The 144,179-nt window shown below is 41.0% G+C and overlaps 3 protein-coding genes and 2 long non-coding RNA genes across 10 annotated transcripts in view; all 5 read right to left on the bottom strand.

Moving 5' to 3' along the window:
- LOC145421998 (uncharacterized) overlaps nucleotides 1-17 on the bottom strand; it is a 6,175-nt gene extending 6,158 nt beyond the window's left edge. The window contains exon 1 of the long non-coding RNA XR_013903364.1: nucleotides 1-17. This exon is cut by the window's left edge and continues 121 nt beyond it. This is a non-coding gene — a long non-coding RNA (uncharacterized LOC145421998).
- Nucleotides 18-23,086: 23,069 nt separating this feature from the next.
- LOC145421985 (uncharacterized) lies at nucleotides 23,087-26,065 on the bottom strand. Its single transcript, XR_013903346.1, has 4 exons — nucleotides 26,020-26,065; nucleotides 25,072-25,143; nucleotides 24,391-24,492; nucleotides 23,087-24,217 (listed from the first exon to the last, which is right to left on the bottom strand). It is a non-coding gene; the product is annotated as an uncharacterized LOC145421985 (long non-coding RNA).
- Nucleotides 26,066-55,932: 29,867 nt separating this feature from the next.
- tnk2b (tyrosine kinase, non-receptor, 2b) lies at nucleotides 55,933-111,236 on the bottom strand. 6 transcript variants are annotated; one of them, XM_026148707.2, is made up of 19 exons: nucleotides 111,023-111,236; nucleotides 99,575-99,815; nucleotides 73,740-73,917; nucleotides 72,417-72,487; nucleotides 69,859-70,128; nucleotides 69,434-69,586; nucleotides 69,055-69,218; nucleotides 68,007-68,126; nucleotides 67,688-67,814; nucleotides 67,431-67,577; nucleotides 67,134-67,228; nucleotides 65,196-65,390; nucleotides 64,841-64,932; nucleotides 64,435-64,479; nucleotides 63,660-64,093; nucleotides 62,311-63,546; nucleotides 60,693-60,788; nucleotides 57,717-57,847; nucleotides 55,933-56,620 (listed from the first exon to the last, which is right to left on the bottom strand). In XM_026148707.2, the coding sequence occupies exons 3-19, from the start codon at nucleotides 73,900-73,902 to the stop codon at nucleotides 56,614-56,616; spliced, it is 3,546 nt and encodes a 1,181-aa protein (XP_026004492.1). In that variant the 5' UTR covers nucleotides 73,903-73,917; nucleotides 99,575-99,815; nucleotides 111,023-111,236; the 3' UTR covers nucleotides 55,933-56,613. The 6 variants fall into 6 exon arrangements, with proteins under 6 accessions (XP_026004492.1, XP_026004487.1, XP_026004488.1 ...); XM_026148702.2 differs by lacking the exons at nucleotides 99,575-99,815; nucleotides 111,023-111,236 and adding an exon at nucleotides 86,663-87,509; XM_026148703.2 differs by lacking the exons at nucleotides 99,575-99,815; nucleotides 111,023-111,236 and adding an exon at nucleotides 86,663-87,509 and having other exon boundaries at nucleotides 69,862-70,128.
- Nucleotides 111,237-114,764: 3,528 nt separating this feature from the next.
- Nucleotides 114,765-134,190, bottom strand: LOC113011424 (transferrin receptor protein 1-like). The gene is made up of 19 exons (XM_026151000.2): nucleotides 134,101-134,190; nucleotides 125,127-125,174; nucleotides 123,427-123,476; nucleotides 122,529-122,766; nucleotides 121,997-122,168; nucleotides 121,645-121,870; nucleotides 121,443-121,565; nucleotides 120,763-120,858; nucleotides 120,322-120,461; nucleotides 120,072-120,223; nucleotides 119,864-119,983; nucleotides 118,728-118,813; nucleotides 118,365-118,428; nucleotides 118,164-118,231; nucleotides 117,998-118,062; nucleotides 117,791-117,884; nucleotides 117,463-117,684; nucleotides 115,533-115,691; nucleotides 114,765-115,129 (listed from the first exon to the last, which is right to left on the bottom strand). Exons 3-19 carry the CDS (start codon nucleotides 123,457-123,459, stop codon nucleotides 114,887-114,889), a joined length of 2,301 nt encoding a protein of 766 aa, XP_026006785.2. The 5' UTR covers nucleotides 123,460-123,476; nucleotides 125,127-125,174; nucleotides 134,101-134,190; the 3' UTR covers nucleotides 114,765-114,886.
- Nucleotides 134,191-134,808: 618 nt separating this feature from the next.
- On the bottom strand, nucleotides 134,809-141,103 carry LOC113010825 (transferrin receptor protein 1-like). Its single transcript, XM_080293078.1, has 17 exons — nucleotides 141,045-141,103; nucleotides 140,322-140,549; nucleotides 140,029-140,215; nucleotides 139,705-139,930; nucleotides 139,503-139,625; nucleotides 138,977-139,072; nucleotides 138,510-138,649; nucleotides 138,260-138,411; nucleotides 138,052-138,171; nucleotides 137,825-137,910; nucleotides 137,426-137,489; nucleotides 136,906-136,973; nucleotides 136,740-136,804; nucleotides 136,533-136,626; nucleotides 136,198-136,419; nucleotides 135,781-135,939; nucleotides 134,809-135,498 (listed from the first exon to the last, which is right to left on the bottom strand). Exons 2-17 carry the CDS (start codon nucleotides 140,521-140,523, stop codon nucleotides 135,256-135,258), a joined length of 2,247 nt encoding a protein of 748 aa, XP_080149204.1. The 5' UTR covers nucleotides 140,524-140,549; nucleotides 141,045-141,103; the 3' UTR covers nucleotides 134,809-135,255.
- Between the last annotated feature and the right edge of the window lie 3,076 nt (nucleotides 141,104-144,179).

Below are 144,179 nucleotides of genomic sequence, written 5' to 3'. Positions count from 1 at the left end.
TACAAATGATTCTGTAAGGAGATCTGAGAGAAACCGTCGTCCGCCACGACGGCTTGACTATACGGAGCTAGGCAATCCTCTGATCACTGCAGCAAAATCATTCTTGCAAGGACTGTCTTCAGCTTGGGCCGATGTCATCAGTGATGGTGAAGAGCCTGCTTCGCCCTCTTCCTTGACCCGTCAAATAATCATCATTTAACTGTCTACCATGCACAGGGACGTGCATGAGTTCAGGAGGGGAGGGTGTAGCCCAGATGAAAAATATCATACTTATTCTCTTTATATTAACTGTCCACATCAACAAGCGTCGTATTTCCTATGACCATTGAATGCACCTCTCAGTTCACCCCACGTGAGGGCACCTAGCTCAGCAACCAATCAGAGCCTACCCAGGCCGCATTGACCCTGTCAGCCAGGAAGTGAGGTGAAGGTGCATGATGCTCCCGGGTTTTTTCTCATCTCAGCAAGAGGAGTGGAGGCATCTACTACTCAAACCGAGAAATCCACGGACAAAAGAGAGGAAAACTCAGGATTGAGAGGAAGGAAAGCCAGCGTACTTACCTGCTGGAAGTCCGGAGTCGAGTGGCTGGATAAAGGAGAGAGGCAACGTCGGTAAGACGAGTGTTATTCTGATGGAAAAAACTTGTAGAGACTTACCGTCGCGATCATGCTAATGCTAGCTCGGTGTCTCACAGGCTAACCACTCACCTTTCATCCGGAGAGCTGCTGCAATTCCAACGCCAGTGTGTGTTGGGCTTTTGTGAAACGGAGCAACGGTGAGCAACATGTTCTTAGCTGCTCTAAAGCTAATTTTTGTCAGTTCACTGTGAGTTTAAAGTAATCTAGAGGGTAATTTTTAGTGCATTTCTCTCTCACGAATAGGCCTATAGTGTGGAGAAATTAAGCACACTGCTTTAATGCCTCTGAACTGAACTCACATGTATATTTTGTTGCTTATTTGCACATAGTTCTGAATTTGTTATGGTGTATTGTATTTTGAGTGTCAATGGTTACTTACCATAAGTATTGTTTAATTAATGTTTACATGAATAGAGAAATATTTGAGCAACTTAGATGTTTAGTTCTCATATTTGATATGCTTGAAAATTGAATGTTGTACAACAGAACTGTGAGATTTGATAAGATTTAAGATGTTGATGCAATGAATATGAGGTGATGCAATATTTTGATTTTGTATTTTAACCTTAAACAATGCATCTGAAACAGACTGATTAGAATGTACATTTTATGACCTGGATTATAGGTCAGGTTTTTTGGAGAGGACGGAAAAGTCCAAGGACCAGGACGATATTCTGGTTGTGATAGATGGCGAGCCAACCACTTTGAGGACGATCTACCCCAAAGAAGATACACACCACACACTCATACATTCCAGTTACATTCACAAGGACCTTTGAAGTTGGCTATCGCCAGCTTAACTCTAAATTCTTAAAGGGCCCCAACGAGTACTTTTATTTTGTTGAGTGTGCACACTATTTATTTTATTTTATACTTTATCTGTACAAATTGGACAAATACCTGTTATACTTTGTAACAATACAAGAGTGGCTACTCAAAAGTTAACATTGTGTCCAGGTCATTATTGCTGCTCAACACTTTGGCTCCATACGAATTTGGTGTCTTCTGATTCTGGCCAGGGTCTTATTACGAGCCCAAGTAATTATTGCGCTGTAATTCACCTTTATACCTTAAAGTTGGTTACAAAAGTGGCGAGCCAGCCAGGAGCCAATTGATTTGAGCATCAATATTGAGGCAATGACCCGCATGGATTTCATACAAAAGTCTGGTGTCAAAATACCTAATGCGGTTGTTGTCGCTGGGATAACAGGTATCTGAGAAAGATGAACAGGTCATTGACTTTCTGAAACAGTATGGTAAAATCACAAGAGTCCTTTTTGTTGATGATTCACTGTCCAACTTCTACCAAAACCTGATCGTAGAATACTCTAGCAGTTCAGCCTTAGAAGGTTTAGAACCTCGTTTACCATACACATACACAGCACAAGCTGATCCCAGCGTTGTCTATGAAATTAAAACACTCAGTAGCATGTACACTACCACGGTTGGGAGTAATGTTACAAAAACCTACTTGGCGGAACTCAAGGAACTAGCCAAGCTGAGTGGCAAAGACTACGGTGAGGTGCTGAAGGAGATGATGTGTCAGATTGGGGAGGATGTTGAAGCCATGCGACCCACCACTGAAGAACCTTCTCCCACATATGTCGAGACCACTGTTGTATCTCCGCCCGCTTCTAAAGAGCGACAGTGTCACACCTCACATTCAGATGTTACACCAAGTGACACTGGTGCCACTGATGATGTTCCCCTCACTAATGGAAGGAGAGCAGCGTCCCTCTCAGTAAGTGACTTGAACCCACCTGACATTCAGAAGGTTGTGGTAGAGCATATCGTACGAAGGCAAGATGTTGTCCCACACATCCAGTCCCAGGTGAGACTCCGTACAGTTATCCAGCCGGACATGTTGGGGGCGGTTGGTCAGGAAGTCCAGTAACCATTTGCAGATGAGGGAACTGATGCCCAGGTCTGTCAGTTTCCTGATGAGTTGTGAGGGGTGGATTGTATTGAATGCTGAACTGAAGTCTATAAACAGCATTCTGGCGTAGGTGTTGTTGTTGTCCAGGTGTGAGAGGACAGAGTGCATTGCGATGGAGACTGCATCCTCTGTGCTCCTGTTCTGGCGGTATGCGAATTGGTGGGGGTCCAGGGTGGGGGGGAGACAGGATTTGAAGTGTGCTAGGACCAGCTGCTCTAAGCACTTAGTGATGATGGGGGTGAGTGCTACTGGGCGGTAGTCATTGAGGCAAGATGGGTTGGAGTTTTTGGGTATTGGGACGATGGAGGTGGATTTGAAGCAGGCCGGTACCACAGCGTGGGCCAAGGACAGATTGAATATGTCTGTGAGCACTCCTGCAAGCTCCCCAGAACACGCTCTGAGAACACGCCCGGGGATGCCATCGGGACCTGCAGCCTTGTGGACATTGATCCTGCTCAGCACCGCTCCTACATCGGTGGGGGAGAGAGTCAGAGGTTGGTGGTCTGGCGTCACGTCTGCTTTTGTTGTGATTGTGGGGTTCCCTCGCTCAAAACGAGCATAAAAGTTGTTGAGCTCGTTGAGGAAGGAGAGATTTCTCAGCTGTCCCTCGTTTATCGCGGGTGTTATGTTCTAAAAATAACCAGCGATAGGTGAAATCAAGTAGCCAATTTTATTTTTTGACGGTGCAAAACGTTTCGTGGACATCGTGGACATACAGTACTGCACTTCAGAGTCACATTGCTAGAGATCGATGCAGCGATTCTGTACTGTACAGGAGAGACGTCACGGAGGAGATCGTCTGCAGCGATCAGGACGCAGGACACAATGTGACGTAAAAAAAAAGCATGCAAACTTGCACTAAAAAATCCGCAAAACAGCGAGGTGAAAGGTGAACCGCGTTATAGCGAGGGACCGCTGTAATTTTGAAGGTAAGTCACAACATACCCTTCGTAAATACTAATGTATAGAAACCATTACCAGCAATCATTAATTTTTTGTGTGGCTTTTTTCACGGTTTGTTAACATGCTGTGTAGGTGTGTACTTGACTAGCTGATATCGACATAACGGGGGAAACATCTGGTTTGACTATTCTTCACCTGTAGTTTGAATGCTGAACATTTGCCTGTTTAAATCATAAGACCAGTCATTATACAGAGATACTTCTGAATGTGGACGATGTGTCTTCTGCATGCAGTAATGCAGTTCTGCTTGTGTTGAGTGATGTAAACAACTGATCGATCTAAACACTTTAAACGTCAAAATTGATCATTAGATTTTTTATGACACAACAATGGTGAGAGTTCCCACCTTCTGCTCTTTGTAACTTAACGCAATCTTTCCGTTTTCGAGTTTTGGACATGATTTTGGAGTGTATCTTCGCAGTAGCGATTGACCGCAAAGTAAAGCTACCGGAAATGCACAACCCCACATCTGGTCTCAAACCAGGAAGTTAGCATTTTCTCGTGCACATAGTCAATAGCACTGATCACAGTATAGCCGGACAGGAGAGAAAAAATCAGATGCTGCCTTAAGCTTGTCTGTCATGATCTGGGTGAGTCTGAGTAACTTTCCACAGCATTGGCTCTCCTCTCCTGGGTGGAGCCCTCCTCACTCCTCCTTGCTCCTCACCTGTTGGCAATTACTCCAGCAGTATTTATGACCAGCGCTCACAATGAACCTTCACCAGATTGCCTGCTTACCATAGGCAGTCCTCGGCCTCACATTCTTTCTTGTCCTCCTCAGCGTGTTTTGCTTAACCCTCTTCACCTGTTCCCTAGTCGGCACCTGGATATATCTTCCAACTCTCGCCACAGTCAAGCCTCGGGATTCTGGTCTGTTGCTGCTGGTAAAACTCAATCTTGCAAAGTGCCATCCTCACCTGCCTTCCTCCCTGCGCACCCACATCACACTCTGTATTCACTCGGATGTAGTTCACCTCCTCCTCAAGCTAATCTCTACCTGCAGCCACGTAAGACATCTTAGTTGTTAAACTTGGATTTATTCACAACGCTGCGGACCATTCTGATTATTATCTCCTTTGTTCCAGTGTCCCTGGTTTGCTATAGTTTCCATCTGCCCATTCCTCCCCCTGCTGTTCCTGTGACCTGACTCAGCTTATATTCTGGCCTTAGCTCTGCACTTCTCATAATACCTAGCTATTGCTCGCTGTTGAATTTAGTTGCTATTATAATAATATTAGTTGCTGTTATTCTCTGCCAAGAAATAAATAGTAAAATAAATTTATGTTCAAAGTCACAAAGCCTCCGGTTTTTGGTTCTGTGCTTGAATCCATTCCTTTTCACGGGTCATTGAGCCCTGACTCTGTCCATCTGATGAACAACCTGTTACCTGACTCAAACGGGCTCTCCTCTACAAAGTCCTCTTTTATAAAGTGCTTTACAAACCCAAACACTACTGCTAACAGACGGATTTTCCAATTTGAGTGCAGCTAGCCAAATGACGAACAGCCAGCTAAAGAGACAAACAGTGAAAATGGACAGTATATCCGTGGTTTAACATCAAACTCATTGTTGCAGCACAAAGTGACCCCCTTAAACTGATTTGTAGTTTTAGTGTACTTATGAGTTATCAGTTCTGGCACTAGTTAGCTAACAAGTCTATTAGCCACAATCAACCAACCAACCACATGACATCACGTCCCGTGCTGACAGAGGATGGCGCTAAACATGTTTTTACAACTTTAAGCACTGATTTCTTAAATCCAGCTGCACAGACAGACTTACAGAAGGCTCCATGATGTGAATAAGTCATTTCATGTCCTGTTTAATTTTAAATAGATATAGAAATTAACGTTTGCTAAGTCCTTCTTTACCTACTATTGGAATCTTTTTATAACATTTTTCAATGAAAATAGGCACTGACTTACAAAACAGATGGTTGCTGTTAAATAGTAAATACTTAATTTTCAACTGACAGCTCACTGTTATGACATTATAATCAACATGCATGAAGAAACAACTGAAAGTTGCTGGAAGACATACTCGGATATACGGGTGATTGTTGTTGCATCTAACCGTAATTAGTCATAAAAGTAATATAAACCAACCTTAATACACTAAATGGGATAGAAGAGATAGAAATGAAAATCAAAGGCATGTGAAGCTCATTACTCACTGTCACAGCGCGAGTGACAGCTACATCCGCCCTAAAAATGTACACTGTGAGCCATTTATAAATAACAGTGATAGGAACTCAAAATTGATGTCCCACGTGATGTCAAATCCCTCCCACCATCCCTGCCATGTTTCTTTTCTCTCAACAGCTGGTGCAGATGCAGCAGAAGATCCCATGTGCAAATACGTCAACATAATAACCTTTTTTTTAAGCTGTCTTCTCCCAGAAAACACACATACCTGTGATGAGCTCCCTTGTCCACCTGTCACCAACTGGCGCGTAATCCTTCCTGGGAGCATCTTCCATTCAAGGTTATTTTAATTGGTTGCTGGTCTCCCCGGAGAAGGAGCTGTGTCTAACAGAAGACTCTGTAATGGTTTGCCATGGGAGCTGTGCATTAAACATACAGTCCAAGTCACCAAGGAATACTTGAGCACATGCAGTACCATCCCATATGGATGCCGGCTCTTTGGGTATCATCAAGTAAATGTGCCACATTACCTGAGGCCACAATAATTAATCTGTTGATGTTTTGCTATTTTTACATCTTTAGGCTTCGGTCACAAATATTCAGAGAATTGATGGAGTGACCTTGAATTGGATTTTGGGTATCAAAGTACATTGACAGAGGTGGGACCAAGTCATTGTTTTGCAAGTCTCAAGTAAGTCTCAAGTCTTTATCCTCAAGTCTCAAGTCAAGTCTCAAGTAATGTCAGGCAAGTCAGAGTCGAGTCTCAAGTCACTGGTGTAAAAGTCCGAGTCAAGTCACAAGTCTGAAATTTTGAATTTCAAGTCCTTTCGAGTCTTTAAAAAAAACGAAAAAAAGCATGTTGCAGTTATGCTAAATGTAAATATTAGACCATGTAATTTTTAAATCTGTGTTTTTCTCAACACATGACAAAATAGTGAACTTAGAAAATATACACAAATTGTGAAATTGCACCTCTTTAAAATGCAGCTCAATTAAACCTAGCTCCAAGAATAATTTTCACCGACAGTTCTGAGATAAGCTGCATGTTATTCTTGGATGCGGTTGTAGGACCGGCTTTAAAATCGCATGACAAAAATATCATACATATTAAAAAAAACTGCATCACCAACGTAGCCTGGAAAACATTTGCTAGTTAGATGAAGTCAGCTATCTCATTGTAGCATATTTATATGCATATTTAAAATCATACGGTTCTTGGAGTGAGTGCATACACTCATGAAGTTTAGTAACTTCAGGTCACTGCAACAAGCCCAGGTACAGTTTACCGACGGATGGGTACAGGACCTTGAAATGCACCGTGTAGAACGAAAGACCATCGTACGTATCATAAGTTTACCAGTCTCACAAATCGTCTTCATAAATACACATTCGTTAACCGTTTATTAATAGGACCTTTGAGCTCAACGGTAATTAATTAGTAGTGGAAATAATTTCTGGTAGCATCACAGAAATGTAGCAGTGACAATAATATTGTATGCTGTAATCGTACTGGGCAATTAGTGATACAAAAACCTGTTTTACCCTGTGAATAAAAGTATATGTTTTTGTCAATGTACCATAATAACAGAAGCGAAACGCAATATTGTGTCAGGACAATTCACTATTTATGCACAATAAATAAAGGAGCATAGCGCGACAATTTCTGTTCAGCGCCAGACTTGCTTGTAACCTATATCACCAATTATGTTATGAAAATGACGCATTAACTTCAACAGCAGACTGACCTTTGTGGAAATGCTTGAGCAGACTAACCTGTGAGCTGGAGTGTTCTGGGACGTTATATTTTGTCTTTGAATGGCTGCAATCCAGGCCACCTCTTTGTTACTTTGGAAACATGGCTCGAACAATTTCTCTTCAACGACGTAATCCGATAACAACCGATCTCTTTACCCGTCGGCTTCCCGTGGCTATCATGCGACCGGCTATTGCAGTTAATACAACAGCTTCTTGACATTTTTGTGTTTCTTTTTATCGCTGTGTGACTGATTTCAATTGAAAGCCTGCGTGCGCTAGTACCTCTTGCCACGAGTTCCCAGAATCCTTTGCGGTTCTACCCGTGAATGACGTCACATTTTCAATCTCTATATAATATGCATGTTAAATTTTATATTTGGGGTAAAATATCAAGTCTTTTCAAGTAAACCGGTTCAAGTCCAATTCAAGTCCCAAGTCATTGGTGTAAAAGTCCAAGTCAAGTCACAAGTCTTAGAACATTTTTTCAAGTCAAGTCTAAAGTCATAAAATTAATGACTCGAGTCACATGACTTGGACTCGAGTCTGACTCGAGTCCAAGTCATGTGACTCGAGTCCACACCTCTGTACATTGATTGTTGTTCTTGTTTTTTAAGCACTTACTGGCTGGAGAATGAGATTACACTCATTCAGTTATCTGTTTTTATATCAGTGTGAAGTTATCCAGACTTTAGCCTAGCCTAGACACATCCCTATGTTGTAATTTCTATATATTTCACTATAATTCTGCCTTACATACTTTGCATTTCCTTATTTCATGCAAAAGGTCTGGTGGATATATCTGGAATGCTAAGTATAGAAACTTGCTGTAGGGGTAACTGATTTGAAGGCAAAAAAACAGTGGAGTCGCATGCATATCTGAGACTCATACAAAAATGAGCAAAACCTATTCATGTGGTACAGAAACCTTGAGAGAGACTGACCTGACTATTGTAGCTGACGGGTAACTCATTGTTACCAAAGACCACCTTTTGTATATTCATGGTCCTGACCCATTCTTGTGCATCAGACACCACACAGCTATCTATTTTTAACGGATTAATTCTACGTTTATGAGAATACATCAGTTCTCACAATGGAGTTGAATGGAATACAGTAATCTTTTTTGGTTTTCAAATAATCCCAAAAAATGACTGACTGCACCTTTAACAATATTCCTTAATCATACATATAATAAATATATCACACTTCCACAACAATCAAGGATCAAATGATAATATTACATCTGCTAATGTAACTTTAACAACAAATAAAGCGGCCAGTGCCCTGAGCTTTTCTGCTGTCTGGTGCAAAACTTGCACCAGTTTTTTCAGACTGTTCTCTGTAAACCATAGAGATGGTTTTGTGGGAAATTCCCAGGAGGTCAGCAGTTTCTAAAATACAATCAAAAGCCACGTCCTATTCAAAGTCACTTGAATCATCTTTCTTCCTCATTCTGAACTTCAGCAGGTCATCTTGACCATGTCTATATGACTATAAGTCTTCATTTACATAAAGTTGAACAACAAAGGTCTTCTCATTTATTATAAGAAGATCTGCAATGACAGTTGCATATGCTTGCACACGCCGTTCACTTTGATGGAAGACTGACTTTAACAATAAAACGGAACATAACAGCCATCAGTGCTGCAATTGTTGTTTTTCTTCTTTTTCAACTCAGATTTGTTTGCCAAGAGTTGGTCTGTTTATGATTCATCCTTGCTGTAGATGTCCCCACAGTGACTGCTTCTTAAATAAGCCTTTGACAGCTATCTAAAAAGAATAGAAGCTTACAACACAAAGCTGGTAGTTTCTTTGCCGCAGTCAGGCCTGGTAGCCAAATTTGTTTGAAATTCAGTTTTAAGTCAAGGCCGTTGTCATTGTTTGGTAGGGCTACAGTGAATTACATCGTTTCATATTACTTGCAGGCAAGAAATAATCTGTGTCCAAAAGTCCTTATCAATAAATCAGGTGTTTTTGTAAACAACTTGAAGTACAGATATCTTTCACACACACACACACAATATCATATATGAAAGTGCATGACTTGCCCTCATTCTGTTGTTTCATTAACTGCAAGCGTGTCCCTGAATATGCCCTGGCTGGTTAAATCCACCCCAAGCCTCAGAGACAAACAAGTAAATAAATAATAACAGAGCTGCTCTTCAAAACTCGGTTTAATTATCCACAAGGAGCTTAACGGGTGGAGGGTGGGGGGGCGTTCCGAAGGGTGACAACCTTTGTGCCTTGAACCCTCCCACATACACACAATCACATGCACACATAGACATCCACATCTAGCGAATTCAAAGCCATTCATCATGATGTCAGTGAGAGGCCTGTGGGTAGGACTCGGGGGGAGGTAAAAACCTCTCGAATTAGAATTCTACTTCACGAGTTTACTCGCCTCTCGCTTGTCTGTGAGGTCTGGTGCTGTTAGGTTGTGTGTGTGTGTGTGTGTGTGTGTGTGTGTGTGTGTGTGTGTGTGTGTGTGTGTGTGTGTGTGTGTGTGTGTGTGTGTGAGAGAGAGAGAGAGAGAGAGAGAGAGAGACAGACAGACAGAAAGACGGGGAGATGAAGAGGCCATTCATGGACAAACTCCCTGCTTCCATAACAAACTGCAGCTTCGTTGTTTTCAGAAAACAATAATAATTTTGTCAGACTCAAACATGCATTGTTAAGCACATAAAACATCACGATCGATGCTTTTGTCCAGTGTGATCTTGGGCCCCCAAGACTGACTCTTTCAGACAAGACTGACTGAATCTAAGGATGCAGACAAAGTTATGCTTGATCAGTGTGTGAACATGTTCCATGATAGAGATCACAGTCAGCAAACCAAATTGAGACAGGAGCTCAGTGATGCTCAGACACGGTAGGGATCACAAAGTGATCAGTACCTGAATTCTATGTCATGTGATTTGATTGTATTGAATTATGCACCAGCTATTGAACCATAGGTTAAAATCATGGGTTCCAGGTACCAGCGAGTTCTTCTTCTTTCTGTTAACAAACAACACTTGTGATATTGTGAGAAGAGGTGAGCACTAAACGTGATTCAGAATTATCCTTACAATCAGAGTGAGTCGCAGCAAAATCCTTTCCTCGCTCAATGATTCAGAGTTATTGTTGAAAATACAACTTTTCTACAGAGCAAGGTTTGTTTTTTACAAGAGCGGATTTACTACAGTCAGTGTATCATTTTTATTGCTGCACTTCCTGTTTACAGCCCAAAAGCAAATAGTCTTACAAGGGAATTTGCCTTATATATTGTCATCAAAAGTTTTGTTTGTGGAATAAAAGATAAGATAATATGCCACTCTGTGTACTATCCCTCATTATTAAAGTTCTTAGTTCAAAACAAATGGGAATTTTAAATATAAAAACTTACCCATGCATCAATTTTCTTATGCTTATTCGGGGCCATGTTGTGGGTGCAGCAGCTGAAGCACAGAGCCCCAGATCTCCCTCTCCCTAGCCACCTCCTCTAGCTTGTTCACGGAAACACCAAGGCGTTTTCAAGCCAGCTGAGAGATATAGTCTCTCCAACTTGTCCTGGGTCTGCCCCGAGGGTCTCCTCCCAGTGGGACACCTCACCCAGGAGGCATCCTTGTCAGATCTAGTCCATGTTTCATTTGTACCTGCATGAAAACTTGCATAATTTACATATTGCCAAGCAGTGAGATCTGCTAGCAAGCCTGTTTGTCTTGTTGTCAGAATAACCAATAACCATTATAGGCTGGGATGTCTGCACAGGGATGTCTCCCATCAATAGAGGGAGGTGTAACACATTAATGCTCGGTACTCTGATGGTTATTGAGACTGCATAAAAAGTGCAGGGAGATCAAAATAGATAAAACGGAGTGGTTAAAAGGTCAAACACCACCAACACATTTGCATAAGGAAACTGAGCTTAACTTGAATTCAGGCACACACACAAAAAATCCACATTTGCACAACCCTAGAAAACTGGATTCACTTACATTCTCCCTCATTCTCTTTGTATTTTCTGTATTTCCCCACACAGACCATACGCTCTGGGTGTAAGGCCAGCATCTTTAGACCCTCTGTCACAGCAAGGACAAATGTGCTGCAGCAGAAGATACCTCATTTAGAGATTCACTTCAGTGCTGCACCACAGACAGCCATTTATAATCTCTTCCACAGATCTTCACACATTCACACACAAGCATACATATGCATGCATTGCACATAAGGCAGTGCCACCGCTGCCTGTGTAGAATATTTTCTACCTAATATTCCTGATGTTATTAATTCTGCACCGTGACACAGTTGTGTTTGCTAAAGGTAGCAGCTGAAGAGTGATCTAGCCTGGACCCTGTAGTGGTATTATCAAATTGTCCCTGACACCTGAGTTCATTCTCAGACTTATGTGTGAACTCATTACTGTCCAGATTTTTGTCAAAGGTGACTGTGTGCTTTGACCCCTCCCCTTCCCCTTTGAAGGGAAAGGTGAGCTGCCTGCACTCGAGGTTGAACTATGTAAATGAAAAGCACGCTATCTCGTTCAAATTGTTGATCTTTCATGGGTGAAATAGAAGTCTTTCATGTTGGCAGGACGCAAAAGGCCAACGAGAAGGAAAAAAACTGACAGACAAAAATTTCAGCCATGCTCATCAGATGATTTTTTTTTTATTTTGTATTTTTTTCTTGTTTGAAAGTCAGCTAGTGGAAAAATGACATTTGCTTCTGAAGCGATATGAGAAAAAAAGGTTAACATTCAAAGGTGGAAAAGTTGGATCTGTGATTACACATCAAATAGGTAATAATGGTGTTACTGAACAGTCTTACATCACCAGTGAGGTAATGTTTAGTACAGTACATGTTCAGCTGCTGGTTATGCTCTGGAATTTTGTTATAAAGCAAATGATGATTGTCTTGAAAGGCGTTTTAAAAATAACATTTTACTTACTTCACCTATCTGTATTGGAATTTCTTTCATTTGTTTATAATGCATTGGTTCCACTGGGTTTTTAGCATGTCTGGTAAATGTCTCAGTGTTTCACGCCTCATTCACGCCGTTAAACAGCTGGATGAGTTTATCTCAGGAAGTTGGGGAGGAACATTCACTCAGGAAGCCTGGCACCAGTGTTGGAAGACTCCACAGGTAAATGGTAAATGGCCTGTATTTGTGTAGCGCTTTACTTAGTCCCTATGGCCCCCAAAGCGCTTTACACTACATTCAGTCATCCACCCATTCACACACACATTCACACACTGGTGATGGCAAGCTACGTTGTAGCCACAGCTGCCCTGGGGGCCACTGACAGAGGTGAGGTAGTGGAGTCTGTTGTTTCTCTTTGAGGATGGGGGAGAGACAAGGGAATCAACCACTGCAAGAGGTAACAAGGAAGGAGGAACTCTTTCTCTGGGGGAGACCAAAGGTGTAAAACAGCTGTGTTTTGCCTTTTGTTCTGGTGGCTGCGTGCTCCGAGATGGCTGCTCTCTCACCAAGCTTGGTTATTTTCTTTTTTATATATTTTATATTTAGGATATTAGCTGCCGCTCACCGTTTGTCTGCAGGTTTTATTACATGAAAACTTCCATAACACATCCTATAAAAACATAACCAAAAGCCCACCGACATTTTGAGTGTGAGGTTTACTTTGGCAAACTTCGATGGTCACATGTGCAATGAAGTCCAATAACAAAGAATGGTCAACATTTATTAAGCAGTTAATCAAATCAAGGTTATAATAGTTAATTAGTATTAAACCCACAACTAACACTGGATGTAAAGACAAAAATGAGATTTAGCAATTGAAATCAAAAAAAGAAAATGGTTTTGTGTCTTTGGTCATTTTTTAAAATCACTCTCAGACCAGACCAGTGGGGAACTTTTTTTTAATAATAATAATAAGACAATATCCATCTCCTCTGCCTTGTTCTTTGTCCTCCATGGGTCATCCCTAAGTGTTTTCATGTTGAGTGTTAAAAAAAGCAACAAGATATTGATGACCAAATATCAGGTTCCATGGGCGAGTGGGTAACTCCACAGTTGTAGACTAAGTACCGTAACTTTAAAACTAACATTTGGATATTTGCCTTTACTTCAGATTAAAACGTATGCTGCTTGCAAGCAGGCACAGACTTAAATGTCAACAATGTAGACATATCGGCCTTGTTTCAAAGCCCACTTCAAATTCCACATCTAATAACGTGACTCGCTCATGGGAGTGAAAGACAACAAGACCTTTCTATCAATTCAGTCTGTGCTAACAGTGGTTCCTCTTAGAAGGTCCACAGAGTGACCTGATTAATCTGTAGATTGTCTAAAACCTTTTTAATGAACAAGTCAATCCCTTAAGTCCTCTTGAGCTTGTGCTGCAAAGCTAGCTCAGTCAGGATCTTCTCCTTAATCTCAGCTTTTTCATGTTAGTCATGGGATACAAGACTTTATTGACGAGGGCCTTCAAAAGATCTCAGCGTCAACTGCATGTAAGGCTGTAGCAGTGCATGTTGCAACTGAGCCTGAAGGTGTGTCATTGATATTGGACCCTTTACTACAGGGATAAAAATAGATAAAAATGAGATTAGGCAGTAAAAACTAGATTAACTGGGACTGCAGAAAGAAGAGAGAGGGCAGGGGAGAAGATGAGATGAGAGGTATTCCCTTGAGAGCTGGAAGCATGCTGAGCCGAGCCCCATTAGTTCACAGCTGCCCCCATTAATCTACTCTCATCTGCAGGTGTACAAAGCCTATATGTAGACAACATGCTCATGTAGAAATACACATCCATATCTTCTAAGGAGAAAGTAGATGTATTAACAGTAACATTCAGCTGTTATACATTTTTCTGAATTCTGGGTACGTTTGTAAGTTTATTTTTGTTTTTAGTTATTACATTATTTTCGTACTTGGTTTTATTTATTTATTTGCTTTAGTCAACTACAATAACCTTCACGAGAGAGCCCGCATTGCTTGCATATATACAAAACTACAATATTTGCAAGTGATGCAGTCCTCAGCTTAAAACACCGCTAAGCCAGTTGTTTGCCCGACACAAACATGGTTTATTAATAGGAAATGTCTTAAGTAATATACAAAATTATGTGATGGAGTATTAACGAAACTGTGGGATTCAGAAGAGAAAACATACTTTAAAAGAAAAATGGTGACGAGATAGAAACATTAAGCTGAAGCAGCAGCACAGACACAAGACACCTGCTAGAATTAGGCAATGACTAGAGGTATTTTAATAAGACAGGTACACTGTGACCGATTCTGGTTTTATCTGTGCTGAAACATTGGTGAGGCAGTTCCGATGTTACCAGTTGTGCTGTTATATCGCTCTAACACCAGAGTTTGTCAAATGTAGAACAGACTTCACCTTGATTTATAGTTGCCGTGAATTTATGTCGAGCCTACGTAAGTGGCTGACGTCGTTGCCAGTATTGCAAAAGAGTTTGTGTTTAGGACGTGCAGATGGTATAGATTAGGGCTGGGTATTGTCACTGATTTCTAGAATCGATTCGATTCCGATTCACAAGGTCCTGAATCGATTCGATCCACGATTCGATTCGATTTGAATCTGGGAAATTTTGCCTCAGACAGTCAGATATTATAATTCAGATCAGTACATTTACATATTTTTGTATCTATAAAAAGGAAGCTGACACTTTCCAGACTTTATCAAAGGTGTGAGCATCACAGCAGATGCCTTTGTGTCAAAGTAGCTGAAGATAAAACACAGAAAAACATGAAGGTGATTTTCCTGGCCTGGGATTTTATAAAAATATTCTGCAGTACATCAAAAATGAAAGAAAACCATTAATCAACATATGAACATTACCTCTGAAGTTACAGCAGTTTTATTAGAGACACGGCTAAGCGGTTTGCATTTTGTATAATTTTAAAAAGTTTAAATTTGTTCAGAAGCCTATTGAAGGCAGAAATTAGGTTTTCTTTTCAGAAGTAAGTAAAAGGAAAAAAAAAACATCGGCCGACAGCGCTGTAAACAACGGTAGTCTTGCGCGTAACAAGCAAGCGAATAATGCAGAAAACAGATTTCAGGGATAGACGGGAAACTGTTCTTGAAGTACAGAGAGAAAGAGAGAGACAGCTGTGCATGAAGTGGGATTTTATTGTGGTGGAAGCAAAACAGCAAAAGTCAGAGGGAATCCATGACGATGTTTATGTGAAGCTTAGTTTGGATCTTCTTTTGCTGCTGGTTCGGTCAATATTGTTTGGAGAAAGATAAAACTAACGGCTTTAGAATCAGTGCAGAAAGGGCGTAAACCAGGGGTGATACTAGGATCAGAGCTTTGGGGGTGCTGAGCACCCAGAGAGCTGCCCAGCCAGGCAAAATAAACTTTACACGTAACGATGAGACTTCTTCCCTGTCTCTGTCAGTCCCTGCATCCTTAAATGTCTCCAGTGGTCCCAAGTTCTCTATAACTGTCTCCTTGGTGCATTTAAACCCCTGTTCCTCCCTGTCCTCGTCGTCTGTTGTCTTCATTTCCGTTATCAGTCATCATAATTTTACCATCTCTGTGCAAGTCTGCAAATTTCTTTATTAAATCATAAGATTCTTAAATTCATCAAGTCTCTCTGTGCCTGGATCCTTGACACAAAACATGACATCACTGTTTTTGTCACTGTACATTTTAACACAATTTAATCCCCAAATTTTGAAAAGTCTGTAACAAAACCATCAAATCTGATAAGGTTTATTTAAATGCTGCAAAAGAAGAATGGATTGGAATAAAAAAAATACATATCCTAACCTTAATTACTGGAGGAGAATAATGAGTGATGCTCATAGTGAGTAAAAAGTAAACTGAGTGCATTTTTTGGACAGAGATTCACTTTTAATGAGTATGTATAATATAATACAGATACATAAAAAACAGTCCCAAAACAGAATAAATTATTACAAATAGATTATTACAAAATATTAATAAAATTATAAAAATGGAGGCAACTTTGCCTGTGTTAGAATGTATACAATGTATGAAAAAATCTTTACTGCAGACACTAATTTGACTAATTTAATAATACTAATTTTGTGTTGTAAGATTTATGAGTTTCATGCTTGGTACTTGGGAGAGCTTGACATTTTTCTCAGGTGGTACACAATGTAAAAAGTTTGAGAAACACTGATAAGTGTATGTGTGCTTTTGGAAAACATTTACCAGTAAAGCTGCAGTACAGAATCTTTGAAACAAGCTTAAAACATTTTTAGAATATAAACAGAGCATCTGCTTCTCTTTACAGCTCCTCACTCCACCAGGGCTGTTTGGCACTTTCTGATAGTGTGCAAATGTGGTGCACGTATTGCCGCAGTCGTACAGACAACTGGACGGTCCAAAAGTTGGCCTACCTATTACTGGCTGAGATTTTAGTTAAGTTGTGGCTGCACCACATAAAAATATATCATTAATTTTAATCTCCCCAATCAATTATAATGTTATGTTGGAATGTTGTTAAAGAGGGTCAAAAATGTTTCAACCCAGTTTGTTTTGCAGATTCTGTATAGCAGCTTTAATATAGGGAGAACACAACTTCCAGATTGTGTGAGTAAAATCAGGTTTTTTCTCTTTGTCAGTTTAACAGTTTCTGTTGTGCCTGTCACTGTTCCCTGTCTGTTTTCTTACCTGGTTCTTCCTGACCTTGTACTTTCTCCTCATGTTCCCCTCTTTCCTCTCTCCCTCTTTGGACTGACAATCATACACAAATAGATTGTATTCAATTAGATGAAAAAATTACATTAATATGAAAAAAAAATACTATTAAGATCACTAATGAAAAGTCCGCTCTCAGTGTACTTTCTTTTTTTTTTTTTTCTTTTTTTTTTTTAAATGACATCAGAAACAGCAGAACGTGATGGCAGAGCTTCAGTTCATCCTTTGTCATTTTTTTTTTTTTTTTTTTTTATATAAATAGGACAGGGGGAATGAATGAGAGAAAGAGGAGGAGAGAAAGAAAGAAAACCAAAGGGGAGAAGAGACGGTGAGAGGGGGGGGGGGGAAGAGAGAGAAAAAAAAAAAAGAACTCCTGGGTCACCTGTATGGAGAAAAAAAACAAACAAACAGAGGAGACAGCAAACAACAAAGAGCAACATAATAATAGAGAAAACAAAGCACCATCACAATAAACTAGCTAGTCATAGATATCAATATTTACAAAATAATATACGATATTGTGCAGCACGCAAGATAGACAGCGCACAGTGTGCTTTGAGGCAGCAGCCAAGAAAGCTTTAGTCCGCGTCTGTGAATACCCATGTGTGCATACCTGTGTGGATCAGCATGCTTGCATTCCAAAGGGTTCTCCATGTAATGATCTGCTAGGGAGTGTGGGGGGGCCACAGCCCCGTCCTCCAGGGTGTGAAGCGGGTATGGAGGAGATCAAAACTCCAGACATCCAGAGGCCCCCAGAACACAAGAGACCATGGAAGACCAACAGAGGGGCAGCCGCGCCACTGTTCCAGTAAGAGCTGAGGAGAGTCCCAGATGAGGGCTCGCCCAGCAGCCGCGGAGCAGAAGTCAGGGGGAGTTGCAGTGACGCGCCCGTGAGCTCCGCCGGCCCCCAGCTGTGCCTGAGTGACCGAGCCCCAGGCCGAGAGGCCGGGGGCACCCCACCTCCAAAGGGGCCCGAGCGAGCCCCAGGCCCCAGGCCCCGACAAGCGGCCGCCAAGGAGTGAGCCGGTGTGTACCCGGACGCCCACCCCCAGACACAAAGAACCACCAACACACCGACACCTGAGGGAGTCCGCCACCGGCAGGGGAAGTGGTGGTGGGTGGAGATAGGCCTCCAAACCTTGGAGGGCCTGAGGTGTCCCCAGAGAGGTGGCGTCTGATACCCAACCTGACATATAGACACCGACATACAGGCACCCACAGACACAAACATCCATTCCCACCCTCATGCTCTCAGTGTACTTTCAACCAAAAGGCAAATAACCAAACCACATGAACATCTGATAAAAGATATTGTAACATTCACAAGAACCAGACGGTTGGGTCTCAGTTTGTCCGTTTATTCGGCACATAAGCAAGCGGGTTGCTAACTCCGGGGAGAGCGCCCTCATACAACTCTTCTCTCCAGCCTGGCACACACACACCCAAAACAACCAGGTCCCCCCTCCCCTTCCTGTACCACAACCAAACATGAATCTTAAAGGAACAACAACAGTGTGCAGAGATCACCAACATGTCACTGTACAATAACACTTAACCATCGTTACACTGCCCCCCCAGCAATAAGTTCCTCGTCCCCGAGGGAACGACACAGTCTCTGAGGCGGGGTGGTAGCCTACGTTCCCTCCTTGACCTCCTGAGCCCCTGAGGTGGACGCGGAGCTTCGGGGCTTTGGGGTGGAGAGTCCGAGGGAGGGGAACGCAGCCCCGGTCGGGGGTCCCTCTGAGCAGGGTCATGGACACTCTGTACACGTCCCTCTGGAAAGGAGGGGAGGGACTGCCCTCTGTAGGGGGCCAACCGGTCTCTGTGCAGCGCTACTATCCTCCCCCTAGGAGGCAACTGCACCCTGTAAACAACCTCCCCTACTCACTCTAGGACGCTGCAAGGCCCCACCCAGCTGCTATCCAGTTTAGGACACTGTCCCTTCTTCCTCTTTGGGCTGTAGACCCACATCAGCTCCCCAGCATGGAAGTGCCTCCCCTTAGTGGTGATGTCGTAATTCCTCTTTTGGCGCAGGCCTGCCTTCGCCAGCTGCTCTCGGGCGTAGGAATGTGCAGAATCCAGCCGGTCCTGCAGCTTCCTTGCGTAGTCCCGGCCCGGTGGTGCCTCTGGCGCGTCCGGGGGCTTCCCAAAAGCCAACTCTGCAGGAGTTCTCAGCTCTCTCCCTAACATGAGCAGGGCAGGCGTACATTGGGTGGAGTCCTGTACTGCCGACCTGTAGGCCATGAGGGTAAGGGGAAGATGGTAATCCCAGTCCCGTTGGTGTTCTGAGGTAAGGATGGCTAGCTGCTGGGCCAGCGTCCTGTTAAACCTTTCCACCAGCCCATCGCTTTGGGGGTGAAGTGGGGTGGTGCGGGTCTTCTTAATCCCAAGGCGTCCACACATGGCAGCAAATACCTTGGACTCAAAGTTACGCCCATGACGTCCACAGCTACTCACTCCATTGGGGCTCCTGCTGGTTGCTGTTGAAGCTGAGCCCGGGACTGGTCCTGTGGCCCTTTGTGTGAGGAACATGCATCACAGCTGCGGCAAAAGTCCTCCACGTCCCTCCGCTGTTGACCCCAGTAATAGCCCTGGCGGAGGCGGCGGAGAGTCTTGGAGACCCCAAAGTGGCCGGAGCATGGCAGGCTTCCAGCACAGCTGACCTCAGCGACCTTGGCACCACAACCTGCCACCTCTCCTCCCCCGTGGCAGGATCCTTCCAGGCACGCTCCAACACCCCCTCCTTCAGCCTGAGAGCTGCAAACTTGGCCCATAGCCCCCTGGTACAGATGGAAAACCCAGTGACCTCATCCCAAAGGGGTTGCTCCCCCTTCTCCAGCCACTGCAGGACTGGCAGCAGGTCCGTGTCTTGTTCCTGCCGTGCCCTCCACTCCGCTGCATCCACCACCAGAAGAGCCCTGCAGGCGAGCTGTGCTGCTCCGTCTATTGTCGTGAGTTCCCGCTCTATTTCCTCTCGCTTCTCACAGTAACGGCAGCCAGCTGCAGCACATGGGCGGCGAGAGAGGGCGTCTGCGTTAGAATGGTGCGTCCCTGCTCTGTGCTCCACAGTGAAATTGAAGGCTTGGAGCTCCTCCAGCCAGCGAGCCACCTGTCCCTCTGGCTCCCTGAAAGACATCAGCCACTGAAGGGCAGCATGATCAGTTCTGATAACAAATGCTGTGCCGCACAGGTAGTACTTAAAGTGTCTGTAGTCCACACAGAAACGCATCCTAGGACTTTTTTTCTTAGGCACCATCACCACCGCGGAGGCCCACGGGCTATCAGATGGCTCTATGATGCCCGCCTTCATCATTTCACACAACTCTCTGTCCGCAGCCTCCTGATGAGCCAGGGGCAGGCGGCGTGGGCGCACTTTAATAGGCTGGGCATCCCCGGTCTCAATGACGTGCTCTACCAAGTGTGTCAAGCCAACATCACTTTCTTTCAGGGCAAAAATGTCACTAAACTCTTTTAGTACCTGCCATAGACTCTCTTGCTGCTGTGGATTCAGCCCCTCACAGTTCTTTGACCAGATACTCCTCACTGCTAAGAGCCTCTCCTTCTCCTCCGCTTGCTGTTCTGCTGGCGGGTCTGCAGGGGTCTCTGCGGTGGAGGTGGACGCCGCGGCAGATGCTGTGCAGACCGGGGGAGAAATAAGCGGCACCTTCTTCCCATCAGGGATTACGAGGAAGCCTTTGCCTAAGTCCAGTACACCGCCAATGGCTCGTAAAAAATCCAGCCCAAGGATGCAGGCGTCCTGCACGTCAGCCACCCAGGCAGCATAAGACACACCGAGGTCCCCCACCTTGAACTGGAACACTCCCCTCCCTCTCATTGGGGCCAGATCACCGGTCACAGTCTTAAGTTGCACATTAGTCGGTTGCACAGCAGCTCCGGTTGGGACAATATCGGGTCGGACCAGCGTTGCATTGGACCCCGTGTCCAGCAGGGCCGTACAGGACACCCCCGCGATCGTCACTGGAACATGGCAAAAGCCGCCAACCTGGGTCCATCCCACAGCGATGGCCGCACCGGGTGGAGGTGGTGGTGGCGTGGGGATGTCGTTCTTCCAGGCCCGTGTACTCCCGCCTACACGGGCCCGTGGGCGTTTCCCTGAACCGCTGCAAGCTTGGGGCACTGCCTGATGAGGTGTCCGGGTTGTCCACATCCCCAGCAGCTCTGTGGTCGGCGGTGTGGGCCAGCCCGAGGGGAAGGCGACTGCAGCGAAGCCGCCTGCACCAAGCTGCACAAGCCCGCTGGCGTCTCCATCTGTTCCACAGGTGCTGACACAGCCCTCACCACGTGTGCGTCATCAGCGCCCCCAGAGGATCCTGCAAGCATCTCCCTCTCCAACGCTAGCTCCAGGGCTGCACTGAGTGTGGCCGGCCGAGCAAGTTGAGTTTGCATACGGAGCTCTTTAGGGCTCAGGGCCTGCAGGAACTGGTCCCGAGCTAACTCCGCTTGCACTGATGGTGGCATGCTGTCATACGCTCTCTGGCAAAGGCACTCGATTTCATGGGCCAAAATGCGGAGGGGCTCGCCTGGCAATCTGCGTCTGTTGTGGAACTCCGACCTCAGCAGCACTGGTTGGTTATACTGCCCGAAGCGCCTCTGAAGTGCTCCGACCAGAGCATTATAATCTCCCCTCTGCTCCTCGGTCAGCAGCAGCAAGCATGCAGCTGCATCCTCACACAGGCACAAAGCCAATTGGAGAGCTTTATGTTCCTCAGACCAGCCAGCTGCAACAGCTAACAGCTCGAACTGTGCGATAAACACTTCCCATGGCGTCTTGCCGCTGAACTTAGGCGTTTTTATATTCGCTGCAGCTTGTTGGGCGCCGCCATGTTTGTTTACATCACGTGACGGCGCGCCAAGCGAGGTCGACTCCTTCCCGCCGGAATCGCGGCCGCTGTGCGAACAGTTCCCGAGCCTAGTCAAACCTGGAGAAAATCCAGCCTCGGCAGACAGCCGCAGCGCCGTTTCCCTCACTCCATGGGCGGGCGAGCGCGGACGAACGTCCCTCTCCTCCGTCTCCTTCTTAATCTTGCCCGGCAACATCCTCGTCTCGTAACGGCAAGCGTCGCCAGCAACAGGGTGTCGGGCGTTCTGGGGTTCTTTTTTCTTTCTTCACTTCTGACACCAATGTAACATTCACAAGAACCAGACGGTTGGGTCTCAGTTTGTCCGTTTATTCGGCACATAAGCAAGCGGGTTGCTAACTCCGGGGAGAGCGCCCTCATACAGCTCTTCTCTCCAGCCTGGCACACACACACCCAAAACAACCAGGTCCCCCCTCCCCTTCCTGTACCACAACCAAACATGAATCTTAACCTTCCTGCCTTCTTGGGACCTTTTTGTGCCACTGCTATGTGTTAAATGGCTGCCATTTCCACTGTGTTCAGTGGAATATAACCAAACTTGCCACAGGATAGTTTTTACCTGTCAATGTTAATATTCCAGTGTGAATTCCTTAAATCAGCCTAAAATGGCTGAGCAGCAGAAATCCCCACACCCATCACCCTGCACTGTAAAAACTGTGACTAGAGGTTACTTAAAAAAGTTATGGCAACAAAGTGACACTTGAAATAATTAAGTAGATTTTAATTTCAAAAGATTTATGTAAAATGTAGAGAAAATGTTAATTAAATTCAAATAGAAAACAAAAGTAGATATTAATAGAATTAAACTGTAAATATGTGTTGGATTTAGGGTCAAAATCTCAAACTGAAGGTTGAAATTGCCCAACTTTACCAAAAAAAATAATTGATATGAAATAAGTCTCTGAGAAAAATTACTTTGAATTTACTAACTATCTGGCAAAGGTTTAGTAAAAACTTCCTAAAATATCCATTACAAAGAAATGAAATCTTCTTGTTTTTTCAGTAAAACTCAAATTGGATTCAATAATTTTCCAAATAAACCTTAAAAATAATGACTGAATAATAAGAGAAAATGAAATGAATTTTACTTATTTTCTGAGTAAAATGAATCAATTTCACAAAGAAAACATCAAAACAGTAATTTGTTTTATTGTGGAAAATAAAACACAGTAATTTATAATATAACATTTTTCTGCTCGTATACACTGAATTCTCATCAACAATCTCCTGATCTCCTAAATACATTCCTCTGCTGTAAATTTGTTTTAGTGTCATAAACAGTTTATCACACAGCTTTGTGTACAGAGCAACAGCAACATAAACTGCATGAATGTAAACCAGTTTTGTAAAAAAGAAATTAATCTTTAGACTGTAATATCAACATGAACATGAAATTTGAATATCCTTTACCGTTTCCTTTATCTCTGTTACTTATTTATGATTGACAAACAAAAACTTTAGTTTGTCAATCTTTTGTTAAATTGAATCACTCAATATAACTGTAGAACAAAGGTTTTTCACTCATGTACATGGAATATCAATAATGTAAATCAACCTTTTATCCCAATTTGGATGTTTAACCTGAGAAAATCTAAGACACATGTAAGAGGAAGTAACATTTCTACAGCTACAGGACTGCACTTCTGTTAAATTTTAAAGTTGTTTTAAACCAATGTTTTATAGTAACATACACTATAAACAAAGAAAAGCTTCACTAGTGATTCCTCCAATTTGCTGCCTTTCAAACAGAATATTCCTAAGAAACTTGTAGGTAATAAAAAACAAAATTAAAATGAAGAGCACAAATACAGCCTGACACATTGCAGGTCATTTGGGTAAGATATGAATAAGATGAAATTAACTTAAAAACTGAAAAGATAGCTGCATCTAACAAAGACAAACCAAAGGTTTTCAGTGAGCTTACTTCCCTTTCATTCTTTCAGAGTCCTCGTTTAAGCCAATAACTTGTTCTTGAGGCTGTTCACTTTTGGTGAGAACTTAGCACAATCCAGTTCAAGGAAAAGTTTCTGGAATACTTCCAAGGTGTATTTTAGCTCTTTGGGATAGGCAAGATCGACTGCATATGTCAATCCAACCAGCATTGCGCATGCTCTTGGAAAATTGCCCAGAGCAGGCATAACTCTCACACCCTCCAGCACAATGCCAATGTCATCCTCCTCAGATCCAACAGCCTTGATTTTGTAGATTTTCATCCTCTGTTCAGAAAGATCTTGTGACACACCATCCTCATCAGCATCCTGAAACAACAAACACATGGGTTTTCTGACTGTAGTTGCACACATGAAATATTTCCTGGACACATCCTGTAGCTGAATGACAAATAAAACATGATAATGCCTGAAATTATTTGAAACTTGACAAACACATATGAATAACAAAAACAGAATAATGTTTCTACTTCAACACTTACACTGTACTCTTTGATCAGTTGATCAATGGACTCCCCAAGGTACACCATCAAGCACTGAATAACCAGATTTCTGGTTATGTTATTGCTAGGATTGCTTGGTGACTGAAAATGAGCAAGAATTCCAAAAATTACCATCAGATAAGTGACCATTTATTAAGACAAAACTGTGAGAATTGGCAGTATTAAAAAAAACTGTTAAATATCAAATTATCATCACATGGAGCATTATGTGCGATAATTAGCTGATGTTAATGCACATGCCTGGGTGCTGACAGTCAACACAAAGGTATTGTCAACATGCTTGACAGGTTCAATCTTTAAATGTGTCGTTTTAGTAAATTACATTAATTTAGTCATTTAGTTTTTTTATCTAATTTAGTTTATGTTCGTCAGAAAGGGTTTTTCCTTCTTGGGACAAAACAAAAACCCAGCAATACCTGTACTTGTGTTTTTTTGTTTGTTTTTTGTTTGTTTTTTTTACTAAGAATAGACATGTATTTAAAATACAATTAAAACATGAAACCCATAATTGTGTTGTTAATTATATCAGTGACGTCCTGGCGTCCTCTTGCACTGACAAAAACATGCAAACAAATTAGTGGAGCTGTGCACCATGCAAATGAAATTTGACAAAAAAATTCTTTAAATAAAATTCCAAGCTGAAATGTCTGTGGAAAATACCTTGGCTATGATAGCCTGCAACTTCAATCCCATGCTGATCAGGTGAATTTAAGTTGAGGGATCTTCCATTACCTGAAAGGAAAGCAACATTATCATTTTTGACGTTTAGTCAGCTGTGTAAAAACCAAGGAGGAACCCACCCGGGGGATTAATAAAGTTTTATTTTATCTAATCTAATCTAATAACTTTAATCTCAGCCAAACCGATTTACTCACGAACAAATAAAACACTGAAAAAAACCAAACAATAACATTTTTAGGTTGTCTAAGTGACTTATACATTACGTTTAAACTGAGTAGCGAAACCCCGCGGTGATCTGAAAATGATGTGCCGGGAGTTGTGCCGTTCTCAGCGGCTTCAGTGACCCTCGAGCTCCCGGCTTGCTATCGAGCTGGTGGGTAGCAGATGCTCCGAAAACGTCGAAGCACTTTTGCAAACATGCGATATCTTGATAAACCGAGCAGATATTTGATGTTTACACAGCTACTTTCGCGCCTGAAAATATGTTAAAAGTTTATTTTGTGACCCAGAAAGATTACTAAGAGTAATTTTAAAACTTAGTAGCGGCCGCCATTATTGGAAACTGGAGTTCGAAAAACTGACTGTGGCTGACAAAATCACTCACAACTGACCGCAAAACCTTTTCATGAACTTTTAAACGTGGATGAAAGACGTTAAAACTCATCGGAATATACCGTTGATATTTTTTAATACGGTAAAACATGTGGTTAGTTAAAGCTGTTCAGTAACACAGTCGTGAAGGCTTGGAAAGTGACCTTGTGCTAGCAGTCCACTAACTGCCATTTGTGTAAAAATACGATACTATCATTACAGTGATGATTATTAAAAAAATTTCGACGTATCATACTGTTTAAAACCTTTACTCAAAACCGATATACGTTATTGTTTAAACCGTGTCTTATATTTGAACAAATTAAGAAGTCTTACCTCTGACAAAATGGAGACGTCCACTCATGAAGCGCGTGTGTCCTGCATGTGGCACAAAGGATTATGGGCGGAAGTGTTCAATGATTAAAATGAAAATGCTTTCATCAGTTAAATCTATTAGATTTCTTAAATTTTTTTAGTACTCAAACATTTTTTTTTAAATCTACTCAACAAACCATTGCTGAATTTACCCCAAACAAAACTGTGTAAATTTAAATAACTGAACATCTCAAAATTGTTGAATTTTGCTTAGATTTGATTAAAACTACTCATACACGTTTTTACTGAGTAATAATTACTATTACTCTCCTATTAGATTCTAATTAACCCCAATCACAGTTTTTACAGTGTGGGGACCATTTTCTGCCCATTGACTTCCATTATAAACGCTATTTTTCAACCCCAAATTATCATCATATGATTTTATTTTTTCTTCTTTTCTTGGATGTCAATGAAGACTCAGGGCCTTGAAGTTTTAATTTTTAAATTGCAAAAAAAATGCAAAAAAAATAATGGCAGGTCAAAATGTATGTTGGTGCCAATCTTTGGTCCATCTAAAGGCCTACTTATAATGACAATCACATATTACTTCAACTGGTTTTTTGTGGAAATATTTAGTTTCGTTTTTTGGTTTTTGGGGCTTATAACACAGGGCGCTCATGTAATAACACTGGGATTTGAAGGGTTAAAACAACGAAAATATAATTAAAACTTTACATGAATATTTCAGGGAAAAGTAGTTTTACAAGGTTGGCTAATTTAAAGTGGAATAAAATATGGATATATGGTCTTTTTATGGCGTGGCTGAGAATGGTCCCTAGGGTGATGGGTGTGAGTTTTTTAAAGGATGGCAGGAGGGTTAAAGGAACAACAACAGTGTGCAGAGATCACCAACATGTCACTGTACAATAACACTTAACCATCGTTACAATATAAATATTGAAACACTGATCCGACATTATCCTTTATTGAGGGATCGTTTGATCTTACACTTTTACCTGAATGTGGCTCCTTTTTTTGAAAAAAAAAAAACTTCCTTATATCCATTATGAACCTGGCTGTCTCTCTGTACACAAACACACACACACACACAACAGGAGTTATAAGGTTAATGGGCATTCAGTCAGCATTCAGTTAGCTAGTTAGTATCCATTTCAAACAGGACAGTGGTAACAACAACAGGCTGCGGACTCCTTTAAGTTTTAGATTTTAGATAGGCTGTATACATTTCAAAGGGAGCAACAGGACGGTCAAATGTCGCTGATTTTACTACAGAGCAGGATGGATTGTAGAGTAGCAAACATCGTTGGAAAACAAGTTTTCAACACTGAAGGTTACTTGGGTGTAATGTTTTTCGGCTAAAAAGAAACATGGTCTGACTCCTACCTAACAATATAAAGAGTAACTGCAGGTTAAATGCAGCTAACATGTCCTGTTTTCAGCCAGGCACTTATACCTCCGCTCTGCTGCGTCTCACAGAAGGGGAGAAGCGAGCTGGAACAAACCATTTTAGGGGGGGGATCTATACTTTTGTTGTTAAAATGTTACGTCTCAACCAAGTACTGTATGCTTTTTATATTTTTAGTAGTGTGTCACAAAAACAGCAAAAATTGTCAAAAAAGTAAGAAATCTTTGGGGGTGCTTTGATTCATTTTTGGGGGTGCTGAAGGGTAGAGAAGCACCCCCAAAAATGGGCTAAAATAGCCCCTGGCGTAAACACAAAGCGCTGACCCGCCGAAACATCAGAGTCAGCGAGCTGTCGGCTTTCACCCCCGACCGTGTCCGTGCCGTCCGGTGAGAAAGGCGACATCTCACTGATTCTGATCCGGGGGTCCGCGCTTTGTGTTTACGTCTTTGTGCCGAAGCCGTGTACCTGCTCTCATTTACTGTTTTAAATGTTTGGTGGTTGTCAAAACTTTGTGACGTTTCACCTGTGATTCTGTAATTTTGGGCAAAATACATTTATATAAAAAAATCGATTCAGGATTTTAATGAATCGATATCACGTTATCCAAGCCAGATTTTAATCGATGAATCGATTATTAAAACCCAGCCCTAGATATGAGGACACATTCAGTGGCACAAGGAACTATGTGAAGCTTTATGACATGCTGGGCATGTTTTGGACCACTAGTTACATTACATTACATTAAGTTAAAAAATAATAATAACAATTGATAACAAGGTCGGCCTGCATGAAGAAGTAAAGCCGAGGGTAAAGGAGTCTTCGTGTATTGAATACAAAATGCAGTGGAGGAATATTAAACGTCCTTTAGTTGTATGCTTCAAACTTCTATCAAAGGAGTAAAAGTATAACTGTCTCCCTGCACAGCACTATGGAGCTGCAGCTGTCATCTGACTATTAGAGAAACAATTAACATGCTGTATGTGTCATGTACGTTACGTATTTAAAATACAAAATATGAGTAACTATATTCCGTTACAGGTACCATTTAAAAAGGTGGTATTTAGAATACAGTTACTTTGTCGAAATAAATGGATTACACGGCAGTACTTTCCTGTTTTATATTGTGGCGGGTCAGGACTGTTTCGGTTTTGTTAGACAGCTACGTTCTGTAGTTCCAGGCGGCAGCGTTGCGGTTGCCATGGTTATAGGGTGATGCTCTCGCTCTGCGTGTTTCCTGGGTGAGAGAGGCCTTTTTGTTGTTGTTGTTGTGCTAAGCTAATAGGCAGAATGCAGAATGTAGCATCATGGGCAGTGTAGTCCGTCCTGGAGGGAGAATGGACTGCCATACTCGTTATGTGCCTGTGAGCGCGAGGTGGGAGAAAAAGGAGAGTCAAAAAGTACGAGTTGTCATTGAGCAAAAACGGGAGCTGGAATCATGTAAATATAATAATAACCACTGCAGCCAAGAAGAGTGCCTGACGAGCCTAGTTGTAAGTAAGCTATTAAGACTCGACTGTACGCTTTGTTCGTGTTTTCCTCCGACACAATAAGTTCTGTTGGAGCAGTCTTTCAACGCCTCTCTCTGTCTCTCGCAAGCAGAGTTGACCCACACAACAAAGTAAAGCTATTTTTCGGCTACGAGCCCGACACGGAACCGTATTAGTCAGAGGTCCCTTTACTACGGTTCGGAGCCGCAGAGCTTCAGTAATAGTAATAAATCACACAGCAATAGTACATTCATGTAGTTGTAAAATGCATGATAATATGTTAAGTAATCCAAAGTATTCAGAATACGTTACTCTCATTGAGTAACGTAACGGAATACGTTACAGAATACATTTTAGGGCATGTAATCTGTATTCTGTAATGGAATACATTTTAAAAGTAACCTTCCCAACACTGGTCATTGCAGTTATCTTGTTTTACTTGAAACAAGGAAGTTCTGAAGAAGTTTGTAAGTTGTAAAGTTGACTTACTGGTTTGCAAAGGGAAGAGAAGCGTGTTACAGATGTGTCCAAATTTAAAAAATTTAGCCGTTCAAGTTTTTTGTCAGTTTTCGGCATTTAAATCATTAAGCTGACCTTGAAGTCCTTGGTGCATGTAAACTGGATTTTAATAGATTATTAGCATGACTCCAGTCTAATCCCCTACCACTTTTTTAATCAATTCATTCAACACTGTAGAGACAAAAACATAACCATACTGGTGGCACTTCTTGCCGTTTCAGATCAATGTTTTCTGTCTCATTTGTATTAAAGACGTCATTTAAAATACATATCGGTGCCAAATGCTATAAATATGTTGCCTTACATTATAACGATCAAAAAACCAAAAGGTTATTTCTTGATGCGTCTTGTTTTTGCCTTTAAAAAGGGGTGGCTGTAGCTCAGGTGGCAGAGCAGGTCAGCCACTAATCAGAAGGTCGGTGGTTCGATCCCAGGCTGCATCCTGGCTGCATGCCAAATATCCTTGGGCAAGATACTAACCCCGTGTTTGCCTACTGGTGGTGGTCAGAGGGCCCGGTGGCGCCTGTGTCCGGCAGTCTCGCCTCTGTCAGTGCGCCCCAGGGCAGCTGTGGCTACAATGTAGCTTGCCATCACCAGTGTGTGAATGTGTGTGTGAATGGGTGAATGACTGAATGTAGTGTAAAGCGCTTTGGGGTCCTATGGACTAGAAAAGCGCTATACAAATGCAGGCCATTTACCATTTAAAAACGTCTGTGTTATGTTTTTAAAACTTAAAAAGGAAAGGTTGTAAAACTGTGATTTTCAGCCTGATATTAAGTTACTTGAGACTCTGTAGTATCTTTGCACAGCTACTGTAACACTTAAGGTTAATGTTTTGAGTCATTTAATGTTTTTGAGTGCTTTGAGTTGCTTATACCACACTCCTGCTGCATTATACTTTAGGAGAAATGGGCTGCAGAGTTCCTTTTTTTAGTAGTTATGATGATGTGAAGGGAGAAGATGTCAGAAACAATACTGGTTTTTAGACGAAAGCACAAATAGCGTTTCAGATGGAGTGAGCGAAAAGAGATAAAGAAGCAGAATAAGGATAAAGAAAAAGTCAAACACACACTGACAAAATTCTCTGACTCTGATCTAATTCCCAATATAAATTCAAAGATGCCAAAGACAGTTGTGTAAGATATAAGAAAGAAGAAAAAATAAAGAGGTCTAGGGTGAAAAAGCTGCAGAGAAAGTACATTCAGACCCCCAACATTTCCCAAAGAACTCCAACTTCTTATCTCCACCTATAAATTCAGTACATACTGTACCGCGTGTTCATCCTGATGTGTTTCTCTACCAATGTCCTCATGGCAAGCATGGGCTTCCATCATGATTTTCTCTCTTCTCTATGCTCTCCTCACTCTACTACATTTTTTTCTTGCCCTCTCCTCACTATCTCCTGTCAGCGCTGCTCACTGTTTTACCCAAGAGCCCTGGGCGTCCCTGGCAGCTGTTCACAGCACTAATGGGGCACTGAGAGAGAGAGGCACATGTAGAGGAAGAGAAAGAGGCCCCATGGGCAAAGCAGCACGCTGGTCATACAGCAGGTAATACTATACTTGACCCAGCCATTCAGACCAGCCCATCAGCAGTGAATTCAAACAGTAACTCATTGTAGCATTGTAATGGAGTTTTCTCTCCTAGTGTGTACGACTGAAAAAATCTGCCTGTGACACTGATCCATACTCCGTGCATGCTTTACAGCACCCGCGGGTAGTTATAGAAAGTGAACAATATAAAAAGCCATAAATACAGAAAAGAATCAGACTTGGATTCCACCCATGTGTAGTAAAACGGCGATATCAAATTAAAAGTGGTGACATTGCTGCAGCCACTCAATATTTGTAGCCGGCTGTATGTACGCTGCAGGCAACCAAAAGTGAAATACCGATGCAACAATGTGATGTAAACTGTGATAAATTGTGCCGTACATAAACAAAAGTAACACTGCCGCATCAGTCCCTGAGGTGCTTTCTACACTCTAAACCGCTGTAGAAGTTTCCCAAAGTGTAATTGTTTGAGCAGGTTAAATGAAGATGAGAAAGTGCAGATATGGGCCTTGCAGTGAGTCACGTTGTATCTGTTCTGCTTTGTTTAACTGGGTTGGATAGGGAGTTGGTGAATTGGTGCATGGGATTTCATTTGTTGTTACTAAAAATCTAGTGTGCAATCTGCAGTATCTGACAAAGCAGTGTTCTTAACCACCACCATCTGCCTTACTTTGTAGACTCTCCAATATTCAGAAGAAAATATGTTCAACTTAACAAACACCAGATTTCACATGATAAGTTTTACCAAACAAATCCTGCCTGAAGCTGGTTTCAGCCAGGTATTGGAATTTTTGTTGCTTGGAATTGGAGTTGTTGTATTTCACTGTCATCAAAGTGCCAAGGCTGTGTTATCATTGAACAAGAATGCCTTTCCCTGTCCAGATAAGAGACAGGTAAAGAATTTAACTGGAATATTCATAGAGCACCAACATTGGGATCACCACAGCAAGCCAGAGCATGTGAGCCAGTGCTGAAGAGGGCAGGTCAGCTTCACACTGGGTTGTTACTAACTTCATGAGGCCCACTTAGCAGAACTTTAGGCAAACTAGCCTCACATCCACATCACCTGATAACTCTTTCCTGATGATATTGAGAGATTCACAGGCCAGGCGGGATATGTAATTCCCTTTCTCGAGTCTCTCTCCTATCCTCTGCATTGGACCTATAGGAATCAAGTTGTGATCATCACTGACATGATTTAAAACTGAATCCACAATTTTCTACTGAACACCATCACCCCACACTTAGAGTCAGATCACGAGAGTCGTCACACAGTGGCTGTATGTTAATATTCATTTTTAAAAAGTTACAAGGTGAATACGTCTCAAGGCACAATCTGGCTTGTGCCATATGGCGACAAAAAAAGTTCTTAACTTCCTGCCACAAATATTTATTCAATATTTATTCAGAGCAGTTCATAGAAGGACAAGTGTTACCTGCCCTATCGTCCAGCATTATCTTCCACAACATAGCCCAGGGCTTGTCCAAGTCCACAAAGCATATGTAGAGTGGATGAGTTAAGTCTCAGAGTCCCCCCAAGCTACCTTTAATGATGCTGCTCCTCCTAAGCCTTTAAGGTCAGTAGTTGGTCAAGGAGTCCTTTGCAGTGGTCATGCATAAGCTTTTCTAATAACGCTTAGCAGCGTGGCACCCCTTGTGGGACCTTTGGATGCCACAACCTGTCAAAGCATTTGGAGGTGACAACACGGTTGTTTGGAGATGATGCCACAATTTGCTTCAGCTATTTGTGATTATTTTGTGACCTCCTGAGCTGAGGTGTGGTGCTATAAAATACTGGAGCTCAAAATAACTTGCACCTACACATGCACATGCTTGGTGGAGCTGTGGCAACAGTGGAAGGACATACAACGTGGCAGGTTTATGTACATTAGTCATTTATGACTGAGCACGAAATTATATTTAAGACTAATTTTACCACACTGGCTCCTTCTCTCAGCCTCAGCTTCATCTCTACATCTCTAACAGTCAGTGTCAGACGCAAGTCTCAATCATTTTTCACCACTGAATGGTTATTCTCTCGTTCTTTCTCTCAGAAACACAAAATGATTCTGGATTGGTGGTAGAATAGTGTAAATTCTAACTAATTTACATTGGGGGAGAAATTATAATGTGCTTAATGTTTTATGCAATGCTTGTCATGATCCTGGGCCATGTTGGCCCGCCAGTCTTAGTATTCATGTCTTTTTGTGTATTGTTCCTTATTTGATTTCCCCTTGTGACTTTTATCCCCTGTGTGCCCCTCTATGTATCTGTGAGCCCTCGTCTCCCCTCCTTGTGTTTCATTCCATGTTTCCCCAGCCCACTATGCCCGTGCTCTCTCTCTCTCTTCCTGTCTGCACCTCTGTGTACTTCCTGTTTTACTTTGACAGTCTCCCGTCAGTGTTGTTTACTCCTGCCATGTCTTGTTATGTTTATCTGTGTCAGCTGTGCTCCCATGTGTGGCCACTTCCCCTGATCATCCCTCTTGTGTATTTAGTCTCTGTGTTTCATGTAGTCTGTGTCGCGTCGTCTGTGTTCCCACCCTCCATGTTTCCATGCCCAGTCTTTTGTATCACCAGCCATAGCATAGTTTGTTCCCAGTTTAGGTTTGTTTAGTTACTGCTCTTGTGCTGCCCTCATTCTTGTTTGTTTCTTTCCTGATCACCAGCCACAATAAACGGCTCGCTTTTGTTTAAGTGCACCCCTGTATCCTCACTTGTGTTCGCACCTGGGTCCTCAACACACTCTCCACACGGTCTGCCACTGCGACCGTGACAAAGCTTGATGTAATTTGCCAAAATCTATTTAAGAAATGAAGAACCTTTAATATGAAATGCAAACAGGAAATGTTCAGTCTGTATACCACAAATAAGGTGCAAGTACCATGTATTTATGTACAATTTGCAGGTAGCAAGTCAGCTTTTTGCAGGAAATAATGACACAATTAAGTACTCTCTGGGGTTATTATAACTTAATCTCGACTGTGACTTACAGGTATTTTTACAGGGAAGGAGACAAAAATTGTACTGTAAGTAATTTTAAGTATTGAATTATTCATTTTAAGTACAGCATAAGTAATTACTAAATAAGTGCTGGTTAAGCAATTTTGTGCATAATGGATGTTTTACTATTCAATTATCTTAATATATTAAATAACAAAATGATACAGTGATAAGTACTTTGTCCAAGCATACACTCATCTGAGCCTGTATTGGAGACAAGGTGAGTCATTTCCATTAAACTTTAAAAGTCATCCCAACTAGTAGAATAGCACACCAAGGCTTTCTCCTTCTCCAGTGATGCCTACCTGTATAGACAAAAATTGAGGTTTTCAATTCAATTCAATTTCATTTTATTTATATAGCGCCAAATCACAACAAAAGTCGCCTCAAGGCGCTTCATAGATACAGAGAAAAACCCAACAATCATATGACCCCCTATGAGCAGCACTTTGGCGACAGTGGGAAGAAAAAAACTCCCTTTTAACAGGAAGAAACCTCCGGCAGAACCAGGCTCAGGGAGGGGCGGGGCCATCTGGTATGATTGGTTGGGGTGAGAGGTGAGTCAATGCAGAGAGGTCTATTAACACATAGTGAGTGAGAAAGGTGACTGGAAAGGAAAAACTCAATGCATCATGGGAATCCCCGGCAGCCTACGTCTATTGCAGCATAACTAAGGGAGGATTCAGGGTCACCTGGTCCAGCCCTAACTATATGCTTTAGCAAAAAGGAAAGTTTTAAGCCTAATCTTAAAAGTAGAGATGGTGTCTGTCTCCCGAATCCAAACTGGAAGCTGGTTCCACAGAAGAGGGGCCTGAAAACTGAAGGCTCTGCCTCCCATTCTACTTTTAAATACTCTGGGAACAACAAGTAGGGCTGCAGTGTGAGAGCAAAGTGCTCTAATAGGGTGATATGGTACTACAAGGTCATTAACCCTTTACAGCAGATCGGAGCGGGCACGCTCCATTTTGCGTAACTATTTTTAAATCCCGGTAGCACTGCAACCACGTAAGCTAGCGCAATAATTTTTTTTGCATATGAAACCGGAGGAGTTGTACTTACATCTTATGCCATCAGCTTGTCCTAGGTCACAGTTTCCTTCCACATATAGCTTTGCAAAAACTGCATAAAAATCACTTGCAGCAACAAAAACATGGGTCGTGTCCAAATTCATGGGCTGCATCCTCCTCAGGACCCGGCCTTCGCGGTCTACGTGGGCTGGGTCCTCAGAAGGTCGGGTAGGCCGGAAGTAAACGGCCGTGAAATTGGACGGTCTAGCCTTCTGATTAGCGTCACCGCTGTCTCGGTGGAGTTTAATAAACTCAGCCGTCTGCTCCTTGCTATCTAAAATATAACGGGACACTGGCGTAAATTCTCGACTGTCTCATACTTCTGTTTAATCAGTTTTCTGTTTGACGTTTAGTCAGCTGTGTAAAAACCAAGGAGGAACCCACCCGGGGGATTAATAAAGTTTTATTTTATCTAATCTAATCTACTAACTTTAATGTCAGCCAAACCGATTTACTCACGAACAAACAAAACACTGAAAAAAGCCCAACAATAACATTTTTAGGTTGTCTAAGTGACTTATATATTACGTTTAACCCGAGCAGCGAAAGTCCGCGGTGATCTGAAAATGATGTGCCGGGAGTTGTGCCGTTCTCGGCCGCATCAGTAACCCTCGAGCTCCCGGCTAGCTATCGAGCTGGTGGGTAGCAGACGCCTCCGAAAACGTCGAAGCACTTTTGCAAATATGCGATATCTTGATAAACTGAGCAGATATTTGATGTTTACATAACTACTTTATCGCCTGAAAATATGTTAAAAGTTTATTTTGTGACCCAGAAAGATTAGTATGAGTAATTTTAAAACTTAGTAGCGGCCGCCATTGTTGGAAACTGGAGTTTGGCTGGGCCGCGCTATGAATTCTGGGATATGGTAGGCCACGAAGGACACACTCGACCCATCCTTCAAATTCGGGGAAAAGGAGGACGCATTTGTCGGCTGCATTCGGAGGAGTCTACGAATTTGGACAGCCTTCGGCGCGTCGCTGTGACGTAATCGGTCTACAAATGCGGCCTCAGGACGATGCAGCCCATGAATTTGGACACGACAATGATATTCCAGAAACACGCTTCGCCGATCTGATCAGCTGTTTGTAACACTTCCTACGTCCATCAGCGCGAACTATCACATGACCGCATGACCTGCCCGAAACCGGAAGTGACGTCATTTTGCGGAAATGTAGTTTTTTTACGATCGGGGCCTTATGAGCCTATACTTGTGTTTTAAAAAGTTATGTTTGAGTTTATGACTTTGTGTCGTTTCTGGGATGCTTAGGACTCATATTGCACTGCTGGAAATAGTTTATTTTGATGCATATGCTGTTATTTTGCAAATTTGCACTCTAATATTTATTTTCGTTTTTCCTGCAGTATATAAAAATTGGTGTATTTCAAAAATAAAACTATGAAGACACTCAAAATAAATTTCCTGTGGTGGGAAACTAGTTTGCAACTTTTTTGTATTTACAGTTTTGAGGGATGAGCCTCTTAAATTTCTCTAACTAGAAATATATGTTAAAAAAACAAAAACGATTTTCAATTTTTTTGTAGTTTATTGCACTTTTTTGCAATTTATGTAATTACTATGCACCTAATGCAGACATATTATTAAAGTTTGGGCTATAATGGTTGTATTGATGTATAGCAACTTGAAATGCTCCCAAAAATGGCTACACAGCATGTAAAAATATAATATAAGCTCTGGCGGACTTGGTTCTATGGTAGGTCTTAAAGGGTTAAGATAAGATGGGGCCTGATTATTTAACACCTTGTATGTGAGGAGCAGGATTTTGAATTCAATTCTGGATTTAACAGGAAGCCAATGAAGGGAAGCCAAAACAGGAGAAATATGCTCTCTCTTTCTAGTCCCTGTCAGGACTCTTGCTGCAGCATTTTGGATTAGCTGAAGGCTTTTCAGTGAGTTTTTAGGACATCCTGATAATAATGAATTACAGTCGTCCAGCCTGGAAGTAATAAATGCATGAACTAGTTTTTCAGCGTCACTCTGAGACAAGATATTTCTAACTTTAGAGATGAGATGGTACAATAACCTCAGTTTTATCTGAATTAAGAAGCAGAAAGTTAGCGGCCATCCAGGTCTTTATGTCTTTAAGACATTCCTGCAGTTTAACTAATTGGTGTTTGTTATCTGGCTTCATAGATAGAGCTGGGTGTCATCTGCATAGCAGTGAAAATTTATGCTATGTCTTCTAATGATGCTGCCTAAGGGAAGTATGTATAATGTAAACAGAATTGGTCCTAGCACTGAACCCTGTGGAACTCCATAATTAACCTCAGTGTGTGAAGAGGACTCTCCATTTACATGTACAAATTGGAGTCTATTAGATAGATATGCAGCACAGTACCTGTGTGTACCTGTCAGCACTCTTTAATACATTTTTCCACTTTAGCATTAAAATCAAAATAAATTATTTGTCATATGACAGTTGGCATAAGATCCACTCTCCCACAACCATGAATTGGACAAGCAGTTATAAATGCGAAATGAATGTTTTTCATTATCATTTGGAGACCCAAGAAGTACAATGTACAATGTTGAAATCATGTATTGTATTTTTGGCATTTTTTACAACCAGACCATTACTACTACACGTACTGGCCACTTCATTAGGTTCATCATGCAAGTAACTGGCTGGACCCCTTTTTCCTTTAGAACTGCCTTACTTATTTGTAGTACAGATTCAACAAGGAAACATTCTTCTGAGATTTCTCCACCATATTGACATGACATCCACATCCATGATGCAAATATCATATTTCACTGCATCAAAAAGATGCCGTATTGGATCAAGACTTGATGGGTGTCATTTAAGTACAGTGAACTAACTGACTGTCATGTTCAAAGAACCGGTTTGAGATTATTTAAGATTTTAGATTTGGCAAGGCCTGCTCCTGCTAGAAACATCCACACCAACAAGGTATTTTGACACAGAGAAATGATGCTCACTGGATAGCTTCTCTTTTTTTGGACCATTCTCTGTAAACCTTAGAGGTGGTTGTGATTTCAAAACTCCAGAATTTCAGAGCAACCATGCAATGAGCAGAGTCAATTCAATTACTTTTCTAACAAGGGGCAAATGTGCAGCAATTTTAGAAGCTGTATTACAAAATTAATGTAAAACACCAGACCTAAATATAACACTGTCAGCCTTGTATTGCTTTGTTTCCTTAATGCCATAGCTTTAATCATCTGTGTTTACTTTGTCCCCATTAAAAACGAAAAAGTGTAGACATGTCAATGTTTGCATAATATTTTACAACACAGCAAGATAGTACCATAACTTTGCACATACTATAGCTAAACAGTTGTCTGTGACAGGGTTGTCTTGTTCACACTATCATACTTGGGTGTCTCTGCAGCAGACTCAGGGCTTTCTAGCTTGTACCTGTGGACCACATGGACCACAGGGATAGCCACTAAAAGAAGAAACTAAAAGAAAGAAAGATTCAGCCTATTTACTCATGTTGTTTATTTGAGCACAAATTTGATGCTGAATATACTGAACATAAATAATCATTTTGTCCATCTACAATGGTTCTGTAGATTGCCAATATCTTGATCGAAAAGGCTAGTTTTAGTGCAGCGCATAATATGAACCTAGTAAGCAGTTGTGAACTGGGACTACTTTGTGATGGTACAGCATAGTGCATTGCCCGTTACAGGGTCCTAGCACCTTAGTCGCTCCTTAACACAGCCTGTGCCCTGAAAAGTACAGGGTACTTACAGCGTAATTGTTTCATTGTTTCCTGCAAAAACCTGACTTGTTACCTGCAAAATTGCACATGATTACAGGGTATTTGCGCCTTATTCCAGGATCATATTATAAAGTGTTACTGTTTTATTGTGCTCTTTCATGTTATGGGGCACATTAGTTGATGCTGTAAAGCAGTCAACACACCTTAAATATGATAATAACACCTGACCATGTAATTTTTCTTTATATTATATCATATCAAATTTATTTGTATAGCACATTTAAAGACCAAGGTACACCACAGTGCTTTCCAGTAGAACCATGATACAGATAAAATCACAATATAAAATATAAAACAATTACGTAATATAAATGCAGAGCCAGATAAAAAACACACTAATTAGCCTTAAAAGCCAGGTTAAATAAGTACTTTTTTTAGACATGATTTAAAAGATTGAATAGAATCTGATGCGTGAATGTCAATAATTTATATCCCATATTAAAAAGATTATCGAAGTTTTAAAAAATGATTGAATCTCATTCAACTTGTCTGGCTAAATATAAATAACTGGGTGTCCAACAGGGGTGACCAACTCCAGGCCTTAAGGGCCGGTGTCCTGCAGATTTTAGATGTGTCCTTGATCCAACACAGATGATTTAAATTGATAAATTTCCTCTTTACAAAAAAAAAAATTAAATCCTCTTTCTCCACTGAGCCACTCTTTCAGCTTCAGGTGACAACAATCTTTGAAAAAATAAAATGTCTTCACATGCTGAGTTAATCTTTGTTTCCTTCTGTCACTTTCTGGGAAGAGACCAGCTTAATAAAAACAGTTATTTGCTTCCTTGTCTACAGCTTCTTCTTTTGGTTTGTAATCATGTTAGTCCACTTCACAGTCAGTGTACTTGTTTGCTGGCTATGCTGCCCTATTGATGTACTTATTCCCAGTAGAGAGTCAATAAAATTGCTTTTTCTTTTGTTTTTGTCATGGGTCACAGGGGCAGACCAGCTTAAATGCACATTTACATGAAATACTTCTTTACAATGAACAGTGAAACTGGATACTATCATAATAGCTTTGAATCTCGTAATTCAAAGCTATTACGACAAATCAGCAAAGGCAACATATGCAGGCAATACAGCATATGTTGCTAGGAAACGGACATAATCACATGTCCATCATGAACACAAGGTAAACCCAGCGTAGGTAAGTCCAGGGTTGTTAAGTAAGAACCACTTTCAAGACTAAACTAAAAGTGGAATTTTGTCTTTGTCCTTAAAGACCTCATGGTGAAAACGCTTTATAGATATTGATCTGTGGGCAGTTTCTTGTAAACTTAATGGCATTTCTAACAGAAGTTTAATCATATATGAACAGACTGCAAGTGAGTGTTTGTTCATTTGCATCATTGTTAAACCACAATACTTCAAAGAAGAGATACAATTTAAATTAAAAATGAGGAGAGAATTATGGATAAATTAAGATTAAATCTGGGCTTTTTTGCATGTTAATACAGAAGTTAATCCAGCCTCTCTAATGTGTAACTGATGCATATGCTCTATAAGCACACCAGTGCATGTAGGATGAATTACTTGTGACCAGTAATGTTAAAGTAATATTTTTAAGACATTTACAGGAAGAGTGTATAAGTAGTTTTAAAGTTGCCCTGATAAACAGTTCATTTGTTTGCTGAATCAATTTATCATTCTGTTTACATTCACACTAACCCTGATAAGTTCAGGTACCCAGACACAAATGTTTTCTTTTTCACTTATGTATTTACAGACTGTCTCCCACCTGTGCAGACAACTTCCCAATCTTTTGTCTTCCTTTCCTGCTGTGAGAGCTAAAAACTGCTTTGTCTGATACCTCTGGAGAAACATTGAGGATCTTAGTGCTTGTACATCAGAAACTAGGCCCAGGTCAGCCTGGGTCTGGCTGCTCTGCTCTGCTTTGTTCTGTACTCCTCTGTTCAAGACAGATATAAATGGACAGATGGCAGAGAAGAAGCAGGCCACAGTGGTGAGGCTAGATGTTTTATTAGCTTTGTTCTTTTTGATGGGGTTTATTCCCTGATAGAAAAGCCTCATTTTGTGTTATGAAGAATTTACATATCACATTAATAAAGCATATTAGGTCTAAAAATTCAACAGTTAAGGTCAGATGCAGAACAAATGAGTCATCTATATAATATTTATCCAAAAATGACACTGTTAAATTGCAATTATGCTAACTGACACTGTGTGAGAGGGGAGTGTGTCTTCTAAAAAGGCTTTCGGTTTGACTTGCTATATTCGAAAAATATTCAAGCCATGCTAAAATCATTAAAACACTTTTTTCTCCACATTTGTAATAAGGATTCTTTTTGCTTAATAAAAAATGACAAACTTCTTTTGCATCTGAAACTTATTTTACATTTAAGCAGTTCAGCCTTACCTTCAGATAACAGCATCAATGATTTGCAAACCACACATGGCCATATTTTATTCACTACAAAACATACGAAACATAACAAATATTTAAACTGAGACATTTTACTATTTCATGAAAAAAAAAAACTCATTTTGAATTTAATGCCAGCAACATGGCTCAAATAAGTTGGAACAGGGGCAAGCAAAGGCTGGAAAAGTAAGTGGTTGTGGCGTGGGTGTGGTCTCTGGCCGGCTGCAGAGGAGGGGTGACGCAGTGAGCTCCCGGGGTGGCGCAGGGGCGGGGTGAACAGGTGTACTGGGATCTGAATGTGATTGTGACTCTTTACATAAATAAATAAAAGTATTGCTGTCATCACACTCGTGTCCAGTGTATGTACAACGGGTCAAACATTACAGTGGTTCTAAAAAAGAAACAGCTGGAGGAACATTTTGCAACTAATTAGAATAATTGGCAACAGATCAGTAACATGACCGGGTATAAAATGCACATCTTAGGCAGAGTTTCTCGGAAGTAAAGAGAGGTAGAGGTTCAAAAATGCAATGCAAAATTAAATGTTCTAGAACATATAACACTGTGAGTACTCTGAGTAATGGTAATGCCCGACCTGGTGTCTTTGGATGCTCAGATTAATTATTCAGTCAGAGATGACGCCCACCTTTCTAAACAGTCAGCTTTACCTTTAAGGCCCAGGTGTTGACTGAAACAATCACAGTCCACATATTTGGCCACATCCCTACTACATCTGTATCAAGGGTAGGCAACTCCAGGCCTCAAGGGCCGGCATCCTCAGGTTGTAGATGTGTCCTTGAACCAACAGAGCTGATTCAAATTGCTACGTTACCTCCTCAACATGTCTTCAAGTTCTCCAGAGGCCTGGTAACGAACTAATCATTTAATTCAGGTGTGTTGACCCAGGGTGAGATTTAAAACCTGCAGGACACCAGCACTCAAGGCCTGGAGTTGCCCACCCCTGATCTATATAGTGGTGGCTTATGACACCAGCTATCAACCACCTACAATCCAGTCTTGAGATCTCTTCCCATATGCTTCAACCCCACTCACACCTTTCCTCAGGGGACCCCTACTGATGGAGCGAGGCAAGAATCCTCTGGGCGAGAGCTGAAACATCTTCACGAACTCAAAGAAGTCCGGTCAATTGCCTTTTTTAAAGCTCTTGAGAATGCATCCTGGCCACTGTGCTCACCCAAGTCACGAGATACATTTGATGGTTAACCCAATGTGTGTCCTTGTGCAACAGACCTCTCCTGTATGTGTCTTTGATGTATGTTGTAGACAGTGCAGGCGAGTCTAAGAGTCTGACCATTAAGGAGCATATCTTGTATCACCTCTGTTTACGCTTTACCACTCGAGAAAACCACCATCAAAAAAGTTGCAGTACTCCTGACATGAAGTCAACAACAGACTAAGGACAATCATTTGTTGAAGATGCCAGTATGTGGGTGTTATACAGTATATGGAGGTCCTACTGCCTCCTTTCCATTCAAGAACAGCATTTTTTCTGCTGGCAGATTATGGTGGTGTCACCAGTCTAGTCTACAAGGACAATGCAGACCCACAAGAGGAAGAAGGAATGTCTTGGTACTCCAGGACAGTGTGATGTCTCTTCTGACAGCTTTATTTACTGTGATTTTTGCAGCTCAGGCAAAAACTAGAACTGTGTGTCAGCTTTCAGAAAGGAGAACTTACAAGGACTTTATTTTAACTGACTTTTAACTGAATTCAGCTCAACTTTTGGTCCACTTAGGTTAAACTAAGCAAAAGTTTGTGGACGAGGTGCAGAGATCCTGACTCTTGTTATGTTAGGGGCTTTCAGGAGCCATGACATTGAGCTGCTGACAGAGTTTGTGTATTGTTTCTTTTTCCCAGTGATAATAAGAATGAAAAGATGACAACTGCCAATGGAAAACTATTGCGTAAGGTGCTCGGTGCACATTAAGAAGAGTTTTACCTAGAGAGTGTCTGTGCAGGAGTGTGAACTACTTTGCAGTCTATGAGCTCTTCAGTTTGCTCTGGGGTCCACAGTAGTTTGGCGTGATTGAAATTCTGATGGTACAATCTGAATAACTGCCTGGTCAGAAGTGCTTCAGGCAAGATGTACCCTTAATATAGGAAAATACTGAAAAAAGTTAATATTTTGTCCTTACGGGTTGGAAAGGTAACCAGTTCCAGCTCAAATCAGCGAGAATGGAGATTGCAGACTTGGGATGTCTGGAGTCCAGTTGTGCAATGTGTTCCTCTGATAAGCATCCCATTTCATCATTTCTTGCCTGTGGGTGAGATGTAGATGCCAGCTGAAATTAAGAAGTGAAATTGTCTGACAGAGGAGACCGGTTCCCAGGATTAATGACAAGTAGTCGGGGGAGGGGGGGGGGGGAATCATAAGTCAGCATCAATTTGAGGCTCACAACAAACACACTGACTAAACCAGAAAAGCAGGAAACGTAAAACTATTTAAACCTGTTCAGTGATTTTTAGAACTACCAAAATTATTTTGTTGAGGATTCATTTTAATTACCAAACTTAAAAGAATCTACTATAAAACTCTTAAGCCCAAAGATGTCTGACTGACAGGTAAGAAAATAATATGAGCTTCAATCAGCAATGGTTTGACATTTTAGGACATACTTTATTGCCTAGAGCTAGATAAGATTGCTAATTCTCTCAGACATAGTATGAAGCTATAGCCAGAATGCAGCTCAGCATAATGATTGGAGGAAAACTCAGCAAGCCTTACTCTGGTGAGTCACAGAGAAGAGACAGCATAAAACAACCTAGACACAGGACTGACGGCTTAAGGAGTTAAAGGTCCCAGCGACCCTGGACTCTGTTTAAAGTGTCTGTCAGTCAAACGGCCACAAACACGCTGAGAACAGTCAGAGAAACAAAATTAACAGGAAGTAACTGAAAATCAATCGCAAACACACTCAAGAAAAACACAAACAGACACAAAACAGCCCTTAAAAAGATCACGAATGGGCTAAATTAACAATAAAATGAATACAAATTACAAAGTTGTAAATACTGCAAAGATGTATAAGAGATTTGAGGCTTTCATAAGTCTCTCCCTTTAAGGGCCCATCGTCTCATAATGGATTGACGATTAAAGATAATGATTAGTGAGCTTTGGAGGTGCTGCTGCTCAGTCTGACAGCCTTTAGACCAGGGGTGGCTAATTTATTCCCCCACAGGGCCTTGTGAGAAACTGGGACTGTTGTGGAGGGCCTCAGCAATAAGCTGAACACATTCTGTTCAACATTGATTTAATCTCTTAGTAAACCACTACCAGTAAGAGAAGATGTTATAATTAGGCCCTAATTGTGGCCCCTTTGGGAAAATTAATTGCACATCCATACTTTGAAAGCAGGAACGAGATGATGATGATTTCTGTTTCTACATTACTGTGAACCAACCACTGGCTGTAGGTTCATGAGACTAGTACAAATAACGCTTCTAAACACATTTCCAACAACCTTTCCACAGTGTACTGACACTGTGTGTTACTGCATAAATATTAAACTGTGTTTATGACAGTCTAATACAACCACTGTGGGGAGTGAGGCAGACAAACTGATAATATAATGATCATGAAGATGGATTGTTTGCATGTGTATGTGTGTAAAATGGGAAAACTGACTGCAGCCAGCAAACACTGGAATACAAATAATGCTTAAACGCTTTAACGTCAGTGATTCGGCTTAATCGATGGCACAGGTGTCTGAACATTATTCTTTTGCTTTTAGGCTTGAGCTCATTAATAAAGTGGCAGGTGCACGGTGGCGTCAAAGTTCTACAAAAACATACACGATACATGAGCAGATGGGTCATTATAAAAGAGAAAACGTTGCAGTTTGATTGGTCCTTTAGTCAAGAACGACAAATATTTAAAGAACCTGTTTGCAGGGGATTTATATTAAAAAGTTTGTCACTGTCAGCTTTCATTAGAGCTGAGTAATTATTGTTGGTTTGATCGTGATAATCATAAACACGATCACTACCGAGAACTTCACATACTACATTAGAAGAAAACGCCCAGCCTCATGATCAGACCCGGGGAGTATCAGCTAACACTTGCTAGCTACTTAGCTTAGCAAGTTGCTAACAGTAGAAAGCTTTAATAAACAGTAAAGCAGTATATATTTTCCGGAAATAAACAATAGCAATCTTCTTTTTGCGTTCAAATAATCTTTTTTTATTTAAAAAAAAAAAGAAAGTTATGTAAGTTTTCTACTTAAATGTTTTCTTTAACTGGGGTTAAACGTCACATTTAGCTGCTGATTAGCTCTGTGGACCACAGGCTTGTCCCATGATGATGTACCTGGATCATCTCACACTGGGAAAAAAGACGGTGGAGGGAGTAGAAGCTTCACACAGAGAGATTTCTAGCCAGAGGGAGGGATGAGAGACGCATCCCCTTCCTCTGGAGAAGCTCACACACAAGAAGCATTGGGTTTTTCTTCTCAGTCTTCCTCAAACCTGAAAGTTATTTTTGTGTTTGTGTCAATGTCGTGATTCACTTTAGGTCCCAACACCTATATATAGTATTTCAAAATTTCCCTTAATCTTTTAAATGTTTAACATCTTTGTTTGGTGTCCATTTTAATAGTTTGGATTGCTTTTTTCTTATAAACTCATAGGAGCAGATTAATTCTTCCCCAAAAGAAGTTAAAATAAAAAATTAACTTTTTATCAACGTTATGTTTATTTTCCATATATTAGCTTTACAGTCCTTATACTAGCTTTTACAACTTCAGCTTTGTCTGAAGAAACAATACAGGAGGTTATTACTTCCTGCCGTTATCAAACTCTTGAACTCATCTACTTCGGTTTGAACCAGACGATACACAGCTCACTGTTCTCCGTCACGCCACGGTGTGTATTTGCATACCTACCAGCATCTTTTACCTGTTAATGTCTCAGAAGCATTAGTCTTAATACTAGTGTCCATTTACATTTGTATCTCTATTTCTACACTTCTTGCTTTGTTGTCTGTGGTATCTCTGCTGCTATGACAACTCGATTTCTCTTTAGGACTAATAAAGTTTCTCTGACAAGACAAGACTAAAAGTACGCGTCATACTATGATTTACTTATAAAACTAGCTTAATCTTGCATGGATGAATGGAAATCACAGTTGCTTCAGTTATACTTACGGTCTGGCAGAAAGAAAAGAAAAGCAGTAAGATCTCAGCCACCTTGCTAGGATGCACACTGCCTCTCGCTCAGTAACAGTAGAATGAGACTTCTTCTATGTCTTTTTCTTATTGGCGTATCTGACAAAAATCATGGGTGAGAATCTTTTCAAAGTAATGTCACCTTAGAAATGATTTTTCTTTTAAACACACATCAAATGTAACATTTCTGTCCTCTCCCCCACTGCACCTGTGAGGGAGAAATCTCAAATCAAATTTGAGTTTTTGTAGCCCTCTACAAGGTGAACAAGCTATCGACTCTTTTCCATCAAAAAATGTTTTAAGACTCTTCATTTCTGAAAGCAGCAAAACTCTCTCTCTTAATAAAATGTCATTTTCTCCTCTGCACTTGTTACTTCCTGCACCAGCGGTCTATAATGGCTTATTTTTGAAAGGCTTTTCTGTGCTAATGTACTGTAGCTTGGTTTGGACCACATTTCTAAATCACTGAAGGGTCAGTTTCTAAACCAGTGGCCTCGAGGGATCCGTTTCCCTCTTTTACTGAAGCATTTTCCCATTTCGCTCCCCACCATCCGAGTCCTCACATCTCCCCAATCAGCTGCTCCTCCTCATTTCTCCAGTTTTTAAAGGAAAAAAAGCTCCCATTTCTTCCTCTTACCCTTCACCACCTTCTCCTGCAAACAGTATATCCTCCCTCATCACGCTCACTCCTCCTCCATCTCCTCTCCTGTCATTTCTTTTTCTTTACCATGTGATCTTCTGTAAGGCTTTTCCCCCGTGCCTTGACAAAAATTGCAGTGCATTTGATAAAGTTTTCTCTTTTTCTCCACTATTAATACACGTCTTAACTAATTACAGTCAAGAATTTGTCATTAAGGAATTCATTTTTCTCCATTTTGTAAATTAGTATGTAGAAATTGCTGTCAAAATGCTTGGCTGACAGAAAGTGTAATGACATATAAAGGAGCTTTGTGAGAGGTTTTTTTGGCACAGGAATGTCATTAAAGCAACTATGCAGGAAGACAGGATACGCATGAATGTCACTGCCTTCTTATATTATGGCACAATTGCTTTTGAAGAACATGGAGCCGCCCTGTTTAATTTACATGAACAGGCAGCAGTCGCTGCGGCACAAAAAAAAAAAAACTTAGACAGTGTGGTCTTTTTAACCTGCAGCTGTGTGACTGTAATAACATCACACCCCTTCGTCTTCCTTCCTTGAAGCCACCGCTCCTGCACATTTCACACGAGCACCTGCTCCATACAATATGCCTACAGAAATCCAATTACATCCATGACTGGAGGTCGGCAGTGGGAGCGTGCACGTAACGTACAAATGTTAGTCATTCATGCGCCCCATAACGGGTCCCTGAAAATTTCACAGCTGATGTTCCCATGTTTATGTCTCATTATGCCAAATGACAGGACATACCGCTCGACATAATGAACATCATGTGATGTTCAAAGCACTATTGGGATTAATTTCAGTGTGAGTCAGTATTATGATTTAAAAGGTGAAGCTTTAAACAGCACATATTCAACTAAGCTAAAAGTTCATTAGTTGTAAAAGGTTAGATAATCATATAATGACCTACAAGGTCACAGAGACGTTGAACACAAGGCTACCTATGGCCATGATTAATTGCTCTTGTGGGCGTCGAGGTTCATTATTGTGTCCACACTCTCAATGGCAAAACTCAGCCACCCAAGTAGACTTGGGAGTCAGTTTCATATACTCTCCCTAAGCTTTACTGATCGGTCCATCTAAGGACAGGACACAGTTTACTGTACTGTTACTGAAAATTCCAGAAAATAAATCTGTTTTTCTTTAAACACTGTCTTCAAGTGAATCCAAATTTTTATATTACCAAAACTCTAAATCTAGTTCTGCACTGCTCCTCATTGCTATTTGGCATTTTAGCCTCTTTCAGTCCAACTTTTTGTGCTGATTTGCCTGTATTCATGCTGTTATTTGTTTGACCTTACTGTTTTTGTATTTTATAGAGTGCCTAAAAAAATCAAAGTATAGCATCAAGTCAGTTAAACTTCTGGGATATTGATCTGGTCATTTGAGGCTGTTGTTAAACAGTTTCAGCTGCTTTGGTGTTAATGAAATTAATAACCGGTGCTCCAGTGGGGCAACAATGAGACAACTCCTCAAACAGAAATGGTTTTAAAGGTGGAGACATTTTCCCTCCTCATCTTTTCTGGGTGTTTTTCAATAGTTTTGCATTTGACTAGAGTCAGTGTCACTGCTGGTAGTTTGAGGCGTTACCTGGACCCTAAAGAGCTTGCACCAGTTGTTCAACATGTGCCTCCAAGATGTCACATTAATACATACCATTGCCAGAAGGTTTGCTGTGTCTCCCTTCACAGCCTCAAGAACATTGAGGAGACTCCAGGAGACAGGCAGTTACTCTAGGAGAGCTGAACAGGGCCGTAGAAGGTCCTTAACCCATCAGCAGGATTAGTAACTGCTTCTTTGTGCGGGGAGGAACAGGAACAGCACTGCCAGAACCACAAAATGATCTCCAGCAGGACAGTGCTGTTAATGTGTCTGACCAAACCAACAGAAACAGACTTCATGGGGGTGGTTTCAGGGTCCAATGTCCTCTGGTGGGGCCTGTGCTCACTGCTCGGGTCCAAGAAGACTGACTGGTATTTGTCATAGAATACCAGAATTGGATGGTCCACCACTGGCACCCTGTGCTTTTCACAGACGAGAGCAGGTGTGTGGTGGGAGTATGTAGGCAGTTCCTAATGAATTGATACTATTGACCGCATCCACGCTCACCTGACCTTAATCCAGCAGAACACCTCTGGGACCTTATGTTACACCACTAGGTTGCACCTCAGACTATCCAGGAGCTCAGTGATGCCTGATGTGTTTTTGCAAAGTGTTCTTTAATTTTTTTGAGAAATACAATTTCCAGTGAGCAACTTTTTTTAACTGCAGAAGAAGACCTAAAAATATTCACAACTGAAGTGTTAATTACAAACCAGTTTGCATTTGTCCATTGCTGTTTCACACTTCTTGGTCTAGAGCAAGCCAGGAGTCAATTTACAAACTGCAGAAGTGACAACTTATTATTGTCACCATGAGTTTCTCTATCTTCCAATAAGAGTTTAAAAAAGACAGCACTCACATGTCATAATTATAGGAAAATGACCTCATCATTAAGATATAACGTACTACATGGGGAGAGGAATAAAGAGGCAAGAACTCTTCATAATGTGGCTGAGAAACGTGAGGTTTTTAAAGACATCCTCACCATCAAAGTAATTCAGTAAGTGTCGTCAGTATCATTTGTAGAATTTGTCTCCAGTCAGGACCCATTAGTTTTTCTTAGTATCCTCGTGATAGCAAAACTAGGTATCAGTAAGCAAATGACAAGTCTGTAGCTCAGTCCAACAACAGTTACATACATGGAGAAATTATTTATACATAATATATATTGAAGTGAAGAGCTTTACTTAAAGAAGCAGAAGCAAATGTGTGTTTGTGTGTCAGAGACACAAATAGGAAGGAAAGAAAAGAAATAGAGGAATCCATGTAGGTAGTGCACCTCCATTTCTCCCTCAGTCCAGTCTCCAGTCCCTCCATCTTTTGTGATGTTTTTCTTCCCTGCTCCAGCTTCTCGAGCTTCTCTCCTGTGCATCTCTCTTTACCCTGTCATCCTGTCACTACTCTGTCTCTCGCTGCTCCACAGCCAGCCGATCCATCGCGCACTCAAGGTTTGTTCCTGTGTTACAGTGTGTGTGCTCAGCTCCGAGCTAAAGTTTCAACTCCGAACTACAAAGGAGATGGCGAGGAGAGAAAACGACAGGTTTCAAGGAGAAAAATATACCTTTTCTTAAGAAAGAAAAAAGAAAAAGGGGGGAAGAAAGCAAAGGCAGATACCGGAATCATATTCTCTAAAGCAAACGGTACACAAACACACACTGACACATATATAAATGCACATTCCTGAGGATTGTTTTTTCCTTTGGCAAAAGTTACATTCTTTATCTGCTCTTTTGGAGGCTTCCCAGCTGGGTTTACTTTGTCTCTCTTCCCTCTTTATTTACCCTCTTCAATTGAGACAATTTCTCAGGGGACTCCTCTCTGAACCCTCTGCTACTGTGACCAACACAACTGGAACACCAGACATAGAGACTGAGAAACAATAATGTACACGCACACACAAACACACCGCCAAGATGAATAGAGGGCGTACAGGGCCAGCTCTCATTAGCAAGCGGGACCTCTCTGTGTGCAGCAGTAAAGCAGAGCGTCTAAACATGACAGTGAATGATGTAGAAGGGAAAAAGATCAAATATGCTTTTTTTTTAATTTGTGACAGTGTATCCTATAGGCAGCTTTGTTCCATTATATTCTGTAGTCCAGTTTCATTGCCCATGAGACAGCCACAACATCAATAAACAAACGAGCCAGTTATATGCACTTTTAAACCCTAACGCACTGGAAACAGATTGTAAACCCTCAGTCACTAACTGCTCTGCGCTGCAGCTCCTGACACGAATATACAAGATGAAGGTGAATTGATAGGTTTGTGTGATGGATCAATACGGTCAACACATCCAACGCCTGGGATTTATTTTCTCGCCTGCGTTGCATTGTCAGAACATTTATAATCACGGGCATCAACATGGCCTCATTGACTCAGATCGATCCGCCACATGTAACAGCGCAAGGCTGAGGGAAGAGAATATTAATCCACAGCACAGCTGATTAACTTAGATTTACATTGTCTTTATTGATTGGAACCTATATTTAGTTATTTTAGCCCCCAAAACGTTGATAACTACTAATCCTGGAGATCAATTCAACAATGGCAGCTCGTGTCCACCAACTATTTAACTGTGGTTCAGAAATGTGAAGACTGAAGAGTGGCTCAAACCAGCTCTTTGGCATTGCAATCACACCTCTATTGGCTCAATAACCCCTGACCTTTTCTTTTAGCATGCTGATGTTTTTGTGTAAAGTTTCTCTGCACCTATTGGCCGATTTTTCTTTGGTGATCTCATTTGTTTTCTTCATAGAAATAATTTCATAATTAGAAATAATAAAAAGAAAAGAAATAATTAGGTTCAGGGTTTTTAACACTTATTAAGTAATATACCAAAAAATATTGGGCTTACAACCAAATATAGCTTTTAAAATTTGATGATTCAAAGTAACTAGATACAGTGCATAAAGTACAAAAAAAAGTCATCATAAGACATCTTGTGGAAAATGCTTTGCAGTCTGTGACGCTCTGAGTTCTTTGACTCACGGTTATCAGCGGAGGCTTTGTGTCTTTTCCCTGGTGAGGCTTTCCTGTTCACTTCACACAGCCTTGGCTCTTGTTTGATGTGGCGTCTCTGCCACTGATCTGCAGTCGATGCATTGGGATCAGCTGATTGACTCACCCAATTGACCGTGCTTCACTTCTTCAACATTAAAAGCTCTTTGTTTGCACTGGGTTTACAAGTAAGACAGTAAGGTGGTCGACGAAATGTTGTAAAATAAGTTTTGGGTTTTCGACTTACATACTGTCCTAGTGAAGTTTTTTTCATCCCCTCTCTCTGTCTCCTACACACACACACACACACACACACACACACACACACACACACACACACACACAGCTGTTTCCTTCATAGACATTACCTGCTCAAAGGGCACAATTTTAAGCAATTTAACACCTTTCTCTACTGCCATCAGACCGGATGTTGTGCTTCATTTGAAACACTCCCCTCATCCCTTGAAGTGTTTGCTGGGATGTGGTTTCACCTTGCCTGCTCAGTGTAGTGATTTCTTCCATTTCCACTGGCTTTGTCCAACCTCTCATGGAAAAGATTATCCTTAATCGTGCTGTTTACAATAAACACAACTCAGGTTTCAAACTACTGTTTACACTCAAAACCTCAGAAAAAGGCAGCGTCTGAAATGTCTCTCACATAAACATAGTTTGTCTGTGAAATATGTAATCAGTTTTTATATGTCTGTGTATGTTAGGTGGGGATGACATTTTATTATGTATACCGTACTAGTACTTGGTTAAACCCTGGTTTGCCCTCAGAACTGCCATAATTTCTTGGTGGCAAAGATTCAAAAAGGTGGTGGAAGCTTTCCTCTGAGGTTTTGGTCCATATCGAAATGACAGCATCATGCAGTTGCTGCAGATTTCTTATCTTCAGCTCTGTGATGTGAATTTCCTGTTCCACCACATCCCAGAGGTGCTGTATTGGATTGGTGACAACTTGGTAGATGCCATTTAAATACAGTGGACTGACCGTCACGTTGAGCAAATCGGTTTGATTTTATTTATTTTTTTTGGTATGAGTATATGAATTGTAGTCTCAGCTTCCTGTTCTAAGCTGACACGAGTGGCACCCAGCGTGGTGAGCTACTGCTTCATGGCTTGATGTGTTGTGTCTTCAGAGACGCTCTTCTGCATACCTTGGTGGCATATGAGTTGTTGGTTATAGGAGTTACTGTTCCTATCAGCTCAAAGTAGTTTGGCCATTCTCCTCTGACATTAACGAGGCATTTGCACTTACAGAACTGCAAGTCAATAGACGCCTTGACCATGTTGGCATGGATTTTCTTAATGAACTGAGTAGGTGCCGTGGGATTCACTTGAATTAGATTAACAAGCAGATGAATAGATGCACCCAATGAAATTGCCAGTGTATATATACCAACAGGGTGCAAGAGGTAACTGAATGGTTTGATGAAAATAAAATGAAAGAATTTATTATGGCTTTGCAGTCTCCAGATCTCAAATGGAACACATATGGGAAATTGTTTTTCCTGGTGTAACATCAAATGTGTAAATATCTTTTGGTAGAGCCACAGAAATCCCACCTACAGCAGAAGCATCACTGCAACCTTTCTCCAATCCAGCTCTTCCTTACAGCTGTGTCTGACTTAATGTCATATCTGTTGTCATGAATGCCTGCTCTGTTCTCTTCAAAGACAGTATAAAATATGGGCGTAACCACAAAAAATCCATTGCTGACTTCTTATTATTAAGTCTTGAGCCATCCTGGTGTTTAGATGAAGTGGTGGTCCAACTGCAATATCACATGCTCTTTGGCTACCAACTTGTGATTTATGAGTCATTAGTCAACAAGTACATCCTGGATAATCTTCCGTGAAGAGTGAATGACTAATTCACCAGACTAATTGTTCTGATCAATATACCGAACCCATAAAATAAGTTATGTTCATCTGTTGTACCTTCTGTTGTTCTATGCTTTAAGCTTGCTGTCACTTTAGCTATTACGAGTTCATCATTGTGACGATTTTAGTAAACACATAGTTTATAGTTTGGGCAAGATTAGGTGACCCTGAATCCTGCAATAGGCCAAGGCTGCTGGGGGCTTCCCGCATGTCTTTTTCATTCACCTTTTGTCACTCTCTCTGTTTATATACCACTCTGCATTTCACATTATGCCTTTTGTACCATCTTCCTCGCCTCACCCCCAGACGGTCACAGCAGATGACCGTCCCCTCTCTGACCCTGGTTCTGCTGGAGGTTTCATCTTGTTAAAAAGTCGTTTTTCCCTTCCCACTGTCACCAAATGTTTTCTCATAGTGGGTTCTCTGATTGTTGGGGCTTTCTCTGTATTATTGTAGGGTCTCTACCGTACATTACAATGTGCCTTCAGGTGTGAGCTCACTATATGGATTCCAGTAAAAACAATGAACAAAACAAGTTAAAAAATAGTTAATTCTTTAGTAAAAAATACATTTATAAATTCCGCAGCATGATCTTCATTTCCATCCATGACAACAACAACCAACTGTACAGTAGGCATTTACAATGAAACACATTCTGGGAAGGCAAATACATCAAAATGAGGAAAAAATATGGCAATTTGAAGCAGAAACAGCAAAACCAATAAAAAAAGATTTTTAAATGAACACAGATTCAGGAAAAAAACCAAAACAGATCTGACTGTTTAACAGAAACAGAACATCAGAGTTTCAACACCCCAACAGGAGAACTTTGCTTTGGGTTCACCAAAACACCACAAGGTTAACTTCAGTCCTTCTAATACAACTACAGCAGCTCGGTATGAAGACGAACAACACGTGAACAGACTAAGGAGGCAGCACTCGCATGCAGCTGTCCTTATGCACTGCTTTCACAGTCAGCTTCACCGCGTGACTTTAAAGGGAAAATGGCAAAACTGGCCCCGAATCAGTGCTTAAGGACAACTTTATCTCACTTTGGGTCAGAAAAACAGTCAACAAACATTTTACACTGAAAAAACAGCTTTTCTTTTGATTTTTCTTATTCAATTAGCAGGATAGATTATAACAGATAAAATCTCTGCTTTTGCTACTGGATGGTACTGATGGACAGGCTGGGAGGTTAGAGGATTGACAGCAGCCCTATTGCACATGGGAGAAAGCTTTTACTGGAAGTTTCTACAATCAGTCCTGTACATCCTTTAAAAAATATATTTCAAAACTTATTTCAAAGCCTCTTAATTTTTCAGGTTGTTATGACTCTATGTTAAGCTTTTTTATTCTTTTTTTTTTTTTCTTTCAGTCGCATCCTTGGAGATTTGTAGACATATTGAGCTCTGGTTTGGACCAAAGCCAGAGCATATGTGCAGTCTCACACATGAACACACATATTATGTGTTTTATATGTAATATAATGTAATTCAGAAAGAAAAATAGATATTTTGGCAAAGACAGTTTAAAGAGGAGCACCACAGAGATCACGGGAGTTAACTAAAAACTATGTAAAGCAATGCTTTCCAGCACTGGTTACTTTTGTAACCAATACTTTTATGTGGCTAACCACACAAAAGTATTCAGTCTACCTTACTGTAGATTTTCCTTCCTTTCACTGGTGTCATCCCCACATACTAAGAATAAATATCAGGAGGAGCCCAACTGTTCCCTGTTAACTGGCTCTGCTGCAGTGACAATACAGTCAAAAAAAAAAAAAAAAAAAAAAAAGAGTACCATGTCATCGAGCAGTCAGTTCACCCAGAGCAGACGCGTCCTCTCAGTATTAAATTATTACCCCTAAAGCTGCTGACCAAAATATCACAGTTGTGGTCTTAAGTGATGATTATGGGATGGGATCTGTGCCTTGGGGTAAATTTCACTACACCGCTGATATTAGCTGCCGGTGTATTCTGGGTGCACGGAGAAAACCGCACGCTGGCAGGACTTTTCGGTTGATGTGCAGGATTCTGTGTAGGCAAAGTGCTTAGAGGGAAGAAATGAGGAAAGACTAAACCTGCAGTGAAGAAAGTTTCCACTGGATGGGTTTGTTTTTTTTAGCCACATGTGGCAATAGAGACAGAAGAGAATGAAATATTTTTAAAAAGATGGTGTCACAAGTAATAGAAATAACAGTCTTCTCTCATCTCTGAGGACTATGTTCAAGATATATTGAACAATATTATACACACATGCATGCCTCCTCATAAAGAGCATATTGTATATACCCTCGAATGTAGGTGTACAAGTGTACAAACTTCTTCTGCCGTCCATGAATTGTCTTGATTCGATGCTTATCTCCATATTTTCACTTTCCTTTTATGGGCAGAATAATCTCCTGTACAATACAGAGTTGTCAGCCAATTAAGTGGCTTATTTTATTGTGCTTGGACGTTTCAGAGGTACTGTGCGAGCTTTCACAAATTATTTTCCAAGTGATGCAATAGCTGCTAATACAGGAGGTTTAGCTTTAAAGAACTGTACGCACACGGTACAGTTCTTAGGTTCAGTGCTGATATTGTACATCGTGTGAGCTCTCCAGTAAACTGTGCATTGCTTTGAGACAACACAAAGACTTTTTTTGTTTTTGAAAGTGCTCCTATGTATATTGCGCTAGCCATCTCATTTTGGCCTCTTTACATTTCCTTTCAAACCATTTCTTATTCTATGCAAGTAGCTCACAAGACGACGTCTGAGTGTGGCAGCACCCAGAATCTGTGAGACGTTTCAGGCTAACCCGCTGGTCCTGAAAATACAAGTACAGTCATTTCTTGCCCTTGGGTGGGCACACCAAAGTAAAAGTATGACCCTACACATCCATGTTAAGTACAAACACAGCCATAATGAAGTTTGGTATTTTGTGCTTAATTTCTGAGTCTCTAATACAGTCTTGATTGGAAGTGTGACTGAACCAACAGACAAAAAAGGTCAGGAGATGATTCATCTCTGATGATGTTTTACTGCGGATGAAGTTCCAATCAGAGCTCAGCAGCTTGAGATTTCTGTCACCGTCTGCAAACAGAAAGAAGCTTTAGAGGTGGGGAAAAATGATGAATCATGAAATGTTAAGTGCTAATCGTCTTGGACAAGACTTCACCTTTTTTGGGGCTTTTAAGTGAGATAAACACTGTGCTGGCATTAAGGAAGAGTTACAAGCAGGCGGGAGATTCATCTAAATAATGCAACACAAAGAGCTATTGCCAGTTGGCTCCCACTTCTTTCACAAACCCCCCCCCAAAATACTACATATTTGAAGCAAATGTAGACAAATATAGAGCACCATTTAAAATCATGTAAACAAATCATTTCAGTTTGTCTCGTCCTATCTATTAGATGTGTTTAAATCAGCATAAAAAAAATTATAAATCAATGTTTGAACAGCGAGCATCAGTATATCAGTCTGATTGATCTCAAAAAGCACTTCAGTGCCTGTTGCACACAGCTCCTTTATCAGGCATGAAATGCTTCCCCGCTGAGGGAAACGGAGCACACATGCTGATAAACCTGCGGGACGTGCAAATGTCCGCCACAATTATCTTTATCAAATCACATTCAAATGGTGAACGGACTGCTACAAAATAGCTCCCTCTGCTGTTTGAAGTCATGTTATTGCAGCTCAACTCGTGCGTCGTTATTTTTTTTAAGGGCTTACACCCCCTCGCCCTCCCCCCTTCCAACACCTCCTAAATCTAGAAGCCACATATGAGCCTCTATCTCATTAACGGCACATCAGCATTGCATCACAATACTGCCTGCTTACATTTTCCATATATATACTAAATAAATGTGCAGTAACAATCTCAGCAGCTCCACTAGGAAGCAGATTTTAATTATATGTTTTACAAAGAGATACGAAAAATAGCATTATGTCAGCATAAAGTTCCTATTAAAATTCTAGTAACAATCTCTAGAAACTATTAAATGAGCATCAATGTCAAATTGAATGAAGGGAACTTTTTTTCCCCCTCCAGTGTAGATCCTTGCTCCTAGATAGGGTCAAGGAAGATGAATAGTAATTGCTGGGCAGTAATATAAGAGTACGGTCCATTCAAAGTAATATATGCATTCTGGGAAGTCACAATCATTGCAAAATCGTAGGAAACACTACCTTTGCCTTGTTGTAGATCCATAGTTATCCAGCATGTGAGTGCTGGCCACCTCCAGGTTCCAGTCACACATCTCCAGCAGCTTTAGACACTCTGATCTGCTCCTCAGGCCCAAACAGAACAACTGTTCTACCTGTAGAGAGGCAGGTCACAAGACATTGTTCAAGTGACCAAAGAGTTATCAAGAGGGAAAAAGATGGGACTGTTAAAGAGAGTTCAAGGTGAAGAACTTTCATCTTTTTTACTGAATGGAGTGCCAGTGAGTGTAAAATTATTTCTGTCTTTGTACAAGCTCAGCTTGTTCAAACACATTCCTGTAGCTTAGCAGAATCTGAACCACGTGGATGAGTTTTTTCTGTGTCTCACAGACGTTTCCACCACCATCAAGGAACACTCAAGTGTTCCCTTGTGTCTACTGAAGTCCTAACAAATTGTCCATCCTGCCACGTTGGGCAAAACCACAGCCAGTTAAAACGGTGTTAAAACCCACCCTAAACATATCAGAGTGTCTACATGCTTTTTCATTTGTAGCTGCTCACTGCAACTTTTCCTCAAGGATGAATAAAGTTCTCTTATCACATCTCGATATGAGCCTATAGGGTAAAAGTGTAACTGACTGTGTCCATTTGCAGATACACCCTGTTATTACACAAACGACTGACCTGAGACTTGATGAACCCGATCTGGTAAGCACTGAAGTGTTTACCGCTGAGGTAACGGATTTTCATGCAATCTTTGTTTTGATGGCCTGAGCAATAAAATGTTTTGTTCCTTTTACAGTGGGGCAAAAAAGTATTTAGTCAGCCACCGATTGTGCAAGTTCCCCCACTTAAAATGATGACAGAGGTCAGTAATTTGCACCAGAGGTACACTTCAACTGTGAGAGACAGAATGTGAAAAAAAAAATCCATGAATTCACATGGTAGGATTTGTAAAGAATTTATTCGTAAATTAGGGTGGAAAATAAGTATTTGGTCACCTCAAACAAGGAAAATCTCTGGCTCTCACAGACCTGTAACGTCTTCTGTAAGAAGCTTTTCTGTCCCCCACTCGTTACCTGTATGAATGGCACCTGTTTGAACTCATCATCTGTATAAAAGACACCTGTCCACAGCCTCAAACAGTCAGACTCCAAACTCCGCCATGGCCAAGACCAAAGAGCTCTCGAAGGACACCAGGAAAAGTATTGTAGACCTGCACCAGACTGGGAAGAGTGAATCTACAATAGGCAAGCAGCTTGGTGTGAAAAAATCAACTGTGGGAGCAATCATCAGAAAATGGAAGACATACAAGACCACTGATAACCTCCCTCGATCTGGGGCTCCACGCAAGATCTCATCCCGTGGGGTCAAAATGATCATGAGAACGGTGAGCAAAGATCCCAGAACCACACGGGGGGACCTGGTGAATGACCTGCAGAGAGCTGGGACCAAAGTAACAAAGGTCACCATCAGTAACACACTACAACGGCAGGGAATCAAATCCCGCAGTGCCAGACGTGTTCCGCTGCTGAAGCCAGTGCATGTCCAGGCCCGTCTGAAGTTTGCCAGAGAGCACATGGATGATACAGCAGAGGATTGGGAGAATGTCATGTGGTCAGATGAAACCAAAGTAGAACTTTTTGGTATAAACTCAACTCGTCGTGTTTGGAGGAAGAAGAATACTGAGTTGCATCCCAAGAACACCATACCTACTGTGAAGCATGGGGGTGGAAACATCATGCTATGGGGCTGTTTTTCTGCCAAGGGGACAGGACGACTGATCCGTGTTAAGGACAGAATGAATGGGGCCATGTATCGTGAGATTTTGAGCCAAAACCTCCTTCCATCAGTGAGAACTTTTAAGATGAAACGAGGCTGGGTCTTCCAACATGACAATGATCCAAAACACACCGCCCGGGCAACAAAGGAGTGGCTCCGTAAGAAGCATTTGAAAGTCCTGGAGTGGCCTAGCCAGTCTCCAGACCTCAACCCCATAGAAAATCTGTGGCGGGAGTTGAAAGTCCGTGTTGCTCGGCGACAGCCCCAAAACATCACTGCTCTCGAGAAGATCTGCATGGAGGAATGGGCCAAAATACCAGCTACTGTGTGTGCAAACCTGGTAAAGACCTATAGTAAACATTTGACCTCTGTTATTGCCAACAAAGGTTATGTTACAAAGTATTGAGTTGTATTTTTGTTATTGACCAAATACTTATTTTCCACCCTGATTTACGAATAAATTCTTTACAAATCCTACCATGTGGATTCATGGATTTTTTTTCACATTCTGTCTCTCACAGTTGAAGTGTACCTCTGGTGCAAATTACTGACCTCTGTCATCATTTTAGGTGGGGGAACTTGCACAATCGGTGGCTGACTAAATACTTTTTTGCCCCACTGTATTTGTACAGTTTTATTTTATAAAGGTGTTTCTGCCAGTTGTGTGTATGCAGTACTTTAAGACTATGGAACCTGACCTTAAAAACAAACTACATCCCTTTTGCTATTGAGCTTTTTTACTTTTGTTATTTAAAATGAATTAGTTTGAAACTTTACACTGACTTTTTTTCATCTTATGACAAAGTAAAGATTTAAATAAACACCATTAAAAATAAACACCGAACAGAATTTTCCATTTAGGGTTTGTAGCCATACTTATTACTAATGATCCATATATGCAGTTATTACACTTTACATGCATATAGTCATGTGCAAATTGGAAATAACGCCTTTCAAAAATAACATTTCAATATGCAACAACACTAGAAAAGGGGAATAAACAAAAATTAATAAAAAGTCAGTAAAAGTATCTCAAAAAACTAAAAAAAATGACTGAAGCTTAAAGGAACATTTTTCCTTCTCACTTTTTACCATTTTCAGGCCTCCATACAACACTACTATGAGTTAACCAGTAACATATAATTTCTGAAACAACTCAACAGTCATAGTGTGCCAACTATGGCAGGAAATGCATTAGCTTTCAGTAAATGCACAAACCTTTAGATAATGCACAGCTTGCTGGACATTCCAGTTGTGGTTCTGGAGGGCGGCCTGGCACTCCTCCATCGTCACACCATGAACTGCCTCCTGCACCTGAGACACACAACAACACTGAAGTTTAAACCCCCGATTCCTCACTTCTTGTTTTTTTGGGGTCTCAGTAATCTTTTGGTATCTTTTTCTGATGAAGAAATCATCTAAGATTAAAGCTCCATGTACATCCTTTAGGTGAACAGTGGATTTACTGCTAAACATGATAAGAATCTCAGCTGGATTTAAGCATCGCTGCACAGATCAAGTTTTAAACGTTCACATCTCTTTTCAAAAACCACCTTAAGCCTGCTCAAATTTCAAGAAGATAAGTCTGACACAGTGTTCCTGTGTGTACAGAGACTGTGGCAGCATAATCACCAGTTTTTTTTTGTTAGTACTTCTCTTCGCATGAACTTGATTGAAACCCATGTTAACAATTTCATGTTACCAATCACTGCAGTTTTACGCAGATATTACTAGTAAACTCATAAGGCGCTATATACATTATATTCTTATAATACTCTGTCTTGCACTGAACTCCCCTGCAATGCAGCTGAGATAGCTCACATTCTTGCTGCACTACTTTTTGCAGCTGTATCAACTACAAAATGCCAAGTGCCTGAAAGCCTTCAGAGTTCACAGCGCTTCTGACTCCAGCCAAACTCGAACAGCGCGAGAATCAATTGACCAACCTAAAGAAACAAATGAAACTTTGAAGTTTCTTCTTTGAAATCTGATTCTCACCAAATATTTATATGGCCTTTGTCTCATAACGAATGCTAGTGTATTTTTAACAAGTTATGAGAAAATATTTGAGAATGCAAAAGAAAAAGCTTAAACATGTATGCTAACAATTTTTCTACTAAAAGGCATATAAAACATTCAATTTCCAATTTAATTAGTTACATTTGATGCATAACACATTAATAAAGATTGCCTCCAGTTGTAAAATTACACCGTTTCTTAATTTGGTTGTCACGATGATTTGAAGGCGAAATAGAAAGTTGATCTTTTCAGAATCCTGCCATTAAAAGCTGCTGTATCACCTTTAATTCCTCACTCTTGCTGTCAGTGCAACAGGAAAGGAAACACACCGCCGTACACCCACCATGCTCTTCCTTACAGAAAGCATTTAAACAATGAATATGGAGCTCCAGAAAACAGCATTACAACTGAGAGGAATCAAGCAAGCCAGTCATGAAATATGCACTGCAGACTATTTAAAGCCTGCTTCTTAGACCGATGCTAATGAATTACACCGAACAATGGGCTCATATTTTAGTTCTTTGATGTGTGATAAGGGATTTAGGATAAGGATTGCCTTAACAACAGTGATACTGAACTACAAACAGATGACTATCTGCTTAATATTTCTTACCAAATGACAAAAAGTAGCATTAAGAAGAACAAGGACAAGTATATGTAGCAAGCAGCACATCTTCCTGCAGGGGTTTCATATCCATCATGGCCAACCTCTGCACTTTCAATACAGATGTAAATCATTAATAACTTTCAGTGTTTTAAGTACTTTGCAGTTCAAATAACATTTTCTTAGAGGCACTTCATCCATCTTAGACCTTACCATCTTGACCCTATCAGCTGAGTTCCCTCCTCCGTCTGTCCTGGTACAGAAAGCAGTGACTGCTGGTGCTGTCAGCCCGTCTGAAGAGACGCGAGGAAGACTAACTGAACTCTTCATCCCTGACCGTGGCCAACCCAGATTGCTGTTATTATTGGAGGAGAAATTGGCTTTCAGGTCCCCACCCGGCTGGACCAGCCCCTGCACCTGGGTGTGCCCCTGCAGTGTGTGACTGCTGACCACCATTGGTCTGACCGTGGCTGTGTTGGCTTGCCGTACATGCTTTTCTTCCACATCGTTGGCAGGAAGGCTTTCAGCCTCCCTGAAGAAGCGATCGAATCGATCGAGATACGGTGGCCTCTCTGGCAGAAGGTAATAGTGGGTGTTACTGACTTTACGCCCGTCACGGACGATAGGCAGGATACAGGGGCCCTTGCTAGCAGCGTCCTTCCCCTGCACCTGGGCCTGGATCACTTTGGGTGCAGCATATTTGGGGTCCGAAGCAAAGCTGTGTGTAGTAGGCATGAGTTTACCCGGAGAGGTAGAGAGGTAGGAGCTGTAGGTGTGTGTGGGTGGGCAGGTTGTAATGGCAGCCTGCATTGTGTTGGGGCTGACAGAGTAAAGCCTCTGCTGGGGGGAACCCACTACCAGACCCATTGGGCTTGGAGTTCTTGATCCAGGCTGAGACAAAGGGTCTCTGGGAGGGATTTGAGGTGGTCGTTCCTGTCCTGCACCTGAAACGTTTTCCGTGGTTTCAGTCGGCACTGGAGAAAGGGAGAGGTCCCTTGACCAGCGGCCAGAGGTGTAGTCACCCTTCTTTATGGGGCGAGGGGGGATGGGAACTCGTGGGGGGATCTGGGGTCGGTCCTCGTTACAGGAAAGGACACTCTGCTGTTGTCCCTCATGGGTTTGGAGACTTTGAGGAGTCTGGGGACACGAGACTGAGCTCTGCAATGGCGAGCACGAACGAGGAGCACTTGCTGCCGGTACATTGAGCCTCCTCATGCACTCTTGTTGAAGTTCTTGAAAGATCTCTGCAGACTGTGAAAAAGAGGTGGACAGGCTCTGGCTGTGCTTGCTGGGGAGAAACAGGTTGTCTTCCAGACCTTGTCTGTCTGAACCTCTGGAGACTAGAGCCTCATCATTGACCTTCTGCCCAGAGGACAGAGTTTCTTCTGGATTGCGGCCATCACTATGCTCTGCCTCATTCTGCTGCTCCGAGCTGTTGATGGAGCTCACCTTTCGGAGAAAGAAACAAGCTCACTGTAATATTACTTCAGGCAACACAAAGACAAAATAATTCCACTTTTATAAAATTTTGACACAGTGTTAAATGTATTGTGTAGCCCTACCTCCATATCATCCTCATCTTGTGCTACATCGTCATAAGCTGGGGGTGGGGGTAATGGCCGTGCATCCCAGTCCACTACTGGCGTAGGGTGAAGGGGGCGGGGCAATGATTTGGATGGGCTTTGAGGTGGAGTCCTGTCCAGGAGATTTTCTGCTTCCAAAGCCAACTTGGCCAATAGAGGAATCGGAATTTCAACCACGGGAGAGGGGGACGGTGTGGATATTGGGTACTCTTCCCCAAAGTCAATGAGGGACACTTCACTGTTAGTGTTCTGGCCTGAGCCTAAAGTCCTGCAACCTCCCTGTTTGGAAGCAGAGACCCACACGGCCGGTTTAAGTTTGAGGCCTTTCACAGAACCCGTTTTGCGAAGTGATAATCTCTTTAGTCCCGCAGAGGTCAGATCCTCCTCCTCATTTACTGGGTCATAGGAAGGTTCTGGAGATGAAAACACAACATATTCTTGATGCAGTTTAGAGATCATTGACACCAAGGTTGTTTAAGATCACTTAATACCACTAAATGCAAGACACACAGCTCCAAAAAAACTCGCCAGGTGTGACTGGAGAATACAATGCACAGCAAGGACACTGCACACCTTTTAGAGGGACAAAGGTGTAGAAAAGAACGGGGGGGGGGGGGGGGGGGGGGGTTACACTGCAAAGACAGGCAAAGAAAAGATGAAAAACTCTGAGATGTACCTTTGAGGAGTGGAACTAGGAGGGAACAGAGGGGGCAGGAGCAATGGGTGAAGAGCTGCTGAGAGAAACCAGACTTACTCTTGATTAACACTGCTGGTTGAGGAGGGCGGGGAGGAGGCTCCTCTGGGGAAAATAATAACAGATGCCACCAGCGCAAAGGAGAAACAAAGAGGGGAAGAAATGACAGCAGTAAAAGATATTAAGATAAGAATAAAAACAGCAAGCGCCATTACATCTGAAAGCTTTATTAGGATAAAAGCAAAGCGAGCTCTTCAGTGTCTTTTTGCACAGCAGCAGCAGATCTTGAAATTTCAACCAGCAATGCATAATGGAAATAAGAAGAAGAAAGAAGCACTCTTTAAAAATTAGGAATATGATCATCTGCTCAGTCTGTCACTGAACTGAAGAGGTATTGAGGCAAGCTTTTTGGTAACAGTTATACATCATACAGGTATACATTTCTATAAAGAGCTCTTTCACTCACTTTTAGCTCGTCCTGCTAGCTGTGTGGGCTGTGCAGCACTGAGGTCCAAGCCCAGAACGTCAGGAGGATCCATGGGATTCCCGAGGTACAAACTGTCGGCAAGAATGAGACATGTTAATGCAGGAAACATCAGTGGACTGCATATAACTAACCCACAGCAGGTGCTGTACAATCACGTTGCAAAAGCAGCTTAAGCAGCCCGCTAGTGCCATCTATTGGTGAGTGCTTACTATCACTGCAGCCCAACCGAAAGACCATTTAAAACATTTCTAGATGCATGATATGAATGCCATTTCACGTTCATTAAATAATCAAACTCAGCTTGAAAAATTAATAAACAAAAGCTGTCTCTTACTCATCGATCCTATCAGGGAAGCCCCAGCAGCGATGGGGATTGGTGTCTCCATGTCCTGTGTGGATGAAGCTGTTCTTGAGTGGACGACTGATGTCGTGTGCAGACAACCCTGCTACAGAAGTCACCACATTCCTGGGGAACTGCCTGACCTTAAGGGTGCGTTTATTTTGACCTCGCCACCAATAATTCTCTGCCCTGAAACGTATTAGGACAGATAATTATATTGGGTATGAAAGCAGACTGCCACTTTTTGACATTGAGAGTCAAGGATGTGTTTTTTTCCAGCCCATACTCCATCCTTGCATTAGCTACAGGCCCATCTGTTGGAGGTGAATGTGGGGGTTGCAGCTGGTACCAGCTGACACTGAGTGGCAGATGGGGGAAAACCTTGAATTCACGCTCACATTCACACCCGCGAGCAATGTAGACTTGCTGATAAACAAACACATCTTTGGACTGTGGGAGGGCTCTGAAGTGCAGCCTTGCACACTTCTCTGCACTGCACTGTGTTTGCATTCAAGACAATATTTATCAGTAGTGGGGTTGGTATGTTGCAGAGGAGAGTTTAGACCCATTTGGGGGGTGCTCACTCATACCCGAATGTAATCAGAGCACCCCAAAAAAATATTAATAGTACTAATAATAGGGTATTTTAGTATTGTTTTCTGGAAATATCTTCAAATGTCTATCTGTCTATTTATAACACTACAGGATAAAATAAAAACAGTAGTCTGCTGGTATATCAGGAGCTGCCAACCAAGGGGCTGCTGTACTTTATTATTTGACTTTGATAAATATTTATTTTCCTATTCTAGTCAAATTGGGCTCCAGTGTTTGTTTAGAGTACAGCATCAGATCCAGGTGACAGCAAGTCAAAAGGTGAATGCCTGTCTATGTCCAGCAGCAGCCTGTATTCACTTTGAATATTGCTATAAACTGATATGGATCATGTAGATCAGTTTGTCTTTTATTCACAGTAACGTTTAACTTTTGGGTGACGGCACAAAGACTGAGAGAGGATAGAGAGGGAGAGACGAAGACAGCAAAGAGAGCAAAAAGAAACAGGTAAGAGTGGACATGTAGTCAAATTCACCAGAAATGATAACGCTGTAGCTTCTCTTTTACCCACATTCATTAATGATGAGTTCACATAACTAAGCAGTGTGTTTTCCTGTTTTCTGTGCCTGATGTAATAATTATTATTATAAGATTATATTTTTGTTATTTTCTAGTTTCTAGTCGAGTGAGGAGGCTGGAGAGAGAAAAGACAGAGCTTGTAGAAGAACCGCAAGAATGAGGGAGCAATATCAAATGCCATTATTCACAAAGTCTAACTTAAAAAATGCCAGTGGACATTCTAAAGAGAGCATATTGATATATGATGCTGAGTCTGCTTAATAAATGAGGGTTTGTATTAATATAAAATAGCTATTAGCAGTTTGCTTCGTTTGCAGGTCTATGGACTAGCAGTGTGATTTTCCAGTGTCTGTACTGAGTGAGTGCTTGATGAGCTGGTGGACTGCCTCTATGTTGTTAAGAGGCTGAAATTTTTTTTGCACGTTTTTCATCTTTTCTGCTTTGCCACAAATGGTTCTTTAACGACTGAGCCTTTGTATCGAGTTTGATAACTAAAGGCTCCACCCTAAAACGTGTGGAAAAGATTGAAAACTCTGATTGTTGACACTGAATTATCGTCACACATAACAACAGGTCCCCCAACTAATTAGGTTGCCTTTGAAGATCCCATTGTAATGTTTATCCAATTGAAGGTCTGCACATGCGAAAAGGGTTGATTAAATTTGCAAACAGCATATTGCGTCATTATTAATTACAAAGCAATCCATTAGGATTGGGAGCTGAGCCCCCCCACAAGTCTGAACCTAGAATCGCCCCTGATGTGTCGGTTTAATTACTATTTTAAGACCTTTTATCACCCACCTCCCCTCTATGATGGTGATAATGTCATCGACCTGGATCTGGAGTTTGTCAGGCTCATCAAAGTCCTGGAGAGCACACATGTCTGTAGGCATAGACTGAAAAAAGAGACAAAGACAGAAAAAATATAACAGATTTAATAAGCAGCCTGTTCACTTTTTTCTTTGAAATGGCACCACTAGGTGGAGCTAATGGTAAATTTATATAATAACAACATGATGTCAGCAGAGAAGTTAAATGAATGTAGAAAACATGCATGTTTAAATCCTAGAGCGATGGTTAAATGACTGCTAACGCTACCTCGAGCAGGAACTCGCGTAGAGCGACAAAAGTTGGTCTGTCATCAGGTTTCTGAGCCCAGCACTGCAGCATGACGTTATAGATATCCTGTGGACAATCCTCTGGCTTAGGGAGGCGCTCACCCTCTTTATCAATCTTATGGAGAATCTAAAGACAAAAGAGTACAGCTACGGTATATGAATCACTGTCTATATGAGCAAATTTATGTATTTTGGCTTCAGAAGTTTGGTTTTTGTTGATCCTTTTTGTGCGTTTACCTGACTACCATTAAGACCCAGCCAAGGCTCCTGACCGTGTGTGAACATCTCCCAGAGGGTGACTCCAAACATCCAAGTGTCTGTTGCATGGGAGAAGGTTCTGGTCTTTAAACTCTCTGGGGCACACCTGTAACATGAAAAACAATACACTACAGTCTATAAACCAGCTGTGCACAGTCTGAGCATAAGTGTGGAGCAGGGATTTAAATGGGGTGTTTCCCTGGTGTAAGGATTTGTTTTGAAAAAACGATTTCTAAATTCTGCCTTGGCTGATAGTTTTAACAACAAAGCAACAATGAAATGAGTTCATTCCACCCACCACGCAAAGGGGACCTTGCGATGCTCCTGCATGACATAGTGCTCGTGGTTGTTAGGCAGCGCCCTCATCAGGCCAAAGTCACCAATCTTCACTCTGTGAGCCGAGGCCAGCAGGATGTTCCTGCAGACAGGGTGGTGATGTTAACAATTAGCTGGAAATCCTAAAATGAACCTTCAAGCTGGAAAACATTAAATGAACGAACTCTTCTACATGTAGAACTAATGTTCTTAATAATAACTATTTCAATAATAATTGTAGAGGAGACTTGGTCCGTATGCATTTTACTGATAGGCCAAGCACAAGACTGCAGATGTAGGATCTATTGAAACTGAGCATGACTAAAAAGATTAAACTCATTTACAAGTAAATAAATATTTTAGTTCGATCTACTAATATGTAAAGAGAACTATTATTTCTAGTAGTTTGGGTCTGTTCAGTTCCCTGTCTTTCCATGTGCAGACATGAAAGCCAGAGGCAGGAAGAGAAACAGCAAGACGTTAGTGACAGATATGACAAGTCACTGATTAGGTCTTGTGGACATGCTAAAGCAGCTTAAATGGTGTGCCATAACAGATAAAGAGATTTATCTGTTATGAACTTTTTGGTGTGTTAGAAAGTCAGCAGATCTTTATCTCAGAACGCTTCCAGCCTACAGGATACAGTGCGTGCCCAGAGAGCTCAGCAAACCTTAACGCAGCAGCTGTGTGTAGTCATTACCCTTTTATTACAGCTTTAACTGGTAAAGTGACTCATTTGTACCGGCCATTAAGGTTTTTCCCCAGACCTCTACATAGTGTCAGCACTTAAGTGAAAGTGTCTAATTTTGGCAAGACCAAGAACTTGGACCACCCAGTGCTTCCAGCCAGTGACTCATTGTGCTTATGGGCCAAGTCTCCTGTTAATGGCCTGTAAATTTCTGGGTGGAGGAATAGGAGAGGCAATATAAATAATTCACCACAGCAGAAAAATTATTCCTGAATGTGAGCAATGTATGTTTTTCAGTAGTTTTTTACCTTTTTTTTGCCTCTACCAAAGCTCTGCACCCTACCTCGCTGCCAGGTCCCTGTGGATGAACCTCCTCTGCTCCAGATAAGCCATGCCACAAGCCACCTGCACAGCATACTGACACAGAGTGTGGATCAACACTGGGCCTTGAGGACGAACGCAGCGCAAACGCTCCAGCAGAGAACCGAGAGGTGCCAGTTCAGTCACCTACAGCATGCAGGTGAAAAAGAGAAATAGAGCATGGGTGAAAAGAACGGACAAACTCAAAGCATCTTTTGTCCTTTCGCATTTGCATATGTGGCAAGTATACACAGAGAATATCGGCCCCGAGTTAAAGCAGCTACTGTAAACGGTTATGTGCACTCGCATTTATCTGTCTGTATATTTTTCCCTGTGCGTGTGCATTTCTGTGTGTCCACTACCATCTTCATTGGGTGTGTGAGCACCACACCGTAGAGGCGGATCAGGTTTTGATGGTCCAGCGAGTGCATGACGTTGACCTCACAGATGAAATCCTCCAGAGCGTCGGGCTGACTGAGCACATCTGTCTTCAGACACTTCACAGCCACGTTCAGCTAAAAAAAATGATGAGTTCAAACATCAGATTCTGCTTCTCCTCATACTCAAAGTGTCTAAAAAGTTCTCATGAAAATCCCATTAAAAAACAAAAGAAAAAAAACAAACATTCATGCGCCTGCTTTTATCTGTTCCTAGACAAGATGCAAACAAGCAACATGTTTCATGCAAAAGAACTGTGTGAGCACACTCCAGTTATTTCATATTTCCAACATGTTTTTGTTTTGTTTTTTAAATTGTGGATAAATGGTATAACAATATGCCTCCTCACCACCTTCCCCGCAGGTGTCAACCACTCTCCCCTCTTCACGACGCCAAATGAGCCATCGCCCAGCTTCTCAAACAGCGTCAAGTCCTTCTCTGGGATGAGGCAGGTCAGACCCTGCTGCTGCCCGTCGAGGAGAGTGCCACCACTGGGCTGCGTGGCTAGGACTCCCTCCCCGACGCCCAGAGGTGGTGTGGGAGACAGCTTACGAAACGAGGAAGCCGGTTGACCCTGCTGGGGTATGTCTCCTCCATCTGGACGTTTACCACTAAAAACCTGGAGAGAAACAGACAAAAATGAAGACGTGTGAAAGCAGAGAGAGGGGCACTAGAACATAAAAATATGAGCATAATTTAACATTTTGCATAAACAGCAACATTCTACATCCTGGTTCCCCCTTTTTCAATTTATGTATAATAGCAGGTGGTTGAAAAGCACACTCGTGCCATGGTGAGAGTCTGACAAGCAGTCTCAAAACCATTACTGCAAGTTCTTGTGTGTGCAGCAAGGTCTTTTAATGGCTTAAATTTTTAAAATGAAGCTTACACATAAAGAAAACATCATGAAGTTTGTGGAAAAAGTAAATAAAATTCCATGCACATGTACTAACATGAGCACACATGCTTTTGCACACATACAAAATACTTAGAAATTTCCTGCCTCTTGGCTTAAGTACTAACAACACAGCAGGAATAACTTAGCTGTTAGGAAGTACTCATTAAGAAGCCCTATTAGATTAAGTGACCTGAATGGCTCTGTGTGCTTATGTTTGTATGCCTGCATTTGTGTGTGTGTGTCCATGTGTGTTAATGATTCATTGCCAGTCTCCTAAATCCGAACCCATAAAAATATGTGTGCCGTTTGGCGCCACCAAGGGAAGCCTTTGTTTAGAGGACTTGAATTAGACTGTTTACCAAAATAGGAGTTCACAGAAACTGGTGGTGATATTAGCTAGCAGGGATGAAATCAAGCCGATAACAGGTCAGATAAAACACTAGAAGAGCCTCTCCTACGGTGGTAACACAAATACTACATTACGTATCAAATCAGTGATGTCGGATTCACTTAAAAACATCTCTTATTGGCTCATGAACATAAGGTCAGTACTCAGAAATTATGTCATCAGTAAAAAAGAGGTGTCAATGAATATCTAGTGCCAAACATATTTGACTGGCTGGATATAAACAGTAGCAAGCGGTATGTGGTTTCACATTCACACTGGACCAGACATGACATAATGCTGCAGACCTTTTTTGAAAGACACCACCTCTGTGTGGTCACGGTGTGGTTAGTTCGTTTCAAATAGAGGGCTGGATATTTAAATAATTCTGACTATGGCGCGCACACACAGACCCATAAACACACACACACACACACACACACACACACACACACACACACACGAGTGGAGTCATAAGAGTCGGTGACACACAGATGCGGCTCAAGCTGCATTCACAAAATGCTGTCTTATTAAATTCCCCTTAAAGAGACAGAGCTTTTTTTGCTTTAAGTTACTTCTTCACTTTCCTTTAATAAAAGACTCAAAGGGTAATTAAAAGACAAAAACTGCGAGGTATGTAATACACATGCTGACGCAAATACTCAAAGGAATTAACCATCGAGAAGGATACTGAGGAGAAGCCGTCAGAGTTGTGTGGGTGCGCATGTGTTGGATGAGTGTAGCCGTGGTTCTCACAGGACGGTGTTTGCCATCTAAAATTACACCTGTCTGCTTCCGCCTCTGGCACTATCCTCAGATAGAGTAATCTGCTTCCTCAGCTGGCTGTGACAGGGTGTGTGTGTGTGTGTGTGTGTGTGTGTGTGTGTGTGTGTGTGTGTGTGTGTGTGTGTGTGTGTGTGTGTGTGTGTGTTTCCAACTATCTTTATGAGAACTACTTTGAGTTTGGGAGCCTTACACTGAGGACATTTTGGAAAATGAGGTCTTTTTAGCTTGGTCCTTGCTTAAAAGGCCCTTTTTATGGGCCAGCACTTAAGTTAGGATTAGGTTAGGCTAAGGCAGTTAAGATGGCATGGTTCAGTTTAGGATTAGGAACTAGGGAATGCAATGTCAATGAATGTCCTAGCAAAAATAGCCTTGTAAGTGTGTGTATGTTTATATCTGAATATGGACTCACTGGCCCTCCTCGTGTGTCCTCAGGAGAAAAATTACTCTTTATATAAAAAATACAAAACTCTCCTATAATCATCACAGGTCTAAAAAAAATGTGCTAATTGAAAGGAAAGTTTCTCTTAGCGACACCTCACCACAATCACGAATGTTTGTGGTTGATTTAAAACCTCTGCACTACTAACAGCCAGTATTAAGTTAAAGGCTGCTTTTAAGCACATACGACTATGTTAACATCTTTCCCTCAGATTACAACGTACTGATGCCAGAATTCATTCAGGGGGTGCTGATCATATCTGCGCGGAGGGCGCAGGTTACTGTGGTCATGTATCCACACTGTTACACCCAGACGGATTCCACAGTGGCGACATCCTGCCAAATATACCGTGCACCATACTGAGTTCTGATGTGCGCTGTGCTCGTCTATGTCTGTCACCTTGCTCATCCAGGACTTGCGCTTGCACATGGCTTTCCTCCTTTTCACGGCCTCCCACAGCCTTCTCTGCCCTGCGGTCAAGAAGAAACAAAAAGAGGCAATAGGTCAGTGGCAAGGCATTCAAATGAGGACTGCAACTGCTCAAGGATCCATCAGGAGGAATCTGAGTGAAAGAAGGGTATACCATAATGAATTTCAACACATTTACCACAACAGGAAGAAAACCAAACACCCAGCTTTGATATGAAATGAGACAAAGAGCAAAAAGCAAAGGGAAGGAGGAAGAAGAAAAGATAATAAAACGCCAGAGAGCAGTGAGCTGTGCAGTGGAGAGACATGTGAGGGAATATATGAGCATGCGAAGTGGGTGTAATTAGTCTTAAGCGGCTGTGAAGCACAGGCCCTGAGGGCTTCAGTAACTGGATTTAGAACAATTCTGCTGTGATCCACTTTATACACACCGCAGACAAAAGATCTGACAGTTTAATATCCACTCTCACTGTACCTAATTACAAATTGTGACTTTGTAATGACATTAAATGCATTAGTGATGCAGGATTTGTTCAAGCAACATCAAGGATGAGCCAAATGACACAGTGCCATTACTGAACACAAGAGTCATACTTAAGGCTATGTATAGATGCATACAGAGAACAAAAGTAATCATAAATATAAAAATTGCTCATTAAGCTATGAAAGGCCAGTACTGCTTTATTAGGAAATAAAACACATGAGCAGAGAAGACAGTAAATGATGATTTTATGAAGTTGTAGTTTGGAATCAGAAATTCTGTGTCTTGCGCTCATTTCCAGTCTTGAAAGAGTTGATAAAAACAAGCCACTAAACAACAGCCATGCTTTCAGATATCTAGCTACACTAAACCACCGCTCTGAGCTAAAAGCTAATATCTACTTCTACAGTCTACAGCCTGGTAACAAAGGCAGTGCCAACATCAATATTTTAAGACTTATAATGTATGTTAAATATATTCAGCATCTGAATTTAGCACGAAAGAGTTACAACATTTGCTAATTAGCACTAAAACTACAGAACAAACTGAAGCTGATGGGGATGTAGTTCATTTTTAGATCACAAATTATGGACAAAGAGTACAGGAGATAAACCGTAGGATTTTTCCTTTGAATAAGGAACATTTATACTAAGTATCTAACACTGGAAGCCACTAGCAGGAATACAAATTTAAACACAAGAGAGACATGCCAAATGAACATCTGGATGAGCTTCTTTGGCACAACAACACTGCGGTTCTCTCATTCACTCACTGACAAAAACACACACATACACGCAGGTACTGTGTCTCACCGGGTCGACCCATGCCGATTTTCTCCAGGTCTTCATTCTTTACGTAGTCAAAGTGCGACAGCCGTGTGACGTTAAGGTCATCTCGGATCCGTAAGAAGTACTGCTGCAGCTGCACTTCCATCAGCAGTTCCAGCAACCATTCCGTCCCTTCCTCACATTGCATGCTGCTGCCCAGTTTCTGATAAAAATACAAAGACACACACAGAGTTAAGCCCATTCAATAGTCATTCAACACCTCTCCCAATGCATGCTCCAAAATCCGTAAAATACACTCAAAAAGGAAGTCAGCCATCAACAAACAGAGAAAGAAAGGAAACTGAGCTTGGAGCCAGCTCCCTCTTAACTAAATCATTAACAGCCTATTGCTTATAAAAATCAAGTCACAAACTCAAGATCAAGGGGGCTAAAGCGGCAAACATACTGTAGCATAAGCTACTTATCAAAGGATAAAAACAATGAAAACAGTCATTTTCACTGCAATTTGATGTCACTGTGGTGTCAACAAACCACTTAGTCTTCAATTAAGTTAAGCTCAAAACAAAGAAAGTTGTTTTTGGCTGACTTGCTGTAGACTGCTCAGACATGAATGTGCCAAAAAAAACAAAAAACAAGAAGAGCAATACAAGAAATATATTATGCAAAACTGATGTCCAAACGTCCAAAAACCAGACGTGGCCCCGAAACGGTTTCACCGCAATTCCTCACAACACCGAGTCAGCCCATCAATCTTTAACGTAAAAACAAAAAACATCCATTTAACGTAACCAGAAACCTAAACCTAGATGGGCTTCTTCACAAGGCTATCGTCTCAAACTGATGCAAGTTCAATTCAAGACAGTAAACAGCTTTGCTGGAGAACAGCTACACCTGCTCAGAACTTTAAGGAAGTAAACTTGTAAACCAAGCTTAACAACACATGGAAAAGAGAAACATTCCTAATCCACACATAAAGGCAGACAAAACTTTACGATGGGTGCTCTGGCTGAAGGGGTCACTCCACTGATCAGTATTTAGACTCGGCGAATGAGGAACTTCCTGTGCTGGCAAAGGCGAGGTTACGAGGTCCAGAGAACAGTGTCACAAAGGTCACTGCTTCCTTGCTCGCTGCCATTTAAACTTCCTGAGGGACTTGCTTAGAGGCCATTTCCTATTATTTAATGACTCTGGCCTTAGAAGCTCAAGATCACACACACACACACACACACACACACACACACACACACACACACACACACACACACACACACACACACACACACACACTTCTAATGGTGGGCCATAAAATAAAGCCCGTATGTGACCAATCCCTAAATCTACTATGTCTTTTCAGAAATAGCTGTTCTGTATTTTACAGGAATTTTAGATGTGAGGTCTGACTGAGGTCAACTTATTGGGAGGGCTCAGTCCCCAATGGTTATGGCAGATGTTTGTATCCTGATACAGATTCATTCCTATAACCATAAAAATGGGTCAGCTGTCTTTTTGAAATCACAGGAGTCCTCTTATTTTGGTAAAAAAGTCCCACTGTCAGAACATTCTTTGAAGCTATCTTTGAAATCCTCCTGTTAGTTGAAAACAAGAAGTAAAATGGTACACTGGTAAGCCAGGAAACATTCTCGCGTGATCCGGTGACAGTAGTGCCTGTGGTTTTAGGATTAACTAGAGCTGCTGTCATTTGAATCCATCTCCATATTTTGCATTTTGCTACATCATGCCTGACTCTTATCCTGAGAAAGACGATCCAACGGCCCTTTTGGCTGGTCCACTACGGGTTAAGCTGTGCCAGTGGCAGACATGCTATTAAGAGTTTGACGCAAAAGTTTTCCCAAACAAGAAACAAATGATTTTTCATTTTCATTTAATCCTTTCATTTTTCCATGAAAACATGCCCAACTCATCCTTTACAATCTTCCCCAGCAGCAGTCAACACTGAAGAAAGAATGCTATTTCTCTGGACGGTGCCAAAGACGCAAGTCAGCTTTCTCTTGGGCCTCATTTCATGGCAGTGTCATTTGAGGCATGAGGGGTCAAAATCAAGGAGATGAAGCGCTTCTACTTCTTGGCCCACTAGCAAACAAACTATTAACCCATTAAGGCATGTTGGGTTTGTTTTTTCCTGAGACACGTTCATAGAAATAAGCTTTGATACAATTAATTTAGGTGGCTAAGAAAGAGCTTTATACAGGGTGTATCAAAAAGAAACATCTGACTTTAAAGTGCTTTAAATCCGCAGCTGTTTACTGGTAACAGTCGAAACATGTACTGGTAGAAAGCGAGGATTTAAAAGATTCATGTGGTGGTTGGGACGAGTTATCGTATTGATGTGTGCCATGTATCTGGTTGGGGACACACTGAGCACGTGTAAACGATGCAAGTTTTGTATGTAAAACTTTACATGCAAGCGTCTATGCCCATTACTTTGAAACATATAGCCTTTTGAATTCTTTTTGATACACCATGAATCTTCACCAGCTGAGATCATCAAATTATACTTTCTCCAAACAAAACAGGGTCCTTCCTTTATTTAGTTTATGTAAAACGTCATCAGGAGCTTAACTTCTCCTAAAGTAGGAAGTAGAAAATGTACATTTTGAAGATGTGAGGTTAAACTTGAAAGAAATGCTGCATCCCAACTGTTAGAAATGACTTCCGTTAAGACTCTGAAGAATCCAACCAGGGCTAGAAATCCAGAACTAACTAGTGATCTATATACTTTCCTTCATTTCACCATATTTTAAAGAAGCATCATGAAATGCTGACAGATTAAGAAGCTAAGCCTGTTTGCACTAAACTTGTCCAAGCTTAGCGTTTACTTCAAAAAATATTGAAAACGACCAAACAGGGAGGAAAACAAAGAGAAATAAATGAGGGATGCAGGAATTTAGATGCAGAGAAACAACATGGTGTCATTGCTGAGAAATGCTTTTGGCCTGAACGAATTCCTCAAGGTGGTGCTGATATTCACACAGGCGCATGTACACGTACACAGACACACAAACCTACACCTTCTGGCCAAAAGCATGTCCTGTGTTAAATCGGTTCTGCTCTCACATCCTGCTGCAATAACAACCATCCCTGGGGAGAGCCTCAGACCAGCTGGAGAGTCCACACACACACACACACACACACACACACACACACACACACACACACACACACACACACACACACACACACACACACAGAGAGAGTTAGAGACAACTGACCTCCACCATACCATATTCATGATTCATGTATTCTAACAACTAATTAAACCACATGACTCTGACTATAGTTACAAGCATCCATGTCATGCTAAAGAAGATATCCCCTCAATGGAATATGGAGAGTAGACAATCCAGCAGAGCAGACTTACTCGATATACGTGAAAGCGTGCCAGGAAGGGGAATGTCTTTTTCAGCTTGTCAAAGCGTCGCATCCTGAATTCCTTCGTCTGGGATGAATGTAGGTGCAAATAAAGTGCATACACGTTTAAATGGCCCGTGGTTGTTGCTTGTCCTTTAAATCATTACCAGAGCCACAGCACCCTTGGTTTGAGTCTCTGAGGGAATTCTAAGAAGCGCACACAGTTTTTGGATCCGGACCCAAACCTATGAACCCGAGAAGGGGAAGAAAAACTTCCTGAAACCCTGCACGCAAATCTACAGCATTCCATGGCGGGGTCAATCCTCCTCTAAGCCCCTTCTACTGCTTCAGCTCCCCACAAGAAGTCAAAGAGGCATTTATGTAGCACTTGAGAATGCAGAAGAGAACTCAAACTGGCTTGTAATATTAGGAAAGAAGGCTGGAGAGCGAATGGAAGCTGCTGCTTCTAGCAGAGAAAGCCTCCCAGCTCTGTCCTCTGCCCAAGTCCAGCCATGTGCCCTCCTCAGACAGCAATGAGCCAGTCATCCAAACTTGCAGAACTTCACAAATAAGTCACTCCTTCTTCCTCCCTTCCTTTCACTGCCTCTGTCTCTCTCTCCCTCTCTCTCCCTCTCCGTCTCGCTCTCTCTGCTTTGCCTGTGCATATACTGTCTGTTTGCTTTTCGATCCCTCCATCGCGCATGGGACTAAAAATAGGAGCGTCTTCTGCCCGATTCAATCCCCTCGGCAGCACAAACAGACGAGCCAGAGTCGGCGTCTCCGGCTCCACTTTTTAGGCTTTAAAAACATGCATGTCTGCCAGCGGGGGGAGGGAGGGGGGCCAGTCTGCATTTGTTTACAGGTAGCATATGTGCTTGAGCTTCATGTTGACTGCTTATAATTCTCACTTCTGCATCAGCCAAATTTTCTCTACCCCTTTATCCTGCCCCCTCCTGCAACTCCACTCCTCACCCTATCTGTCCTGACCCCCGAACCCCCCACCCACCCTCCTCCTGCCGTCCGTGCAGTGCAGAGCAGAGCGTGGTGCAGAGGACAGAGGCTTCATGGTATTCAGCCCGGAGGAGCATTTGATCCAGGGCCAAAGGGTCACATTCAACTGCAGGAGGGGGAGCTTGTTTCCTGTGATGCAACCTCCCAAAGACACACACACACACACACACACACACACACACACACACCCCAAGCGCTCTTCCAGCTTCTCCCTCTGTTGCCTTGCAGAATTTCCCAACCTGCTTAGTGTAATATTTTCTCAACTGAAATGTATTGTTGAATGGCAATCATTATCTCTATGATTTACGAGTAGATTTTCCTACTATATATTTTTTCCAAGTTTCATTTTAAATCTATTTGTTATGATCTTTAATCACTTATAACCAACGCATTGTGTAAGAGTATCTGCTTAACAAACCCAGAAGCATACTCGAAGCACCAATCATTAACCACCAGGATCATTCGGACAATGAAATAGTGTATGAATAATTTCTGAGGTATGAACCACACGATGTGCAAAACAGATTTACAGATATCTGTTAGTGGATGACTAATAGTTTACAGTAATAGTGAAGAAAAAACCCACATGAATATAATTATGATTACATAAGACCTGCTCAGGTCACTTAACCGCGGTAAACTCGCACACTCCTTTTCTGTCACTGTGACGTCTTTTTTGCGCTGACTAAAACTCCTGCCATCTCCCTTCTCCTCCCTATTCTTCACTCCTTCATTAATCCCTTCTCTTTCACTCCCATGCCTCCTTCTGTCCCTCCTCTTTATCCCTGAGGATCTGGCCAAACTCTTGCATTTTCTTCTTTATTTGGTGCTGCCTTTTATTTCCTGCCTCTAATCCTCTAAAAATGTTATCTCGCAATAAGCCACGTCTGCCTCCGTGGGCAGATATTATTAAACTTTTGCCTTTCTGATTTCACCACTCCTCCTCCCCCTTCTTTCGCTCGCTGTGCTGTTTTTCATAAGTCTAGCCCATCAATCCACACTTTGACTTAGCTGTTCCCTTTTCACTAGATTTAGTTTTTTATAACGCTCCCTCTGTCTTACTCTCTCTTCCATTTACTTCCACACACTTCTGCTTTGAATTAGGAAGTTTTGTGTTTACTAGTCTAAGGGTGGACAGAAGGCGAGCAGGCAGAGGTGTTATGGGATGGAAATAAAAACTACAAATGGTGTTTGATCATGAAGTATTGGAGTTTAATCAGAGACGGGAAAACAGGCCTTTGTCAGAGGCGGGTGATGCTGTGCAGCGTGAGTTTGCATACCAATTTATTTGTGTAGTTTGTGTACTTTAATCAGCTGTCTAAATGACTTTATTTGAATGTTTTGATTTATAAAAATTATTATTTTTAACTGTAATGTGTAAGTGAACAAATTGTCTCACTTTAGAGTGACGTTATAATAGATTCAACGAAGTCAGCCAGGCAAAGGCAGGCGGCCATACTGTCATCAACACAGGGAACAGTGTGCTAGCTGATGATATCCACATTGGAGTCTCTTTACTGTGCCCCTTGCCCACATGGAGAGGGATCAGAATGACATCAGCCAAAACTTTAAGAGAACATGGCCTACTGTATCCTACATCCATACTGTATAAATCCACAAGGCCCTCACACAGGTGGAAAGTCGCAGCTCATGGTCATCACCTTAACACAAGCCAACTAAGGATACCAAACTTTTTATATAAGTAGAACAGCCTAAAAATCCCCATGCCTTCCGTTTGGATTTCTTAGTTTACAGAGTCTCTATTGCTTTTGTTTGACAGCATTGCATTAAAGTATATTATAGTTACTATATGAGTCAAGCATCCAGAATCATAAGGATCACGTAGACCAATTAATATCATAACTACCTCCCTAGACTATTCAGATTTTTGCATCAGCCGTATTTTAATAGATGCCAATATAGAATTTGTCACAGTAAAGTTAGCTTCAGTGATATGATAAATAAGGAAGTAATGTTTGCTTTGGAGCACTTATGTAACTCACAAGACTGTGAAACAGATGCTATGAAATAGCCCACATTCCTGAAAATCAGCAGCAGGACAAAGAAGGACATTACTAACATAACTGGATTTTTACAAAATGTTGTCCATTAATTCATCAAAAGAAACAACACTGAACAATTATCAGTTGTCAGTGTCAGTTGGATTGATTAATCAACATGATTCAACAGTAATGAAGGTGAAAAAAGCAATAGCTTTAAACCACTTCAAACAGAACTCATTATTAATTACCTTTTGTTAAATTAAAGAAATAAAAAACAAATAAAGAGATAGGCTGGGATAAAAAGAAGAGGAAATATGGCGACACCAGTGTGGCAGTTTAGTGAAACGGGAAGCTGTGTGTGTGATAATGCAGCGTTTGTGTAGAGTACCATCAAATATCCAATTTCATCTGATGTTTTGTTAGAAATCAGTGGAAGGAATGTGTGAGAGAGCCATCAGCTGCCCCCTGACTAAGGAGATTAGAGCAATACGATTAACATAAGTCAATATGTATTGTTGCCATATGAACACTAGGGGGCACCAAATCTTAATATGAGGGGTTTTCATTGCTCTGTGTGTGACAAGCATTTGTTTTTCCACTCTAAAAAGACTTTGGGATTACACAGGTCACTCAAACTTTTATCAGTTGCCTTTCTGGTTATGTGGGGCCAGTTTATGACCAGTGGCAACAAAATCCAACTAAGGAAAAACAGCCCATTTTACCATGCCTCGAGGTGTCTTTTTTTTTTTTTTTTTTTTTTTGCCTGTCCCGTTTGGCTCTTTTGCCATCAGATTTGTTGTCTAAAGGCAAAGAAAGATGCCCAACGGATTTACTTTACCAAATTGACCATCCCAGCCTTGCCGTAATGGTCCATTTGATTCACCTTTTATTGTTTCTTTTATTTTCACTTACTGAATACGGGACAGACTTGACTGGGGGAAAGAAGGGGAGAAAGAAAGAGGGAAAGAGAAACAGCTGAGAAGAGGGATGGGGGAGAAGGGCAAAAGACAAAAACCAACAGAACGGGCAGAGAAGAAAAAAATGCATATATCAATCACCTGGGTCACCTGCTGAGAAAGAAAAAAGAAAACAAGCAGAAGAGAACAAGAGCAACAGAACAAACAACACCACAATGATACATGGGAATACGACAGCAAATACCAAACACTAAACACCACTGTGCAGCACACAAGACCAACAGAACACAGTGTGCCCTGAGGTAGGAGCCAAAAAGGGTGCAGTTTGTGGGTGTGATCACCCGTGTGTACACCTGTGAGCATGGACGCGCTTGTTTTTTGTTTTTTAAAAGGTTCCTTCTTGTAATAATCTGCTAGAGGGTGTGGGGGGGCCACAGCCCCGAGGTGTCTTGACAACTAGTGGCTGGTGATTAAGACAAAAAATTATTATCAATTTTTTTATTGCTTGCCGAAATAACGAGAAAAGTCTCGTCCTAATAAGTTCAAGAGTTAATTAGGATTCAAATGCTGAAAGTGAAGAAAATTTTGATTCAAAATTGTAAATATCTTGAAATTTAAAGTTAACAAACTGAAATCTCAGTTTGGATGAATTGGATGAAAACTATGGTCATTTTTTAAATCAGAACCAGATAGCATTTAAAACCAGGGCTCTATCTGGCATTACCATGTAGTTACAGTAAGTCACAATATGACTGTAGTGATGGCATTTGTGTCAAACAATATCAATATTTAGTGACTTAAACATGTGATATTTTGATATATTGGCCAGTATTTTTTTCCTTTATAAAATCAAACAGATTTCCATAACACCTATTTTGTGTAGTTGCTTACTCATTTACACTACTCAGATCAGCTGGTTGGTTGGGCGTCCATACATGCGTGGTGCCATAGCGAAGTTGCATAGTGCCCTCTGGTGAACAAGCTATGCAACATCAACACATGGTTTTTCTCCCATCTCTTCTTTATCTTTTTTAATTTTCATTCATCCGTTGATATAAAAGCAGTTGCTGATAGTTTAGTAAACACCTAATTTCAGTTGCTAATTGGTCGATTTTCTTGATTTTTTTTTTCTTTCCAGTTTTCACTGTCTGTTTGGTTTGACTGAGGTTTGGTTTACGCCCTAGTTTGGGTCAAAATACACCTCTGTGCAATGTTCATGGTAATAAAGCTAAAGTAGAAAGCTAAAGTAAGCTAAATAAACTTTTACATGCCGTCTTTTTCCACACAAGTTCTACATATATCACATCACAATAACCTGATCACCTGTGGTGACAACCCTGGAGGAAGCTAAATGTGACCAGTTTATCAAGATCAATGAAATTTATTCAATTAGATAAAACTGTTTGGATTTTTTTTTTACAGATTTACTGCAACTAGCTTTACATTAAGACTGCTGTCTGACCTCGCACGCATGCACAAAGTAGTCTGACCGAGTGGCTTTACAAAAGGACACTAATACTATAAAGCCCAAGTTAAATGTTTGACCGTGAAGATTACATTATCATGACCAGACATCAGATTAGGACCTTTCTAGCTAATAAGATTATGAAGAACAACATGCTGTGAGCTCTATTATGTTACAGTACTGAAACACACATGCACATACACGCACACACACATTCTCGTGTTGATATCTTAGTGAGGACATCTAGTTGACATAATGTTTCTCTAGCTGCTTACCCTAACCATCAAAAATGTTTGCCTAACACTAGCCTCCATCCAACCATAACCTAATTGTAACTCTGACACTAAAACTACATTTTGAGTCTTAAAAATGCCATCAAACTTGTGAGGACAGGCACTTTAGTGCTGACTAGTGGCTGTTGGTCCCCACACAGATGTGTAAACAGGTATACACACACACACACACACTTCTAGATTCTGTAATATGATGCTCACTGTATACAGGAAGGCATGCAAAGGCATGCACACCGACTAGATTCATCCTGAGGCACTATGTTGGGAATTAAGTTAGCTTACTGGGCACCGGTGTATTTCTAAACTAAGTTCCAACATTTTGGTAACAAAACATCAAACTGCGTTTTGGGTGCCGGGTGCCAAAAATGCAGAGTGAAGAAGAAGGAGTAGTAGAACTACATTAATCACTTTAGAAACTGTGCTAGAACAATATCTACACAAACACACAAAAACCTCTGACAGAGGACAGCATGCACAGACATACAGAGATCCATCATTCCTAATGTCACAGATAGCAACTATCTCCCAAGGTCTGGCTTTTACGTTTTCCTTAAATCCCTTTACCGTCCACAGGAACTCATTACTCACAAAGCCAGGAGGGGAGAGGCGGTGTGAGGCTGTGAGCGTTAATGTGCCCATGAACAGATTATGAGAAAGATGAGAGCTCTGGATGCCAGTGGCCTGCTTCCAGGTCATCACTTCCAGTTTTCAGGAACATATGTGCTGTGTTTTGTCAACAAATGTTGTTTTGGTAGCTTGACCTAATATGCATAATGCCAGACTGTAAAAAACAACCCCCACAAAACAATGAAATACACCCGTACTGAGCAATCCTTTCTTTGATCCCTTAAAGCAGGTTAAGAGGGAGAAGGAGGAGCCATTAAAATAAATATCAAATATCATGAATAAAATGATTGAACTCAAAATCTATCACAGCAGGTAGCTCAATCAAAAGAAATTACTTATTACATTCATATTATTCCAAACACAGTGGATGCCCAGCCATACTCACGGCCGACACAAATTCATCATTTTCAGATAAAGCTTGCCCGCTAATCCCTTCATCCTCCACAGGGGGAAAAACATCCATAAGATATCTGTGTGGAGAATAAAATGGTCACTCTAATAACACAATAAGTATTTTCCATACACCTACATTTTCCGTACATCTACCCTTAAGTGTTTTTCACTCAGTTTCAGAATAAGATGAGGCAGCTGCAGGCTGTGGCGCTGAAAGCTAACCCTAGAAAAACCGCTGTACTCAGCACAAAGCTGCAGCTGTGGAAGGAGACTGATCTGATTCAGCCCCAAACAGAGCACAACAGCTGCAGCGTCCATCGGTTCAACTCTGCTCAACTAGCACACAGATCCTCAACACACACAGGACAGTATCACATTTAAACTGCCGCACACATCTACACATTCATTTATCTTCTCCCTATATTTGCTTATCAACAGCAGGTCCCGGAGGGCTGAAACCCAGTACATGTCAGGGAAGACCAGCGCAGGGCATTGCTTGAAGTAGCAGCGGTAGTGAGTCAAATTTGAACCCAATTCCATTTAAACACAAGTCACCATAAAATGTTTAAACAAACATAATAAGTAAATTAGTAAAAAATAAATAAATAAATAATAACATCCATTTTGAAAAAGTTCAAATTGTAATTCTCACCATACTGAAATCAGGCAATTTTTTTTTTTTTACATATTTTCAGTTTGTGTTTAGTTTTTTGTTTAAATTTAGATTTTTTGTTTTTAAATTTTGAATTAATTTCTTATTTTCTTGTTTCATTTTTACATTTAATGGTAGAAATTACACATTTCAGTTAAGCTTTCATTCGTTTTTGATATTTATTTTGTTTACTTTGTTACAGGATAACTTTAAGAAGTTTAGGATACACATTACAGTAAAAATTGTATAAAAAGAAATACAAAAAGAAACATTGTGCAGGCAGCTTACATATCACAATTTCAAATATTTGACCAAATGAACAAAGACTTAACATTTCCCGTGTGTTTTAGACCTAAGTTTAGACTGAAGAGCAGAGGCGATCGTGCCTTTGCCTCAGCTGCACCCAATCTCCCTGCTTCTATTCGTGCCTCGGACTCTGTCCAATCCTTTAAATCAAGATTGAAAGCATACTTATTTAACCTGGCTTTCCTGACCAGTTAATACCCCTTTTAAACTTTTTATCTAATGTATTATTTTATTATTAATTTTACTGCTGTTTTTATCTTCTTAGTAGATATTTTTGTATTCACGATCTGACCTTCCTCCTGTATTGAGGTTTGATACCCATTTTACTTAACTCTTAAGGTCTATTAGTGCCTCCATTCTGTCTGTGCTAGTGCCTGATCTGTACTTATGTTGTTTCTCCGTATTACTGTGAAGCACTTTGGCGTGCCTTCAGGTTTTTAAATGTGCTATATAAATAAAACTGTATTTTTTTGTTTATTTATTATTATTCACAATACGTTTCAAGTCCAATTTTTACCTTTATTGTACTTTCATCTGTTCTTTCAAAATTAGTTTTAGTTACCAGTAATAACTGCTTTAGCCACATTTTAATCACATTGAAAATACAGGAAAGACCAAACTATCAACACTGTATACCAGACAGTTTTTTCTTGTTTCTTTAAGCCAACTCCTAATTTTAAATAATCTATTCCAGCCTAAACATGACAGCAACACACACCCCTGACATGTAATGCCCTTGCAGACTGTTGAAACTATTCAGTTTACAACATCTCTACAAAAAAGGGTAAAACGGTGAATTACCGACCTGGTGAACTTATTTATCTAGCTCTGAGTTCAGTGATTCTACACATTTTCTTCTGATGTTGAAAACATTAAAAAAAGGCAACAGAGATGTTTCACAATGGTTTGATGTGGAAATTAAACGGCCAGCCTAAAAGCCAAACAAACAAAAAAAAGAGTCGGGCCTTCACAGTATTTGTGAAATAGTGTGTGTGTGTGTGTGTGTGTGTGTGTGTTTGTGTGTGGCTTTGCAGAATAGGTGGGAGGGTATAAAATGTCATAGTTTGCCTCTCACCAACCTCATTCTGCAGCACTTCATCAGTGACCTCATGGCTCTGCATGCAATAACTTGGCCTCGTGTGTGGGCGAGAAGCGCCGTGTGTTGTGCGTGGGTACGTGGTGGCTGAGCAGGGCGCTACTGACATACATGGGTAAAAGAGCTAGTACTGTCTGACAGATGAATGAGCACTTTGGGAGATCTATGAAGTGGAGTTATGTTCGCACAATCCAACCAGACTTTTTTCCCCTCAGCAGACGTATGTCTTGCCACAGGTGTTACTAAGAACAATGGCCGTTGTAATATTGTGTTTCAGCAAGCCGGGATAGTGTGACAATGAACACGCAATGCCACTGAAACTAAAGTAAACTTAGTGGCATCCAGTAGTTACACCTGTCTTTGTTTACCCCTTATGCTCTGACGTGTCAAAGAGTCTGTTTGGGGGAAGGAAAAAAAAGCTTATAAATTTTCCACATTATTTAACACTAAAAATGATGGACCACCTTGATCACCTGATTAGGTGCTAAACCATCAGTACGCAAACTGACACGAAGGGAAAAAGGATGCTGAAATGTCGGGAAACCCGGCCCGACACTGACTGAGGAATGAAAGCCATGTCACAGGAAAACAGCTGTGTACATTCACCAAAGTGTTTTGGACATGACACGGCCAGTGTGACACTGAACAAGACAAGATAAATGCTCACAATGGCAATGATTTGAAATACAGAGACACCTACGAAAGCATAAATCATCATTTCATTTCCCTTTGACAGGTTCATACTGCTGGCTGAAATTAGTCCATTACCTACTATTACCTACTACTGTAAAATAAAGGGAACTGCACAGGTCTACCTCTTCATCATCGCTAGGCAGCCTTTGGTAATCCGACTCTGTTGTCTCCTGCAGTCTCTGGTATTCTGCCGTCTCCCCCATGGTGGAGTTCTGAGACCCAGCCGGTACCTGTTCGGGTGCTACGTGTCCTCAAATAGCTGCTGCTCCAGCCCAGTGAGCAACCCACACACTCAGTCGGTCAGTCAGCTCGCGTCGACATCCATGCAGGAAGACAAGTGCGATATTCTGGGCGTCGTTCACGGAGCGGCGTTGCATTATTCCGCAACGCCTGGCACAATACGTCTTATTACTCTGCTAACTCTGCTGTCACTCCTGCATCCAGTAATACCACCTTCATTGTCTTCATCGTTTAGGTTGAGTCAGCATTCGTTTAAAATGGCTGGACAATGAGTTCTTCATTTTCACACCTTTGTGACAGGAACTGACTAGTCTCTGAAAACAAAGCTGCTGATCCTCATGGAAACAGTTTTCAGAAGTGTAATTGTGCTGATAATCTGCAAACAATACTTCTTAATACAGAATGAATAACTCAATTCAGTTCGTGCAGGCAGGAGTAGCTCCGCTTTTGAGAAGATATACAGAATGCAATCCTCTTGAACGGTCTGTCCTTTTCATATGTCAGCAGCATTAAGAAGCTTCTGGGGTGTGAAAATGATCATTCAGAAGTCATTCAGCAAGGATTATTGTCCCTCAGACAATGAAATTCCAGCCTGGGTCCTTGGAGTTGCTGCAGTCAAGAGGTGGGAGTGTTAGGAGGATGAAGCCAAGGTGTGGCACAGAAGGTGAAAAGTCTAACAGGCTCCGCTTGTATCCTCACATCAGCTTCTAACCTCAATCTCTCTCTTGTGCTCAGTTGTGCTCATCTCTGCTGTCACTGCCTGCCTCTCTCTCTCTCTCTCTCTCTCTGACTCTTGTTCACCCTTCCTTAATGCTGACGCATGCTCCTCATATCCAGCGACGGCTCTCTCCGTTTCCATTTCCATGCCCCAGGCACTACCATGACCAGCTTACCTCCTCTTACTCATCGGCAGTGAAAAATCACAGCAAGCAGTGGCAGCGGTCGTCCGGGTGACGTCTTTCATATTTCACCTGAATTAGCTCCTTCCTTCTTTGTGTGGTTTTTTATTCATTCCAGCGGCTCGGCTCTAACGATGCCGACTGAAGTCTGGGAGCATTTTGGACTCTGCTTTGTCCTAAATGGACTTCCTGATTGCTCGGTCGATGCCTAATCCCTCGCCTGTTGTTATTGTTTTTCCCCCCCTCCTCTCCTTTCGAGCCCTAACCCTCTAACCCGCTTTCCACACGCTTCCACTTTTTTTTCCCCACTCGATGATTTGGCGAGTGGTCGCCTCTTCTATTACCGTGGCAACATCAACCCATCCCACCTCCTCCCCGCTCCAGTGTTCTGTAGCCACGGTGATCCACTCAGCTGTGGTCCTGATAAAAGCAGCCAATGAGAATAAGTCAAGCCAACAGGAAAGGGAGGGGGAGGAGAGTGTCAGGCGAGAGGTGGAGAGGCGGAGGGAGCCCTAATGAGGAGAGTTAATCTTCCCTCTGAGAGGGAGAAAAACATGGCCATGCTGCTTTGTCTGTGTTTGTGTGTGTAAAGCTCTCCAGTATAGAGGACATCCAAGCCATCTGGACCTTGCTGTATGGACATCTGGGTGAAGAGGAAAATAGAATAAAAGAACAACGCATGTGCATCTGCGTACGCACACACGACACTTCCCCATCGCTCCAACTGATGCCATTGAGGAAAAAAAAAAAATCTTTAAAGCACTCTGGGACAGCACAGAGTATTTGTTTACGCATGCATGATCTCCTCCTCCCCTCAGTCCATGTCACTCTTTATTCCTTCCACTTTCATATCCTTAAAACTCGCCCCTCTTTTGTTTTGCCTCCTCTCGCTCTCTTCTCCATCTCCGACTCCACTCCAGTCCTGCTGATGTCCTTAGGCCAGTTATTTATGGCCCACTGCACAACATTCATTTTTTGCTCTCATTCCTCCACCTCTTCCTCTTTTCTGTGATCTGGTCCTCCGGAAGCAGACTTCTGCAAATTTGAGAGGCACGCAACACAACACAGCAGTGGAACAAAAGCAGCAAGACTGCGTAATTGAAGTTAAAAAATTATTATTTTGGTCAATATTGACGTCACCATGACGTCACCACTTTTTAAAGTTAGAATTTGTCAATTTTCTTTTCTTTTCTTGTTTCTCGCTCAAAATCTAAATCCAAAATGTCGTGGTTTACCTTACTTGCATTAGAAAAAAAAATTGCAGAATAAACCTTTTATCTCGATTATGTCATTTCCATTATTGCTGGAAGAGTAGAACTGAATATAAAATCAATTATCAGCCGTGATATGCGTACGCCTCCAAAGAAACACATGGTTTGCGCATAATTATTTCTGCAAATGTAAGTGATACGATTTGGATGCACACATTCATAATACACAGTTACACACACTGTAGGTCAGCGATTCTGCATTTATTATAAATCAGGTCCTCAGACACCTACTGTGTCCAAGTTTTTAGTGTATTTATAGGGCAGTAATATCAACTCATACTCTAGCAGTACATGCTGACCTCTCCTCTTTTACCCCTGCTATGGATTCGTGTTTCGTGTTTTATTATTCCATCCCTCTTACAGCTCAATCTTAAATGAAACCTCTTTATATGAATTTACTTTTTTAGTGGAGTAAAAAATCTCAAGAGCTTTCAACCTTAATGGCCAACAACATTTCTTAAAAATAGTCATGACGGGTGGGATTTCACAGTGTTGCATTACCTATGATCTTAACAACATTCTGCACGTATTTGAGAACTGAGGTTACCAGCTGCTGTAGTTTTGAAAGTGAGGATTTTGACTGCTTAGCAGTTCAGAGCCTGGGAATTGGTCTGGAATGGATGGAGGTTAATTCAGCATCCAGATGCCAACTCCTGCAATACATGCGGGTATGTTTGTTTTCCTAAAGTAAGGAAAGTCTGCCCTGAAAGAAAGATGTATGACAGCACAGGCTTCTCTAAAACTGTGCTTCAATGGTGTTTTCATAGAAGTTAAACTAAGCAACGCAGTATCCACTGATTAATACCCACTCTGGGTATTGGATTTTCAAACTGTGGGTTGATAACAAGCAGGCATCCATACTTTCCACAAGAAACTCAGACTGCAGGTACCATTTAGTTATGAATGTGATTTTTTAAGCATGTTTTACTTTGATACACATTTTTCTAAAATTCCTAAACAATTTTTCCATGCAGACTTTCACAGAGCGCTGAAGCGCACATTTTGAAATGGGGTCATACAGCGAGCCCTCCATCAGTGTATTTCTCTCTTTAAAGTGTCTAATGATACATTTGTCCATTCAGTTTCTAACTTTCTTGAATCATGTCAAACGTGTAGGCATACAGAACGAAATGAAAAAACCTCTACAGTGCAGTATAAACAACACAGCACTGCTGAGTAACAGCAGATACCTTTCCTGTTTATCTGAAATGTTTAACTGCATAAACTGTCCAAAGTAAGAGGCAGTGAAAGAAAAGTTGAGCCGCAGGAGAGACGAGAAAACAGAAGGGATCTGCGGTGAATTGAGGCCATGATAAATGAAGCGGTGCTGAGCTGCGGTGTTACGCCGGGTCACTGCTGCCCACCAGCTGCCCCCTGATGAAGTTAACACACTCAGTTATAGGCTGCTCCACAGACTGATAAGAGTGAAGGGCAACGATGAAGGACGCTGTGAAAATATTTTTCCGCACCAACCTGAATTTTAAAAAATCGGTTTGTAGCTGATGATAAGCACCCGTCAACCTTAAAAGTAGAGCTTTTGTTTTGCAGGAAAAGATTGCATTTTTTCTGGACATGTGGATAATACAAAGTGCATTGCTCATTCACCAGCATCATCAGAATACACTCATCTTGTGTGTGTGTGTGTGTCTGTGTGTGTGTGTGTGTGTGTGTGTGTGTGTGTGTGTGTGTGTGTGTGTGTGTGTGTGTGTGTGCGCGCGCGCGCGCGTCAAGGGGGGACAGAGCTGAGCCTGTTAAAACATGTAAACGCCTTCTCTGTCCCCGTGATGGAGAGCACAGCAGACAAGCTGTGGGTGTAATGATAAAGTGTTCCCAGCCCAGGCATCGCAGCCTGTTTAAACCTACCTTTAAGAGACTGTTAAGCATCCTGAAAGACTAAAAGGACTGCAAATCCTGGGTCCCTCCTCTCTTTATGACTGTTGGTGGGTAGGCTTCAGGCTCTGGGGGCAACACTAAGCTTTTCAACAGGAGCTGGATGAAATCCCCAATGTCTACTCCTGATTGTGGGGCTTGTATGGTGGAAACATAATCAGGGTAGTAACTGACAGTATAGCTCTGGTGCACTGTATGAGTGTGTGAGTAATATAGTGGAAAGTATTACATTTCTTTTGAATTTGTATTATATTTATTATTTGCATGAACAGATGTCCAAGTGATAGTACCTATCCAAGTCATAGATAAGCTAATCTGCAGAATAGTTTCTGAATTAGTTACAGATTCTAAAAAGAACGACAGGTCATCAGCTATCAAAACTAAATGTATGGCTTCAGTGTGTCTGCATCTTATCATTAAAAAAAGTCCATGTGACTCATAAAACCACTTTTACTGTCAGACTAAGATTTCTCAATTATCCGGCAGCCTTCACCTGAAATGTATCTACCTGCGGTTCAATGAAAGGGATACCTCTACTTCTACCTCTGTCTCAGCCTATTGCTAGCATCCTCCTCAGCTTGTCCTCCTTCACTACAACAACAGCTTCTCTCTGTGGTCTTCCTCTTTCCCTTCTGTCTGGCAGCTCATTCTTCAACATATTTAAATGTTCACACTATCTTGGTTTGGATGACCCCAGGTATTTAAACTGACCTACCTTCACCACCTCTGCTGCTTCCATCTTCACCTTCCCATCCACCTCACTCTCATTCACACACATGTATTCTATCTTGCTTCTATTAACTTTCATTCCTCTTCTCACCATAGCATAACTCCACCTCTCCAGGCTCTCTTTTACTTCAGCCCATCACCATCGCAAACAAGAAGGTGCCCAGAGCTCATTCCTGATGTAATCGCACCCCCACCTTCAACTCATCCGTCACATCTACTGCACACCTCACCACTGTCTCGCTATTCACACGTTCTGCACCAGTTTCATATACTTTCTCTGCCACTCTTGACTTCCTCTTTCAATAACACAGTTGCTTTTTCTACGACAGTGCAGCGCCTTCACATTACCTCTCTTTTTGTCTTTTCAGAATCACCGGCAAACAGCTCAGACAAAACATGACCCCTTATTTCTATTCCTCACGATTAATTAACTGCCAGTTCTTGCCGGTTAAAAACAATCAATGCAAGACAAATAAATGAATGATCACATGTAGCAAAAATTAATTAATTAATTTAAAAAAATTAAAAGAACACAGGCTAACAAGATCTTCTTTGCTGGCTTAGTTCCCTAATATCAGTATATTTTTCCACCAACAGACCTATTGTCTGTCAAATGGTCAGTGTGATTTCTATTCTCCACAATAAAACACTGAGTCCTGACAAAGAAGGCTTTTACCTGTAAAGGAATACTAATATTCTAATAATGAATTACCATTTCAAAGTTAATTCTTTAGACATGCAACGTGGGTTAGTGTTACATTGTATTACAGACCTGTTTCTTCTTAAGGTCCCAGATAAATTCTGCTTACAGCTAATTTGGGATCCCAGCAGTAAGAAGCACCCATGTAAGAAGACATTTCTCCTTACAGTAAATGGCAGCGACGTCCACCCACCCACAACTTCTCATCAGAGACCAAATCTTTTCCCCTTAAAAGATGACTTCAGCTCACTGACTGTGAAAACCACTGTAAATCCTATGGTATGATTCACTACTCCACGATACTAAAGAAGAACTTTGACTGCTGGCTCTGCTGCTGCAATGCTGAGTTCACTGCTGCTTGGAAAATGTTGATTCAGCAAGGACCAGAGAGGAAGCTGATGAAGCTATGGCCTGGGGTGCCGACAGTGGATATGTGGCACAGTGGCTCCGTTAGCATTTTTATTGTTTTATAGTACAATCTTTACCTGTAACACTGGTTTAGATCCACCTGGTTATTAGGGGTGGGAAAAAAAAGAAGTTTGAAAGCATAATTTGCTAAATTGCAATACATGTTATCACAATACTCAGCATATTGCAAAATATTAAAAACTGCAACAATATCATATTGTCAGTGAAGTGTCGTGATAACATCATATTATGGTGCGTCTAGTGATTCCCACTTGTTTTCTCCCATCTATGAACAAAAGCATCTCTTCTCTCTCAGTAAGCCGTCACCACCGGCCGCTAACTTGAGTTTCGAGCAGTAAAAGTCTAAAAGTGGAAACTTAATGAAAATGGTGTTCTTGAAATATGGCCTGTCCCATGGCCTTGACACAGCAAACTCACTGTTAGGATCAATCGCAGCTGGGCACTGATTCAAGCCCTTTAATGATTTCCATTCACTCACAATATTTCATAGCTGTCATGAGAAATATTATCCTCAACAAATCCTTTCTAATCACCCCTTTCGTAGAAAGATTTCCATTTCACATGGATCACGGGCGAGCAGGCATGCTCAGTAAATCCACTGCGGACAGAGGTGTGTGCATGTGGGAGAGCGATGAGGAGACAAAGACTGAACGTGTGTGTGTGAGTGTGACTGAGACTAAGAGACAGATAGACCTCCAAGCTTTATAATCCTCAGCTCTCATGTTGTCTTTCTAGGAAGTGTTAAAGGGGCACACGAGTGCGCGTGGTGTTTGCTTTCCACTGTCCCATCAGCCCAAACAGCTGGGATTTAAGAGGGTCATTTAAAACGTGCAGAACAACACTGAAGGCCAGATAAACCATGTGCATCCTGTTCTCTACTTCATGCATACTTCTGACCAGGCATACACACATGTTTAGAGTAACTCAAGCTGATAAGGATGCTAGGTTAGGACGATAAATAAGTTGTGATAGAATTTAACATGAAGCAAATACATATTGCTTTCACAGAGCCTCCAATTCTTTTGAAAAAACAAAGATAATTTTTACTCCAACAAACACACATGTTATATTTTGCCTTGTGAACATTTGACATGGTACTGAAACTCATAACTTTAACCTCCTTCAATAGTTTTTCCCCTTCCTCTTTTCCCCCCAATTCCATGTCGCATGTCTTAGTTTCACATTGGGTAAATCTGAGCTTCCTCTTCCTCTTCACTGCTGTTTTTCAAAAGTAATGTTACTACCAATATTACAATCAGCATTTTTAATCAAATAAAAACGCTGCTGCAAATAATCATTTAAGGAAACGTCTATAACATATTCACAACTTAAGATCAGAATTCAGGTTTGTGAATGTAAGTAAAAATTCATGATGACTGAGATTTAGCTGTAAATCTTCATGGGTGTGACTGGGACACACAAAAATAAAAAGGAAATAAAAAGGAGGACAGGATCAGAGGGAGCAGAGAATGGGTCGAGGTTCTCGGGTCTCACTTAATCTGCATGTGCGCATTTGTGCCAAGGTCATAGGTGAGGAAGTATGCATACCACCAGAGGCTAAAGCGCTCAGTGCCATCTGGATGCCTGGCCATACATCATGCCAGGGGCTTTGACTGTGTGTGTGTGTGTGTGTGTGTGTGTGTGTGTCATTGAAATGACACCAAACATACCAGCTCATTCACAGCCTCAGCTCACATGCCAGACAAGGCGTTCACAGAATGCAGATCCTAAGTTTTAGTTTAAGCTGAGCCGTAACGTTAGACAACATGGAAGATGATTAAATCGATCTTTCTGTTACGGAAACTACAGTACAAAGTACAGAGTTTCAAAATTTACTGCTTCATTGAATGCACTTGACACACTGTAACCATTATCCTTGGCTAATAATTAAGTGACAATTTATTATTACTTAATCCATTTGTTTTTGTTTTCATGAAAATGTTATCGTTTCCAATAAACAAAGGTTTTAAATGTATTTAAAATATGCATTTTATGGTCAGCAGTTCAGAAGAATTAATAAATTCTCACTTAATGAGAGCCTGAAGTCAACAAATGTCATCTTAAAAGAAAAACATTTAATTAGCTGCATATCCACTGACTATTCATCTATCAATTCTTTAATAAATGTCCTACAACATTTAAAAATGCATTAATCCAAACTAAATGTCCTCTTTTTAAGCACGACATGCTGGCGCTGACGTCACTTTTCTACTTCTAACGTGTAACAAAGTGCTTGGATGAAGCCATTCGGTTAACTGAAACCATACGGTCTGCTTATCATTTCTTCCTCAGGCCACAGGGGGGCAGTGTGAGACAGTGACGGAAGTCACTCTCAAAGCATTTTTGTTTGTTTTGTTTTTGAGTTGTTGTACCTGAAAGTTCTTCTTTTAAAGACAGTGTGAGGAAGAAAAACAATACTGACATGACTTAATTCATATTTAGCCATCCATATATTTCAAATGCTGCTTAAGTACAGACAAAACTCACTAACATTAACACAGTGTGTTCACGTGTGCGTGTCAGAAACACATACAATAAAAATTACATATACAGTTTTCATCGAGATGATGATTTTCGGGATATTTCTGACGACAGCACAGATAATAACTAAACTAAAGCAGTAGAAACAACAATAGATGACAGATTATTGCTCAAACTCAGATGTTAATCATTCTTAGCAATGTCTGTCTGCAGCTGTGAAGGATGCAATGTCTTCTATTTTTAGAAAAACAAAACCACCCAGCCTAGAACGGATGTCATGCTTATCCTTTAAGTTGGTAAAGATCACAGGTAAAATACCAGCTTAATGATTTCAACTGATACACTCACCAAGGCCTCACAAACAAGCTCACACTAAGGACTGCAACATTACCACAACATTACACCTCTAACATTAAAATAAATATATAAAGATTTTTTACAAAATATCAAAAGTTTCAAACTGTCATCTCTGTAAAAATACTTAACAAGACATATTTAAGCAGTGTGAGATGTAGGCTTTGTCAAGGACCTGTCAGAAGAATTGCATCATCATGTGCAATGAGTGTGGGTGTGTATGGTCAATATGTAAGCTACTCTTCCAGTCCCTCTGATCAGGAGAGTGAAAGATAAGGAACACAACACACTCTATACACTGCAGCCATGTGTGCGTTTCTGTGTGTGACGACAATGTGAATTCTTCAGTTCATATTATCACATGCAGACTAGACTATGTATGCCTCAGTTGAAACTAATACAAACCCAGTAACAGAAAAGTTTGGATCCTGTGTAAAATGTAAATAAAACCTAAATAAAAACTTGCAAATCTCATAAACTCATATTTTATTCCACGCAGAACAAGTCAAATGTTTAAGCTTAAAAAATTTACTATCACTTTGAATTTGATGGCAGCATCACGTTCCAACTTTTTTGAGACAGGGCCATGTTTACCCCTGTGTAGCATCCTGTCTTCTTTTACCAGGAGTCTGTAAACCGAGGAGACCATCTGCTGGACTTTTGGGAGACGAATGTTTCCCATTCTTGTCTGCTCAACAGTCCTGTGTCTTCTTTGTCATATTTTAGATGATAATACTTTTTTTGATTTTCTTTTAAATGTTTCCATTTTGTGAAAGCTCTTGGCTGCACTTCGGCACCCAGACTCTTCTACCAGCTGCAGTATATGAGGGTCGGGATTGTCTTGCTGAAACATGCGAGACCTTCCTCGCAAAATACATTGATTGGATGGGAGCTTTGTTGTTTTAAAACCTGTATATAGCTTTCAATACTGATGGTGTCTTCCCAGATTTTCAAGCTGCCAGTTCAATGGGCACTGATTCACCTCCAAACCATCATATCCATGTTCCACAGACGGTGATTCCTGGAAGTCATCCTGAGTCCCTGCGCTGATTTCCACAACTAAATCGTGCCCGTTTTTAATGCAGTGTTTTATAAAAAATCTCCAGATTCTCTGAATTTCTTTGTGACATCATATACTGTAGATGATGAGATATTCAAAGTCTTCATAATTTTTTGTTGAGGAACTTTATTGTGAAAATGTTCTACAATTTCACGTTTTGGAGGGTTTTTTCAGATTTTCCTTTATTTACATAAGAGAAACTCCAAACATGCTATTTATACCCAATTATGTTACTGCTTTGTTCACAAATAAACTAATTAGTTCTAAAATGTTCTTTTGTTTCTTTTTAGTACCAATTCCTTTTCCAGCTTTTTGGAGACCTGTTGCTGCCATCAAATGAAAAACACTCAAAATCTTCTTAAAAAGGTACATTTTTTGTTTTTTATGTTCTATTGTGAAATTTGGACTTCAGATTTACAAATGATTGCAATTTGCTTTTATTTACATTTTACACATCATCCAAATATTTTCGGAATTGGGGTTGTAGGTTTTTCCACAGTCGTGCATACACTGTTAAAATGCTAAAATACACATGACCACAGATTCAAATAAACATATGTGAAAGCCCACAGTTCCTGCTGTGAGCATAGCATCCCCCAACCACTAACTGAGGACAACCAATCAGCAGAAAGATGGCTTCAAGGGAGCAGAAACGGCTTGTCTCAGACGGTGGATGAACAGAGGGGCTGGTGGATAGCGTGGTAACCCTTGCACTGATGCTAGTGCATAAACTCCTGATCAATGGACCAAACAAAAGAAACTGGCAATGCTAAAACTTTCCTTCCTTGTTACTTTCCATTGGCAGGATGTGAAAGGTTATATGATATGCAACAAGCCACCAGTTAGTCACTCCATAAACATTTCTAAGCTATTATCCTATAGAAGTCGACTTCTTGGTTCCTGGATGCCCTGAAACTTCAGTGATTAATCCTGTCACAGGTATGAAGAAGACGAATCAAATGAAGATGAAGGTCAGCACCCTGACGTTTATCTTTTAGAGACTGATTTCAGATTATAAGAGGCTCAAGTTTTCTACCCCAGAGCTGTGCGACTGTGTTACCAGTGTCACAAGGTGATCTATTACAGGGACACTTAGTCAGGAAACCCGACGCACTGACAACAGGCCGGACATACAATACACCAGGAAGTCACAGACAGCACGCCAGTCCTCAGGGGGTCTGGTAATGTAATACTTGTAGATCAGGAGAAGAGAAGGGATTATTAAAAGAGCGAATGGTGAAAGGAAAAGGAAAAGCCAGAGGAGGAATGAAACCAACAGCGGGTCATGTGACAACTCGCCTGCAGGTAGTTGGACTGAGAAGTGGAGCGGGGGTGGGAGTGTATGGAGTGCCAGCCGGATGTAAGTTCATGGTTAGAATAACACTGTCTCACACCCACAGGCGCACACACTTTGACTCCCAGAGGCTCCCTTTCCTCCAAGTTCTTCTCTGTCAGTCTGGGCCCCAAAAGCCCCTTCAAGCATTCAGAGACACTCCACAAAAAGCACACTCACTGATCACTGCTACTATTCTGGGAGCTTCCGCTTTACCTCTCTGCTCCAGAATAGAGTAGAATATCTATTTCTAGACGTCCACATGCTTACTCCATCTCTGTCCACGTCTCCTCTGTCCTTCTGTTGAGTTTGTTAATCAAATCAGGGCCACAGAATCACTTTTTTGTCAGGAACTATAGGATACTTTCTTAAGAGCATCACAAGCTATCTCTCCTCCACCTCTCATTCTCTTTAAACAGATATGGGATCAAAAACCTCATTAACTTCAGGCCTCTTTGTTGTTCCATTAGACATTTTACTATGTAAAGGAAACCTAAGGCAGGTGATGGTTTGTTACACAGAAACATCTGGAACATGACAAAAAGATCCGTTGTGGAATCTTTTTTTCCTTGTAGGTGATGGTATCTATTTACTGTCACACTAAAACGCATCCTAAGCTGCCACCGGCTGGTCCAAACTGACCAGTAGGCCTGGCCAGGCGGATTCTTTCATGACATGAACTCGCGAATCTCAGCAGAACCCAAGTGACTCGCAAAATAAGGCACCAAGTGGAGTTTCAGACAAGGAAATGTGATGTTTTCAATCAGTTTTACAATCAGAATTCATCTTCTCTCCTTATCCATGAACAGGACTCAAAACAGTGCAGTGCTGTTCTACACGCACGAGCCAAGAACACTCCAGTCCCGAATCAAGAGAGTGTGAATGCACACGTGTCATCTTAATTGTGCGTACAGTCTGCATTGCTTATAGTCTGCCTCTGATAAAGAAACACCAAACCTGACAGCAACATCCAGTTGTTTGGCTTGTTTTCATTAAAGCAAAGAACAACTCAACCATAAGAAGTATTATTATTTCTCTTTTTGCTGAGTTCTGCAGACACCTGCTTGGGAGTGTCTGGCAGGCATCCTGTGCGTGGGTCTGTGTTTGTGGCAGTGGAATACAAGGGTTTCTATTAAAGCCACCAGTGTGACTCTCACTTCCTCCTAACTCTACCTCATCAGCTAAGAATTCTTATTCAGTGGCTGCGACCAGAAAAACAAACTAAGCTGGGACGTGACCGATCCCTTTTGGTTACACAAACAAAAGCATTATGAAACAGGAAATGGTCAGCCACATCTATCTTCAACTAAAACACACACGCACACTTAAAATCAACATTATGACCACTGATGACATTATCTGAGGAATTTGATCCTTTTCAAAAGGTGAATAGTTCAATTTTAGACCTCCATGAGTTGGTGACCAAAGCAGAGTCAATGTTTGACATGACCTCATGTTTGCATAGTGAGCATATACACACAGACACAGTGTGTCAAAAAGACACAAACATGTGAAGTGTTGAAGCAATGTACACTATGATGAAAACTAGGCATAAAAACAGTCACACCCAAATGCAATGGGCACTGCAATAGTGCTATAGTCTAAGATACTGGAGGTACGAGCAAATACGTGCACTGAAGTTTCTTACCTGCACTATTTGACCCACAGAAACACGGTTTTCTTTCCAGTGTTGGCTCTGTCGTTGTAGATCCTTCTCTCAAGTTGACGAAAGAAGGTCAAACGCATACAGACGAGGGCCCCAATCCATTGAGGTGAGATTATGCTGAGCTACAACTCTGTGGCACTGCAGGGTTAGTGCGTCCCTACATGATTTCATCTCCATCCATTGACGAAACCAGACCTTGGAGTTTTTTCCTTGCTGAAGTAGCCTAAAAAAATATATAAACAAACAAAAAAAGGGATATGCTTCAACAAGTTTTGACTTCATTAAGCATTACAAAGAGTCTGAATGTTGCTTAAATGCAGATGTGCTGTATTTGCATGAAATGTTACTAGCACTAGCACCGTGGATGTTTGTGTACCCTCAGAGCTCCCTAATGTAGCGATGCCAGAAAGAGTTGTTAGCCGAGTTGTGAAAACTCAGGAAATTACTTAATTACTTACTTAAAATTTTCTAGGTATACGGTATGAAACAAAGGTTCTTTCATAACTAACAAATAATTTATTTCAGGACGAGTTCGTTTTTGCATCATTACGCTGCCCTGTGTCCACTCTAGAGCTGGTTCCACAGTTCTTCTTTTGGCTGCTCCCTTTAGTGGTCGTCACAGCGGATCATTTGGCTCCATCTCACCCTACTCCTAGTACTCTCCAGGCAGCTTCATATTTAACATCCTTTGGCCAATATCCCCTGTCCCTCCTCTGCACATGTCCAGACCATCTCAGCCTTAACTGTTTAACTTTGTCTCCAACCTAAGCCGTCCCTTTGACGTGGTCACTTCTGATCTTTCCACACATTTCTACCTTCCAAGGATCCAAACCTTGACACCAGCATCAACCTAGCTCTCTCTCTAGCTCACTCTCTCTCTCTCTCCACAGTAATTCATCACTATAGCTATGACGAGGAATTATATGTGGGCCAAGACTTTACATTTGTGGGTAATAATAAACCTTTACATTAGGAATTTTCCTTCCCAGGAGCATTATGTTTTAATTTTGAAAACATAATACTTAATGACAACTTTGTGGTTGACTTGATTTATGTAATGGCAAATTTAAAACACATTTATTACCACTCAGCACAAACTTTAAGAAAATGAAAGCCTATTTCACTGAAAATGAAACATCTTCTAAGGTGAAGCTGAAGTCAAACTCTTTCCAACAAATCCACCCACACACATACATGACCAAACAGAGTGCTGGCACCAACCTGAACTGAGTTAACATTCCCTGATTGCAAAACACCGCACGCGGTCAGACGAATTAGATCTTTTTTTAATGACTCTGCAAAAATACTAATGAGCACAATTCTGGATCTATCAGAAATGATTTAATGGAACTCCAAAACAGAAGCATGAGCTTCTTCCCCGCTGAATCAATACCTAGAGCAGTCTACTACCGGAAGCAACTTCCAATGTTGGACATGACTTGGCATTTTTCCAGACCAGGTCTGGGGGCTGGGGTAGGAATGCCAGAGGGGCCCTCTGCAGGAGAAGGCAGTATGAATGAATAAAATGCGATTCACACAGACACATGAGGACACAGTCCACCCACCACCTAGTAAAGTAGCTGACTGGAGCCTACAGTGTCAGAGGAGGAACACCAGGCTATTCTTTTTGCCTGCATGCGCCCGACAAGCAACTCCTTTGTCTCTGAGAAAACAGACCCCGTATGTAACTGTGGACACTGCAACAGAAAAGTAACACACACTAACCACATACAAGCTCATAGGCGTGAATTGTAAACAAATACGCACACTCAACAGTCTGGCAGCTTTTAAGTGATAAATAGCCACGGGAAGGTCAATTATTTATCTTTGGTGTCAGGGGCTTGAAACAGTTAGCCACTCATTTTTCTATTGACAAAAAAAAAAATTGTAAAGTGCCAGAGGGCAACATCGCACCACCCCAGGGGACTTTACATTTTTGTTACGCAACAGGGAGAAGCTAGTTTATGGCTGTGGCCCTCACCCTGGCATATAAAGTCACACAACCACCACCCAGTCTCTAGAGGGTGCGGGAACGGCCAGAAATAAACTGCGCACACACAGCCGAGCACAGAGGCCACTTATAACATCACAAATGCACAAGAGCAGCAGTTCTTGTGCCTAACTGAGGTGAGAGGACCAACTACAGAAGCTTCTAGTATAAACAAAAGAGGTTTTCTGTTCACTACTTAATGACAGTCAATTTAAGTTGATTTGAAGGTACAGTTAGAATTTTTTGAGATTATTCGAAAGAAAAACTGGATATTGTACCTATAAATATACTTTGTTTAGTGTGTAATTACATCTTTCAACAAATTGATGCATTGTTATGAACTTGGAATTAATCCATTAAAAATGCATAGGAGCGGCCGCTGGTTTGTGGAAGCTGCCATGTTGCACCACCATCTTGAATACACTGGTCCCTGCTGTACCAATAGCGTTTTATTTATGTATCTAGAGACTGGGTACATACGTAGTACGCCGTATAAAGAGCTAACAACAAGCCAGTTAAAAACAGCAGCAACTGGTTATAAGCTAACATTATACCAGCTAAGCTAATATCAGGCTTAAGTATCCTAAAAATCACATTTCTATTTTTTTGTCCTACAGCGGCCACCGTAACTAGGACAACACACTCTAATTAGGAGCAGTAAGAAAACAGAACTGAAGCTGAACTGTGATTTTTTACACACTGTACCTTCAAGTTACCAAATTAATGACTGCCTGAAACAGAAACCCTTGTAACTTTTACAGCTGACAGAAATTTGTCTTTTTAAAATCACTAGGTCAGATATTTTAACTTACATTGTAACCAAATACATGAAAAAGTAACACACTCAAATTAGCTGTTAGCAAATGTTAGCATGTCAACACAAAACTAGAACGTTACACAACAAAATCATTCCTGCTAGCCTGGACATTTTCCACAGTGATTTATTAGCACAGTGATGACAGCGTCTGGTTCAAAGTAGCTCTACTGCTAACCCTATTAAAATCTTCTTAGAAATGCTAGAATGGCTAAATACTCTTAATCATTTATAAAAATTTGACTTATGACCCGAGAACGATCACTCAAACATTCTGAGATAGTGACTAACTGGTGAGTTGAACATGTGATTGACCACAAGTTAAGGCAGCTATCATTTTTGGGTAGTGTTTTGAAAAAGGTTTATTTTTTATTTTATGTAATGGAAGTTAGCATTGTGGATGAAATTGTATATCAAGTTAATACTTCTGACTCCATTGAAACAAATCTTTTGATCCATTTAGGCACAAACAATTGTTCTACGAGCTTAGTTATAGTTAAGCACTAAATAGCAGAATGTAAAAGTAAGCAGAAAAAATGAGCTAAAATGTTGTCGTAGCACTTAACTTTAGTACATAAATCTTCCCATTTAATAACTCTGTGTTTTTACATAAGCTCATAATTAACTGGGATTCGACAGGCTGAATAGAAACGCTGCTTCTCCTGTCCTTTTAAAGCAGAGTCAGTGCTGATTCATGCTTTATACTGTCAACAGTAAAGCCTTTCTTTCATGCAGACTCCCCCGACTGATGAAGTCAAAATGTCACCACTCACCAAACAAGTGTTTTGAGCTGCATCATTTATACAGACTCTGACACACTGACAATAGAAGCCTTTAGTTTTTATATACACACAACCTAAAAATGTAATTATACTCCTGATACAAGCTTCATGTAAACTACATTAAAATGTAATTTAATTTAAATGAAATTAAGCTATTCATTTCATTAAGCTTCAGGAAAGCTCACACACTTGGACATATATACTCCCTCTGGACAGAGCTAAGCTGCAGTTGGGGGTCATGTGATACAACACGGGAGGGCAACACTTTCTCTGGCAGACAGTGAGGAAGAGGAAACACTATGAGGGGTTTGGAGTATTGAAACCATTCTATCTTTGCTATAGGAGACACTACAGGAAACCCAATACTCTCTATTGCTGTCACACGCACATACATATCTTTAGTGGGTTTTGGAACATATGCTATAGTAAATCAGTCTCCTCCCTATGAATAGAACTGATTAAAGCATGTTCATGTTTAATATTTCTGTTATTTATGGGCTGAATTAATAGTCAGTCATTTGGATTTGGATTTTCTTTTAGATTATAAAGACTTTTAAAATTTTTAAATAAATGGAATTTTTCCAAAGAGTCAGTGTTTACAGTGTTGACCCTTCTTCATAACCCTGATTGATAGCAATCATTTCCCTACAGCGCTCCAAGTTGATCACAAATTGTGGGCTTCTGGTTCTCCATCGACTTTTCAAGGACTGACCACAGATTCTCAATCAGATTAACATCTGAGGACTTTCCTGGCCATGAACCTAAAAATGTCAATTAACATTAATTAGATTCCGGGTCTTTTGACATAGCCCTCCACCATGTTGGAAAATGTGCAGATTGTCACCATACTGGTCCTGGATCGTCAAAGGTGTTTTCTGCATGGTCAGTCCTTAAAAAGTGGACAAGGAAAAGCTGATGTACTTCAAGTGCTAAAGCAGCAAAGTGTAGTGAAAGTGAAACACAATTTGTGCTACTGTCCAAACTTTTGCAGGACACTTACCAACTTAGACAACCACAGTGACTGCTACCTTTGCTGACTAACATCTTGTACATTGGCATTAGTACTTTGTTACTAACAAGCATAATAAAGAGCCCAAATTCAACTCACTTTCAACATCCCTCACACCTACCCCTGTCTAATGCTAACATTAATCTATTAACAGTGGAGTACGTTACAGCACCAGGACAGTATATGAGAACCAGACTAACAACAAACTGCATACCCCATGATTACTGAAGAAAAAAAAAAAAAAAACGCATTTCAGTTTTCATGTGTTCCTCATTTCTGGCATATTAGACTAAGATGTGACGCACTTTTGCTACTAAATACTTTCACACCAATTCTGCTTTTTCTGTTTGCGATGACAGTGTTACCCTTTAGCAGCAGTCACTATAAAAGTCATATGATTGAAAAAAGAAATGGAACAATTCAAATTCAACAAGCTTTGTTGTCTGTGAGCTGAGAAACTGCTGAACAATCAAGCTGACTTGAAACACCTCCCTGCAGAAAACTTCTGGCTCACTGCCTTCAGTATCTTATCCCCATCTGCCATTCTTAATTACCGACTCGGACATGCAGTCTAAACTACACCTTGCGCTACTCTGAGTCATCAAGTATTTACTGAGATTTTTTATTCCTCATGCAGGAAGGTGGCACAACACCCATGTAGACTCCAACATCCTGTTAGGGAGCTGGCACTGAACACATTTGGCACCGTTCCTGCACTAACTGCTCGCTCGGCATCGAGCCAGTACTGACAACAGCTTCCTCTTAATCTGTTTTACCCATCCAGTCCTCCATAGCCATGCCGTCTCTGAGCAGCGATGACCGATTCAATGCAAACATCATTAGTTTAAACACGTCGACAAGACCCCGTGTAGAGATTTCAGTCCAAGCAGTGAATTTGTTACGTCATTAAGCAGGCGTTTCTTTGACACATACACACAGATGTTCAGTGACAAAGCGTGGAACTGGATGCTGCCAAGATCAGTTACAGCTTAATTACGTCTACAATCGTTGCATAATTAAATATTAAACTAAATTTATTATTTTTTTATACTTGAATGTCATCCTGGAACTAGCAATTAAGATAAACACTTACTTCTGACCTGGCAAATTAAAGGTTAAACAGGACCCATTATGCTTATTTTTAATCACATAATTCTAGTCTTGAGGTCTATTACAGTACCTTTGCATGATTCATAGGGGTTGGGAAAAAACATACATATATCCATACAGCATAGTGTTTTGTGTGGCGATATTGTATCATTACAGAGACACCAAATGTTGATATCAATTTTTTTTTAAATAAATTATTCTGTGCATACTATGAACGCAAAGGCTCACCACATGCTCAGATCCTTAAACAACATTAGCCAAACAACACTGGCCACACTTAGCGTGACAAAATGATCTCCTTATTCAGAGCAAGGTAATGACTCAGTCACACAAGTGAAAATAGGACAGCAACCCTTGGACTCTCAGAGAGATTATCAAAGGTTTGCAAATAATTGCCATCTAATTTATAAATACAGACTAATGCCAACATCAACATGTTGGCATTAGTCTGAATGAGTCTTAAAGCACAACTTTAGGGGACTCGGATCAACTGGTTGCCATCTGGTTGTATTCCAGTTATACTCCTATAGAACAGGAAGGTTGCTAAGTGTAATTGTAACTGTGAAATGTGAATTTCTGTCTATGTAGACACCAGCAAACGTGATTGTCGGCCAATTATCAAACTTAATTGCTTTATTATCAGAAACAGATTGCATGTAATTGCCAACTTGACTTAGTTCAATCAAAGACTGATCGCAGACCTATAGCAGACTTTGTCTTATGGCAACATTTATGGCAGGTTTCAGCGACAGTGTCGGTAGGTTTCACTTTCTCATTTTGCAACAAAGCATTATTTTATTAGATAAAATCGATATTGACAAAGTTCAACTTTGAGGACATAATTTGCAGTTGATAAGAGGCGATAAATTGCAATATATGTTATACTTAGCATATCATAAAATATCACAAATTGCAATAATATCGTATTGTGACAATATTGAACAATGAGGTGTGTAGTGTTTCCCACCACAATACATTTTCTTATACTTGATGTAGATGCAGCTCGTCAGCGCTTCCAAAGCCTGAAACTAGCCGTTTTGGCTCCTCTGCTGTTAAGCAACTATATTCTGATTAGCTACCCTGAAAAATAGTAACTTACAACATCCCATCAAATGCCCATATATAACCAAATATAAGTAAGTGTTGTTTATTTATAAAACACCTTTCACAAACAAGGGGTCACAAAATGCTGTGCACTAATTAGAGTAAGGAGAATTAAATGCGATAAAAATAACATAAAACAAGTTGACATACAGAATACATTAAAATCAGTTAGTACCAACAAAAAACGGATTAAACAAATAAGGTAAATGGCATCAAAACCTCACATTTGAGAGACCAGCCACGTTAATTTTAGTTCTTTCAATTTCTACGCCCAGGCAGCTGTACAAATGTGTCCTGTCTGTTACTAGATCAGCCCCGAGGGAGAAGAGCATGACTGATTTTGTGTCAGTTAAAGGTATTCATGTCATATGACTGCCATCCACGTCCTACTAGTTTAGTAACTAACAGAACATCCTCAAAGTAATTAGATGAGAAACTTAACAAATAACAACACAACACGATACAAAAGCAAACTAAAAGGAAAAAAGTATTTAAGTTTATCAGCTGCTGAGAGCATGTGGATCTGCAAAGCACAAGGACTTTCTCATCAGCAGAGCATAAAACAATATCAACTTACGTGACAGCACGTACATATGTGACACCATAGAGTAAAAAGGTACACTCAGTGGGAGCCAGGGTTTGATAATATCTTCTTCAAACAGTGTGTGATGCTACAGAGTTGCCTGCAAGTTTGAGCATGTTAAAAGTGAAAGCAGCTGTAGCCAAATTTAAGCCAGAGGAGTGAGGAGGTCAAGGTGCAGGCAGGAGATACGAGGAATCATAATCTTCTCTACGCAAATTATAGTGTTAAAGCATAACTGTTTTTTTAAACTTAGTTTTTGGAGTTAATGTGGTTTTGCTTCATGCAAATGTAACTGAATATGTTATAGTACGTGTACTGTAATCAACTGCACTTATAATTGCAAATAGCAACCACTGAGCAGTGCTATGGAAAATGTGCAAGCCATACTGTTAACACCAGTCATGGTGTATTAATGGAAAGGCTTTACAGAACTAGCTGGAGTTGGATTTTTATACCCAATCAGCTGTGCATCTCCTTCAGAAAAACCTCAACTTTCACATCAACACGAATCAAACAGGTGCTATGTGCAGTAACAGACTCAGTGTGTTGTAAAGCTACACATATGCGGTCGGTAAAAAAGAGAGCCCCAGCTTGTTCGATCCATCCATCCGCTTATCCTTTTCAGGGTCGCTGGAGCCTATCCCAGCTGTCATAGGGCGAGAGGCGGGGTACACCCTGGACAGGTCGCCAGTCTGTCGCAGGGCCAACACACAGGGACAGACAACCATTCGCACTCACATTCAACCTAGTGGCAATTTGGATTATCCAATTAACCTGTCCCCACAAGTTGCATGTCTTTGGACGGTGGGAGGAAGCCGGAGTACCCGGAGTGAACCCACGCAAATACGGGGAGAACATGCAAACTCCACACAGAAAGACCCCGGCCTGATGGTAGAATTGAACTCAGGACCTTCTTGCTGTGCGGCAACAGTGCTAACCACCCTGCCACCGTGCTGCCCCAGCTTGTTGTATAATAATAATAATAATAATAATAATGTGTGAAGGCCACAGTTATACTGATCAAGCAACAGTTGTACCACAGGAAGTCTGACTGAAACTGCAAGGGTGACTCTAATCTTCTCCGTGTTGAACAAATGCATCTACGATCTAAAAGAAGCAGTTTTCGCACCATCGCCGCTCCTTTTGAGTCACCTTTATTCTGACTGGCTGCCTGCCGCAAACAGGATGTAGTCACAGCCAAAGCATCCAGGCCAGTCTGAAGTCTAGCTTCTTGGCTAACTGGAAACTGAACATTTTAATATGGTTTTTTTCTGATAAATTTTCATTTACCAGCGAATGAATGAAAATTTTAAAAAGAAAAAATGAAACACCCTTCAAACATGTTATTAGTGGTTTGTCCACCAGAGGGAACTTTTCCCTGTTGGCAGCAGGTTTAGAACAAGAAGTTAGACCGTGCATAAACAAGTAATACGTGACAACAGGACAAGTTGATTTTTTAACCTAAATTGTGTTACATTATTTCAGTAAGGACTAAATCCCTAACAAATTTTAGCAAAACTGTTTCATGTGTCTGAAAGAAAAAGAAAAATCCCCAGATATTGCTATCAGTCTTATGTATCACTCACATATCGCCTGTGAGAAAATAAGAAAAACCATAAAAAGGATAATGCGTTTTTATAGTCAGATGTATATTAAATAAGAGTTCACACTCATGATTGATGTGACATCCAATTACAACAATAACAGATGTCAAAACAGGACCAGGACTTTGTCAGCAGACAGAGGCTCATTTTGATTTTACTGTCAAACCATTAAAATCAATTGGCCACTAAAAAAAAAAAAAAAAAATCACTTATGTGCAAATGCCTTGCATAATGCTAAGCATAAAGCTATAAACCCTCCTCACAGGCTACAAAGATAATGACAGCTATTACAGCAGAATGTGTGCGATGTGACAGGCGTGTGTGAGCAGTGCAGACATGAAGCCTACAGAGTGCATCTGCAGTGAAAGGACACATAATGGAGGTATCGCGTGTATGTGTTTTGTGGTATGCAGAGGCCGGGTCAGCTGAGGTTAGATTTACAGTGCAGAGGCTAGCGAGCTTTGTTCCGCTGCCCTCAGGCCTCCTATCCGACACCGGGGTTCATCATGTGTGCACGCATGTGGGTGAGAGAAAGAAGCGGAAGACGGGAAGATAATGTACAGCAAGTGGGAACAAGAGCTGAGGCTGAGCTGCATAGTTTCACTCTGTGAAGTTCAATGCATTTTTTCTTTTTTACTCTTAAGGGTTGGTTTGATTGACGAGACGAGAGAAGCCGTTTCAACATCCCATAATGAAACTGTTCTGTCTTGATGGGATGACAAGACAACCATCCGTATGGTATGAGGTGGCAATGAATGATTTTAGGCAGGGGTGTCAAACCTAAGGCCCGGAGGCCAGAATTGGCCCAACAAAGAAGACACGAATCTGGCCCACTGGATAGCTTTCGGTAATGTGAAGGAGGGCATAAAATTGTAACTGTATTTTCATGGGTTTTACAGCTTTTCCTACTAAAGATAAGGATAAAGACATCCCCGGTGACGTCCATATGACACCAAAGTAATTAAATAAATGATAAATAATGACAGAAGTGTTATTGTTTTTTCACTATGTACCAGCAAAGGCACATACAGCCCACTTTGATCTTAAGTGGGCCAGACTAGTGAAAGCCTCCTTTACCTCATATCTTAATATAGGAAAAAGAATTACAAGTTCAAACATGCATCTCACTTTTTCTACACATTTAATCCCCGAGTTTAAGCGTGTAGAAAACAAGTACTGCTGTAATAAATCAAGGAAATGTGTCAGCACAGCTCCTCACACTTAAATCATAAGAAATAAATGTGCAAAATTCAAGAAAAAGTTCTGGCAGCTCTGTATACCTATTACTTCATTACTTTATTTTAGTAAGAATGGCTATGAGAGATGTATTTATCAGCAGGAAAAGTGATGAAAATACAGTTAAAAGTCAAAAATGTATGCTCTGCTGTTGAAATTGCACTTCTTTGTCTTATATTTAAATATCTCAGGGATTAAATGTGTAATCAAAGGTCTTTACACTGACTGAAAGGGGTGTATCAGTGGTTCGGCCCACTTAAGATCAAAGTGAGCTGTATGTGACCATCAATGTAAAACGATTTAAGGACCTATGGATGTCATGAAAACACTAAATTATGGAACATCTTTTGGAAGAATTGTGTTTCACTTCTTAGGAGCATCAATGCCAATGTGCATCAAAGCTGAAACAACTTACTAAAGGCACTTTATCACGGTTTTTCCTTTCATTTGCCGCGCGCCTTATATACAAGCAAAGGGCTGGAGGATGTTTGCGGATCTTATTTAACTATTTGAATGCATTGGCTGAAATCCCTACACAGACTCCTCATTCTGGACTGTGTAATTATACATTTGCAGTGAGTGTAGGCTTTGATATCATGTGTTGCGTGACTCCTTCACTGGTCAGGTGTGCTGTATTTATCCAAGTCAGAGCCTAAACAGAAATGTTTGTATCGCTGTGTAAGCAAGTTAAAGAGGCAGAAACAGGTCAAGTGCGCGTATAGAAACACACTACCTTTAAGAAAAATAGACATTTTATAGACACTTGACATCACCTTTTGCCTTTTTCATACTTCCATGTGACTTGCTTCAGTAAAGAGGACCTGTTAGGCTAACTAAGCACACCTGGGTGCCCTCCTCGCCTGAGCCTCTGCCCGGACCCTGAGACAGCTATCCGCATATAAAACTCACGTACATGTACAAGCTGGTCAGGTTGGCCCCCTCTGTGACCTGCGTTGTTGCAACTAAAGTGCTCCGGGCTTTCACAACAGAGACTCACAGCAGCTCTCACCTGCTGCCTCCTTCCCGCCACCAAGCCTATTTAACCGGCTCGCGTTGCATTTGAGGACCTGGACAAGTGGCCGTCTGACAACTAAGTACTTGAACTTTAACTGCGACGCTAACATTTCCACAACTAAATGAAGACTGCAAGTAAAGTTTACTACTCTGTTAGTCACTTCTGTTTAATGAGTGCACCTACCTGTCAGTCTCGGTTCCTGTCACCTTACGCTCCTGTAGCCCTCTCTTTAATGTTACTATTATTTCATTGATTTGGCCTCCAAAAAACTTTCTACAAATGAAGAGGTGCTGGCATCCCCGAGAGCTCCTTGTCCTGTGGAGTGGATGAAGCTGATGAAAGTTTGCTGAATGCTTACACAGCAGCAGTATCCGAAATACTGCCCGGGTATGAATGCAGAGGCTGCTGGCGTCGGTTCTGCGCTGTCCTTGTACAACACAAAGATCTTCTATACGTTTACCGATGGATAACTCCATTAAAGAGCAGTCATTGTTTCATTTATCTGAATTTATGTGTATTTATTTATTTAATTTATTTGTATTTGCATAAGGAGGCATTTAAAATATATATTAAAATGAAAAAAACATGCAAAAATACGGAAGGCTTTATTAAAAATAAATAAGGTCCAATTAGTCAACTGTCTCATTCATGATATTTTAATTATAGAACTGAGGAAATAGTCACCTTGCTTGCTCACTCATTAATTAGCTGATAAGTATCGCTTCATAACACAGTCATGCTTTACATTATTATGACATACAATTAAAAATGGCAGAGCCACTAAAGGCACAGTGAGGAGTGCCTGATCTATCTATCTATCTATCTATCTATCTATCTATCTATCAAGTTATGTTTCAAGCGATCTGCCAGTCATTTCCCTTTTTTACTAAAGCACTACATAGTGTTTCATTTTTGTAGGTTGGTTTGTTTCACCGCAGGAATAAGTAGCGAAGTGAGACGTCTTTTATTTTCTCATATCTCTGTTGCGCATTCACTTTGTCAGCCCACTCTTAAAGAAATATTCTCCCATTTAGATTTTTCATGCTACCACCTTGCTGACAGTTGTCTCTGCAAACTGAAATGAAGCCTCTGTGGACGTGTTCAGATATTTCACTTACAGAGATTCCTACAAAGAACAACTGGGTGTATTTAAAGAGAACAACAGGGATAGGGAATGAGGTAGGACCTCTAGCTCCTGTTCCCCTTGATTTTATACCCTGATACAATTAAAAGCTGCCCAAGTCATTAGAAGAATGCGCTATGATTTGGTGGTGGTGAACGCACTCTGTGAACTAACATAGATGATAGGTTTTTATGACAAATCAGCTCATTTATAACAAAAAAATCTTTTTCGGACGTACGTTATTCCGAAAGTCATTGAGAATAAAACGTTTACGAGCCGCTGACGGTCCGATTTGAATTAGATTCACCTGCCTGAACACGCTGGAAAAAGCACAAATGCCAAATGATGCACTAACGATTTCTTTACTTTGTGTCCATCTTCCGGTCAAATTGTGTCACAGCAGCTTTTTGTGTTTACGGGATCATTTTGAAAAAGGACACTAAATGAATGGGCTTTAATACAGACAAAAAAGAAACGAAAAACTAATTAATCATTGACATGAATACTTATTAACTATTAAGTTGCATAAAGTCAGACTTTGCAAATTTACATTTAAATGGAACATATTCAGCCAATTTCCAGCTTTACTTTATCTTTCTACGCCATCGAGGATCTTTTACATGCTTCAGTTTAAAATATATAATTTTTCTATTTTAAAACTTTGTTTTTCGACTTCGGTCATTTAAATATTCCATAGGCTATAAATAAAATAGGCATTTTTTACATTGCACATTTGAGGTTAATTTTTATTTTAAATCATTTAACACACTTCAGTGGGCTACATACTTAGTGTTACTATCAGTCCAATACCAATAACAGTGTTGGTATCGATACTAGTGATATTTGGATGAGTCCACTCACCTCTACTACACCTCAATGTGAATAATTAAGCAAAACTCAAATAGTTGTGTTTATTGAAGAAGAAAACTGTAAGGCCAAGAAAATGTGTTCACAGTTTATTTGTTTTTTTAGCTGAATATTTTAACAATTTGCAAGCACAAAGGAATTTTACATTTTTTTTCCAAGTTCACCAACTTTTGATCTTAACAGAAATCAAGAAAATTATCTGAACCTCTTTCAGCATACAGAAGCTCGGCTCTCCATTGGAGGCATGAAACGAAAAAAAAGGAACAAAGGAAATCTCAACAAATTCATCAAAAGGTAAAATGTAGTTTTATTCATTCAAACTAAATCCACAGTGTAGAGTGGTGATTAGTTATGGAAATAATACTGGACCACAATGCTGTGGCCATGGTAAGTGTTTGTAACACTCCTTTCTTTAAAGCCAAAATTCCTTCAATAGTAGACCTTGAAGATGGAACAGATCAGCTGGGCCGGATGAAATGGGCTCTTAAACCTTACACCTTGAAACCATGTACCCAAATAAGTGCATTTTTTGTCGTAAAATCGTATCTTTGGTAGAATACAGTAGCCATTACTTCACGTGCCCTACTCCCCTACACTGTTGAGGCTAGTGGTCTCTTCCAATTTTAGCTAAAATTGCAGTACTTTAAGGTGAAACAAGCAGAAGCAGGTTTAACAAATGCAATAAAAAGAGAAGAGTGAGGTGCCACCTTTATTATTTTTTCAAACAAATCAGGATGAAACCACTGCAGTTAGCTTAAAGTTTTCCAGACAATATTGGACAAGAAGACATCCCAGCTAATCCAGACATTAGCAACAGCTGGTAATGATAGTGAATTATCATGACCTGAAACGATGGTTCAGAAACTGTGCTTCTTTAGATGATCCATCACATGAAAAAGCTCTGGCCTCTGATTTTAATATCAGGTACTCTGAGATGCTTTTGCTAAAGTGATACTGTGATGGTTATTTTACATTTTTATTTCATCCAGCCAAAGGACTGATGTTCTCCATGGTATAGGACAAAGGATGAGCTTAAGCCAGAGGTATACATTGTCCGTCCATCCTTTCATAATCAATAATCGCTACTCCTCCTACAGTATTTGTCATTTTTTTAGCTAAATATGCACACAATGAGATCCTAATTAGTCCTTACCCAAAAAGGTCAAAGTCATAGTCACATTTGCTGTTTTCTGTGCTTGAAGACCAAAGTCAGGATAGTACTTAATCAGGGAGATGCTCTTTACCCTCGTGGCCCACACTGAGGCTATCCTCCAGAGACTGACGAGCATCCTCTAATCTTTGAGTAAGTAGTTTGGGCTCATTGTCAGCCAGAAAAAAGATGAACATCTGTGCATAAGATGGCCTCACCCCTCCCTCCATCACTATGAATATCTGCACCCGTGCAGTTAAAATAACTTTCCTGGGTTCTACCATCAACACTACCCTCTCACTTAATATGGAACTCAGTTGATGACTCAGGAAGGTAAACACTATTGTGGCCTTATTGTCCTGCAGGGTGTGTAAAAATAAAGTGCTGACTGACCACACAAAGATCAAAGTGTAGCAGCCCTGTGTCAACAGCCCCTTACTGTATGGACGTGAAACCTGGATCACCTAAATGAGACCACTCAACTCGTTCAACACGCGGTGCCTCAGAAGCGTCTTTGGATTCAGATGGCAGGACCGCTTTCCAACCACTGGCACACCAACCATCTGTGCTCAGTGGCTTGTAGCTATGATATTGGCATGACATGATGAGGGCCAAAGTATTGAAGATCGTGATATTTAAAATACCACAGGTTCAAATTCAAGATTTGTTTTTTTCTTTGTGCAAGTTTTTTTAAGCGGAAGGCTCACATATTTTCTATCATGACATATCATATATTGGTTTTATGGAAAATTTTAGAAAAAGGAAAATGAACACTGTGGAACAGATGTGATGACTTTGTGGAAATCCATTAAAAAACTGTCTGTTAATCACACCATCATACTGGCTGTCACACCGCCAGTTGTAATAAGAGGGCCAAGCCATGAACAAGGGAGGGCAAAGGACTTTTCTAGAATTCATTATCCAGAGACCAGATGTCCCCTGCTAGGGAGTTGGCACAGGCCTGAATGGTCCAGGTCGCCTGGGCAAGCTTGTTGCGGAACAGCTCGGCGTTGGCCTCTGGGCTGGCAGACTTCAGAGCGTCGAGATGGTTGGTCAGAGCTTTGAGGGTGTGGGGGCCGGAGCCCAGCAGGATGTGGCGAAAGGGGCTGTCTATCGGAGAAACGTAGGGTGACAGGAAGTTCCTTTCCACCTATAGTAACAGGAGGAGGAACATGGAGGAGTTTGTTAAAAGTGTTCTGGGTCACCAGACTTTTCTGTCATATAAAAGGAGGCAATTAGCAGCTAAAAAGAAAACTACCTTGAATACTATTGCACTTTACAGTAGATAAAAAGTAATGCAGTAAAATAAAATATGACGTATTCCATTTTAAATATGACACAAAAGTAGCTAAACCACACTAAAATATATGAAATCCTTTGGCCAAAAGCTCAGATAGCAGCTTAGCTTTAGCTTTATTGTTGTCTCCACTTTATAAGCCTTGATATCAGTTCAAAAGAAGGAAATATTTACAATAACAGCAACAATTGCTAAGATATATCCATATTTTCCACAGAATTTCTCAGGAAGAATTACTGAGTGTTGGAAGCCTTACCGTCATGATGCGGTCATTGATCATGCGGCACATCTCCACGTTTTCCAGGTCGCTGTTTTGGATGTCAGCTGTCAATATGTTAGAGACACGGTTGTAGGAGCCAGAGGCCATGACCAACCACTGCCCAGTCAGGGTCTTGGGCAACAGCTGGGGCTGCAACTGGAAGCAGACAAATATGCAGGAGTGATTTAGTTTTCACAATAAACTCAATTTGCTAACTGGACGTGCAAGATCTGACCAGAGTCTGGGCAAAAGAGTAAGAGAGGTGACGTTACTCTACATCTCTTCAACTTGCTTTCAACTAGATAAATAGATTTCATTTAACTAAATATAACATTTCTTTTTTATGTAGTTGTTAATGAGTCCTTAATTAATAAAATAAAAATGTAGTTTCAAAATAATCTTCTTTTACTCTAATTAAGTCTTGGATTAATCGTTTACGCTTTGCCCGATTCTGCTCAGAGCCCAAAGCGAACTCAGCATATCCAGGCTAAGACTGAAGACTATAAGACTGAAAACAGCTGCAATATAAATAAAGTTTAGTCTATTTGAAGGCAGAAAGAAATGCCGGCAAAATGCCAACTGTGTGACTTAGACCTAATATCTCAACTCTTAACCTCTCAGACTCACTATCACATCTCTATCATCCAACCTTCCTTTATCTCATAAGTTCTTGAAAGAGTAAAACAGCTAAGTGATCATCTCAGAGGAATTGTTTATTTGAAGAGTTTCAGTCAGGTTTCAGAATTCACAGCACAGAAACAGCTTTAGTGAAGGGTACGAATGATCTTCTTATGCCCTCTGTGCTTGTCCTGCTAGACCTCAGTGCAGCGTTCAATACTGTTGACCATAATATTTTATTTCAGCCATTAGAGCATGCTGTAAGTGTGCTGCATTGATTTGAATCATATCCATCTAATACAGTACAATTTGTTCATGTAAATGGGAAGTCTTATTTCACACACCAAGGTTAATTATGGAGTTCCACAGGTTTCTGTGTTGGGACCAATTCTGTTTACATAACACATGCTTACACAAGCCCTGCAACAGACTGTGGACCTGGTCAAGGTATACTTCCCCATGGTAGCTGGGATATGCCATTAGGATAGATGGCTTAACTTGTCCTCCAGTAACACTGTGAGGAATCTTGAAGTCATTTTTGACCAGCAAATGTCCTGCAGTGTGTATATTGAACAAAATGCTTTCTTGCATTTGTGCAATATCTCTAAAATTAGAAACATCGTTCTCAAAGTAATGTTGATACTAGTTCATACATTTAGTACTTCTAGGTTGGACTACTGGAATTAAGCCTTCAGTTGATCCAAAATGCTGCAGCCAGAGTACTGACAGGGATTAGAAAGAGAAAGCATATTTCTGATCATGGTTATGCAAGAGGTTTCTATTGTTAAAAGGGAGTTCTTCCTTCCCACTGTCGCCAAGTGCTATCTAATAGGTGGTCGTCTAACTGTTGGGGTTTTCTCTGCAATATTGTAAGGTTTTTACCTTACAATATAAATTGTCTTGAGGCGACTGTTGTGATTTGACCCCATATAAATAAAAATGAAGAAGAAGTGAAACTTCTTTGTAATACAGAAACCTTTGAGTTACCTGGATAGGACGAATTCCAGCTTTGAAGTACAGGCTTGTAATCAGATAGTTGTTGTGTTTCTAGCATTCCAATTACATGTTGTCAACAGCGAAGTCTCAGAATGCCCTCTGGTGGACAAACTATGTAACATCAACACTCATAACATGGTCGAAGTGTGTTTCTCTCTTCTCTGTTTCCTTTTTTAAAAACTTGTATTGGCATCATTGTATCAATGTCAATACTGATATATCAGCAATGGTCAAGTTGCTCCTGATTTCTGCAGCCCTGCTCTCAACAAGGTAAATACTATCTTCATTTACAAGGACACTGGTGAACACTCACCCTCTGAACAGCCTTGACCTTCCCATTAATCTGAACCACGTGGCTGCGTATGAGCTGGTTGTACTTCTTCAGGTCCATCTGCAGCAGGTGGTCATGGACCAGCCTCAGTGCTATGTGACCTGCAAACTGGCCCGCTCTCACAGCCAGCTGAGGAACCTGGCTGGCTGTGACAGAGTTCAGGTTTTCTCGGGTGTCCAGGTTTGTGCCAAAGTGCGGGTAGTCCTGAGGAGGCACACAGGATGTTTTAAAAATTACTCTACAAAGTTGGCATTAGTTAAAAGAGTTCAGAAACTATTTAAGAACTTGTAGTACAGAAGAATTCACTTACTGAACTTCCAGAGTGGAATCTGAAAGCGACTGAGGGAATGCCGGAGAAGGCGAGGAAAGGATACGCAGCACTGTCCATCCTCAGAGGCTCCAGACTTCAAAATCAAACACAAAAAAGAAGAGTGAGAATGACAGCCTACTTTCAAACAAGAAGGCTGTGATAATCATCACTGGCTATACTTTGTTATCTTTAATTAGACGGACTCACATAGCAGACTCCCAGTTGTTCTTTCCAAACTGAGAAAGAAGAGACTTGTCCTTGTCATAGTTCACCTAAGAAGAAAACAAATACTTTGATTAAACTCTTGTTTTATTTTACAAATAAAACTGACCAACAGAATTATTTCTGCAGAAGAGATCAGCTGTGGAGTTACCTCTTTCAGAGCGTTTTGGACCAGGCTGTGCAGCAACGGGCTGGCTGCTACTTTAAACCCATTCTGACCTAGAATAACAAGACCACTAATATTTAGTTATCCTCAAACATAAGTGATGCTTTTTGCATGTGTTTGTAAAAGTTTGACATTAAACAGCTTCATGGGTACAAGAAGTCTGCATCCATGTCACAATACCAATACCTGTCACAATGCCGTCCAGGTTGATGTAGGCGACTGCTTTCATGCTCAGAGAGGACAGATAACCCTGGAACAAAGAAATAGCCAAAATAAATTTATACTCAGCCACTTTGTTAGGTACATCTTTTCAAATGTTTGCTCTCTAATAAGCCAATTTATGCATGTAGACATGAACCAGATGTGAGATGAAACTGACAAATGTGCAGCAAATGCTTGATGCTATTGTGTCAATATGAACCAAAATCTCTGAGAAATTTTTCCATCACTTTGTTGAATATATGACATGAAAAATTAAGCTATTGTAGCGTGTATTTACATGAACAGAGTACACTCATTATTAATGAAGTTTTGCCTTGCATTTCTCACCTCCAACCACTCGGTGGCGCCAACACTCCCATACTCTCCTGCACTCCAACTGGCAAACACCATGCTCCTCCTGGGTTTGAATCCATCTGACAAAGTGGAAACACATTTAATAAAACTAATGAAGCCGGCGCGTTTTTTAGCTGATCAGTGACAAACTTTAGCGTCTGATGTGAAGTTTACATCAATTTCATTACTGTTACGTATTCATTTGGTTTTTTTCCCCAATTCAGTTTTATCTATATACAGCCAAATTGCAAGCTAAAGAGGTAAAACAGAGAACACGCCAACAATCAGACTTGAAGCACTTGGTGACAGTGGAAAATAAAAACTCCCTCTTAACAGCAAGAAAAATTAGGAAGAAAAAGAGGTGGGTAAAGAAGCACTCAGTGCATCATGGGAGGCCCACAGCACCATAACTAAGGGAGGATTCAGGATCACCTGATCCAGCCATAACTATAAGCTGTAGCAAAAAGGAAAGTTTAAAGCCTAATCTTAAAAGTAGAAACGGTGTCAGTCTCCCAAATCCACCTGGGAGTTGGTTCCAAAGAAGAGCGCCCTGAAAGCTAAAGGCTCTGCCCCCCCATTCTCCTTTTAAATATTGTGAGAACCACAAGTAGGCCTTCAGACTGAGAGTCAAGTACTCAGCCTGGGTAATTACAAACTGTGAGGTCTTTAAGATAAGATGGGGCCTGATTATTCAAGACCTTTTTTGAGAATGTTAAGGTTTTTGAATAAGATTCGGGATTTAACATGAAGCCTGTGAAGCAAAGACAGTATCGGAGAAATGTTTTCTCTTTCTAGTCCCTGTCAGTATTCTCAGTCCAGCACTTTGAAACAACTGAAGACACATCCTGGTCAAAAACAACCCCAAGATATCTAAAAGTTTTATTTCATTCCAAGACAATGCAATTGTTAGGGCCAAGTATGATAGCCTTGGTTTTCATTTAGAAGCAGGAAGTTAGAGCCAGGTCTTTATGGCTTTAAGACATTCCTGTCGTTCAACTAATTGGTGCGTGCCATCTGGCTTCACTGATACATTAAGCTGGGTATCCTTTGCATAGCAATGAAAATGAATGATCTGCTTTCCCATGATAGTGCCTAAGAGAAGCATGTATAAAGTATCAACAGGTGCTCACCGTTCTCCACCATGTCAGAGATGGAACGCGCCAGCTCGACGAGGACGCTGGTGCCCACGGTTGATGCTGCAAAGCCCGGGCCCCACGCATCCCTCTGGGCCCCAATGACCACGTATCGATCTGCAGACGGTCACAGGACATTCATCACTCGCATCGTTTCCATATTTCCTGATCACAGGATCTCTCTCATTACTCATCTTTGCTGTACCTGCATCCACAAAGCCTTTGATGACCCCAAAGACATTATTTATCCTTTTCTCAGTAAGGACATTGTTGACTTCCACAGTAATAACATCGCTCTCATCTCCGAGTCTATTGATGCCCTCCCAACCATTTGGCTGAGTTCTACCCCCGAGCTGCCTGTGGGATGCAGACAAACATCAACCCTTTATTGATGCCCTGTTTATTACAAGCTTCGACCATCTTTCTGATACCAGTATGATGTTTGTGAGTCTTACCTCAGAATTTTGGTTCCCATGCCCATTGTGATAGTCTGAGCCAAAATATGTGGCAGGCCTGAAGACTGCACAGGTGGAAACTGGGTGTGGTTGAAGGAGGGGAAGCCTGGGGTGTAGGGATCCCCAGAGCCCATGTGGACCTGTGGGAATCAGAAGAAAAACACAATGCAGTGCAATTGCTTCCTCTTAGCAACAGTATTAGGTTTACAGACTTTAGAGTTTGTAATACATGTCAAATCAGTCTTCATATTCCCTGTCTGTCTTTTTGTCTATGCTTCTACAGAACCTACCAGCAATGGTAGCACCCTCACTTGCTCAAAACTCCAGAAAAGCTCCCACTGCATTCCAATTCTTTGAATCTTGAGAACATCAAACAAACTAAGCACGTAGAGCACTTCAGTGGGTTTTATTCCAAGACATTTTAAAACTGCCCTCACTCACATGTCCAAAGAGTGAAGTATCATTTCCAATAGGGTAATCAGCAGGGTCTGGGTAGATTAGCACAGCAGAAGCGTTCACTTTGGCTGCATTGGCTACCTATAAGCAGAGAAACAAGGCAATGGAAAATTAAGTTCACCAACAGTAAAGATTTTTGCATGAATCCATCCATCTTTTTGCAGTGTTTCATGCAAAAAGAAGTAAACTTAAGTCCCACAATCACTAAACTGGTATCACTAGTATGACCTCAGATTTACAAAGTACCCTATTGCCTACCCTGTCACATCAGCTGCCACATATTAAGCCTGTTCATCTGATAGATTTAAACATGTCACTTCTATGTGTGAATCTGTGCCATTTAGCAAAACAGTCTCTCCTGAATTTATGCACAAAATGTTCTCCAAGCTTTATTTCATCACAGCCTCATGCAGGAAAGAGGATGAAGAAAAGTGTAGAGAAGTGAAAGCTTTTTACACACACACGAAAAACAAAACCAAAACCAGATTTAAACTGGACTAAAACTTCTGTTTGATATTTTGACATTTTCAAATTGCAATTTAGGGACATGACAGATTTGCAAGGAATTACAACACGCACAGATATTACCCAAGTCACCCCAGGAAAGATAATTCCTGTTTGAATAGTTTACTAATACAACTTTTGCATCTTTTTAAGCATCCCACCTTCTCAGCAAAGCTGATCCTTCCAGCTCTGACCAGCATCACCCTGTTATTCATGTTGATGTTCATGTTGTTCAGCTGTTGGAAGTCATCTTCCTGTCCATAATGGGCATACAGCACTGCACCCTGGAGCCATCAGAAACAGAAATGTCACTGCAAGTGTCACTGTACATTTGTCCTACTCATAATTTAGCCTTCTGATTACCCTTGCTGTTCCACTGGCGCTGTAGGACAGGAAACCCGTTGGACGTTCCTCTGATCCGTTCTTGAAAACTATTCTGTTGTATCCAGATGCTGGGGGGTCCTGAACCTTGACAAAGTACTCATCAGTCCAGGTCTTCATGCCGTACTCCTTAAACTTTGTTATCACCTTGTTCCCCAGATCTTCATCACCAGGGGAACCAGCCCGGTGGTTGCTGCTGGTCAGCTGACTGTGAACGAACACAGGGAAAACAAATGGAGGCAAGAAAACAGGGCCCAGTTATTCTCATTTAAAACTGCAATGCACATAAAATTTGTACAGCACTGTACATGCAATGTGTGGGGTTTCTATTCACCTTAGTGCAATCTCTAAGTTGGATGTATTTAGTTTATCACCAAGCAGTTTTCTCACATCATCCCAGTCCATGAAAGGGACAGCACCAGTCTTATGGGTAATATCATCTTCAGAAGGTGCACAGGAGCAATTCAGATCCTTATTCTTATGAACCAGGTAGCCAGTCAAATAGCCTGAACGTGGTAGTCATTTAAAATGAGGAAACAATTACTAATAAGGAAAGGGAACACACCCAAGACCAGACCATAGCACAGAGTCAGCATTTTAAAATACCAGTGAGGGACCAAGAGACCTAAAGTTTGTACACTATCAGCGCTTACACCTCCAGACTAAATTCATGGCTATAAACTGTCAAATTGTTGCTCAGATGAATGCAAGGTCAAAGCTGGGCTATGTTTTTCAGATGATAAAATTATACTTTGTAAGTTTTCACACACACATGGAAAATGTTTAAAAAAAATGTAACTTTCTAGGCATATGCATCTCCTCAGACAAACAGAAATATGCCAACTATGCCTTTCTCCCTCTCTTACCAATGACAAATGTGAAGACGATGGTAGCTGCCATGAAGCAGAGGCTCTTGGTTGTACATTCAAAGTTTTGAGCCACGTGTGGTTGGCGGTTTGACTTGTGACTAAGGTGGCCTTCGTCGCCATTCTCCCCAACCTCCTCATTCATGTCAGACGACTGTATCATCTCCACCTGGCTGGTGTCACCTTCCATATTATCAGGCAAGTTGAATCGTGTGTAGGAGTGTGGTTCATTGTTAAACTAACAAAACAGAAACAGAAAAGGTCAGGGTAAGCAAAACATATTATTTCAGTAACTACCAAAGAATATAGAACCTGGGTGGGAATCATAGACAGCATGCCCACTGATCCAGTTCTGTTTTCTTAATATATGTTACCACGAGTCTTCGATTAAACAGTTTCAAAGGATTTCATACCACTGCTATGCTGACGATACACCGTTTTACTTTTCTGTTAATCCAAAAGCCTCAACTGTCTCTCCTGCCTCAGTGAATGTTTCACTGTCATTACTGATTGAAAGTCTTCAAATTTCCTCCATCTCAGTGCTGAAAAACGAAGTTCTTGTGTTTGGCCTCGACAGTTCCTCTAAGCAGGTCAGTCATTACACCAGAGCAGTTTCAGTGCAGCGCACTAGCAGGCTAGTGATTCGCTACATGCGGTAGGTGGTAAGTTAGATTCAGATTTTCCATTTGGATTTAGTTTGTGTTATCCCCCAAGAGAAAAGTGTCTTGGTTTGTGAATTGGATTTTGGTAGAGTGTCCCTGTGCCAAAGGAAATACTGCACAGTGAAATGTATATTTGAAGTAACCTTTCAGTTAAGAGGTGGAAATGGAAAAATAAATAAATAAAGGGAGGGATTCAAGCTTAATACTAAGCTTGTTAACACTCACTGAATACTTACAATTTGGGACATCGCTGATCTTGCTTGGTCCATGGCTGCTTCAGAGGATTCTGAGAAGATAAACCAAAAAGTTAGACTACTCCAGCCAAGTTTAAGTCTTTAAATGACAGGCATTTTATCCTCCAAAGAGACTTAAAGTCAGGTGGTGCGTGAATGTAACTTTTTATTCAACTTAAATCCCTCACAGTGCGAGCAGTGGGTTGCTGCTTTTTACTTGCATGAACATCCAAAGAATATATCCCATGTCTTGTCATTGGTCCGATTCTTCTTATCCTAAAGGCAGAGCTGGCAGGGGAGCAAAAGGCCAGTGTCCTGCACAGGTCGACACACAATGACACCACCGACTCTTTGGTCTCGCCCATCGTGGTAGCGAGGTAGGAATGGATAAACTGTTTCTGTGGGCTGGGTCGATTTATACTCATAAAGAGTTGCGATCAGGAGTGCTTGTAATTGATTGATTGTTTGATTGAAATCTGTGGAAGCCAGAATTCTGGATGTTTGTAGGGGATCAACTACTTCCTTCACTCAATGACAAATGCAAATAAATTTATAACTTTTATGCAATGTGTTTTTTTGTGGATTTGTGGTTGTGTCTCTTTTCATTAAAATGAAAATACCATAACAAGTACAGACTGTTCTTCTCTTTGGAAGTGGGTAACCTTACAGATTCATCACAAATCAAATAATAATTCCTCCACTGTTAAGAAGTCAAAGGCAAGTTGTATAAGAAGCTTCAGCTATGGGACAGAATCTATACAAGCTAATCATAAGAATCTCTTCAGCCCATAAGAAACCTCTTTACACGTTGAGGAAAGTTTCTGTTAAAGTTTTAACACTGACTCTCCCATAGTTTTCTTGAAAGTAAAAATGGGTCTGGGGTCTTATGTAGTAATGCTTCCCTGTACAGTTCTTATCATATCTACAGGTACGTGCATTATCAGAAGAAATATTATTTCTGTTAAACGTGCACATAATGTCAAACACATAAACACTACACCCGCGACAAGATTACAGAAGAGAGTTTCTGATCACTCAGGATTGTTTTTCATTAACTCATATGTGATACTGCAGAGCCACTTAGAGGCTTTCCACTGCTGGCTGAGGACTGTCATAGAGGACGCACATGCAGAATTCTGCTGTGGATTCAAAGTTATCAGACAACGCATGTGACTAAAGTGGACAATGAGTCTAAACTGGAGGGCGTAAAATGCACCTCTTGTCGTTAAAATACAGATGGAAGCTGAAAAAAACCCTGCAACATTCATACTGCAGTGACATGTGGGCCATTTAAGGGGAAATTACGAAAGGAATTGCACAACAACAACAAAAATAATAATAAATAAAACTTTTTCTGCTCAGCAAACAGTAGTTGAAACCTCGACCTCGGCTCCCAGGTCAAAACAATTCGCGCTATGACTGCAGAAACTGTGCAGCACACGGACGGGTGTTGATGTTGTTTCCACGTAGAGTCGTTGTAGTCACTCAGACCGTGTCTTACACAGTGAGAAATATAGATCTGAAAACTAATCTGATTAGTACATAGTCGTGATCAAACAGCCACATAATGCTCTTTCCACGGCACAGACTACACTACACCAGAGTGTGTTTTCCCAAATTAATGAGCAAATGAAACAAATGCACAACACTTTTACGCTTATCCTTATCTAAATTCTCTCTGATGTGTTACATGGCGAACATACTGTGTCAGACTGTTGCCTCTCTGTGACCGATGTCAGCATCATAAATCGACTGCGGTCAAGTGAGCCCTCACTTACGAAGTCGCAGTCAAGCTAGCCGCCCCGCCAGCCGCACCGAAAATGTGGTTGCACTACTCTTACGTATATTACGGTATGGATGAAAACCGGCTTAGAAACGCAGTGTTTTGTGTCCTGACACTATTTTACTTCACAATCCACTCCCATTTTTAGTGTATCTCCACTTTCCCCCCTGTGATCCACAGCCCAAATTACTGTATGATTCAGAGAAAATTAACAATAAAATTTACCCAATTTACCCAACTATACTTTTAATGTCCTCATCTTTGACCTCAGATTACAGGAAAACTGTAAGAGGTGACGCAGATATTTCACTGGATTATGACTCTGGGTGACCCCCACTCTGCACCCTGTGATCCACAGCCAAAATTACTGTACGGATTTTGAGAAAATTCATAGCAAAATCTTCCCATTGTGCTTTACTGTACTCCACATATTAACATCTTTGAGCTCCGATTACAGGAAAACTGTAAGAGGTGACGCAGATATTTCACTGGATTCTGACTCTAGGCTGTCGCCACTCTTCACCCTGTGATCCACAGCCAAAATTACTGTACGGTTTTTGAGAAAATTGATAGTAAACTTTGCACAATTTACTCTACTGTACTCTATATATTCTCATCTTTGAGCTTAGATTAAAGGAAAACTGTAAGAGGTGACGCAGATATCTCACTGGATTATGACTCTGGGTGACCCCCACTCTGCACCCTGTGATCCACAGCAAAAATTACTGTATGGATTTTGAGAAAATTCATAGCAAAATCTTCCCATTTTGCTTTACTGTACTTTATACATTGAAATCTTTGAGCTCCGATTACAGGAAAACTGTAAGAGGTGACGCAGATATTTCACTGGGTTATGAATCTAGGCTGTCGCCACTCTGCACCCTGTCATCCACAGCCAAAATTACTGTACAGTTTTTGAGAAAATTGATAGTAAACTTTGCACAATTTACTGTACTATACTCTATATATTCTCATTTTTGAGCTCAGATTACAGGAAAACTATAAGAGGTGACGCAGATATTTCACTGGATTCTGACTCTAGGCTGTCGCCACTCTTCACCCTGTGATCCACAGCCAAAATTACTGTACGGTTTTTGAGAAAATTGATAGTAAACTTTGCACAATTTACTCTACTGTACTTTTAATATCCTCGTCTTTAACCTCAGATTACAGGAAAACTGTAAGAGGTGACGCAGATATTTCACTGGATTATGACTCTGGGTGACCCCCACTCTGCACCCTGTGATCCACAGCAAAAATTACTGCACGGATTTTGAGAAAATTGATAGTAAACTTTGCACAATTTACTGTACTATACTCTATATATTCTCATTTTTGAGCTCAGATTACAGGAAAACCATAAGAGGTGACGCAGATATTTCACTGGATTATGAATCTAGGCCATCTCCACTCTGCACCCTGTGATCCACAGCAAAAATTACTGTACGGATTTTGAGAAAATTGATAGTAAACTTTGCACAATTTACTCTACTGTACTCTATATATTCTCATCTTTGATCTTAGATTACAGGAAAACTGTAAGAGGTGACGCAGATATTTCACTGGATTATGACTCTGGGTGACCCCCACTCTGCATGCTGTGATCCACAGCAAAAATTACTGTATAGATTTTGAGAAAATTCATAGCAAAATCTTCCCATTGTTCTTTACTGTACTCTACATATTGACATCTTTGGCCTCAGATTACAGGAAAACTATAAGAGGTGACGCAGATATCTCACTGTATTCTGACTCTAGGCTGTCGCCACTCTTCACCCTGTGATCCACAGCCAAAATTACTGTACGGATTTTGAGAAAATTGATAGTAAACTTTGCACAATTTACTCTATTATACTTTTAATATCCTCGTCTTTAACCTCAGATTACAGGAAAACTGTAAGAGGTGACGCAGATATTTCACTGGATTATGACTCTGGGTGACCCCCACTCTGCACCCTGTGATCCACAGCAAAAATTACTGTACGGTTTTTGAGAAAATTGATAGTAAACTTTGCACAATTTACTCTACTGTACTCTATATATTCTCATTTTTGAGCTCAGATTACAGGAAAACTATAAGAGGTGACGCAGATATCTCACTGGATTATGACTCTGGGTGACCCCCACTCTGCATGCTGTGATCCACAGCCAAAATTACTGTACAGTTTTTGAGAAAATTGATAGTAAAATCTTCCCATTTTGCTTTACTGTACTCTACATATTGACATCTTTGAGCTCAGATTACAGGAAAACTGTAAGAGGTGACGCAGATATTTCACTGGATTCTGAATCTAGGCTGTCGCCACTCTTCACCCTGTCATCCACAGCCAAAATTACTGTACAGTTTTTGAGAAAATTCATGGTAAAATCTTCCCATTTTGCTTTACTGTACTCTACATATTGACATCTTTGAGCTCCGATTACAGGAAAACTGTAAGAGGTGACGCAGATATTTCACTGGATTCTGAATCTAGGCCATCTCCACTCTTCACCCTGTGATCCACAGCCAAAATTACTGTACGGTTTTTGAGAAAATTGATAGTAAACTTTGCACAATTTACTCTACTGTACTTTTAATATCCTCGTCTTTAACCTCAGATTACAGGAAAACTGTAAGAGGTGACGCAGATATTTCACTGGATTATGACTCTGGGTGACCCCCACTCTGCACCCTGTGATCCACAGCAAAAATTACTGTATGGATTTTGAGAAAATTCATAGCAAAATCTTCCCATTTTGCTTTACTGTACTCTACATATTGACATCTTTGGCCTCAGATTACAGGAAAACTATAAGAGGTGACGCAGATATCTCACTGTATTCTGACTCTAGTCTGTCGCCACTCTTCACCCTGTGATCCACAGCCAAAATTACTGTACGGATTTTGAGAAAATTGATAGTAAACTTTGCACAATTTACTCTACTGTACTCTATATATTCTCATCTTTGATCTTAGATTACAGGAAAACTGTAAGACGTGACGCAGATATCTCACTGGATTATGACTCTGGGTGACCCCCACTCTGCACCCTGTGATCCACAGCCAAAATTACTGTACGGATTTCTGATGAAATTAAATCCTATTCCATTACCAAACAAAATGAGTTCATTGAAGTATTTGCTTAACTACAAGAAATGTCTTTCCACACACAATTTAAATTTTTCAAAATGTCATTCACACACCACCTCAAGTATCAACTTCAGTTTTAGACATTATTTATTCAGTGCTTAATCACAACAATAGTCAACTTAAGGCACTTACATAATAAGTTAAACCTTACAATAATACATACAGAGAAAAACCCAACAATCATATGACCCCCTATGAGCAACAGTGGGAAGGAAAAACTCCCTTTTAACAGGAAGAAACCTCCGGCAGAACCAGGCTCAGGGAGGGGCGGCCATCTGCCTCAACCGGTCAGGGTGAGAAATTACATTTCTCAGATTACTGATTTTTCATATTACTACTACACAGTTTAGATACACTCAACAAAAATATAAACGCAACACCTTTGTTACTGCTCCCATTCCCCATGGGATGGACATAGAGACCGAAAATTCATTCCAGATACACAATATAACCATCCCTCCCAAACAGTGGTCACAAATCAGTCCAAATGTGTGGTAGTGGGCACATCTGCCATATTGAGATAATCCATCCCACCTCACAGGTGTGCCACATCAGGATGCTGATCTGACATCATGAGTAGTGCACAGGTGTACCTCAGACTGCCCACAACAAAAGGCCACCCTGGAATGTGCAGTTTTGTCTCACAGCAAAATGCCACAGATGCCACAAGCAATGAGGGAGCGTGCAACTGGCATGCTGACAGCAGGAATGTCAATCAGATCTGTCGCCCGTGCATTGAATGTTCATTTCTCAACCATAAGCCGTCTCCACAGGCGTTTCAGAGAATATGGCAGCACATCCAACCGGCCTCACAACCGCAGACCTCGTGTAACCACACCAGCCCAGGACCTCCACATCCAGCAGGTTCACCTCCAAGATCGTCTGAGACCAGCCACCCAGACAGCTGCTGGAACAATTGGTTTGCACAACCAAACAATTTCTGCACAAACTGTCAGAAACCGTCTCAGGGAAGCTCAACTGCATGCCCGTCGTCCTCATCGGGGTCTTGACCTGACTCCAGCTTGTCGCCGTAACAGACTTGTGTGGGCAAATGCTCACATTCGATGGCATCTGGCACGTTGGAGAGGTGTGCGCTTCACGGATGAATCATGGTTCACATTGTTCAGGGCAGATGGCAGCTGAGAATGTCCCAGTTCTTGCATGGCCAGCATACTCACCGGACATGTCACCCATTGAGCATGTTCGGGATGTGCTTGACCGGCGTATACGACAGCGTGTACCAGTTCCCACGAATATCCAACAACCTCGCACAGCCATTGAAGTGGAGTGGACCAACATTCCAAAGGCCACAATTGACAATCTGATAGACTCCATGCGACGATGTGTTGCACTGCATGAGGCAAATGGTGGTCACACCAGATACTGACCGGTTCTGGGTCCCCAGACCCCCAATAGCGCAAAATACTGCACATTCCAGGGTGGCCTTTTGTTGTGGGCAGTCTGAGGTACACCTGTGCACTACTCATGATGTCAGATCAGCATCCTGATGTGGCACACCTGTGAGGTGGGATGGATTATCTCAATATGGCAGATGTGCCCACTACCACACATTTGGACTGATTTGTGACCACTGTTTGGGAGGGATGGTTATATTGTGTATCTGGAATGAATTTTAGGTCTCTACGTCCATCCCATGGGGAATGGGAGCAGTAACAAAGGTGTTGCGTTTATATTTTTGTTGAGTGTATCTAAACTGTGTAGTAGTAATATGAAAAATCAGTAATCTGAGAAATGTAATTTCTCACCCTGACCGGTTGAGGCAGATGGCCGCCCCTCCCTGAGCCTGGTTCTGCCGGAGGTTTCTTCCTGTTAAAAGGGAGTTTTTCCTTCCCACTGTTGCTCATAGGGGGTCATATGATTGTTGGGTTTTTCTCTGTATGTATTATTGTAAGGTTTAACTTATTATGTAAGTGCCTTAAGTTGACTATTGTTGTGATTAAGCACTGAATAAATAATGTCTAAAACTGAAGTTGATACTTGAGGTGGTGTGTGAATGACATTTTGAAAAATTTAAATTGTGTGTGGAAAGACATTTCTTGTAGTTAAGCAAATACTTCAATGAACTCATTTTGTTTGGTAATGGAATAGGATTTAATTTTTTCAGAAATCCGTACAGTAATTTTGGCTGTGGATCACAGGGTGCAGAGTGGGGGTCACCCAGAGTCATAATCCAGTGAGATATCTGCGTCACCTCTTATAGTTTTCCTGTAATCTGAGGTCAAAGATGAGAATATTAAAAGTACAGTAGAGTAAATTGTGCAAAGTTTACTATCAATTTTCTCAAAAACCGTACAGTAATTTTTTCTGTGGATCACAGGGTGAAGAGTGGAGACAGCCTAGAGTCAGAATCCAGTGAAATATCTGTGTCACCTCTTACAGTTTTCCTGTAATCTGAGCTCAAAGATGTCAATATATAAAGTACAGTACAGTAAATTGTGCAGTTTACTATCAATTTTCTCAAAATCCGTACAGTAATTTTGGCTGTGGATCACAGGGTGAAGAGTGGAGACAGCCTAGAGTCAGAATCCAGTGAAATATCTGCGTCACCTCTTACAGTTTTCCTGTAATCTGAGCTCAAAAATGAGAATATATAGAGTACAGTAGAGTAAATTGTGCAAAGCTTACTATCAATTTTCTCAAAAACCGTACAGTAATTTTTGCTGTGGATCACAGGGTGCAGAGTGGGGGTCACCCAGAGTCATAATCCAGTGAAATATCTGCGTCACCTCTTACAGTTTTCCTGTAATCTGAGGTTAAAGACGAGGATATTAAAAGTATAATAGAGTAAATTGTGCAAAGTTTACTATCAATTTTCTCAAAATCCGTACAGTAATTTTGGCTGTGGATCACAGGGTGAAGAGTGGCGACAGCCTAGAGTCAGAATACAGTGAGATATCTGCGTCACCTCTTATAGTTTTCCTGTAATCTGAGGCCAAAGATGTCAATATGTAGAGTACAGTAAAGCAAAATGGGAAGATTTTGCTATGAATTTTCTCAAAATCCATACAGTAATTTTTGCTGTGGATCACAGGGTGCAGAGTGGGGGTCACCCAGAGTCATAATCCAGTGAGATATCTGCGTCACCTCTTACAGTTTTCCTGTAATCTAAGATCAAAGATGAGAATATATAGAGTACAGTAGAGTAAATTGTGCAAAGTTTACTATCAATTTTCTCAAAATCCGTACAGTAATTTTTGCTGTGGATCACAGGGTGAAGAGTGGGGGTCACCCAGAGTCATAATCCAGTGAAATATCTGCGTCACCTCTTACAGTTTTCCTGTAATCTGAGGTTAAAGATGAGGATATTAAAAGTACAGTAGAGTAAATTGTGCAAAGTTTACTATCAATTTTCTCAAAAACCGTACAGTAATTTTGGCTGTGGATCACAGGGTGAAGAGTGGAGATTGCCTAGATTCAGAATCCAGTGAAATATCTGCGTCACCTCTTACAGTTTTCCTGTAATCGGAGCTCAAAGATGTCAATATGTAGAGTACAGTAAAGCAAAATGGGAAGATTTTACCATGAATCTTCTCAAAAACTGTACAGTAATTTTGGCTGTGGATGACAGGGTGAAGAGTGGCGACAGCCTAGATTCAGAATCCAGTGAAATATCTGCGTCACCTCTTATAGTTTTCCTGTAATCTGAGCTCAAAGATGAGAATATATAGAGTACAGTAGAGTAAATTGTGCAAAGTTTACTATCAATTTTCTCAAAAACCGTACAGTAATTGTTGCTGTGGATCACAGGGTGAAGAGTGGCGACAGCCTAGAGTCAGAATCCAGTGAAATATCTGCGTCACCTCTTACAGTTTTCTTGTAATCGGAACTCAAAGATGTCAATATGTAGAGTACAGTGAAGCAAAATGGGAAGATTTTACTATCAATTTTCTCAAAATCCGTACAGTAATTTTGGCTGTGGATCACAGGGTGAAGACTGGAGATGGCCTAGATTCATAATCCAGTGAAATATCTGCGTCACCTCTTACAGTTTTCCTGTAATCTGAGCTCAAAGATGTCAATATGTAGAGTACAGTGAAGCAAAATGGGAAGATTTTACTATCAATTTTCTCAAAATCCATACAGTAATTTTTGCTGTGGATCACAGGGTGCAGAGTGGAGATGGCCTAGATTCATAATCCAGTGAAATATCTGCGTCACCTCTTATGGTTTTCCTGTAATCTGAGCTCAAAGATGAGAATATATAGAGTATAGTACAGTAAATTGTGCAAAGTTTACTATCAATTTTCTCAAAATCCGTACAGTAATTTTTGCTGTGGATCACAGGGTGCAGAGTGGGGGTCACCCAGAGTCATAATCCAGTGAAATATCTGTGTCACCTCTTACAGTTTTCTTGTAATCTGAGGTTAAAGACGAGGATATTAAAAGTACAGTAGAGTAAATTGTGCAAAGTTTACTATCAATTTTCTCAAAAACCGTACAGTAATTTTGGCTGTGGATCACAGGGTGCAGAGTGGCGACAGCCTAGAGTCAGAATCCAGTGAAATATCTGCGTCACCTCTTATAGTTTTCCTGTAATCTGAGGCCAAAGATGTCAATATGTAGAGTACAGTAAAGCAAAATGGGAAGATTTTGCTATGAATTTTCTCAAAATCCGTACAGTAATTTTTACTGTGGATCACAGGGTGTAGAGTGGGGGTCACCCAGAGTCATAATCCAGTGAGATATCTGTGTCACCTCTTACAGTTTTCCTGTAATCAGAGCTCAAAGATGTCAATATGTAGAGTACAGTAAAGCAAAATGGGAAGATTTTACTATCAATTTTCTCAAAAACTGTACAGTAATTTTGGCTGTGGATGACAGGGTGCAGAGTGGCGACAGCCTAGATTCAGAATCCAGTGAAATATCTGCGTCACCTCTTACAGTTTTCCTGTAATCAGAGCTCAAAGATGTCAATATGTAGAGTACAGTAAAGCAAAATGGGAAGATTTTACCATGAATTTTCTCAAAAACCGTACAGTAATTTTTGCTGTGGATCACAGGGTGCAGAGTGGGGGTCACCCAGAGTCATAATCCAGTGAGATATCTGCGTCACCTCTTACAGTTTTCCTGTAATCTAAGCTCAAAGATGAGAATATATAGAGTACAGTAGAGTAAATTGTGCAAAGTTTACTATCAATTTTCTCAAAATCCGTACAGTAATTTTGGCTGTGGATCACAGGGTGAAGACTGGAGATGGCCTAGATTCATAATCCAGTGAAATATCTGCGTCACCTCTTACAGTTTTCCTGTAATCGGAGATCAAAGATGTCAATATGTAGAGTACAGTAAAGCACAATGGGAAGATTTTACTATCAATTTTCTCAAAAACTGTACAATAATTTTGGCTGTGGATCACAGCATGCAGAGTGGGGGTCACCCAGAGTCAGAATCCAGTGAAATATCTGCGTCACCTCTTTCAGTTTTCCTGTAATCTGAGCTCAAAGATGAGGACATTAAAAGTATAGTTGAGTAAATTGGGTAAATTTTATTGTTAATTTTCTCTGAATCATACAGTAATTTGGGCTGTGGATCACAGGGGGGAAAGTGGAGATTAACCAAAACTTGGAGTGGATTGTGAAGTAAAATAGTGTCAGGACAGAAAACACTGCGTTTCTAAGCCAGTCGGCACCTATACCGTAATATGCGTAAGAGTAGTGCAACAACATTTTAGGTGCGGCTGGTGGGGCGGCTAGCTTGACTGCGACTTCGTAAGTGAGGGCTCACTTGACCGCAGTATAAATCGGGGGACACAGTTCTCTGAGCAGGAAGATCTTTAGCGCAGTTGGGAAAGAAATGGGCGTGAAAGGGCGAGATCACGAGTTTGGAGTCACCGCTCAGTGGTAACATACTTCCTCTAATCTTTTCTAACGACAATATTTTTATTTACATTGTTTATTCTAACCCTTGAGTAGGCAATGGGCGGATCGCGGTCCGGATCTGGACCCAGATGACGTTCTGTGTGGAACCAGATCGTTTATATTTTACTCTGCGCAGCTTTCCACGAACTTACGGTAAGGTTATTTTTAATGTGCGCAGCTTTTTCTTTTGTGTTTACGGTACTCGACGTACACAGGAAGCAAACGGGTTAAACGCGTACGTTATAAGCCATCCCACGTGACATTACTCAACCAATCAAATAATTTCTTCAGTTGAACAGGCGCATTGCGCGTGTGCGAAAACAAAGTTTTGTACTGAATGTACACATTATGGGAAACAGTATCACCATAATATTAAAAAAACTACCTACTGTTATTAACATTTTGGAAATTACTGCTCCTGATAATTATACTTTTATATGAAAGGTGATTAAAAACTATTTATAGTGACCCCTGCCACTGATAAATAAATAACTCAATAAATAAACACGTGGGTTCTGTTTCAGTGCCACATGGTTGAGGACCTTCTCCCCTGCTTTGACAGGTCTGCACAGATTAGCTCCAATGCCAGGAAATGTGTTTCGTATTTGATTCAGATCACTTTATTAAATTCATGCATATAATCAGGGCTTTGCGTTGTTTTGTTGTTGTTGTTGTTGTTTTTATTTTTAATGCCGCTGATTATTGCAAATCTTTATACACTGGTGCTTCTGTAAAAATCAATCGTAAATTTCTGTATCTATCACAGTATGAGATATTTTAGCTAGTGATAAAAAAAAATAAAGCTCAGGTTTGAACACCGCAGCAGCAATAGTAGAACAAAAAAAAACAGTTTTCCTCATGGTAAACTATAGAAAGTCATTGACTTATTGTCATCATACGGCGCTTTTAACAAATGAACATTGTGAAAACAATATGATGACTTAGTAGATATCCACTGAAAACGTGGTGATTAATCACAACAGCACTGCCTGTTGTAATAAGAGGGCCAAACCATGAACAAGGGAGGGAAAAGGACTTTTCTAGATTTCATTATCCAGAGACCAGATGTCCCCTGCTAGGGAGTTGGCACAGGTCTGAATGGTCCAGGTCGCCTGGGCAAACTGGTTGCGGAACAGCTCGGCGTCTGCGTCGGGGTCGGCAGTCGTCAAAGAGTCGAGGTGGTTGGTCAGAGCTTTGAGGGTGTGGGGACCGGAGCCCAGCAGGATGTGACGGAAGGGGCTGTCTATCGGAGAAACGTAGGGTGACAGGAAGTTCCTTTCCACCTATAGCAAGAAGACGGACATCATGAAAGAGCTGGATAAAAACCAACGTTATCAACAAATTTATTGGACAGTCCCGTCCTTTGAAAAGCAGAAAGCAGACACTGAACACTACCTACATCAACTATTACACTTGACTGTGATTAAAATGTGATGCATCCCATTTAATATACGATCCAAAGGTAGCTAAACCATCACTAAAGTTGTAATTTCAGCTAATCAAAAGCAGAGGTGGCAGCTTGTGAAATCAACTAAACTTGATAGACTGAGTTTTTTCCCCCTTACCGTCATGATGCGGTCATTGATCACGCGGCACATCTCGATGTCCTCCAGGTCGCTGTTCTGGATGTCGGCTGCCAGCGCGCTAGAGGCACGGCTGTAGGAGCCAGAGGCCATGATCAACCACCGCACTGTCAGAGCTTTGGGCAACAGCTGGGGCTGCATCTGCAAGCACACAAACATGCAGGGATGACTTTTCTCCCACAAACTCAAGTTAGTAAGCTGGACATTCAACACCTGACCACAGCTTTGTCTTCTATGATGAGAGGAGTAACCAGGCAAAACAAACTGATTCAAAACTGATCATTTTTAAGTTGAGTGATGAAAAACACGACAACAGTCAAGTTGCTCCTGATTTCTGCAGCCCTGCTCTCAACAAGGTAAATACTATCTTCATTTACAAGGACACTGGTGAGCACTCACCCTCTGAACAGCCTTGACCTTCCCATTAATCTGAACCACGTGGCTGCGTATGAGCTGGTTGTACTTCTTCAGGTCCATCTGCAGCAGGTGGTCATGGACCAGCCTCAGTGCTATGTGACCTGCAAATTGGCCCGCTCTCACAGCCAGCTGAGGAACCTGGCTGGCTGTGACAGAGTTCAGGTTTTCTCGGGTGTCCAGGTTTGTGCCAAAGTGCGGGTAGTCCTGAGGAGGCACACAGGATGTTTTAAGAATTACTCTCAGATCTACAAAGTTGGCATTAGTTAAAAGAGTTCAGAAACTATTTAAGAACTTGTAGTACAGAAGAATTCACTTACTGAACTTCCAGAGTGGAATCTGAAAGCGACTGAGGGAATGCCGGAGAAGGCGAGGAAAGGATACGCAGCACTGTCCATCCTCAGAGGCTCCAGACTTCAAAATCAAACGCAAAAAAGAAGAGTGAGAATGACAGCCTACTTTCAAACAAGAAGGCTGTGATAATCATCACTGGCTATACTTTGTTATCTTTAATTAGACGGACTCACATAGCAGACTCCCAGTTGTTCTTTCCAAACTGAGAAAGAAGAGACTTGTCCTTGTCATAGTTCACCTAAGAAGAAAACAAATACTTTGATTAAACTCTTGTTTTATTTTACAAATAAAACTGACCAACAGAATTATTTCTGCAGAAGAGATCAGCTGTGGAGTTACCTCTTTCAGAGCGTTTTGGACCAGGCTGTGCAGCAACGGGCTGGCTGCTACTTTAAACCCATTCTGACCTAGAATAACAAGACCACTAATATTTAGTTATCCTCAAACATAAGCAGTGTTGGTCAAGTTACTTGAAAAAAGTAATCAGTAACTAATTACTGATTACTTCCCCAAAAAAATAATCCCGTTACTTTACTGATTACTTATTTTCAAAAGTAATTAATTACTTAGTTACTTTTTAAAAACACGATTTACAACCTGAATAGGTGATAAAGCAATAGATCTTTCAGCCCAATTCTACTTTTTCTGCATAATTCATCATACAAAATGTAATCAAATGGAAAAGTCTCTTTTTAAAACTTGTTTTATTAGTTTTAATCTTTTAACTTTATGCATCAAGCAAAAATTTAATTATATGCACCATTCTCTGACTGGAAGAAATTTCTTTAATATTTAAACCTATTTTCTGCACATTCCAGCTTCATGAGTACAAGAAGTCTGCATCCATGGCAACCAATACCTGTCACAATGCCGTCCAGGTTGATGTAGGTGAATGCTTTCATGCTCAGAGAGGACAGATAACCCTGGAACAAAGAAATATCCAATATATGAATGAGACTGAGCACAATCACTAATAATTATCCTCCTCAGAATAAGTCTATTCATTTACGTCTTCTTTAATGGGCATTTGTTTTTGGTCTACATCTTTTGACTTATTTGAGCTATCCTAAAAAGAAATCCTGATGTACGAAGTAGAAAACATCCTGGGCTTTCCATTGATATCTCATGCATTTTGGGGGGGGGTCTCTTTTAGCACCAAAGATGAAGGAAATCGCAAAAAAAGTACAATGAGAAGATTTATTTTTGTTGAGTAAAAGAAAAATGCAGCTAATCTGAACCTTTGCCATGCACTTCTTACCTCCAACCACTCGGTGGCGCCAACACTCCCATACTCTCCCGCACTCCAGCTCGCAAACACAATACTCCTCCTCGGTTTGAATCCATCTATCAAAGTGGAAACACAATTAATCAAACTCATGAAGCCAGCATGTTCTTTAGCTGCTCAGTATCTGACGTGAAGTGTACGTCCAGGATCATTTTATTTGGAAATTAAAAACCAAACATCAGCTGCCGACAGGTGCTCACCGTTCTCCACCATGTCAGAGATGGAACGCGCCAGCTCTACGAGGACGCTGGTGCCCACGGTTGATGCTCCAAAGCCCGGGCCCCACGCATCCCTCTGGGCCCCAATGACCACGTATCGATCTGCAGACGGTCACAGGACATTCATCACTCGCATCGTTTCCATATTTCCTGATCACAGGATCTCTCTCATTATTCATCTTTGCTGTACCTGCATCCACAAAGCCTTTGATGACCCCAAAGACATTATTTATCCTTTTCTCAGTAAGGACATTGTTGACTTCCACAGTAATAACATCGCTCTCATCTCCGAGTCTATTGATGCTCCCCCAACCATTTGGCTGAGGTCTACCCCCGAGCTGCCTGTGGGATGCAGACAAACATCAACCCTTTATTGATGCCCTGTTTATTACAAGCTTCAACCATCTTTCTGATACCAGTATGATGTTTGTGAGTCTTACCTCAGAATGTTCATTCCCATGCCCATTGTGATAGTCTGAGCCAAAATATTTGGCAGGCCTGAAGACTGCACAGGTGGAAACTGGGTGTGGTTGAAGGAGGGGAAGCCTGGGGTGTAGGGATCCCCAGAGCCCATGTGGACCTGTGGGAATCAGACAGATGAAAAGATGATCTTTGAGTGGATCATGACATCTTTTCAAAGGTAGCTTTAATCAAACTAAACACATGAACCCCATTATTATTGTGGTTATCATTTAGATTATTGCACTGGTAGAGGAAGCACAACTACTTCCTCTTATGAACAGTGCTAGGTTTAAATGCACTTCACAACATGTGTATTGTCGACATGTCAAACATCTGTCCTCTCATTTCATATTTAAACAACAGTCTTCACCTTTCCTTCAGTGTACTCATCTGAGTATTTTCCCAGGTGATTTACACCTGAGGAGTAAAAACTGTCTTCACTCACATGTCCAAAGAGTGGAGTGCTCTCGCCGATCGAGTAATCAGCAGGGTCTGGGTAGATCAGCACAGCAGAGGCGTTCACTTTGGCTGCATTGGCTACCTATAAGCAGAGAAACAAGGGAATGGGAAGCTAAGTTCACCAACAGTAAAATTATTCGAATGAATCACATAATATAAAACGAAGTTTCATGGTAAAAACATAATTTCTTCTGCGATGAATAAAGTATGATTCTGATTCAGTTGGGGAGAAAGAGGATGAGATGGAGATGACAAAGGAGAATGCAGTGATGGAGGAGGCAGATGAAGGAAAGGAGGAGAAAGATTATGAGAAAAGTATGAAAATATAAATCTGCAGATCTTAAAAGGTCATATAGTTCGGAAGGTCTCGCCTGTACAGAAACACACACACGAAAATTCTAATGGAATTCTACTGAAGGTTAAGAACAGAGGACATCTACAAATATTGACAAGTACCACAGGGAATAAAGTCCTGTTCAAATGATGTTCCACCTTATTTTGAAACCACCCACCTTCTCAGCAAAGCTGATCCTTCCAGCTCTGACCAGCATCACCCTGTTATTCATGTCGATGTTCATGTCCTTTAACTGCCTCAGGTCATCTTCCTGTCCATAATGGGCATACAGCACTGCACCCTGGAGCCATCAGAAACAGAAATGTCACTGCAAGTGTCACTGTACATTTGTCCTACTCATAATTTAGCCTTCTGATTACCCTTGCTGTTCCACTGGCGCTGTAGGACAGGAAACCCATTGGACGTTCCTCTGATCCGTTCTTGAAAACTATTCTGTTGTATCCAGATGCTGGGGGGTCCTGAACCTTGACAAAGTGCTCATCAGTCCAGGTCTTCATGCCGTACTCCTTAAACTTTGTTATCACCTTGTTCCCCAGATCTTCATCACCAGGAGAACCAGCCCGGTGGTTGCTACTGGTCAGCTGACTGTGACAGGGAAAACAAAAACGGGTTACTTATTGTTAAAAATACAACACACATAACAAAATGTGTGCAGTGCTGCAGTGCATGGAGCTTCTATTCACCCAAGGACAGCGTCCATACTGGATGTAGTCAGTTTTTCAGCAAGAAGCTTTTTCACATCATCCCAGTCCATGAGGGGAGCAGCACCGGTCTCATGGGCGACAGAAACGTCTTCATAACGGAGAGCAGAGGGTGCACAGGTGGGAGCCAAATCCTTATTCCGATGGACCAGGTAGCCAATCAAATAGCCTGAAAGTGGCAGTGATTCCAGATAAGGGATGGGAACAGATCAACTGAATTAAGTGACTCAACTGACTACAAAACCACAGCTTCCTCTTTTAACTTGCTTTCTTACCGAAGATGAAGACGAGGATGATAGCAGCTGCTATGAAGCAGAGGACTTTGGGTGTACATCTACATTTTTGAGGGACGTATTGTTTGCGGCTTGACTTGTGATTGAGGTGATCTCCAACCTCAAACGGCTCATTTATGCCAGATGACTCTATAATCTCCACATGCCTGGTGTCATCTTCCATATTCTGGGTAGGTCGAATCATGTGTAGAAGTGTGGTTTACTGTTAAACTGACAAAAACAAAAAATCATGGTAATCAGAATATATCACTTCTGTATTTTCCAAACGACATCATAAGTCATTAGACCAGCTTTTGATTTCCCACGCTGTCAAAAAAGTAATTTTCCTTCTTCATAAACATGCCTCTAACAAATAACTCATCATTTAAATGCATTTTTGCTGTGTTAAAATCAGATGACAGGCTCTCAAAAACTATGAACACAGGAAAGCTGTCTCCTTTCACTTTCACAATCATCTACTCTTTCTAGCCCTACTTTCACCTTCCCAGTCTTTTTCTTGAGGTAACTTGTCTCTTAACCTGCATATATTTCCTGTGTGCTCAAAACACATCACAGATAATGATGTATGAGAAAACCATCCAAAAAAATATTTGCTTGAATAGTTAAAATAAACCAGAAAGATTATTCAATTCAATTTGATATAAAACAGCATCATATCAACAATTTGTCAAACAGTCTCCTCAAGAGTTAATAAACTGAACTTACTATTTGAGATTCCTGAGAGCCTAAAAAAGGTGGATGGTCACCGTCTTTGGTGGCAAAAAGAAAGTGGGGATCTGCTTCCTGATTTGTTGTATATTAAAAGAGGAGGTGGTGGGCAGGGAAGGACCTTTTTACTCTTTCTGTTCTCCAGAATTGCAAAAAGCTCCATTTCAGTTTTTACCGAAATGAAACTTGTCTTTCAGGTTTTTAATCTCCTTAGTCAAGTTTAACTGTAGATTAATAGTTATCAGACACTGCGTGTAACTAGAATTGGCCAGGAATCTAAACAAGACGGGCTAAAATACACATTCAGGGGAAATTACCCAGCAAACAACAGAACTACCAGTAAAGTGTTTTTGCTCATTTGTAGACTTTGTCTCAGTGAACTTCACTGAAACCCTGACATTGTCTCCCTGCTCACAATGATTTGCGGTATGACTGCAAAAGGTGAACCATAGAGGGAAGAATGCTGGTGTCGTTTCCATGTAGAATAAGGATCTAGCGAGAGCGTAACAAAGTAAGAAATATAAATCAGATAACTGCTGTGGGGGGATTAAATTTCCATATAATGGCATTCAGAATTTCAGGTAAAAAAAAAAGGTCAGATTTCAAACTGCTATTATTTTTGAAATAATTTGATATTAATTGAGTAACACTGTGAAGGTGTATACTTTTCACTTACAGTTTTTTCTGATTGCTTAAGCACATGTTATGTAACTATTGGCTAATTTAGCAAAACTCTACACACAAATAAAACAACCTGTCACCCAATAATCAAAACATTGTAGTTCTCTTGCAAAAGCAAACACAGCTAGATTAACTCTTCACACCTTTGTAAAAATGGTGTTTCCGTATCAAACAGTACACACAAGCCATCATCTACTAAGCACACAATGCGCCAACTGCACACCGATGGTATGAATACAAAACACATCTGGCGTTTGCTTTCCCTGTGCACAAGGTAGGCTATGTCAGTTTGAGCTCATACTTCTGTCATAGATCCATAAGCATAGAGGGATCCAAACTTCAAGTACTGGTGTTTAGTCAAACACATCAAAACAAACACAAGTGTTTATTTCCAAGTATAGGATTATTTGCAATCGCCATAATGACTATATGGGTTACGTGGTCTGCAGTGAACATGCTTCCTCTGCCCCCTCCTCGTCTTCCTCTTGCTCCTCCTTGTCCTTGTCGTCCTCTTCATCCTACTTCTTCACCTCCACGTCCTCTTCCTCGGCCTCCTCTACTTCTCACTCTTTCTGCTCCCACCATTGTACTCCGCACACACAGCTTACCTGTATTAAAGTGCTTAGGCTGATTGCAAAGTGAACGAATTATCTAAGAAAGTTTTCACATGTGAAAGTGTGCCAGACAGTTGGCAAATTAGTGTTAATGATAGCCATACATGTGTATACTTTTGCTAGGAGTGTGTTGGAAATTTGGAAATTGAGTGTTGTGCAGTGAATTGTGCCTACAGTTTTGCAAAGTGTGTGTTACAAAATTGCAAACTGAGTGCAAAGCAGTTTTTGTGCTTTTAGTTTTGCAAACTCAGTGAGTGGTTTTGCTATACGTCTGACTAGTTTTAGAAATTGTGCTACAGGATTCACAGTTAGTGTTTAGGCATTCGGTAAAAACTGTAAAGTAAAATTAAAAACCAGATTGACCTAATATTGAATGAGTAAGACGGTGAGAGTGTGTGCTGTTGATCTAAAGTGAAATGAGTCCGTGGGAACACGAGGCTTCCTTATAATGGCATTCTGAATGTGAAGAAAAAACTGCACTTATGACATTTCAGCAGACTTTTAATTTGAAATTCAACAACAAAGTGATGTGATACTGACTGGGTAACACTGTAATGGTGTAAACTTGACCTAAAGTGAAATTAGTCTGTATGCTTGTAATGGCTGTACATGCATTTTAAAAGACGGACCATTTTCTTCTACTTATCCAATTCAGGGTCGCAGGGGGCTGGAGCCTATCGCCGCTGTCATGGGGTGAGAGGCAGGTTACACCCTGGAAAGGTCAAGGATTAGGGCCACTCACTTTTTTTCTCAGTGAATTCTGAAAAACCTCAGAAATGCCAAGAAATGTCAGAATTGTGAGATTAGTGTGAGAATTCTGACTTTTTGTTTTCAGAATAGTGAAAAGAAAAAACAAAGTTTTCTTCAGCTCTAACCGTCTTCAATGGTACTGGGTACATTCTCAAATGCTTATTTTTTCTCAGGACATTTGAGGCCACCAAACACTCGTTGATAATCTCCTAATCAGTATATAAATAACATGATTACAAAACAATAAATCTAAGAAGAAACACTTTTCCAAATCATTATTAAACGAATATTTACAGAAGGTAATATAAATATATTGTCAGGATGAGGTCGTGGACGAAAGAAGGAGGACCCAAACGCTGGACTCACAGGTAGGTGAAGATTGGTGTTTTATTGTCAACGGAGTGAACAAACAGAACAGAAGTAGGAAACGGCTGGCCGGCTGGACGACTGACTGAATGGATGAATGAAAGACTGACTGACAACTGACCGGCTGACCTGACGGAACTGAACAGAGGACAACCTAACAGCGGCGAGAACAACATCACAATAACATCAATGACACGACATTGGACTGGTTGAACTGAGGGACATAAATACACAGGCTGAGTGATGAGAGATTAGAACCTGGTGAGTACACAGCTGAACATAATGACCTAATGATAAACGGGAAGAGGACGGAACATAATGCACATGGACCAAGGCTAACACAATAAAACAGGAGGTGAAGCAGACAGAATATAAACAGTGAACATGAACTAAGAATACTGGGTCAAAGACCCAGAAACCCTGACATATATGGTGTTGCTTTGCCTCTCCAAATGGCACAACAGGCTCAGCAGATAGAATAACATTAAAACAACAAACCTTATGTACAAACAAGAAGTGTCATTTCAACATAAACTGTAGGTTTGTGTCTGTGTCTCATGCATTTTTGGTTAAAACATGTTTATTATTCCTTTACTGAAGTTATTCACACTGAGTAGAATGGCCAGAATTATTTCTCAAGAGTAGTGATACTTCATAATAATATTACTCAAGTAAAACTACTCAAAAAGTTACTTTTTGGAAAAAAGTAAATGTAATTGGT

The sequence above is a fragment of the Astatotilapia calliptera genome, chromosome 18 (genome assembly GCF_964374335.1).
Source record: "Astatotilapia calliptera chromosome 18, fAstCal68.1, whole genome shotgun sequence".
NCBI classification, from domain to species: domain Eukaryota; kingdom Metazoa; phylum Chordata; class Actinopteri; order Cichliformes; family Cichlidae; genus Astatotilapia; species Astatotilapia calliptera.
This window is presented reverse-complemented; position numbering and strand designations above follow the sequence as displayed.

Bases quoted from the DNA above. Each gene is read 5' to 3' on its own strand.
- tnk2b (XM_026148702.2), bottom strand. From the start codon at position 86,743: ATGGGGGAGACGGCAGAATACCAGAGACTGCAGGAGACAACAGAGTCG. The intron at 67,578-67,687 runs GTAAACGCACAA...TTTTGTCTTTAG, and splicing joins TGGGTCTTAATGGTAGTCAG to ATTCTCCATAAGATTGATAA. The intron at 60,789-62,310 runs GTAAGGTCTAAG...TGTGTGTCTCAG, and splicing joins CAGCTGATAGGGTCAAGATG to GTGCAGGAGGCAGTTCATGG.
- LOC113011424 (XM_026151000.2), bottom strand. From the start codon at position 123,459: ATGGACCAAGCAAGATCAGCGATGTCCCAAATT. The intron at 120,859-121,442 runs GTGGGATGCTTA...CTCTGCTTATAG, and splicing joins GGATCAGCTTTGCTGAGAAG to GTAGCCAATGCAGCCAAAGT. The intron at 120,462-120,762 runs GTGAGTGAGGGC...TGATTCCCACAG, and splicing joins ATACTTCACTCTTTGGACAT to GTCCACATGGGCTCTGGGGA.
- LOC113010825 (XM_080293078.1), bottom strand. From the start codon at position 140,523: ATGATTCGACCTACCCAGAATATGGAAGATGACACCAGGCATGTGGAG. The intron at 139,626-139,704 runs GTAATCAGAAGG...TGATGGCTCCAG, and splicing joins GCGCCAGTGGAACAGCAAGG to GGTGCAGTGCTGTATGCCCA. The intron at 136,420-136,532 runs GTAAGTGAATTC...GTGCCTCCTCAG, and splicing joins GATTCCACTCTGGAAGTTCA to GACTACCCGCACTTTGGCAC.